The 136,858-nt window shown below is 37.6% G+C and overlaps 21 protein-coding genes across 26 annotated transcripts; 8 read left to right on the forward strand and 13 right to left on the reverse strand.

The window, feature by feature from the left end:
* The first annotated feature begins 1,564 nt into the window (after positions 1-1,564).
* LOC117635837 (probable LRR receptor-like serine/threonine-protein kinase At4g36180) lies at positions 1,565-5,357 on the forward strand. Its single transcript, XM_034370207.1, has one exon. The coding sequence runs from the start codon at positions 1,801-1,803 to the stop codon at positions 5,206-5,208; it is 3,408 nt and encodes a 1,135-aa protein (XP_034226098.1). The 5' UTR covers positions 1,565-1,800; the 3' UTR covers positions 5,209-5,357.
* Positions 5,358-7,344: 1,987 nt separating this feature from the next.
* LOC117634278 (V-type proton ATPase 16 kDa proteolipid subunit) lies at positions 7,345-8,982 on the reverse strand. Its single transcript, XM_034368311.1, has 3 exons — positions 8,741-8,982; positions 8,351-8,636; positions 7,345-7,746 (listed from the first exon to the last, which is right to left on the reverse strand). Exons 1-3 carry the CDS (start codon positions 8,820-8,822, stop codon positions 7,614-7,616), a joined length of 501 nt encoding a protein of 166 aa, XP_034224202.1. The 5' UTR covers positions 8,823-8,982; the 3' UTR covers positions 7,345-7,613.
* Positions 8,983-16,632: 7,650 nt separating this feature from the next.
* On the forward strand, positions 16,633-21,021 carry LOC117634804 (NAC domain-containing protein 37-like). 2 transcript variants are annotated; one of them, XM_034369029.1, is made up of 4 exons: positions 16,633-16,749; positions 18,657-18,862; positions 19,237-19,508; positions 20,310-21,021. In XM_034369029.1, exons 2-4 carry the CDS (start codon positions 18,697-18,699, stop codon positions 20,877-20,879), a joined length of 1,008 nt encoding a protein of 335 aa, XP_034224920.1. In that variant the 5' UTR covers positions 16,633-16,749; positions 18,657-18,696; the 3' UTR covers positions 20,880-21,021. The 2 variants fall into 2 exon arrangements, with proteins under 2 accessions (XP_034224920.1, XP_034224921.1); XM_034369030.1 differs by lacking the exon at positions 16,633-16,749 and adding an exon at positions 18,412-18,458 and having other exon boundaries at positions 20,310-21,012.
* Positions 21,022-26,698: 5,677 nt separating this feature from the next.
* LOC117635812 (histone H1) lies at positions 26,699-27,658 on the reverse strand. The gene is made up of 2 exons (XM_034370180.1): positions 27,371-27,658; positions 26,699-27,276 (listed from the first exon to the last, which is right to left on the reverse strand). Exons 1-2 carry the CDS (start codon positions 27,545-27,547, stop codon positions 26,881-26,883), a joined length of 573 nt encoding a protein of 190 aa, XP_034226071.1. The 5' UTR covers positions 27,548-27,658; the 3' UTR covers positions 26,699-26,880.
* Positions 27,659-30,461: 2,803 nt separating this feature from the next.
* On the reverse strand, positions 30,462-35,116 carry LOC117634480 (nucleolin-like). The gene is made up of 11 exons (XM_034368613.1): positions 34,721-35,116; positions 33,307-34,418; positions 33,148-33,237; positions 32,541-33,005; positions 32,091-32,217; positions 31,854-32,006; positions 31,440-31,765; positions 31,269-31,362; positions 31,108-31,160; positions 30,941-31,025; positions 30,462-30,849 (listed from the first exon to the last, which is right to left on the reverse strand). Exons 1-10 carry the CDS (start codon positions 34,944-34,946, stop codon positions 30,957-30,959), a joined length of 2,715 nt encoding a protein of 904 aa, XP_034224504.1. The 5' UTR covers positions 34,947-35,116; the 3' UTR covers positions 30,462-30,849; positions 30,941-30,956.
* A 135-nt stretch (positions 35,117-35,251) lies between these two features.
* Positions 35,252-37,804, forward strand: LOC117634160. Its single transcript, XM_034368110.1, has 6 exons — positions 35,252-35,443; positions 35,536-35,619; positions 35,754-35,838; positions 36,279-36,367; positions 37,123-37,234; positions 37,398-37,804. Exons 1-6 carry the CDS (start codon positions 35,408-35,410, stop codon positions 37,625-37,627), a joined length of 636 nt encoding a protein of 211 aa, XP_034224001.1. The 5' UTR covers positions 35,252-35,407; the 3' UTR covers positions 37,628-37,804.
* A 221-nt stretch (positions 37,805-38,025) lies between these two features.
* LOC117634159 (GDP-mannose 4,6 dehydratase 1) lies at positions 38,026-39,492 on the reverse strand. Its single transcript, XM_034368109.1, has one exon. It carries the CDS (start codon positions 39,338-39,340, stop codon positions 38,225-38,227), a length of 1,116 nt encoding a protein of 371 aa, XP_034224000.1. The 5' UTR covers positions 39,341-39,492; the 3' UTR covers positions 38,026-38,224.
* Positions 39,493-45,646: 6,154 nt separating this feature from the next.
* LOC117633462 (zinc finger CCCH domain-containing protein 6) lies at positions 45,647-50,059 on the forward strand. The gene is made up of 4 exons (XM_034367083.1): positions 45,647-45,970; positions 48,240-48,443; positions 48,553-48,677; positions 48,772-50,059. Exons 1-4 carry the CDS (start codon positions 45,899-45,901, stop codon positions 49,892-49,894), a joined length of 1,524 nt encoding a protein of 507 aa, XP_034222974.1. The 5' UTR covers positions 45,647-45,898; the 3' UTR covers positions 49,895-50,059.
* A 4,078-nt stretch (positions 50,060-54,137) lies between these two features.
* LOC117634952 (auxin-responsive protein SAUR50) lies at positions 54,138-54,881 on the reverse strand. The gene has a single exon (XM_034369247.1). It carries the CDS (start codon positions 54,751-54,753, stop codon positions 54,433-54,435), a length of 321 nt encoding a protein of 106 aa, XP_034225138.1. The 5' UTR covers positions 54,754-54,881; the 3' UTR covers positions 54,138-54,432.
* A 3,703-nt stretch (positions 54,882-58,584) lies between these two features.
* On the reverse strand, positions 58,585-61,547 carry LOC117636149 (transcription initiation factor TFIID subunit 14b). The gene is made up of 6 exons (XM_034370628.1): positions 61,153-61,547; positions 60,657-60,745; positions 60,345-60,566; positions 60,069-60,256; positions 59,865-59,986; positions 58,585-59,083 (listed from the first exon to the last, which is right to left on the reverse strand). Exons 1-6 carry the CDS (start codon positions 61,261-61,263, stop codon positions 58,988-58,990), a joined length of 828 nt encoding a protein of 275 aa, XP_034226519.1. The 5' UTR covers positions 61,264-61,547; the 3' UTR covers positions 58,585-58,987.
* Positions 61,548-61,922: 375 nt separating this feature from the next.
* Positions 61,923-65,365, reverse strand: LOC117634545 (paramyosin). The gene is made up of 3 exons (XM_034368696.1): positions 65,158-65,365; positions 63,033-63,895; positions 61,923-62,365 (listed from the first exon to the last, which is right to left on the reverse strand). The coding sequence occupies exons 2-3, from the start codon at positions 63,890-63,892 to the stop codon at positions 62,191-62,193; spliced, it is 1,035 nt and encodes a 344-aa protein (XP_034224587.1). The 5' UTR covers positions 63,893-63,895; positions 65,158-65,365; the 3' UTR covers positions 61,923-62,190.
* Positions 65,366-66,220: 855 nt separating this feature from the next.
* LOC117635458 (endoglucanase 24-like) lies at positions 66,221-68,739 on the reverse strand. Its single transcript, XM_034369771.1, has 6 exons — positions 68,508-68,739; positions 68,121-68,404; positions 67,438-67,875; positions 66,971-67,118; positions 66,693-66,859; positions 66,221-66,553 (listed from the first exon to the last, which is right to left on the reverse strand). The coding sequence occupies exons 1-6, from the start codon at positions 68,737-68,739 to the stop codon at positions 66,221-66,223; spliced, it is 1,602 nt and encodes a 533-aa protein (XP_034225662.1).
* A 966-nt stretch (positions 68,740-69,705) lies between these two features.
* LOC117634924 lies at positions 69,706-73,078 on the forward strand. Of its 2 annotated transcripts, none has more exons than XM_034369206.1 (7): positions 69,706-70,091; positions 70,943-71,337; positions 71,424-71,451; positions 71,593-71,666; positions 71,781-71,959; positions 72,213-72,293; positions 72,748-73,078. In XM_034369206.1, exons 1-7 carry the CDS (start codon positions 69,926-69,928, stop codon positions 72,794-72,796), a joined length of 972 nt encoding a protein of 323 aa, XP_034225097.1. In that variant the 5' UTR covers positions 69,706-69,925; the 3' UTR covers positions 72,797-73,078. The 2 variants fall into 2 exon arrangements, with proteins under 2 accessions (XP_034225097.1, XP_034225098.1); XM_034369207.1 differs by having other exon boundaries at positions 69,986-70,091; positions 70,971-71,337.
* Positions 73,079-73,201: 123 nt separating this feature from the next.
* LOC117634925 lies at positions 73,202-74,046 on the reverse strand. Its single transcript, XM_034369208.1, has one exon. The coding sequence runs from the start codon at positions 73,937-73,939 to the stop codon at positions 73,367-73,369; it is 573 nt and encodes a 190-aa protein (XP_034225099.1). The 5' UTR covers positions 73,940-74,046; the 3' UTR covers positions 73,202-73,366.
* A 1,223-nt stretch (positions 74,047-75,269) lies between these two features.
* Positions 75,270-79,015, forward strand: LOC117635634 (RNA demethylase ALKBH9B). 2 transcript variants are annotated; one of them, XM_034369970.1, is made up of 6 exons: positions 75,270-75,663; positions 75,847-76,410; positions 77,042-77,127; positions 77,319-77,629; positions 78,041-78,112; positions 78,198-79,015. In XM_034369970.1, the coding sequence occupies exons 1-6, from the start codon at positions 75,471-75,473 to the stop codon at positions 78,493-78,495; spliced, it is 1,524 nt and encodes a 507-aa protein (XP_034225861.1). In that variant the 5' UTR covers positions 75,270-75,470; the 3' UTR covers positions 78,496-79,015. The 2 variants fall into 2 exon arrangements, with proteins under 2 accessions (XP_034225861.1, XP_034225862.1); XM_034369971.1 differs by lacking the exon at positions 78,198-79,015 and having other exon boundaries at positions 78,041-78,116.
* Positions 79,016-83,372: 4,357 nt separating this feature from the next.
* LOC117634375 (protein WUSCHEL) lies at positions 83,373-84,776 on the forward strand. The gene is made up of 3 exons (XM_034368459.1): positions 83,373-83,784; positions 83,896-83,984; positions 84,363-84,776. Exons 1-3 carry the CDS (start codon positions 83,373-83,375, stop codon positions 84,774-84,776), a joined length of 915 nt encoding a protein of 304 aa, XP_034224350.1.
* A 2,276-nt stretch (positions 84,777-87,052) lies between these two features.
* Positions 87,053-89,717, reverse strand: LOC117634373 (protein ANTHESIS POMOTING FACTOR 1). 2 transcript variants are annotated; one of them, XM_034368458.1, is made up of 10 exons: positions 89,561-89,717; positions 89,384-89,463; positions 89,067-89,268; positions 88,901-88,967; positions 88,687-88,786; positions 88,497-88,610; positions 88,236-88,373; positions 88,014-88,098; positions 87,640-87,689; positions 87,053-87,548 (listed from the first exon to the last, which is right to left on the reverse strand). In XM_034368458.1, the coding sequence occupies exons 1-10, from the start codon at positions 89,565-89,567 to the stop codon at positions 87,405-87,407; spliced, it is 987 nt and encodes a 328-aa protein (XP_034224349.1). In that variant the 5' UTR covers positions 89,568-89,717; the 3' UTR covers positions 87,053-87,404. The 2 variants fall into 2 exon arrangements, with proteins under 2 accessions (XP_034224349.1, XP_034224348.1); XM_034368457.1 differs by having other exon boundaries at positions 89,384-89,472.
* A 3,440-nt stretch (positions 89,718-93,157) lies between these two features.
* LOC117635022 (WEB family protein At3g51220) lies at positions 93,158-94,254 on the reverse strand. Its single transcript, XM_034369347.1, has 2 exons — positions 93,942-94,254; positions 93,158-93,863 (listed from the first exon to the last, which is right to left on the reverse strand). The coding sequence occupies exons 1-2, from the start codon at positions 94,086-94,088 to the stop codon at positions 93,354-93,356; spliced, it is 657 nt and encodes a 218-aa protein (XP_034225238.1). The 5' UTR covers positions 94,089-94,254; the 3' UTR covers positions 93,158-93,353.
* A 2,413-nt stretch (positions 94,255-96,667) lies between these two features.
* LOC117635714 (transformation/transcription domain-associated protein) lies at positions 96,668-120,120 on the forward strand. 2 transcript variants are annotated; one of them, XM_034370071.1, is made up of 35 exons: positions 96,668-97,168; positions 97,508-98,274; positions 98,429-98,554; positions 98,651-98,736; positions 99,451-99,559; positions 100,762-100,857; positions 100,949-101,011; positions 101,114-101,173; positions 102,073-102,141; positions 102,748-102,829; positions 103,007-103,059; positions 103,138-103,236; positions 103,315-104,547; positions 105,133-106,137; positions 106,210-106,545; positions 106,872-107,130; positions 107,232-107,454; positions 107,852-108,227; positions 108,597-108,746; positions 108,834-109,055; positions 109,174-109,395; positions 109,792-110,445; positions 110,876-111,133; positions 111,233-111,580; positions 112,510-112,991; positions 113,068-113,494; positions 113,831-115,129; positions 115,551-115,811; positions 115,897-116,187; positions 116,285-116,758; positions 117,267-117,698; positions 117,963-118,241; positions 118,500-119,051; positions 119,166-119,375; positions 119,647-120,120. In XM_034370071.1, the coding sequence occupies exons 1-35, from the start codon at positions 97,111-97,113 to the stop codon at positions 119,764-119,766; spliced, it is 11,781 nt and encodes a 3,926-aa protein (XP_034225962.1). In that variant the 5' UTR covers positions 96,668-97,110; the 3' UTR covers positions 119,767-120,120. The 2 variants fall into 2 exon arrangements, with proteins under 2 accessions (XP_034225962.1, XP_034225963.1); XM_034370072.1 differs by having other exon boundaries at positions 103,171-103,236; positions 119,647-120,072.
* Positions 120,121-121,936: 1,816 nt separating this feature from the next.
* Positions 121,937-123,791, reverse strand: LOC117633676. Its single transcript, XM_034367370.1, has 3 exons — positions 123,596-123,791; positions 122,893-123,350; positions 121,937-122,741 (listed from the first exon to the last, which is right to left on the reverse strand). Exons 1-3 carry the CDS (start codon positions 123,681-123,683, stop codon positions 122,175-122,177), a joined length of 1,113 nt encoding a protein of 370 aa, XP_034223261.1. The 5' UTR covers positions 123,684-123,791; the 3' UTR covers positions 121,937-122,174.
* Positions 123,792-126,816: 3,025 nt separating this feature from the next.
* LOC117633677 (gibberellin-regulated protein 1-like) lies at positions 126,817-127,750 on the reverse strand. The gene is made up of 3 exons (XM_034367371.1): positions 127,503-127,750; positions 127,369-127,414; positions 126,817-127,169 (listed from the first exon to the last, which is right to left on the reverse strand). Exons 1-3 carry the CDS (start codon positions 127,599-127,601, stop codon positions 126,988-126,990), a joined length of 327 nt encoding a protein of 108 aa, XP_034223262.1. The 5' UTR covers positions 127,602-127,750; the 3' UTR covers positions 126,817-126,987.
* Between the last annotated feature and the right edge of the window lie 9,108 nt (positions 127,751-136,858).

Consider the following 136,858-nt stretch of genomic DNA (forward strand, 5'->3'; position numbering starts at 1 on the left):
AGAAGAAAAAAAATACATTATCGTGGGTCTACCACAGACTTGACACCATGAAAACAACAAGAAAGTTTACATGATAAAAATATGATATGTCATTGAAGCTAATTATTTCCCTAATAGAAAGGGACCCTTTTTAATTGGCGTAATGCGTGGCCATTGTAAAGTTGTGAGTTTAGAGCTCAAATAACATCAAATTGTTAAAATCTGTCATTCTATTTTTAGGACTCGATGCCTATTATCACCATGGTGCACCTCCCTTGGCATTGGCAAAAGGTGAGATTTTGACAGATTGGATAGGGATGAGTTGATGGACATTTTGATCGAGGTTTTCCATCGAGGAAGAGAATCCAATCCAGGATAGGATGAATGCTTTTACTGGTAATTATGTGTTGACTGGGTACACGTTTGCCTTGCCGGATCAACTCATGGACGGGAAAAGTATTTGAATCACGAGACCAATATGACCGAAATTGCATTCTATATCATGCGTCAAAATCTAAGGCTAATAAAATAGTTGGTCCATTAACTCGCCATATTATCCTGGCGCATTTCACATTGATTATTAGAAGATGTCATATTATGTTGGACGTATCTCTCATTCATTATTAGAAGTTGTCGTATTATGTCAAGACGCATATTATGTTTATTATTAGAAGTTGTCGTATTATGTTGGGTACATTTCACGTTCATAAATACTAGAAGTTGCCATATTATGTTGGACGTATCTTGCGTTCGTTATTAGAAGTTGTCTTATTATGTTAAAGACATATCTCACACTTTTTATTAGAACTCTCACACTTTTTTACTTGTCCTATTATATTGGACGTAAACTCGAAGAATGAACCAATTAAGCTTCCTGCATTAGTGCCAATTGCATATCCAAGACTGGATGCTTTTTTAAGATTATTCAAAAAGTGCTGCCAACTATAGCTGATTTTGTGGGTGGTCCTTTCAGCCGATTGACCTTCTACTTTGCTCATATGAGCTTCAACCTTTATGTACTTTCCCATATCACTCCAAGCCAACCACCAAGGCTAATAAAATAGATACATTCCATGATAATTCCACTTCACAATCTCTTTTACAGTTCACCTTGACGTTTTGGATCTTGACCATTCAATCCAAGAACATGCTTCAAAAGAGAGAACCCCATTGCCAGTCACAAAGGTGGGAGTTTCCTTGCTCAAAAGCTACAAGTTACTAGGGTGGGGTTAAGAGGGAAAATTTGTCAAACAAGGGGGTAAAAGCATAAAGGGTCTTAGCCAATCAACTCGAAACCCTAGCCCCAAATCAATGGTAGGGACATTTAAGTTTTAATTGGACCCACATTTAAATTTATCATACTATTTTTTTCCACATACCCCAAAATAAAATAAACAACAAAAGCAAACATACAATATACATAACATCAAACACACTGCACAAGGGCTCAATGATTAAACCAACATCATGTCATATGAGGTTGAAAAGTGCTACCCCCATCCCCCACCACACCTCACTAAACCACTTATTCAAAGTGCTTGTTCAAAAAGCGCTTTTAAGAGCACACCCGCAGACCAGCCCCCCTTAAAAATTTCAATTTCAACATCAACGCTCTCTCACTCTCACACTCTGACCGAAAGATACTTGCACTGGCCCAACATATGGCGACACCTCTCTCTGCCCCTACCGGCCGGCCTCTGCTAATTTACACACCCGCTGAGCACTTACTTATCCTCAACCCACCCCTCTCGTGAACTAAAATACGAAACCGAAACCCGTTTCATTCATTTCCACACAAAAAATAAAAAAAACCGCCACTTTATGGCCGGGGCTGCGCTTCTCTTCTTCCTTGTGGTACTGTGCGCACCCCCTTTCTTATCCTGGGCCCAGCGCAGCGCCGAAACTGTTGCCGAGATCGAGGCCTTGACGTCCTTCAAGCTCAACCTCCACGATCCACTTGGCGCATTGAACGGCTGGGATTCAACCACGCCGTCGGCTCCATGCGACTGGAGGGGAGTCGATTGTACTGATAACCGAGTCAGCGAGCTCCGCCTGCCTCGTCTCGAACTCGGTGGCCGACTCAGCGACCGCCTTGGTAACCTGCGCATGTTGCGCAAGGTGAGCCTCCGGTCCAACTCCTTCAACGGCACCGTTCCGTCTTCGCTTTCCCAATGTACGCTCCTACGCTCCGTCTTCTTGCAGAACAACTCACTCTCCGGCAAGCTCCCGGCGGAGATCGGAAACCTGAGTAATCTCCAGATTTTCAACGTCGCCAGTAACCACCTCTCCGGCGAAATCTCCGGCGAGCTGCCTCCGAGGCTCAAGTACCTCGATCTCTCCTCAAACTCATTCTCCGGCGAGATTCCGAAGAGCATCGTCAATCTGACTGGCCTTCAGCTGATCAACCTTTCGTACAACCAGTTCTCCGGTCAGGTTCCGGCGAGCTTTGGCGAGCTTCAAGAGCTCGAGTTCCTCTGGCTCGACTACAACCTCTTATCAGGACCACTGCCTTCGGCGCTCGCCAATTGCTTGGCGCTCGTGCATTTGAGCGTTGAAGGCAATGCGCTCAGCGGTGTGATACCGGCGGCGATCGGCGCTCTACCGAAGCTTCAAGTGCTCGCGCTTTCACAGAATACTCTGTCTGGTACTGTCCCGTACTCAATGTTCTGCAACGTTTCGGTTTTTACGCCGTCGCTTCGAATCGTCCAGCTGGGGTTTAATGCGTTCACGGATATCGTGAAGCCTGAAACAGCGAGTTGTTTTAGTGCTCTGCAAGTTTTGGATCTTCAACACAATCAGATTGGCGGCGATTTTCCTTGGTGGTTAACACAGGTATCAAACTTGACGATTCTCGATGTTTCTAGTAACTCATTTTCTGGTGTGGTGCCGCCAGAGATTGGAAACTTAACCAGATTAGAGGAGCTTAAAATGGCTAATAATTCATTTAGCGGTCCGATTCCTGCAGAGATTAAGCAATGTAGCTTACTGCGCGTGCTTGATCTCCAAGGGAATCGATTTTCGGGTGAAATTCCTTTGTTTTTGGGTGATTTGAGAGGTTTGAAGGTGCTGTCCCTGGGGGAAAATCAGTTCTTGGGTTCAATTCCTGCAAATTTTCCCAACCTTTTGGGGCTGGAGACTTTGAGCTTGAGAGGGAACCAGTTGACTGGAACTTTGCCTGAGGAGGTGCTTATGGGGTTGGGCAATTTGACCACATTGGACCTCAGTAGGAACAAGTTTTCTGGTGAAGTTGGCATCACTATTGGGAATTTGAGTCAGTTAATGGTTCTGAATCTAAGTGGTAATGGCTTTTCTGGGAGGGTTCCTAGCAGCTTGGCCAGTCTTTTCAGGCTTACAACTATTGATTTGAGCAAACAGAACTTCTCTGGTGAGCTACCTTTTGAGCTTTCTGGGTTACCCAATCTGCAAGTTATTGCATTGCAAGAGAACGGTTTGTCTGGAGATGTTCCTGAGGGCTTTAGTAGTTTGATGGGCCTGCATTATTTGAACCTCAGTTCCAACGCATTTTCTGGTCATATTCCGGAGAATTATGGTTTTCTTCGGTCATTGGTTGTTCTGTCATTGGCTGACAACCACATTTCGGGTGTGATTCCACCAGAGCTTGGAAACTGCTCGGATCTTCAAGTTGTAGAGCTGCAATCAAACTCTTTGACAGGCAGCTTTCCAGCTGATCTTTCTCACCTCTCATTGTTGAAGGAGCTTGATTTGGGAAACAACAACTTAACAGGTGAAATCCCAGAAGAAATTTCCAAATGTTCATCACTAACTGCTTTGTTACTGGAGTCCAATCATCTTTCAGGTGGCATACCAGTCTCGTTGTCTGAGCTATCAAACCTAACTACTCTGGATCTTTCGAACAACAACTTGAGTGGGGAAATTCCTTGTAATCTTACATTAATTCCTGGCCTTGTGAACTTCAATGTCTCCATGAATAACCTCGATGGTAAGATCCCGGAATTGCTTGGTTCTCGGATCAACAATCCATCAGCATTTGGAGGAAATAAAAACCTATGCGGGCGGCCATTGGATCGGAAATGTGAGGATGTAGGCACCAAGAGTGACAACAAGAAGAGGCTGATTCTAATGATTGCTATTATTGCAAGTGGAGCTTGCCTATTAGCTCTGTGTTGCTGCTTCTACATCTTCAGCCTCTTCAGGTGGCGCAAAAAGCTCAAACAAAAGGCATCTGGAGAGAAGAACAGGAGTCCAGCAAGGGCAAGCTCAGGGGCCAGTGGGGGCCGTGGAAGCTCTGATAGTGGAGGGCCAAAGCTTGTTATGTTCAACAACAAAATCACACTGGCAGAGACAATTGAAGCTACCAGACAATTCGACGAAGAAAATGTGCTCAGCAGAACAAGATATGGGTTGGTCTTCAAGGCTTGTTATGCTGATGGTATGGTGTTATCGGTCCGCCGCTTCCCAGATGGAGCACTCAATGAAAACTTGTTCAGAAAAGAAGCTGAAGCACTGGGCAGAGTGAAGCACCGGAACTTAACAGTTCTTCGAGGCTACTACGCCGGGCCACCAGACATGAGGCTTCTTGTCTATGACTACATGCCCAACGGAAATCTCGCTACCCTTTTGCAAGAAGCATCACACCAAGATGGCCATGTCCTCAATTGGCCAATGCGGCACCTCATTGCACTTGGAATTGCTCGTGGCTTGGCCTTCTTACACAGTTCCGCAGTGGTTCACGGCGATGTGAAGCCCCAAAGCGTGCTCTTCGACGCCGATTTCGAAGCCCATCTGTCTGATTTCGGGCTAGACAAACTCACATTGGCAACCCCAGCTGAGGCCTCAAGCTCAACCACAGTTGGGACATTAGGCTATGTGTCTCCAGAAGCAGTTCTAACAGGAGCAGTCACAAAAGAATCAGATGTTTACAGCTATGGGATCGTTTTGCTTGAGCTCTTGACAGGGAAGAGGCCGGTGATGTTTACCCAAGACGAAGACATAGTGAAATGGGTGAAGAAGCAGCTCCAAAAAGGCCAAATCACAGAGTTGCTGGAGCCGGGTTTGCTTGAGCTCGACCCTGAGTCAACGGAGTGGGAAGAGTTCTTGCTTGGAGTGAAAGTTGGGTTGCTCTGCACAGCACCCGACCCGCTTGACAGACCCACCATGTCCGATATCGTTTTCATGCTCGAAGGCTGCCGGGTCGGACCCGATATTCCCTCCTCCGCTGACCCGACGTCTCAACCATCTCCGGCGTAATCAGAATCCCAACAAACTTTGACCTTTCCTTTTTTCTTTTTTTAATTTTTTTTTAAAAATGTTTCTTTAACTGTAGTCTACCGTAGCTGAAGTTTTGGACTTTTTTTCCTTGTTTGGCTTGTCTATTTTACGCTTTTGCCCTTTTAGCACGTTCGTCTATGCCGGCCTAGCCGGGGCTGTGGGGTCCGCCGGGGGATTTGAGTAAAATCCAAGATTTTCAGTCAACGAAATGGACAGGCGCAGTTAATTAATTAAATAAAAAGCCAAAAGAAGAGTGAAAAAGACAGGCCCCACCGTTCTGTTTCCCGCCGCACACCAAGCGACGAAAGGAACTGTTTATTTGGTTTCGGGCGGGGCCATGTGGGCTCGTGAAAATATAGCCGTTAATGTTGTGGGGGTCTGAGTGGTGCATATATACACAGATTCAACGTGAGTTCGATCTGTTGGGCTGCCACGTGGGGTAAGCTGCTGGCGCTGATTTGTTTCATGGCAGTGGACTGGAGTGGAGAGGTGCAGACAAGGACGTTGAGTTCAGGTCCCACTGGATCAGGACTCAATAACTCTTTCCAGTACTTGGAACTTTTAGTGGGTCGTGACTCGTGACTATTTTGTATTGAAATGAATTGATTCATTCAATTGAATCGTAGTAGTAGTGTAGTGTGCCTCATTCGTCATCTAATTGGCATTCGTGGTTTGATGCTACCAAACTTGAAATTTGGCTCCAAAATGAGCCAAAATGAAATTTAGATACCATAAATATTTTTGTAATATTAGAGGCACAAAAGAAGAGACAACAACCAGAAGATTCGCCTTGGAATACCCAAACATATAATAACTAAATACTAAATAAATGCAAGAGTTGAACGAATGGTTGGGTGTGGAAATAAAATATATGTTCAGCGACACTGGGAACTGGGCAAAACGCAGTGACCGTTAAGCTATGGATCTTCCTCTTTTGAATGTCTCTGATTTTATTTTTTAAAATTTATTTTGGTTTACGTTGCTTCTGATTTCCTTTGGTTAACACACAGCACGATAAGTTGTTTAACAAATATTTTCCCAAACGTTGGTCTCTGTTATTCGATAAAGAAAATACGTTTTTTTTTTCTCTTATGGTCAATGGAAATGTGTTAAGTCAACGCTTATAAATGGCATCACCCAAAAAAAAAGGCCAAAAAAACCCCCTTGAGAATGGCTAGGTGAAGGAGAATGACTGACGGTGGAAATTGGCAGGCTAGACCAACATAGTTGGACCTACAAATTATGCTTAAAAGCCTATAACTCTGTTCAACTTTGGATATGTAAGAAAAAACCCAACAACATATGGGTTAAGAGAGAAGCCCAAACAAGAGATAGTTGGGTCCAATTCCGACCCAAAACAGATTCGATCCCTAAGAATTAAAAAACTTGGCCGACGGATTCCCACCACAGTGTTGGTGGATTCCCCTTCTCCCCATGGCACCCAGCTTCGAAACCTCAAGGGTTTCTTTCCTCCAATGTAACAAAAAAACAAAACAAAACAAAAACTTGAATTTTGAGTTCCCATTCTGAGTCATGTGAATAATACTAGAAGGCTCCAAATCAAACACATCAAACTTGAGATAATTAGCCATGGCCGCAATCAAGCTAGATTTGTTTGCTAGTGCCAGGAGGACCATACAATAATAAGTAGCCTCTTTTCCAAACCTTGCCCACCTAATAAAACTCCCTTCTCCTCCACACAAACCTATCCTAATCCTCTACAATCATTTTCTCAACCTTTTTCTCTTCTCCAATTGCATTGGCCTCAGCGAACACATGGGACAAGTAGGAGCCCATCACTTTGTCTCTGTGTTTCATGTGGAGCGTTAGCACAAATCTTTTGCGGTTGGTCAGGGGCGGTGGCTCGTTGCAGTATTTAGTTTAAACTTATCGAAGGAAGGCGTCAATGATTTCATGGCCTTTTTCTTTTCACAAGGTGTTTTGCTGAGTCTGAGACCGTCTGTGGAGGGAGGGACTAATCTTGGTTCAGAGGTGAGAGCTAGCGGCTTAGTATAAGTAAGATTATGTTTTTAGAGGTCATCAATGTATTAAGGATTTCCCTGTACAATAATCTATCAAATGATAGTAAACCATTGAATATGATGATCAGAAACATAAAACAAATTCGTGGAGTGGAATATTCCAGAATGATGATTTCTCCATTATGTCAAACTAATATGTAGAAAAAGGAGCAGGTGAACAACCAGCTAAAAAAGCTTTATTTCAAAGACAATTCACTTCAAATTCTACAATCAGAAAAAGGATCTTCCTATGCAAGACCAATAACTTGACACAACACTGCACACTGCGAATGAGCATCACAAACCTGTGAGTAACCGAGATGCCAACAACATACACATTCGAAGCTGGCAGGAATGCCATCTCTAATCTGCTCTGGATTGTCCGGATCGGGATGAAAGGATGATGCCGACAATGAGACCGTACAAAGCCAAAGCTTCAGCAAAGATGAGAATGAGAATCATTCCAACAAAAAGCTTTGGCTGCTGCGCATTCGCCCTGCGGAATAAACCTATTACATCAGGAACATACTAAACATTCTATCACAGAAAAGAAAAAAGATCAATTGCACAAGAAGAAAACAAGGAGCAATCCAAATGTACTGCCTGCAGAGCCAAGAACCAAAAAAACACGGCACCTAAAATCGGGAGAATAAATCTCGAAAACCCTTCGGGGAAACATCCAATTAAAAACTGGGTGGAACAACATTCATGGCAGCAAACACAAGAAGACTAGGGATTACCACTCTACCAACATGGAAAAGATTTTGTCTTTCTTCTGTAAGAGTCACTAAGAAACATTAAGAAGGGTGATCACATTTCTTTCCCATTAATACACTCATCCAATCCAATTGTATCAAAACCCAACAAACATTGTAGACTAATTTTCATTTATAGGTCAGTTCTCTTCACATTGCCTAGAAAATTCCACGTATTTCTGCCAGTCTAAAACCTTAATCAAATCCCATAACAATGCCAACAAGTTATTCAAATACCCAATTACTCAAGACAAAACATAATTCTCTTCCAACGCACAAAAAAAACATAGCTTCATCCATACAAAACTTAAACAAAAACCAGAAATGGAGGGAAAACCAAATTACCTAACACCGGCATCGCCGACAATTCCGATAGCCATTCCGGCGGAAAGTCCGGCGAGGCCGCAAGCGAGGCCGGAGGAGAGGTGGGCATAGCCATCGAAAAGGTAATAAGATTTGGCCTTCGGGTTAATCCCAGTGCTGATAATCACAGCAATGATCAAACCATAGATACCCAACACTCCCGCCATAACCACCGGAACAATCGATTTCATGACCAGCTCTGGCCTCATTACCCCCATCGACGCCACGCCCACGCCGCTCTTCGCCGTCCCGTACGCTGCTCCCATACCTGAATTGACCAAAAAGCCCCTCTAAGTCATTCAATTTTCACGCAGAAATGAAATGTGCAAATTGGAGCTAGATTTGAAGGGAAAGTTGGGGGTTTTCACTTACAGGAGAAAACTAGGGCGGCCGCCGCACCGAGGAAGCCGAAGAAAGGCGCCGTTTCGTCGCCGCTGAACGTGGATGACGCCATTTTCTTTGCTTTTGGTTTTCCGATTAGCGATTGGCTTCAGCCTCTCTCAGATTTGGGAAATTTTGATCGCGGAGATTAGAGACTGATAGATTTGGACTCACACGAGCGTTTTGTCGCTTACGAGTCACGACAGCGTGTGGTGCCTCTTTCTCTGAAGCTTCAGTGGGGCCCGCTGATTGATGGGCAACGGGACAAAATGGATAAATGTTGAATTGGGCGTTTCATGGGCCTACAATACAGGCCAGCCCAATGGGTCATTTTTATATGTTCGATCAACGACTTGTCGTTTCACAATGCCCAACTAAAAAAATAGGCTTCCCCCATTTTTATGAGTGATATGGGCTATAATGCCTGCAAAGCCCAATCATCAAGCCGGTCGAGGCTTAACTTTTGGCCTAAGCGTGCCTTTGATTTCCCGCCGTGTTCTATTTTTACATTCATCTATGATCAGAAATTAAATTTGCACGTATAGACAATTGATCATAACAACTCATTTAAATTCTTTCTAAAATATTTATTTTCAGTAACCAATAGACAATTGTACCATGTGTATGTTCATTTTCACTTTTATTATGAAAAGAAGAAAGAAAAAAGACTTCCAAGAGTGTGAGTAAAACCACCATCATGCAAACAAGTACCACCATGACCTTTTTATTTTCATCTTCTTTGCTTTTTTCCATTAATATCTACCATCACATTCACATACCCAATAAAAAGATGAAAAAGAATGCAAGAGTCAGTTTAAAGTAAAATAATTATGACTGGTTTGATGGATCCGTGCAAATGCTTAACGTTGAATACATTGTGATTATTAATATGCATTTAAAAAGCTCTTTCCCTTTCATCATTCTGCCTTCAAACAATTTGTTGTGGTGCAGAAAATACAATCTCCCCAACCCTGAAATGGTTGACTTTGATTGACCCGTTGCTCTACTTAATTATGCTTATTGAGGAGGATTAATTAATCTCAGATTATTACTTCCAGAAGATGTTTACAGATAAAAGAGAGGTGTTGGCCACACGTTGGTTTCAGATATTATTTTATGGGGCCATGTCCAAGTGTGGCCAGAGAGATGAAGGAAGCACATAAAATTACTGGGAAAATTTAAATAAATAAATAAAGAAAAATTAAAAAAGGGGTATTTGAAATCTCAGTGACATTCCCCAGTGAGGCAGTGAAGTGTAATCATTCTATGATATGCTTTCCATACCTTTGGTGGTGATAAGTCCACTTCCCCTAGCATTTGAAATCTCTCTAAATTGCGTCATACTTTCTATCATTTCACAAATTTAATTTTTCTTTTTTTTTTCCTTATGATTTTATTTTTTTGGTTATATTGGGAGGAAAGAAACATATGATTTCGATCGTGGGTACCAAGCATGAGGGAAGGGAGAGGGCACAACCACTGTGGTAACCCCGCTCGACTTGTTATGATTTCTTTAATTATATGCAACTGAGATTTATTGAGCTTATTAGTTGCTACTAGCATTTGCCATATTAATCTGCAGAATAATGAGCTGACATCACTCTCTATGCAAGACAGTTCCCAATTGAATTTTGCTTCATTGACTGGAAAAAAGGTAACACGCCAACAATCAAACCTTTTTGACAAACAAGCACAAACAACATGTCTAATCAGGGCCAAATTGTATCAAGAACCAAGAGAGGCATGTCTGTGCAACACAAGCAACAGATCCAACAAGTCAATTTATACGCGTTGTCATTGTCGTTGTCGTTGTCATCACTATCTATTCGACTCGGACCCTCCACTGAAACCTTAGAATGATCTCATTGTTCATGAACACAGGGCAGAGTCAGGGGCAGCTCATTTGGAAACCCCCCACCATCATATAGTCTCTGCTGCTGCTTGTAGCAGAGGACCCCTCACCTAACCCCATTCAACATCATGGCATCTATTCCAATCCTTTCCCAATCAATGGCCCATCTCCGCCCAATTTGCATACCTAGAGAGTCCTGTTCAAGTTGATAACCTATCTGTCAATATCATCGTATGCTTAGCAGCTCAACTGCTGTAATTAAGAGTGTTTATCTCTGCATCCGAGATCCTGTATTCGATTTTTCTTTTTCCTAATATCCCTTGCATCAAAGAGAGAAAAGGAGCCTGTGCCAATTCTCATGAATGGTTTTCCAAATCAATCTCTCAGGCATCATACAAGTCTTCAGTTCTCATTGTTACTTCATTGGCACACTTATGAGTGCTTTGGGTTCAATCTCCAACACTGTTCTTCTCTTTGCTGGACTTTTCACTGGTAATGATTTCAATGCCAAAAACCATCACAACTACAATATTTCTAGTTTAGGGCCATTTTAGAATGCTCTGATAACTAATTTGATACCATCTTCAATCAAACCCTAACACTTCTTCTTTTTTTTAAAAAAAAAAAAAAAATCTGATCATATAACTTGGCCACGGGATATCCACTCTAATTTGCATTATGATCAATCATCACCTCACAGAAATGACAAAATACACGTAATTTAACTTTTCCCCCGTCAAAAATCTAGAAAGGTACAAACAATTTCCATCAATTGCTAGGGTCTAGAAGGCAATATATAATTTTATGTTTATGTTTGAATAAAATGTTAGAATTATTTGAAGCTACAAGAAGTGCAATGATCATCCATGTCCCTGCAACAAGCTTGTGTTTCACACCTTACAATAAAGAGAGATATTCAAGGGTCTAGTTATATATAGACTCTCCAATACTTTTATTTGAGGGACTCCCTTTAGGATCCCTTACGAATCTTTTTAAAACATCCAAATCATCTATTTTTCAAGTCTCCATTCATAGATCATTCTTGCAAAAAACCAAGCAAATTGAAAATCATTAAGGCATCTCATTCACACCAAAAAAATCAATAAACACGATGCTTCAAGAAAATACTTAAATTTTAATAATTTAATTGAGTGATCAGATGATATCGGATTCAAGTGATTTTTTTGTAAAGATAATTTTTCAATGAGTATCTACAAAATAGACTATTTGAATTAGTAAAATACAATAAAGAAGTGAGCCTTACAAGAGTATTCCTCAACGAAAGCTCTCTCTCTCTATATAACTACTTACAAGTTAATAATTGAGAAAATTCATGGTCATTTTCACTTCACCAACCACCATGAAAACCATATTTCAAAAAGAAGACATAATTTCCGTAACATAATTTGTAAAGGGTAGGGTGTAATTCAGAGATTGAGATTTGAGAGAGAGAGTTTGGAGGGTGGTCGATGTCAAAAAGGGCTATAAGATCCTAATAGGACCCCCAAAGGATCTCCTTTTGCTGCTTACGCTAACCCTAACAATATCAATTTCTCCACATTTTTTTAATTTTGTTTGTTACAAGCTTTTGGATTAATAAAAAAAACACACGTTTATAGTTTCAGTGATGAAGCATTTTAATTAGTTTAAAAAGAATTGAAAGAAAATTTATCTTTTTTTTAACGCATTCACAATTCAGTTCTATTCAATCACTCACAAACTACGCACATTAAAAGCGAAAAAGATTCTTATTTGGGTGATTGTTCGGCTCACCGCCCCAAGATAGCCTATGAAGAAGAGGGTTAGAAGAGGAAAGGCAAATTTATGGTGGGGACCACAGTGAGTCTCATAAGCTCAATGATGCGGTCCGCCGCATGATTGGAGAGACCACGGCCGACCATCACCGTCCTACGTGGACTGCACGTCCATATCACCGTTCACTATCCTCCACTCAGGAGCCACGGCTTCACAGCTTCATAGCTTGCCCTTCGTATTTTTAGTTTCCGTAACTGCCACTTCTTTTCTATTATAGTTACAAACTTACCCTCTGCCGTCCCCAAACAAGTTTGCAACCTTTTCCGTGCGTCAGATCAGTCAATCAATGTTCAAAGTTGGGATCACCCTGCAATTTACGTCCTTGTCTTGAGCTACTAAATTAGATGGTTTCTTCAATGAAATACTCTTCTTGCACGCATTATGTTTTTAGGATTTAGAATTTTTTTTTTTTTGTTGGTCTCTCATATATATAGGGTTCAAGGCTTATTATGTATTTGTATTGTATTGATTGCATGAATCTCTATTTGCCTAGTCTAGGCATTCCCTTTTGTTATTTGTCTCTGATATTCATTTTGTGTTTGTCATTGAAAAAATAAAAATTTAAATAAATAAAAACTTTTCACACGAAAAAAAGAAAAGAAAAAACTACAACACATTAGTTAGGAAATATTATTTTGTTGAACATATAGTCATTGGAAATTAGTCAATGAAACTACAAACTAGCGTTGTTTATATAATTTAATGTATACTTTTATTTTTAGAAAAAAAAATATAGAAATTGTTAAGCTAAAGGCATGTTTGTTGGACCAAATTAGGACAAGAATCTCATTCATCCTTACTTATCTATAATGATAATAAATAAATACACGTGTAATAACATGAATAAATTAACAACACCACTAAAAATCTATCTCACTATGTATTGCCGACATCTTCTTTCTTTTAGCAAGAAGTAATTTTTGTGTTAACAAAAGTAAAATCAGATCGAAGTTTGAAATCTCACCTTCCCTCATGCATCAAATTACATAAAAAAAGAGAAGGGCTTAATGATTTCTATCCAAATTTAGCCTCATTGGATTACACGTGCATCATGTTTTGTTCCAAAAATTACTCATGATTTTTGGCTAAAAAGTCTATAATTTTTCAACACAAACAGATCCCCCCGCCATGTGGCCTCTCATTGCAGGTAATGTTGCTTGACAACAAGTTGGTCCGATTTCACATCATTAGAAACTCTGTCGTTTGGCCTTGTGCACCAAATTTACATGTGAAATGCATTGAATTGCACAAGTCTTTTCTCTTTTCTTGGTCCAATATTACGGGAAGAAGAAAGCTAGTCTTATTATTATATCAGAATGAACTTTTATCAATTTCACAAAAAACAAACCTATACTTACAGAACTTATATATATTCCAAGGCACAAAATGATAATTGACCTTAATTCATTGCGATTTATCTTTTTTAATACCGTATGTTTTCATTTTCGCAAGGTTTGTTTCCTTAACCAGAAATTACCTTTAGGCACAAAGTGCTCACATTTCGTCACAAAATGATTCCCTTGTGTGTGGCCGGTTTCATCTCTTGCTCAACCAAACGTTCTTTCTTTGTTATTATTTGTTCTTCCATGGAAAATGACATGCAGCAAAGAAAGCTCTTCCCTATAATTATTCATACAAAGATGATCAAGATGTATATCAAAACCGCCATTTAAAACGTTTAGGCATAATAATTAAATGGATTCAGTGGGATAAGATTGTGACTTTGTATCAGAAAAAGAACTCAGTTTGTTGGCAGAAAGTAGTCCATTCAGATCGACCAAAAAAATCTCAAGGCATCTAGTAAAAAAGATACGAGTACTACATATATAACATATATATTAAGACTGCCATGATTAGTTCTTGTTATGATAGTTACTAATACTTAACATATCGATAAATAAATCCATCAAGAAATTAACGAGCATGCAGATGGAACCACGTACTAGCTAGTTTGGTCCACTGATCATCTTCTAGAACTCACTCGCCCAAATTCCCTCATGTTTGAATATTATATATGAGACTATTGATCAAAGACTGTGAAATTTATTTTATTATTATTAAAGACTATGTTAAATTGACTAGAGCGTATGTGTTCCCTACTTTACACTCGAGAATTCTCCTTCCACGCAGTTTAGATTATATTAAAGTAGAATATTATTTGTAAAACGATATTTGACCAAATTAAGGCGGGGTCCTGATAAATCGAAAAGAATCTAGTCTTTATAGTCTTTAGGAAATATTTATTTGTACTGTTTGCTTTGCTTTGTTTATCTTCTACGTAAAGTTGTACCCCAAAATAAAAAACCTAAAAAACCACAGATTGTCTCACGCGTTGGTTTGCTTCGATTGTTCTCCTCACTATACGTTTTCCCTGTCTTTTTCTACTCTTTCCTTCTCCAAAATACTTGTCCACAAAGAAATCAAATCATTTCCAGGCCCTAAACGGAAGTGCGTGGGCCTCTTAAATGACCAAAACGCCCTTCCAATACTATTCACACCGGAGCCTGGAGGAGTTTTTGGTAAACTGGCATGCAGCTAGCTAGCATAACCAAGAAGCCATGTGAGCCGCGCGAATCGAGCCGAACTGGGGTGTTTGGCGGCAACACGTGGCTCGAGGTCGTAATTTCAGTGCCGACGTGGCAGGTGTGTCAGTCAGAAGACTGTTTGAAAAAGAAAAGCGACTACTACCCAGAATATTAATGGGAGATAATTGTTGTTTTTCAAAGGATTTTTGACGAGAAGTTGAAGAAGAAGAAGGAAAGGAATGGAAAGATAACATGAAGCTTTCAGTTTTGGGGTCCATATATGTGGAGGAAGATAGTAGTCACGGCAAAACGGGATACCAACAACACCAAAACACCATGATCATGAATTCTTTTGCAACCAAATTAATTAATTGCAATGATTATTGCACCTCACTAGTGACTAGTAAGTTTATTATTTGGTACCAACTTAATACTCGTCCAATCATATTGTTTAAGTGTAAATATTGAACTGCCGAGAATTTAAGGGCTTGTTTGATAATCATTTCAATTTTAGTTTTTATTTTTTATTTTTTGTGCTAGAATATAGAGGAAAAAGAGGGAGAATGAAAGTGAGAATGAGAGTGGAGATGGGATTGAGAGGGAAGATGAGAGAAGATAATGGGAGGGATGAGTAATAAAAGTGAAAACTAAAACTAAAAACTAATTCAAATTGTTTTCACTTTTGTTACCCCCCCATTTTCTCATTTTCCTCTATACTCTAGCATAAAAAATGAAAACTAAAAACTAAAATTGAAATGGTTATCAAACGTGCCCAAATTAATTCATACCTTTTTGTTGAGAGTTTCCCTAGGAAATAAAAAGCATTTTGGAGATTTGCTGAACAGATACGAGTTAGAACTTGCCACGGACATTGATTTTTGAATGAAAGTCATAAACATCAGAAAGTGATGCTAATGAAACTCGCTTAATTCTGATTAACAAATCTCCAAAAGCATTATGATGATGGAGTAATGGGCAATATATGCGATCATGCCCTTACAAGGAGAATTACTCCATACTACTAATAGAAGTACTCTTTTTCTTTTTCTTTCAAAAGAAATTTTCTTGATCATTTGTTTCAATCCAACAACTTGTTGTTCCACAGTGGTGCGCTTTATATATGCGACATTAATATGTGGGTTAGCATATATATAAAGTAAGAGACTTGTAATTCAGTTGATTAAGAGCATTTATTACTAAATTTAAGGTCTATATTCAATTTCCTCATTCTCTAATATCGTTTGTATAAAAAAATAATAAAAATAAAAAAACTTAAACAAAAAGAAAAAAGGTTGTTTAAACTTGAAGATGTCCTAAAAATATTGTTAAAGAAAAATATAAAAAAATCAATTTTAAAAAAAAAAGTTGATAAGTTTCCATATATATCTAGAAGAAATTGAACAAAGGAAGTTCCCTTTTTAAACTTGGAAAGAAAGAAAGAAAGAAAGTTGTAAAAAAATGAATAAAATATTATATATGGTGATGGTGAGAAGAGAAAATGGACGGAAAGCAAAGAAGAAAAAGGGAGTTTCTGTAGGAAGCTAGGGGGGGAGTGAGAGTGACGTCAGCTGCTGGGGACAACCATCAACCCATGCGCAATCGAGCGGTCCTCCCTCTCTCTTGTCTTAGCTCTCCTTCCTTCCCTTTTATATTCTCTTCATCTCTCTCCCTCTTAACGGAATTTTATTTAACTCTCTCTCTTCAACTTCGTCTCATTTTCTTGTTGTTGTTGTTCATCTTCAGTTTGTCTTCTTCTTCTTCATTGCTTTCTGTCTTTAACGAGTAATTACACCAACGCCGTTGATCAGGTAATTTTCAATTAACTATTTAATCAAATTAAGTTGTTTTTGTGGTTGCATGGCAAATTCCTTATCATAGAAAAACGCGTCTCATTAGTCATTCATTCCCACCAGACTATAATACTTTAATTTAAGGAATAAATTTGATCTTGTGTGTTTGTTCTTGGTAATTAAGACGACGATGGAGGAGCTATATATGCAACACAAGGTCTCTCTCCCTCTCATCCACCTGCATTTATTTTGCATCCCAAATATATATATATATATATTTGCATAGGACTTCTTCTTGATCCTGTCACAAACTATTTGTCATTATTAATTTCCCAGACCAGAGTGTTTCTTCTTCTTCTTCTTCTTCTTCTTTTTCTTCTTTTTGGTCTGGTTTTCTGGTGGAGATTTGATATCTCTGGTTTTCTGGTCTTGGGTATACATACTTTCTACCACTAGAGCTACAAGTCCCGGTTAACCCAGCTGTTCTGCCGGTTGAGCAATCAAGACTTTTGCTCAGTACACAAACACACGCTGAGAAAAAAAACATTCTGATCTATTAATTTCTTGGCCTATTTGACAAGTACTGATCAAGTGACATTCTACTCATGATCTCTGTCTGGGCCAACAAATGGTCATTTGCTCACATCTTTCTATTTGTTAAAACACATTAATATTATTGTTGACCTAGGCTCTCTCCAAGCCTCCTAGCCTCCTAGCCAGGTGACTTAAAGAGGAAAACAAGAGAAAGAAAAAACCTGGAGTCTAAGGTTAAGATTAATTAAACACATGGATTAGCTAAATTAGGATAAGTTTAGAGAACATTGATGATATGATGGTTTCAATGCATGCATGTTTGTTTGTTTGTTCTTCTTCTTTTGTATGTATAATGTATGGGTCAGCAGCAGTACTCTAGCTATCAAAGAAAAAGAGGTCAGATTTGTGCCATTGAAATTCTCGACAAGCAGACAAGTAGTTCAGTGCCCCCCGTCTTTGCAGTGAGAGAGAGACCACAGTTGTTTTTCTCTTTTTCTTTCTTATCCTTTTCTCTTAGCAGGCTTGATCCAATCAAACGCTGTCGTCTTCCATCTTTTTGCTTCCAAAAACCCTTTCCTCTTTCGAGACAAACGCATGCTTATTCTGTGATCACGTCATCCACCCGACTGATCTTCCTTTGCAATTCTCAATTTCAACCCTTGTATTTTTTTCCCCGTAATATATATAATATAATGGGTCTACTTTAACTAGTAATTAATTATTATAAATAAATAATTGTATTAAAATAGAAACCCCGTTCTTGATGCATCATTTCCACCATTCACCAACACAAGACAACATCATTAGCACAAACCTCTGGTTGTCCGTTTCTTGAGACCCCCCCTCCCTCTCCCTCTTCCCCCCCTCTGCACAAATTAGCAAGCTCCAATTTCCTCTTAGTTTTTATCAAAACCAAACTCTCATGATTCTCTTTTTCTATTCCTTATTAATTTCACTCTTGGGACAAAAAGTAATTAATTTAATTAATTACTTATTAATTGTCTCTGATTAATCTCTGAGAGAGAGATATATATATATATATATATATATAATTAAGTATTTTGTTTATCCCACGCGCTTATTATAGTTCCCTCTCCTATATCAAACCAAAAATGGTGATGGTGGGGGTTGCTCACCACCAAATGAGCTGATGATTATCTCTGATAACACTTGTCACCTTTTTAATTCATCATGTATAGACTCTTCATTATTCCTTTTAACTTACAATATTTTTAATTTTAATTTTCCCTTTTTTTTTCTACTTTTTAACATTTTAATGTTATCTACTGCCTCTTTTCACCTTTTTTCTTCCCAAGTTTTCATTTTCTCTGTATATATAAGTTGGTGTGGTGGTGGGCACTAATGGGGGTGTGGTGATGAATTTGATGCAGTACAAGCAAGGGCACCACAAGAAAACCAACCAGCTGCGCCATGATGGAGTCAATCGAGTCCACTGTCCCACCAGGTTTCCGATTTCATCCAACTGATGAAGAGCTCGTCGGCTACTATCTCAGGAAGAAAGTTGCCTCCCAGAAGATCGATCTTGATGTCATCAGAGACATTGATCTCTACAGAATCGAACCATGGGACCTTCAAGGTATGTACTAATTATATATAAGGAGTATTTCTTCACCTGGATGATAATCCTTTGGATCCATCATGCTTAATTACTCACTAGGGTTTATGTTTGCTCATCAAATGGATGCGTATGTGTTTTTTTATTTTTATTTCGTTTGGGTTCGTTTCTACCACTAATTTATCTTATATACCAACATATATAATTGCATTATTGGGGTGAACATATTCTTCTAGCATATGCACATCTAATACGATAATAAGGGTATCAATCTACGATAACTCGTACATTATTCGATCGATTTTTTTATTTATATCCAGTTAATTTAGTATTTGGTTTGTATAATTAACATGAATCTTGATCCGATTGATTGATTGATTGACATGAATGGGCAGAGAGATGCCGGATCGGGTATGAAGAGCAGAACGAGTGGTACTTCTTCAGCCACAAAGACAAGAAGTATCCGACTGGGACAAGGACCAACAGAGCCACCATGGCTGGGTTTTGGAAAGCAACGGGTCGAGACAAATCAGTGTACGACAAGACAAAACTGATTGGGATGAGGAAAACCCTTGTTTTCTACAAAGGAAGGGCTCCAAATGGACAGAAGACCGATTGGATTATGCACGAATACAGACTTGAATCCGAGGAGAATGGACCTCCACAGGCAAGTAATCTCATCTTCTCTCTCCCTCTCTCTCTCTCTCTCTCTCTCTCTCACACACACACACACAGAGATACATACACAAACCAGCACTGAGTATATTAACGGTAGAGAGAAGCTATGGTCAACATGGCATGGGTTTGAAGCAGCACTTGTTGACCTAATATACGTATAGGCTATAGCTGATTTAGAATTTCTTATAGATTGGAGTTTGGCATCGATTACCATCACTTGCTATACAAAAAGGTTTATGGCAACACTTTCTCTCTCTCCATGCTCGATCGTTCAACATCAGATAGTAGCCTCTCACAAACATGGTTTTTTAAATTTAAAAAAAAAAAAAAAAAAAAACTTAATATTGTGTGAGTACTGTAGTTTTCTAAAAGCCAATGGAACCATCTCATGTAATTTGCATGCGTAAGTCGTAGACCACTAATATATATGTGTGTGCAGTCTCACTTCCACCAACACATGAAAGTCAAAAGTTAAAGCTTTTAAAAGCATGTATTAATTTGCTTTCTACCAATTCATTTTCTGGTGTGGCTTTCTCCTGCTTCAGTTTGTCAAAAAGAAAAGTTCCAATTCTGTTGCATGGCCTTTGCCTTTAGATTGACATCAAGCTACGACTCTCTTTACCAAACAGAAAGAAAACTCCAAAAGCTACTTAAAGAAAATGCATGTCTATGTATAAAGGTCAAAAGGAAAAACATTCACTTTTCCCCTCAAGAAACATTCCCAACCTCTTTTCCACAACAACATGATTAGAAAAACAAAATGGAAAGTAATTTTATTTATTTATTTCAGGAAGAAGGATGGGTGGTATGCAGAGCATTCAAGAAGAGAACCAGTAGCCAAAACAAAGGCATTGAAGGGTGGGACTCAAGCTACTTCTACGAAGAACTCAACGGTGTCAGTTCTGTCGTTGATCCAACCGAATATATGATCTCGAGGCAGCCTCCAAGCTTTTTAGCCCAGAATTTCATGTGCAAGCAAGAGACAGAAGCTGACAGTTTGAACTTCATGCACTCTGATCATTTTGTGCAGCTGCCTCAGCTTGAGAGCCCATCTCTGCCATTGATATCAAAGAGGCCGAGCTCAATGTCTCTGATATCGGAGAACAATATTGAAGTGGAAGACGAGCCCAAGAAGGTGACTGACTGGAGGGCCTTGGACAAGTTTGTGGCATCTCAGTTGAGTCAAGAAGAGAGGTATGAAGGTGACGGAGAGTCGAGCTTTGGGGCACATGATGATTCAGAGATGGCATTGTTGTTATTGCAGAGTAGTGGTAGGGATGATGACCAGGGGAACAAGTTGAATGGGTTCCTAAATTCCAGTCCTGATGGTGATATTGGGATATGCATATTTGAAAAATAATTAAGAGGGACTGCAATAATGGAGGAAGCTAATTAATTTTTATTGGTAAGTAGGTATTATAAATGTTATAAGGGTTGATTGAATCAATCCCTAAGACATATATTTTTGTAAAAATATGGTTGTGAGTGTATTCTCTCTCTCTCTCTCTCTCTCTCTCTCTCTCTCTTCCACACACAGAGACACAAAGTTCCATGCATGTATATCTTAATTTGTATAATTAGTGATATACCCACAAGAATTTTTTTAAAAAAAATATTGAAATAGTGTTATTTTTTTTGTTGTTGTCAAAATTAGAACCGGAGTAGACTTACATACACAGATAACATGCATGGAGACTTGAATCAAAGTCCATTTAGGAGCATACCAAAAACCTGAACCAATCCAACTAATATCCCATTTAATTATTAAAACTAGTGTTTCACTCACTACGGAAAACTCAATCTAATTCTCCAAATGTACAATATGCTTATATACCAAAATCGTATATCAAGATATTATACCAAGAAAATTAGTCCACGACATACAAGAAAATTGGCTCATTGAGATCTCTCATCAATTCAAATAGATGAACATAATTTCCAAACCCCTCCACTCAAATTACTGTCTTGTTATGATTTGTACTCATGAATAACACCAATATTATCTGGTCACAAAACTCAAAAATGTCAACCAAAATAAAAGCGAACATATTCAAATCTCCCCTCAACAGTATTTATATATATACACATGAACATAAAGTCTTTGTTTTGTGATAATAGTATCATACACATTATCGATAATAATATCGCTAATTTATTTTTAATTTTTTAAATATATACGATAGTCTAAACTACAAAATGAATTAGAGTTTCTCACACACATATTATATTATCAAGAAAATACATCCATTACATAATCACACTATATGTACATGAAAACATGACAATATGATATGTATCTATGTAAATGTGAAATAAATTAACAATGAAAGCCAGATCAAATAAAGATTTTCCATGTATAAACATATGCGTGTGTGTTTGTTCACAAAATACTCAAACTCCATTTGTTGAGTGTCGTCGAGGCATGAGATTGTAAGCATCTCAGTGATAGCAATGAAAATATGTTTCAAAGCCCTGCAAAATCTACGTACGTTTCTTTTCTATTAAAAATCTAAACTAATTTTCATTTCGAAACATACAGTCATTATTTGGAGAGAGCTTAATAAAGATTAATATATGGTGAGCATGGTAAGCATGGCGGCAGGCATCTCTCTCGGAGAGAGATGCTCGGGTGTGGGTTGGGTGGGTCCCAAAAGGCTTGTTCACTGTCCAGCATGCGCTGTGCAACGTGGTACCTGTTGGGCATGCTTTGTCCTCATTCAGTTTTTGTATTTTCAGCTTCACTTCACATGCATGGCCATTGCTCTCTCTCTCTCTCTCTCTCTCTCTCTCTCTCTCTCTCTCTCTACCCTACCAATTTATGAAGAAGATTCAAACGAACACTTTTCGATATTGGACGACAACCCAGTGGCATTAAATATATTGGAGGTTGGACGAACAAATTAATCAAAGTTTTTAACGTGGCTTTTTCATGCAATGTGGACTATTTTTGAAGTATTTGTCACATTTTATGAATACCCTCAGAAATTATCTAAGTAGACATATGTGTCACACACATAGTATCCAAGCAGGGATAATATGTTTGATTTCTATACACATGTCAAACTGTAATTAGTATATAAAAGTAAGAATTCATAGGTACTCTCAAAAGAAGGAAATAATAATATTTTCTTTAACATAGTTTACCCTACTCACTTAAACAAGTCATTCACACCAATGTGTGGACCTAGTCTAATTAACTTGAGCTTGACCTTAGTGTCATGCATAATTAGAAGCAAGTGCTTTTCTCTTTTGCATGTAATTAATGAGATACGAGAGTGAAAATGTATTTCACTTTTAACTATAGCTAATTAATCATCAATCAATGTAATTTGTAAAGGCATTAAACCGGAAAACTTTGCAAGCATGATCCACTGTCGCCGGGCTACAAAAATTAAAGTCAAATGTGTTAACGCGGTTCATGATCAATCGCATCATGTGTGTTAGCCGGCAATTGCACCAAATGTTGTGAAAAAGGGGCCAATTAATTTCACTTCGGATAACAGGTTTTTATGTGTGGGATCCAGATGCACCTTAGGCATAAAAAGCACCTTTCCACAAAGTTTGGTGCAATGGCCATTAGAAACATGCCAAGTTTTAGCATGTAAATATTAATTATTATGCGATCTAATTAGGAATGATTTGATTATCCAGAAAGTTATTCATATCATGAAATTAAATCCTTTAGCAGATGTGTTTGTTACGCTAGTTGGACAAGGTAGTATACTGTGTATTCATATCTTGTTCTTAAGTTCGATTAGAATCTTTTGAGTGCTACTATAATTTGTTAAAATAATGTATGATGCCAATGCGTTTTACAGAATGATTCTTATGCCGTATTGTCTTAAATTTTTTAGGATTTTTCTTTATTGAACTATAAAGTATAACTATCACTAACTTGAATAAAACCCTAAAAGCCCTTTTGGAACAACTCCAAACCTTATCCTATTATTGTCCTCTGAGAGATAATTTTATATAGTGTTTGTCTGCAACCGTTCAACCAGTATTTGACAACGCCAAGTGAGTTGTATAAGACAGGGCCTCCTAATCATGATGAATTACTTATAATCCAGTTGAAACATGATTTCCTTCACCGATTTGAGCCACGTGGCATATTGGGTTTCCAATTTACTATATGTAGTTTATAGTAAAAATGTTTACCTTTTGCCGACCCCGTTGCACAACTGTGACATTCAGAGCAGCCCCATGACCGTGAGCTGTTGGAAACATCACACCACGTTCCATCAAATGAGTGCAGTGAAAACCATGTTGATTCTTCTTGAATATATAAATAATAATCTCCATTTCCAGAAGCCAAAAGCCAAAAGGCACATATTATATGCTAATTAAGTTGCTTATGGCCAGAAAGTGGTCTTCAGCTATAGCGCTAAGCTAGCTAGCTTTTGAAAGTGGAAGAGACACAGGGTGAGAAAGATGATGGATGAAGATGAAAGCAATTATAGCATAGTGGTTGACCAAAAACAAGCTGCCTTTTGGACAACAATGATACCTATGAATTATGATGATGGCACCAGCAGCAAATGCAAGCCAGCCTTGTGAATATAACAATCAATTGGGAATTGGGATGATCATATTCCAAATTCATCACAGAGAGATGCCATATCGATATAATATTTCACAATCCAAATTGAGTAGCACCAATGAGAATGCACCATGTACCTGGTTTCTGATGGCCTACCATCGATATCTCCCCTCCACCTTAAGGTAGGAGCTCTCTGTCTAGCCTTGCCTTTGAGGTTTAGTTGCTTCTGTATGTGTTGTATCGTTTTAAGCTTTGTTATTTTGTTTCTGCTCCTTTTGGGGTTTCTAGTGAATTCAGATTCAGTCCAAAAGAAATGAGAATGAACACTTCAATTCAATGTGAAATGTACATATGACTTTATGTTATATTCTAATTAGTCAAACAACCTTAAATAAACTATACTCGCATCTCCGAATGTTTCATTTACACTGTGGCGATATAACTTTTCTAATTTGAAAACAAAAGAAACAGTATCACATCAATCGAGATAATTTTTTTTTGAGATTTGTTTTGACTAGTCACAACACATTAATTAATTTTTATTCTTTGATTTTCTAGTTACATCCTCACCGTTCAACAGGATTGCGTGCCCGTCAACAGAACCCTAGTACTTCACTATGGAAACCTACATAGAGCATAGACTATGGCAAAAAAAAGTAGCAATCCTAGTTATCTAATTGGGTAAACCAGCAAGAATTAATGCTAGGAAAGCATTTGCAGCCGGTGTTGGATCAATTTTTATTGAGTAGCCAGACTTTTCCTCAAAATGATTCAACATGATCATGGAAAAAGTGATTCGTACTGTGTGCCACTCCCTGCTCTGCTTTATATCCTTTGTAGCATTGTGATTGTATATGCTAACAAAAATCTTTTACATTTGGGCTCCAAATCACTTGAAGAGGTTGGAGAGGTTGGGTGCGAGCAGACTGGAAATGATTGATGGGCTTAGTTTTACAATGAAAGGAATGTGGACTGGGCTTTAACTCAGCGCAGCTAACCCTTGCATTCAACTTTGATTCTAAGAATGCAAATTTAGGACTTTGTTTTTCTTGAGAAGTTCTAAGATTGTATTCATAATTTAGCCAAAAAAGTCACTAGCCATAAAGACCATTACAATAACGGAGAGGTTTAACATCAAAATTAAGATAATATGTTGCGCCTCCACTAACGAACACGCAGGATCAAAGAAATTATAGCATAGGCATCCCAATTAAGATTTCAAACTCAGAATAGTCAAAAATAGATAAAACTTGAAAAAACCAAGCCATAACTATACGAATAAAACTTTCACAAAGGAGAGATGAAAACCTCTCACAAAGGAGATGTAAAAGGCTCTCACAAAATAAAAGGTAAAAACTACACAGAAAACTTAAAGAGTCTTTGTGACTTATTTCAAACATAAAGAAACTGTAAAAATGATGGTGATGGAGATCTAACACCGAAACGTAGGTGGAGATTTGACGTCGAGCAGTAGCCGCCTGTGATAATTTGAGGAAAATTATAAAACGTAGACAAATAGGGAAAACTTTTTGTCTCTGAAAATGAAGGAAGAAGAGAGGGAAGAATAGGAGAGGGGAGAGGAAAGGAAGAACAATGGTTTCCTTCTCTCAAAGTAAAAAGGGCTTTAGGAGTGTTTTGGGAGAGAGAGACTAGGGTTCTCTCGACATGCAATTAATTTAGGACATACTAGAAGTTACTTATTTTAAGAGTAAGAAGAAGTTCATCTATGCTGACCCATAAAAGCTTGTGCTTAGAGCATCCATAATGGGAGAAATTTTTTAAAAGAAGCCAAAATGGACAAAATTGCCCTTATTTATTTTTGGATTTCTTAAGTAATCCTTTACATTTGCATGTCTTTTGTTTGAAAGTTGAGAAATTTTTCTGTCTTTTTTGAAAAAGTTTTGGCTTTTTCTAAAAGTGAAAGTTTTTTTTTTTGTTAAAATCTAAATTTACTGATAAATTTTAGGAAGGATTTGGAAAAATACAACTCCAACCGTGCTACTTATTTACCTCCTAAAATAGGAAAACATCTAGGATCTCCTAAATCTGAGGAGAGAGAAATGACTCCTAATGGCTCATGTTGTTTTATTTAATGAGTATTTCAAACATTTAATTAATGTTAATTAATTTTTATATTATTTTTTAAATAAAAATAGACTAATTAAAAAAGAGTTGTAACATTTATAACTCTATAAACTAGAGAACATGATTAGAATTTAAATTTTATAAAGAGCTCCTAAAATAATTTTTATATTTATTTAGTTAAAAGTTAACAAAAATAAATGGAGAGAATGATTGTTGATGCTCTTATTGTGTTATAGATAACTAGTGAGCAAAAAAGTAAAGACATAAATAAAGTTGGAAATTCCCTATGAGAACACACTTAGAAATAGGAAAGTTCTACAAGCTACAAGCAGCTTCATAATTTAAAGGGTGTAGAGACCAGTGGCATGAGTTGCTAAGGCAACACCAATTTGGCTTTCTCTTGAAGACCCATTTTGCATACCAATTTCATAGATGAACCAAATCTATGATCTAGCTAGCATAACATTGCAACCAAACGGAACCTTTATGAGATGATTGTGTTTTGTAATGTCAAGAGTGTTTTGAGAGAGAGAGAGAAGAGCAAACCCAGCAAATTAGTACAAAGTCAGTTCAGTTCCATTCCATTCCATTCCAACATAAGATTACATATTCACAACAAAAACAGAGCACCTGCTAACTCCTAACACCAACACACACAACCCAACTTCCTTCAACTTAATTATTACTAATTCATCATCGCTCTCAACTTCTATACAACTTTTTCACATGTTTCACTTCAAGCAACAGCCTTCTTGGGTTTCTTAGCAGCTGGGCTCTTGATGGACTTGGGCTGCTTAGGCTTAGAAGCCGTGGACTTCTTGTTCTTCTTCGCAGGCTTCTTAGTCGCCTTCGGAGCAGGGGCGGTCGTTTTGGTATTTTTCTCCGTTTTGGGTTTTGTTGAAGCCTTGGTTTTGCCTGTGGTTTTGTCCTTCTTGCCTGCCTCAGAGAGCTTGTAAGAGGCCCTGATCTTGATCAGCTTGCCTCTCGCCGCAGAGTTCTTCAGTTGCAAAGCCAGGGTCTTCTTGAAGTTGGAAGGAAGCACCGCCTTGTGCTTCTCCTCCATGTACTTGGCTATGGCGTAAGGACTGGACCCGCTCTTCTCGTTCAGAGACAACAGTGCCTCCTTTATCATCTGTGCACAAATTTCACAAATATTTAAGAAAAACCCATAAACAGAAATGAAGAAAAGAAAGAAACCGCGATCTGAAAACCCCGAATTCAAGTACCTGAAAGTATGGAGGATGAGCAGCGGTTTTGGGCTCTTTAGGCTTCTTCTCCCTTGGGGTTCTCGTCTTTCTCTCTTTGACCGGCTTTTCTTCTTTTTTGGGCTCCTCCATCGCTGGAGCCTCCACTGCCGGCGGGGCCTCAACGGCCGGAGCCTGAACTTCTTCTGTGGCTGACATCACGGTTTTTTTTTGTTCTGAAAATATAAAATTAGCACTGACCGACTGACGCCACTGGAAACTGAACCTATTGGTATTTATATGGAGGGAGGGATCTGTGGGTAAGACGTTCTGGGTTGTGATTGGTTGATTTGATGTGTTCCGGATTGACAAGTTGAGCAGATAAAAGATCTGGAACGTACACGTGGAGAGAAAGTGGGATGTCGGATTTCCAGCGTGGCCTTGGTTTTCTTATCGAGTTTGATTCTGGTGGGAAAGAGTGTGAGTCTGTGTTTTCTTCTTGTTCTTGTCGGCGATTTTCTGCGGGTGTGGTTTGTATTTCGAAGTGAAATTTTGAGAAGATTGAAGAACAGAAGGTGTGTGTTCCAATGTGGGTTGAAGGAGGAAAAATGGTTGGCATTTCAGGGGGATATCGAGGCAGGAAATACTAACAGTTTTTTTAAAAAAGGGAAAGAAAGAAAGAAAAACATATGTTTTTGTTGGTTTTGTCATTTTGGCTTTTTTGTAATTAAAATTGAAAATATAAGATCAAAGATATTGAAAATGCGGGAACGTCACTTATCCATTGAACTTCTCTTTTAAATAAAACTAGTCTCTCTGTACGCACTTCCACACCCGCAAGAAGTTTTTTCTTAAAATATTTAAATTTATTTTAAAATTAAAAAAGATAATGAGTAGTTGTGTTCTATAAAAATAAGATCTATTATCTTTTTTTTTTTTTTTATATATGAAAATTTGTGAATTTACCATATTATCCTCATTCAATTAATAATTTCAATTCTTAATGTTTGCATTAACTAAAAACATGTTCTGGTATTTTGAATGTTTCATCATTTTCTGCCTTTTACTTTATATATATAAATAAAACAACTAACATAAATAGGAAAAAGAAATAAAAACAGAAACCTCCGATAAATTCTTATCTTGATAGCTCAAATTTTTGGTGATGTTCGTATTTTATTTAAGAAAAAAGTAATGTTGCATTTGTTTCCCTAAAAATGCTTGCAGAATATCATGGAGTTAATTAATTGTATTTTTTTTTTTTACAAATATAAAATTGTAATTTTTGTTTTTCTGAATCCCAGAAATCACCCAATCCGCTTTGGGGATCAGATTCGAAAATGGGCCCGACGCCGAACCCTACAATCTTTGGGGAAATTGCCTGTGTCAAATGCAAAGTATTTGTCTTCTAGAATTTTCAATGGTGAAAAGAGTATAACAGAACACCCCAAAGTCCACCAACCACCAATATTTTTCACATCCCAATCAACAATTATAAATATATACGCTAGTCAAGTTTTTACATGACAACTATTTTTTTATGCGATTTACATGACAGCTATGTTTTGCTAAATGACAAGACAAACGAACTTTATAATATTCTGATCATAATTTAACATGCACAACTTCAGAATCAAAACAAGAAAGGAGACACAAATGAAGAGGGAAAAGAAAAGGGGCAATTCTCTGAAGGAAAGTGCACAACAGAAAAAAAAATCATACCATCAGACTTTTTATATAGCATCAGCGGTTATCCATGTTCCTCGATAAAAAAAAACCATGTAGCCTACATCAACCTAAAACTAAGAACTCTCTATCTGATCTAGGAAGAGATTCCCTATGTTATGCATGTCTCTGCTACGTCTTAAAAGGATCAAAATCGGAGGATGCATCAAAATGAGGCATGGGTATATCCTATGTTCATTCTCTCAGTTCAGCATGAACAGATAATTTAAAAGGAAGAACGCTGACCAGTCGAACACTTGGTTTGTAAATACAAGCAAGGCAAATCAATCACAATGGTCGGTCATAGCATAAACCTCTACCGAAAAGTATTCAGTTTGTCAAGACCAATTACATCCTAACCTAATATCCCTTTGTTGACACACAGACGCAGACAATGTACCTTCAACTAAGAACAGTGGATTCAGGATCCTTTCCTCCACTATCAGAGAAGTCATAAATGGCCGACATTTGCTAAATCAATCACAATGATCCTAAAAATATAAGGCCCTACTGAGAGGTATCGGATCATCAAAACGAATTACATCCTGAGCTTCTACCTGACTGACAAAACACAACGTACCTTCAATGGAGAACCAAAATAACACACATTCAGTATCCTGTCCTCGGTTTTCAGAAAAATCATAAATGGCCAGCATTTGCCAACAGAGAGCTTTGAACTACAGAGAAAAAAAAATATTCAACCATTGAAAGTCCAATATTATCTTGATGAAAATCACAGATGGTCAATTGTTGGACCTTAAAAACTACTCAGCAATAACTAGTTGTCACCTGAGAAACAATGAACTCTAACCTGATCAATCACTTGTGCTCCTCGCAGGGATCCCCAACAAAATAAATCCTTTATGAAATTGAATATAACTGGACACCATATGGCAGACTTGACCTGATCAATCACTTATGCTCCTCACGGATAGACACCAAAACAAATTTACTTGATTTTTTTAATTCCAAACAGCATCAGCATCTATCCCTCAGATAAACTGAACATTAAGTTTAAGTTATACTAGACCTCTGGCAGAACAGTTTGATGAAACATGGCAACAATGTTCATGAACCACTATATCCATGCCAAATACAGCTAGAGAACCTGAGCTACATTTTTCAATAAAGAAAAAAGGACCACATAACATCATACACACCACCACCTCATTCACCCATCAGCAAAAAACAAGAATGTCATATAGAAGCCTACCCTAATATAGAAAAACCATAGAACTCCATAATACATGCATATTGTCTCTCCATTTAAAAAAACCTTCAGGTTCATCTCCATCAGCATGCTTATTCTTATCCCTTGCATCTCCATGAGAAAGGAAAAACCCTAAACTGAAAACCTTTTATCTCCCACAAATCACCGAACTTGATTTCTCTAAACCACAAAATTAACTGTAATCAACAAACAAATGGCCCATGCCGTTATTTATAGATAGGGCTCGAAAAAGCATCTTAGCTTCAAAAGAACCATAACAGAGTTCATCGAGTTGTCCATTCCTAGGGTAAGATGAGTAAATCTTTTCCAACCTCTGCCATACAAACAATTACTAAGTTTCTAAGTCAGGGGTCCTTGAAAGACTACCTAAACTACAAACATCAAAACTTCGGAAATCCTACCCAAATTTAACTAAACAGGCAACTAACAAGTAAAGAAGATAGATGGAGAATGAGGAAAAGTAGGATGAAGACAGAGAGGTGAAAGAAATATTCAACTTCTTTCTAACAGCAATCCACTTGCCCATCTTTGATAAATTACATCCTGCGTGCAGATCCATGGCCACCTGATCACAATTAATAATAACCATTAGAACATTAGCATACGGAATTCACAATCACAGATTATAACTTAAAATCATAAAGCATTTCTATTACCAAAAAGTTCTCGAGTCTAAAAGTAGTGGCCTCCTCTATATGAGTGATTCCTCCCATAATAAGATGAATATGGACCAGAATGATACTGCAAAATGAAATTGATATCATCATCATATGTTAATGTAAATGTAAAGTAAGTCACAGTCACGTAAGCATTAATTGCTTACTTCAGGACCATAAAAATCAGGAGAGTAGAGACTACTGCCAGCTCCATAAGTATCTAGAAGATAAAGCAAATTAAGTGAGTAAACTGGCATAAAAGTTAACAATATGGGCAGCCCAGGAGAAGAGAGGAAAAACAAAGGAATGCTGAGCATAAAATCCATACCACTATAATGGTTTCCGCGGAATGAAGCTGTTGGATCAGTATAATCCAACCGTGGGCGACGTCTACTAGGCTCCAAGTAATCATAATCATAGTCCTAAAGGTAGCACATATATGATAAGGATGGGCATAAAAGGCTTAGAGAACAACAAAATGTTATCAAGGGAAGCTTACTCTCATATGAAATGGACGTTTTATTCCTTGTGTGTTATCATCATAAAAATAAGGTTCATCAAAATGACCCCCCATTGGCGGTCTGTCAAAATGACCCCCCATTGGTGGTCTGTCAAAATGACCCCCCATTGGCGGTCTGTCAAAATGAAACCCCATTGGCGGTCTGCCAAAATGTCCTTCTGGAGAATATGGAAGCCTTCTAGGAGGAATATGCATACCATAGCCTCTATCAGGGGCACCTGGCCAGGGTCCATCTATGTAGGGTCTTGATGATGAACCTCCAGCGGATGGATAATGACCACCCATGAAAGGGCCCCTTCTCCCCCCTGAGAAACATAACAAAATCAGTAAGATACTTTTGGTGGGAGGGGGAGTTGAAAAACTACAACACATGATTAGAAGCACAACAGAAACCTCGTCCATGAAACTCATCATATGGGTAATCGAAGTCATATTCATTTGGGAAACCCATCCTGCCAGTTTGACCTTGTCCACCATGATAGAAATGTCTGTCACGTTGGAAATTTGCACGGTTGAAATGATGTCCACCGCGACCAAAACCCCTCCCTGTGAGCAATATAGAGTAACAACAAGAAAATGATGTGCAAAGCAAAATGAATCTTCAACCAAACAAATAAACATATATCTTACCGAATCTTGGAAAGATACCACTACCACCACCACCACCATCACCACCAATTCGAAATCCACCGGCCATTCCACCCTTCACAGCCTGAGTTTTAGGCAAAGGATTTGAAAGTCTTGCTTTCACTTTTATCTAGAATTACAAAAACCAACATAAGTACCAAATTAAAATAGGTAATGAAAGTATGTTATTCAACTAATAATTCTGTGCCATGCAGGACATGCAATCACATCTGAAGAAAACAATGGCCAATCATCCCTTGCGTGTGTGTATGCATGTCTGTATACAAGAATTCATGCATCTATGTAAAGCAGTTAAAGAACATCCCTATCCTTGCCTAGTCCAGCTTAAAAAATCAATGTTTATTTATTTCCAATGTGTCACATAACCTAATCACTTGTTTCCACAGAGAGAGAGAGAGAGAGAGAGAGAGAGAGAGAGAAACACAAGAATACCTTTGCGTTTCCATCTGCCAGTTCTATATTATTTATACCATCAACACAGGCCACAGCAGATTCATGGGTTGAGAAATCAACAAATCCAAAATCTTTCCGCTTGGCTGTAGACATATTCCGTGCCAGAACAATGCGTAAGATTTCTCCATAGCATTTAAATTGCTCCCTAACCTGGTCCTCATCCCAATGAGGTGGCAGGCCATCCACAAATACCGACTTCACTTGGGACATGATCTCTGGGTCAGGCTCACGTAGAGGTTCAGCAAAAGCCACTTTGGCAGTTCTTTCAAGGTGACCAAATATAGCATCGGGCTGTTGAAGCCTCTTGTATGCAAGCATAGCATCACCATGACAAGAGAATTCAACAAATGCAAAACCTCGGCTCAACCCATCATGTTGAACATCTGGGACAAGATTTATGTTCTCAACACCTTCAACACCATAATCCTTCAATTTTTGTTTAATCTGTCATCCCATATTATGATAAAGGAAAGAGTGAACAATCCTGAGAAGCATATATACAAATTTAAAGATACTTATAACTTTATCCCTTTCTGTTACCTATTTACTTATCTGGTTATCTAAATTAATACTGAATGACACTTACAGCTTCCTTTGTCCATGTATTGCAGATATTACCCAAGAACAACGTGTCGTTGTCCTCACTCGGTGCTGTCCCACATCGCTTCCCTCGAATCTGCAGAATGGTCAATTAGAATGAAGCTTATAAGAATATGAAACAGGAAAGACAAAGAAAAATCCATACAACAGGGTTTTTCATTTCAGACAAAGCACGCCTTGCAAGCTCCTTATTTTCGAACTCCACAAATGCATAACCCTTGTTCTTATTAGTTGAAGTATTCTTGTGTAACCTAACTTCAACTATCCCTCCAATCCTCTCAAAGACCCTTCTCACATCTTCCTCCACAGCATCCCGATCAAGCCCCCCAAGAAAAATTTCTCGTTCTTTCTTCATCTTGCGTTCATTTGCAATGGCTGTTAATTGCTTATCCTCCAATGTCTCAGTTTCTTCTGCAGGATCCTCTGCATCATCCTCTGGAAGTTCCTCTTCTCCATGTTCTCCAAGATCCACTTTCTCACCATACTCGTCCATCTGCTCATCACCATCATACACATCTTTTACACCCTCAATATCTTCTTCTTGTAACCCCTCTTTGACATTTTCTACCTTGTTAGCAGCCTCAACACGGGTCCCCTCTTCATCACCATTATCCATTGGCTCCTCCTGATCTCCTTTCACTGCCACTCCCTCTTTTACATCATAATATGGTTCATTCTCAGAAGACTTTCCAACCTCCCCAACAACAGACTTTTCTGCCTCAACTGGATCATCTTCCTTGATAGGATCCACCTCCTCAACAGGATGCTCCTCCTCAAAAGAACCCTCCTCTTCAACAGGATCCTCTTCCTCAATAGGATCCTCTTCATTTTCACTAGGATCTGGTTCTACTTCCTTGGCGCTTTGTTTGTTTGTTGGCTGTTCAACCTTCTCAACAGCTGGTTCCTGACCTCCAACAGCTGATTCTTCCTTCCTTGAAGGCTCTCCAACATTCTCAACAGTGCATGCTTCAAATTCCACATGGCTTTCCTCCTTTTCAGACTTTCCATCATCCTCAGAAATGGGATTCTTCTTTGTGAACTCCGCATCCTTGAGATCTGCCACTTTCTCCTTGTTTAACGCATCTACTTTTGCCCTCACCGAACCCCCTGATTTCCGTGTATGTGATGAAACAGATTTAGCTGATGCCGGTGTATTAGCTTTCCCAGGCGATTTTTTCGCAACTAATTTATGCACTACACCAACTTTAGAGGCTGGTGTCACCTTGGCAGTACCAGCTGATGCCTCAGCCTCCTCAACTACGAGTAACCCACAGGTTTAAAAAAAAAATTGTGAATAACTAACAAACACCATGCCATCAATAAAATATATCAAGCATAGCGATTCAAAACTGACTTATTCACAACATCTTCAACTTAATTGGAAATAAAAGGTATAAATATCTACGCTCCAGTACCTGTGCTGTTCTTATTTCACTAAGTACCAAATTTCATTTCCTATATGCAGCAGCAGTCATAACTTCAGAGGCTAAACCCTAACTCAATCAAACAAATTATTAGAAGTTCGAAACAAATCAACACATAACTAATTCAATAGCTACCTGATGATTTTTGAGAGTTTGAAGCAGTAGGGGGTGTAGTCTCCGTCTTCTTGACTTGCTTAGCTCTGTCAGCAGCAGAGACGCGTTTCGTCTCCACAGTTTTAGGAGCGGCCGCTTCTAAGTCCAACTGAGAAGCCGCGGGTTGTGCTTTAGCGGTGGTTTTCCTCGCCGGCGGTGTTTTCTTGCCGGCCGCCGATTTCAGAGTGTCCGCATTGCGAGTTCTCATGCTGACTATACGCAGCGGATAGGTAAGCAACTGAGAGAAACAGAGTTAGGGCTTGGCAATTGTAGCTTTGGAATTTGACTGTGAAATGGCGGAGCGCGGTGGAGTTTTCAGTTTTGTGAAGCAAATAAGCTTCCGTCGAGGTGTTTATAGGGAGCTACGCGCTAAAGAAAAGTTCGCGAAAATAAATTGTTACTAATTAATTTCATTTTTTTTTTTTGTCCTCAACTTTGTTTTTCAACCTATGTGACACGTGTATACACCAACATAATTCATAAAATATGGGAAGGAAAAAAATAGCAACAACAAAAAAAACCAAATCTAATTCGGCGCGGTTTCCGTACACGCGCGCGAACATTGTGTCGTCGAAAAGGTACTCGGAAGTAAAACAGTTAAGACCGCTTCATTTCTCAGCAGCGCCACTGAAACGGTGAGTTTCGTTCGTAACAAGCGGCGGCGAAGCGATGGGTGCCTCAGAATCCACACTCTCAAGCTCACAGGTAGCTCTGCGTTTTAATCAACTTAAAATTTTCTTTTTTCTTTTGAATTCAATTTCATTTACAGTATCAATTTAATTTAATTATGGTTGAAGAGGCCAGCCGATGAAATCACCACCGTGTCTGAGCGGTCAGAAGTCGCCGATCCCGTCTTAGAAAAGCTCAAATCCCTCAAAATTGTAAGTTTACAATTTCCTATTTTCAAATTATCATTAATTTAGGAAGAAAAAACAAATAGTTAGGGTTTAAGTTCATCGGTGTTTGGATTTTCTAAACGACATTTGAATTCACGTTTTGAGTTGTTTCATTGTAGTCGACGCCGATACTGACTTCACCCCCGGCTGAGGGTAGCTTGACTGACATTTTAGTGAGGAAACCTTCGTCGTCTTCTGTTTCAAGTAAGCTGCTTCATTGATTTATAATTTTCGGTTTTGATGCAAAAAAGAAAAAAACAGAAGAAAAAACCCAAAATTAAGTTCTTACAACGCAATTGAACTAGCTAAGCCCCTGTGGTCTGTGCATTGTGTATGCTTCAGAATTTTCCTTTCTGCATCTATAAGTACAAGTAAGCTGCTTCAGTGATTTATAATTTTCAGTTTTGATGCAAAAAAGAAAAAAACAGAAGAAAAAACCCAAAATTAAGTTCTTACAACACAATTGAACTAGCTAAGCCCCTGTGGTCTGTGCATTGTGTATGCTTCAGAATTTTCATTTCTGCATCTATAAGTATATGGTTGTAATTTTGTAGATGCTGTGTCTTTCTCTTTGCAACATTGATACTGATACATATTGCCTTTTGAAGTGGAATTCAATGCTCTATTATGAATTGTCACTGCAGGTATTGTGAACCCAAAAGTGCTATTGGAACTCTTCTCTATGTACCGTGATTGGCAGGAAGAGAAGGTGCAAAAGATGAGCAAAAGACAGGTTTGTTTTAACAAGATACAACATTCCTTGTTGAATTTTGAGTTTGTTTGACATAACTCTAAGTTCTTTATGGTCCACACGGGCACTAGCCGTTAGTTTTTTATGGCTGGAGGGGTTACTTCACACAACCTCAAAGTTGAGGAGACATTGAATGATTTTAAAATGTAGGAAGAAAATTAGAACTCGATTCAGGGTTTAGGGTATTCTTCCTATTTCCCAAAGACATTGTGATGAATCATATTTTCAAAGGCAGTAGATTGATCTTTGGCCTGTCCTTATGCATCTTCCATCCGGCCAATTTCAGGCCTTCTATTTGGATCACCATGGAAAAAAGAAATATGCGAGGTTACTTATGTAATTGGATCTTGTCTGAGACTTGGTTCATTTGATGTTATAGTGGATGAAATAATATCACAGAATTAAAGGGATCAACAGTTTAGTATGATATCAGTTAACGACTGCCTTAACGAAGATGTTTCCATGAAATTCAAGTATAGCTCTCTGTGCAGTATTAGCCAGTGGTATGAAATTGGTGAAAATCCAACATAATTGCACACTGTTGTTGTTATGTCTTGCAAATCGGAAAGTTTTATGTTTGGAACAATTTATGTGTTTGCCCTTGCTTTTAAGAAGCCTGTGTTGCTTATGCTGAATTTTGTGAAAGGCTGGCAGCAAATTAGGAACATTGACTTGTTTTTCCATCCTTTCTCCTCACCTGGAACTACGTGACCTTGATTTGTTGATAATTGTTGCAGGAAGACATAGAAGATAAGATAGAAGTAGCTGATGCTTTGGCTGTTAAACTTCTTCAACGTTTTAATTATTCAGTGTCAGCAATGAAGACGTCTTCGCAACATTTATCTGAAGGTAATTGATATATGTTCTACCTAATGTCTGGATGGACCTAGAGTATGGTGAAATTAGTTGTACAGTATGTGTCCATTATAATTTTCACATCAAAACCTGCTCTTGCCTGTATACCTTCTTATGACCTAATTTATTCTAACTTTATCTTGGAATGTGCATGCAGTTCATGCATTGCAGGTGGAGATTGGGGAGCTTAAAGGAAGACTGACAGAGGTAATTAGTAACTGTGATGCACTGTGCCGGAGAATATCGGTGGAAGGACCAGAATCCCTTAGGTCATCTGTCAAGCCATTTGCAGTTGGCACTGCCGACCAAGAATTTCAATCAAGCTCATCTGATCTGCAAAGAGATCTAAACCGAAGTCTACCTTCTGCCGAAACCAAGTTAGACTGACTTAGCATCCATTCTTTCTTGTACAAAACCTTTGTTGATTGTGATTTATTAACATTTTCAATGGTAACAAAAGTGTTCCTGTTGGCTCTCCTCCCTCCCATACTGAAGATACAAATGTAAAGGGACAGGGTAGGAACAAGACAAGTCCCACTATACAGCACACTTTAATTTTATGTTTTTACTTGTTCCCATCGTTCTTGGCTTAACCAATAAACCAAGAAACAATCCACGTGAGCAACTGCCATCACCGACATAAAACTTTATACAAAATGAACTTGTTTTAGTGAATTACTGAATCAAATTATTGTCAAATGAGAGGGATCAGATCCAGCAGATCCCCGAGAGCTTTCACTATTCAAAACTGTCAAGCTCCAGAGCAGAAAAAATGAACAAAAACATAAACTGCAACAATAGTTCAAGTATAGAAATGCTGAAATTGAATGAATGAAGTTACAGAAAAATTTAAAAAAACAACCCTCAGGACAGAGGACATTGAACAATAAATTACTGGAACCATTACCAAACTCTATCACCTCTAGAAAACCATTCAACTAAGCCACATTATATAAACTTCAACCCAAATTGAGACCAGAGAAATCAAGGTTGTTGCTGAGCATCCATGTACCCAGCATCAACGAGAACCTTCTCCCTCTTGGCCAATTCAACGTCTTCATCCACCATCATCTTCACCAGCTGCTGAAAACCAACCTTGGGCTTCCACCCAAGCTCCTTCTTAGCCTTTGTAGCATCCCCTTTCAGATTATCGACCTCTGATGGCCGCAAGTACCTCTTGTCAATCAGCACATGATCCCTCCAATTCAAACCCACATACCCAAACGACGCCTCCAAGAACTCCTCCACCGTATGCGACTCCTCCGTCGCCACCACGTAGTCGCCGGGCTTCTCCTGCTGCAGCATCATCCACATCGCCTCCACGTAGTCACCGGCAAAACCCCAATCCCTTGACGCCTGCAAGTTCCCCAAGAACAACTTGCTCTGCAACCCGACCTTGATCCGACCCACGGCCCGAGTGATCTTCCGGGTCACGAAATTCTCCCCCCTCCTCGGCGACTCGTGGTTGAACAGTATCCCATTACACGCGAACAGTCCGTAGGCCTCGCGATAGTTGACCGTGTACCAATGCGCCGCGCATTTCGAAACAGCGTAGGGGGATCGGGGGTGAAACGGCGTCGTCTCCGATTGCGGAGGCGGGGTCGCCCCGAACATCTCCGACGACCCGGCCTGGTAGTATTTAATGTCTGTGCGTCCGGTGGCGGCGATGTGGGAGCGGACGGCCTCGAGGAGGCGGAGGGCGCCGGTGGCGACGACATCCGCAGTGTAATCGGGGATCTCGAACGAAACGGCGACGTGCGATTGGGCAGCGAGGTTGTAGACCTCGTTGGGGGCGATGGTGTCGATCCAACGGCGGAGCGACGACGCATCGGTGAGGTCGGCGTAGTGGAGCTTCATGCGGGCCTTGTGGGCGTTGTGGGGGTCGATGTAGATGTGGTTGATGCGCTGGGTGTTGAAATTGGAGGACCGTCGGATCAGGCCGTGGACGTCGTAGCCTTTGTTGAGGAGGAATTCGGTGAGGTAGGAGCCGTCCTGGCCAGTGATGCCGGTGATGAGCGCGACCTTGCGGGGCTCCGGCGGATCCGGGGCGGAGCCGTTTGGGGTGGATCCGGATCTGGTGGTGTCGGTCTCGGACGCCATTGTCGGGTCGGGTTTGTGAGGAGAAATGAGAGAGGAGTGAGAGTAGAAGTGAGATTGTGCAGAGGAGGGTGTAGTGGTTTTGAGAGATTTTAAGAGGGAGGGAAGGAGGGAGGGATCCAAGTCTGGCGGCTTGGTTGGACAGGAACGCGCTTCTAGCGGTTTTACTGTGGGGGTGGCTAGTAGAAGGGCGCCAGCTGAGTTGTCGGTGGGGGACCCACAGCACGATGGTCAGAAGGGTGCCAAATTTCTAACGTTTTTAAAAATTTCTAATCTTTGGTTTGATTTTTATACAAAATATTGAAGAGATTTTCTATTTAAATCTCATACTTCTCTTTGTGCACCATAATACTTAAATTATTAAGCTGTAAATTTTATTATTAGATAAAAAAACAAAAAAGGTCATCCAACTTGATAATTAATTTTAGTACATTTATACACACCACACACTCGAGACATTATAGAGTGATACGGTATCACCACGGCAGCTGGTGATACTCCCACTCAAAATCTGTCATGTGTCCTTTTTGAAAAGAAAATTAAAAAGAATTTACACCTGGACTTTGTCTTACAAGTTTACCCTTCAACATTAATTACCCTAACCCCTCTACCCCGTCATCCTTGTGCTATCGATGCCACCTAGCCGTCTTTGCATCTCCCTCGCCACCCACCTAGCCTTTCCGCGCCTCCCATTCTTAGCAAAAAGTTAAACGTATTTAGAAAACCCAGAAATCTTGAAAATCAATGCAAACCCAGTAAACATAAAACAAAAATTTTCAAAATCTCCTATGACGACAACCACTAGTGAAAGAAGGGTATGTTTGATGTTGTTATTATTGGAGGGGGATTGCAGCCAAGGGGCGGCAGTGCAAGGTAGGCAGATTGCCGATAGGGGAAATTGCTAGTCTTCTTGTTTTCTTTTCCTATTTTTTCAACTTTTATTTTATTTTATTTAGGGTAAAGTTGGAAGACAAAGTCCAGCAATGAAAAAATTTTAATTTTCTTTTCAAAAAAGACACATGGCAGATTTTGAGTGGGAGTATCACCAGCCGACGTGGTGATACCGTATCACTCTATAATTTCTCCACACACTCCACCACTCTTCATATTAAATTTTAGAAACCTCCTTCTAACTTCCTGTTTACAAACTCTCTCTCTCTCTCTCTCTCTCTCAACAAGACCCAAGTGTTAGAATTCCAATTATAGTTCTTAGAGAGAGGTAAAGTTGTTCTCTTTCTCTAGAAAGTATTAAATTTCGGATTTGGGGTTTCATCTGTTTGTGTTTTTTTTTTTTGCTAGGAACAAAGAAAATTGTGGGGTTTAAATAGAAAACCTCTTTTAGTTCTTATTTTTTCAGTTTGAGGTTTATTTAATGGTAGTTTGGGAAGATAGTGAGGTTTTCTTAGAAATTGTGAAAATTTAAATGGTGAACTTAGAACATGGGGTGAACTAAGCGAAGTATGGGATTTAAATAGAAAATCTCAATATTTAATTATGTTGAGTTAATCTAGCAAATCAGCATAAACATATTCTTAAACCAAAATGCTACTTGTACCACATGTGGTAAGAGTAGCATTACTCCTTTTTTTATATTTAAAAATAGTATAGCCGCATGGCTATACTTAGTTTTTTTTTTTTTTTTTATACATGTGCGCCTAGTCGCTGTGCGGCTGCTCTGTTTTTTTTTAAAAGTAAATAGTATCGCCATGCAGCTATACTCGATTTTTGGTTTATTTTTTTTAAAATATTATAGCTGGGCGGCTTTACTGGTTTTTTTTTTAAATTGTCTTTTTTTTTTTGGTCAAGTTTTTAATTGTCTTTAATAAATAGTATAGACGAGCAACTATAGTCTTATATATATATATATGTATGTACGTATTTTTCAATAATACAATGATGTTCTATACACGTCTCTTGTTTTTTAAAAAGGAAATGCACAATAGTCGTATTGTACATGTACGTATAGATTTCTAATGTTTTATACATGTATTTTTTACAAAAAATTTTAGTAAGACACACAAAATTCACGTATTATACAAATAATTCTCACATATTATTGAATAAGAATAATATATGTTATAAAAATTATATATAGTGGCCGATTAATATCTACTTTGGATATATTAAAACTATTAAATTAATATCTATAAAGTACAAACTAATGCAACTAGGTGGGTCATTATATATATATTTTTTAATTAAATAGTAGAGCCGTGTGGCTATACCGTTTAAATGTAAAATATTTAAATAGTATAGCCGTTCAGTTATACTACGATTTTTGACACATGGCGCCAAATCACCAGAGGGTCCCTTTAAAAAAAAAAAATAGTACAGCTGTGCAGCTATACTCCATGTTTTAATTTTTTTTTAAAAGACTTGTCTTGACACGTACCGCTTAATCGTTGAGGGACATCTTTTTTTTATATTAAAAAATAGTATAGCCGGACGGCTATACGCAGTTTTTAAATTTTTTTTAAAACAGTACAGCCGCACAGCTCTACTTAGGTTTTTTATTTTTTTTATAAACAGTATAGCCGAGCGGCTATACTATTTTACACGTGGGCCCCTAGGCGCTGTGCGTCAACTCTGTTTTTTTATTAGAAATATTATAGCCGCGTGGCTCTATGCAATTTTTTTCTTATTTTTTTTTAAAAATAGTTTAGTCGAGCGGCTTTATTGATTATTTATATATATATATATATAATTATCTTTAATAAATAGTATAAACGAGCCGCTAAGTCTTTATATATATATGTACGTACGTATTTTTCAATAATACATTCATCCATACACGTCTCATATTTTTTAAATAGCAAACGTACAATAGGCATATTGTACATGTACGTACAATAGTCATATTGTACATGTACGTACAATAGTCATATTTGTACATGTACGTACGTATTTCTAATATTTTGTAGACGTATTTTTTACAAAATTTTCAGTAAGACACACAAAATTCACATATTATACAAATAATTCTTGTGGGGGCTTTTTCTTTCCGCAGCTTAAAGGGGTTTGGCTGCCGTAAAGGGCAGATGGATGAAATTGCCCCTTAAGCCTGAGTTCGAAGATCAAGCCCTAAGAATGCTTCGAAAGGACATAGATGCCTTAGGAAACACCTTGGTTACCTTCACCAACTAAAATAACAACAACTTACAGATGATTTCTTGATGCTTACAGATAAAATTTATAGCTTTGCATGAGAGGCTTGTGGCATGGAAGCAAAATCAAAATGAGTTTAGCACCAAAGAGGAAAATATGGCTTCCTAGGGATGAGGAAGAAGAGGTTTGCGAGCTAATTTGGCTAAGAATAAGGGAAATAGATAAAAAGATGGCTTGAGTGCTTTTTCCGGCATCTTGACAGAGACTCTGTCAAGTGTCAGAACAGTTTGCCAAGAGAGAAAATTAAGGAAAAAGGATGGGCTAAGCACGAAATTGTTGGGTTTTGGGAGTAAGAGAGGAAGCTTGCTCACTGAAATGTGGTCCTTTCGTTGGGTAGAAGATGCCTCATTTTATAGGAGTTGGAAACCATCACTTCCCAAGAAACCCTAATGGCTTCTACCCATTTTGGCCAAGCTTTTCCCTTCTTTTCTCATCTCCTCCCTTGACTTTTCCTATCTTGGTGAAATTTCCTCTGTCTATTTGCACAAAATCAGAGATTTTTAGGAGCTCGAGGCCCCTTTTCCGCAGCTGTTTCAGTGGGAGACTTCCATTCCCAGCCATCTCCTTCCTTTCTTTTCTTCCTTTTTCCATGGGCAGGTCTGATGGGGGAAGGAATTGGGGTATGTATGCTGGTCCGAAGGGTGCTTCTCTTCCTGGCAGCTTGCACGTTAGTATCCCTTGGTTCTTCAAGTGTTATGTGCTTGGAACTTGTTCCTTCCCATGTGCTGAAGGCTTCTAGCAGCTCTGCATATGTGGACATCTTGCTCCTTACGTGGCTTCTGTTTTTTCAGCAAGGAGCATGCTTTGGCTTCTTCTCTTTTCTAATTGTATGGGCCTTCTAAGGTAATGAGTTGGTTTGTCAAAATAAGTGGGCTAAACTCAACAAGTATTGGCCTATTTTTTGTTGAGGCGTTGGGCTAATTTGGTTAAGCTAATAGGCTATTTCCTTTTTGGTGCTCACCTACATGTTTGGGCCTAAGAAATGAGCTTGAATCTCGAGGCTCCCAAGCAACCCGAGACTTCCATTTCTCGGCTTGTACCATTCATAGCACAACCCACTCAAGCAAGCCCCAGGTATTTGAGTGGCTTGAGGCCCACTTAAGTTTGTGGCGTGATTAGGTGCGGAATAATAATTCCTTGCTTGGCGTGCTTCAATTTTATCGTCCTTGAAGAGGGACACGGTGCTTAGTTTAACATGAGCTTGTATTTTATAATATTATCTTAGTCCTTGGCATGACAAATTATTTATTTAGCATGGCATTTGGACTATGACTTGTATATGACGAGCCTTCGTGTACTCCGATATGTGACTTTTCTTAATACAATATCATATTGGGCCAGAAACTTATTTGGGCCTAACCATGGACTTTTTTGGGCCTCAACAATTCTCACATATTACTAAATAAGAATAATATACGTCTTAAAATTATATTAAAATATTATGTTGTGGCCAATTAATATCTACTTTGGATATGTTGAAATTAGCAAATTAATATCTATAAAGTACAAACTAATGCAACTAGGAGTGTCTTTTTTCTTTTTTTTTTCTCTTTTTTTAATTAAATAGTATCGTCGTGCGGCTATTCCTTTTAAATATAATGTATTTAAATAGTATAGCAGGCCAACTATACTTTTTTTGACACGTGGCGCTTGATCGCTAGAGGGTTATCTTTTTAGGAAAAAAAAATAATATATATATATAATACAGTCATACGCCCATACTTCTTGTTTTTAATTTTTTTTTCTTTAAATAGACTTCTCTTGACATGTGGCACCTAATTGTGGGGGGTCCTCATAATGTTACTTTTACCACATTTGTATATCACATTCTCATACCACCTTATGTGGCAAATGAGGTGGACAACCACATCAATTAAAATTAATTTAGCATTTTTTTCTTTTATGATTTATTGACACTTTTTAATTAGTGTGACTATCCACTTTATCTATCACATAAGGTGATATGAGAATGTGATATACAAATGCGGTAAGAGTAACATTACTCAATTGGTTAGTGCAGCAGTCTCACGAGTTCAAATATCATCAATCATGAGTTCAAATATCATTAATAATGAGTGTTTAATTTTTTTAAAAAAAAATTGTACTAAACCATTATTCTTTTGGTGTTAAATTATTACAAATTCAAATATCAAATATATATGCCAAGAGTGGCTAAGGATATTTATCTCTGCATTTGAGGTCCTAGGTTTGATACCCCTTCTCTCAGTATCACACTTGTATAAAAAAATAAATCAAATATATACAATTAAATTTTATTTATTGAGTCTTATTTTACCCTTTTTTTATTCAGCTATTGAAAGACTGTTGGAGTCCCTTTTTTACCCTTTTTTACGAGCCTTTCTTAAATAAATTTCAAGATTGTTGGAGTCCCTCGACTACATGCTCCGTCAACCAAGTATGGCGGTGTCTTCACCATCTTCCACAAATACTGATTGATGATTAAATTGTGGGTCAACTCAATAGCCTCCAATTTGGCTATAAAACATACAAGAAAGAAAGGGAGATGCTACGGACAATTGCCTAGGCCCTTGCAGTGGTCCATCTCACGTGAGCATAGGGTAAGCATGCAATTCATTGCTCAATTAAAAATCCATTGGGGAAATGGTCTCAGCTTATATTGGGCCAAATGTGGGGGATGCGGCTCGATGGGCAAAATATTAGCTCCATAGACTTTCTTTTTTTCAAAATTAGGAAAGAAGAGCATGGTTTTTTCGCACACTGCTAGAGTGTCATGAAGTTTTGAATATAAAATCACTAGTCTACAATTTAAGATTTTTTTTAATTATTGAGATATTTTCTGTTGGTCAATTTTTATTTTCTTTTGACAACATAATATAACAAACTCGAGTGAAGTGGAACTGATGAGGTGATTTTAAGGAAAAATAAAATAAAAAAGTTAATATAGAGTTTTTTTTTTTTTTTTGTTGACAGAATGGTAAAATAATGCTATTGTAATTAATTCCTATCCGTACAAGTCGGCAAGGCAAGGCCAGGCCAGGCCAGAAAAGCACAAGCGCATACCATACGCCAGGCGTACCATATGCGTGCCGCGTGCGCTGTAAAACACCAAATAAGCAGTCATAATTGAAATCGGAAAATTAGGAAAATGGAAAACGAACAAAAAACTGTCTCTCGAACCTCCCAATAAATACAAAAACACCACCAGACTTCTCATATTAAGCAAACGCATCGGCTTCCTCTTCTCCTCTTGGTATCAAAATTAGGGCATTGCTCTTTGTTTTGCAGCCTAGGGTTTCGAGAAGACCTGCACAGCCAGATCGATTACGATTTTACAAATCTTACATAGCTATTTTTTAATCTAGGATTAGTAGGAATTTTATATCGGTAAATTGAAGCGGGAAGGGTTTTTGAGATATGAGAATGAATATGAAGCGGTCGAGGATTTCAAACTCAGTTTCTTGGGCTTCCGGAGCCAATCTTTGTCAGGTATAATCGCAAAATCTTAAAATTTTGGCTTCTCAGTTCTGATTCTGAACCACCAATTTGTTTTAGGTTTTTTTTGTTTCTTCTTCGTATTGGATTGGATTGGATTGGAGGTGGTTCTGGATTTGTTTTAACCTTATAAGATTTCATTCGATTCTTCTGTTTGGCAAGTCAGAAAATACTCCATTAGTTTTCCCTGTTAAATTAATCACAAAACCATACCTGTCAACTTGATTGATTAAAGTTTGCTTCTGTTTATTATTTTTAATTATTATTTAATTATTATTTATTTAATAAATCAAATCTGGATTACATTCGATTGGCAAATTAAAGGAAAGAGTGGATGCTCATTTAAAACCATCATAAAAAACTCATTGAAAATTCATTCTGTTGTTAAGCTACTTGATTAATTGTGAGTCCAGAAATCTGGGCAACAAAATTATACAACAATGACATTTATTACCCAAAAAAAATAGAGAGAGAAAAACCCATTGCAATATTGGCAGTGTGACAAGAGCTTGAATAAACGAAAAGATCTCGACACCAAATAAAAAAAAAAATTAAACGGAGAGATTCGATATTCATTCTCCTTCAAAACAGATTGATTGGCAAGAAGATGGGGTGGTCTTAAGGCTGGTCCTTGTGACTTATTTCTTGCATGCCACCCAGTGGTAAATCTGTTGGACTTCTTTAAAACCTATAATCCATGAAGTCCTTCAGCCACATCAATCGATTAATGATCTTATTGAAAGTGTAGTGATCTTGCAGAAACTCTTTTTTCTATATTAAGTGTTAACAGAGTTATCACAAGAATCAAAAGAATTTAATCTGATTTGATTGTTATAAAATCTTACTTGATGAAGTCCTTAAGGCCAATAAATCGATTGATGATCTTATCAAAACTGTTCTACTGGTCTTTATAATTAGGATCAACAAAGTTATTACAAGAATCAGCAGAACTAAATCTACAAAATCTGTTTTGTTGCTATAATGTCTATAATCTATGAAGTCATGTGGTGTTATCTTCCACCCGTATTACAACATGTAACACCCGAAATGTGGTTTTACCATCTAACCCATGTTATATAACACATATAAATTCATTAATTACTATACCTTAAAGTATAAACTCGTCGGCCACCACGTGCCATAGTTTGGGTGCGCACTGGTAACAGCATATATACACGTAGTGGCGATGGGTTTATACTTTAGGGTATGATAAATACACACATGTTATAACTTGGGTAGTTCGGTAAAACCACGTTGAGGTGTTACCCTCACTTACTTAAATTTATCCAAAACATGTAGAAACTGCTCAATTTTAAGGATAGGATCAACAAAATTTAAGATCAGAAAGACTTACATAAAGTATTATTGAAAGTTCAAAATGGCTTATACTTGGGTGAGGATAGTTGTCCAATGAAGTGTCAAAGGTTCCTGATTAAGAAAATATTGTTGTAATTTAGTATGCTGAAGGTTATAATTTATAATCATGTACGTAAATAGTAGAAAAGATTCCCTATCTTACTTATGCCACTGTTTTTTCCTTAAGAGTATGTAATACATAATATCTGAATAAAGCAAGCACTAACTGATTGGTCAGTTACCTGAGCTTGTAGAACCCAAATTTTGATTACGATTGAAAAATCTACTGTGTCTAATCCCTCGAAGATAAGATGGAGTCTTGGAATTTTCTTCTTAACTCATAGTTGCAAATACATATTTGCAATGCACTGCCTAGTGTAGGATATAACGCTAATAGTTGCAGAAAACTAGGGTGATACCATCCAGATACTGGAGTTAGGGTGTGTTCATGTGTCATATAGCCAGAAGATGTTACATATGTGGTGAAATCCATGCGTTTGAAGTCTTCATAAAATGTAAAGCAAAATTGTTCACTCTAATCAGAAATTAAATGCTAAAACTAGGCTTCTGCCTGAGATTCATATAATGGTATATAGCCTCTAGGGTATAAAGGAAAAAGGTTTGGCCTTAGATATCTAAATATCCTTTATGTGTAGAATGCCATGGAAATCATTAATATAAATGTCCATATGATAAAATGCAGAGACAATTAGTGTGTAGGTTTGATGAGCCGTACTGCATATAATGTGGTCAATCTCTAATGTAGATGCTGCATATAATCTGGTTTTTAAAATATGATCATTCTTTCTTCTTGTTAAAATTATCTTTCCAATTTTTAGTGGTAAATGTTGCTGATTGTTATCATTCATCTGTTCATTGTGACTTACCAAGTTGTGATTTTAAATAGGTGAAGCTGTTCTCTTCTGAGGATTGTCCTGTTAAAGTTGGCCTGAAATGTCAAGATCATCTTCAAGCAAAGGCATCAAGTATGTTGAATTCAATTCCTGCGGAAAATGATTTCCCCCCTGGATTTGAAGGCAGTTTTTCTGTGGGCCAGTCAAAAGTGGAACTTCCCCACATCCCGAGTATTCAATGGAAACGTCCTTCCAAGGTGTGTAGATGTTAGATCTTTACTAAATTATGATTAATTATGCATGTGATTAGAATATCTGGTCTGTAATCTGAATTCAGGTGTTGATATGTTTATTTTACTTGAACAGTTTGTCATAAGTCCCACCTGGGAAGTAGCAGCTGGCGAGGAAAGTGAGGATGCCAAGGCTCAAAAATCAAGAGAGATGAGAGTGCTTGAAGCAGTTTATCCTCGTTTTTCTGCAATTCCTCCTAAGTAAGCTTTCGACCTGTATCCGGAATTACATTTCGTAGTCTTTTTGTTCTTTTACATGATTGAGCCTGATCATCTTTTTTTTTTTTTGGCACAGCCCCTCGGTTTCTTTGGATGTAGAGGGCGAGCATTATGATGATAGCCTCACTCCTTTTGTTCCCGATACTCCAATTGAAGAAGAGTCCCCAGATTTACTTGATCTGGAAACTCCAGTGAATACCAATGTAGGTTGTCAACCACCAGTCTTGCACCACGGTCTGTCGGCATCTGGGAAATCAAATGCTTCTAAATGTAACTCTCCTGGTTTGCAGCAACTCGCCAGTGATCAACCTGTACTAGGAAACTTATTTGATCTTAACGCGGACGTGACTGCTGCTGCTTCAGCTGCATTGACTGCAATCATGAAAAGCACTGAGAAGGGAAGTCTGGTCGATACTGGTTTGCTCATTAAAATTCTTAGTGACCCAAAAATGATCCAGAAATTGAGTAATGAATCCGGACCACAGGCCAATGCAGGACTTGCACCCAGGCCAAAGACATTAGTTCCATCAATTCCCTCATCTCATCCAAAATCTGATATGCAAGGGACTGCTGCAGGTGGAAACTACTGCCCTATGCCAGGTACAGTGGGAACTGCTTTGAATACAATCCCTCTTCAGCCAAATAATGTTCAACTATCCGGGTTGAATCGACAAACACCACCGCCTCCTTTGCCCAGCTCCAAATCCAACTCCTTTATGTTGCCTAGCCTGCCAAATCAAAACCAAGCACAACCCCCGCAACCCCCTTTAAGAGCAATGACTCAACCGAACAGACCTCCATTACCGCCATTCTCTTCAAGTGCAATGAATGATCCAAATAGAGCTCCCTTACCACCATTCCCAGCCAACGAAGCCGGACATGTGAAGGATGTGAACTACTTTAAGAACCTCATTATGCAACATGGAGTTGAAATCCAGGACCCATTTATTGCACAAAATGGTAACAATCATAATCACTTGACAGACTTGAAAATGGTTCAAAACTTTAAACCAGGAGAAACGAAACCTTGCAAGAATCGTAAACCTTGCTTGTACTTTAAAAGCTCTAGGGGATGCCGTAATGGAGTTAATTGCACTTTCCAGCATGATATGTCGTGCCAATGGCCGACTGGCAGCATCATGGAGGCCCATAGTACCAAGAGAATGAAACTAACTGGGTTTAATACTGGAAGGATGTGAATAATGGAGCTAAAATCCTGCAAATTTGGCCTCTCTTTTCTTTTCATTTTCTACACAAGTTTTGTGCACAGCTTGGGGTAAATTTGAGACCTCGAGACAGGGTAGGTAGGTAGTTTTTCCAATGACTCAGGCAATTTTTTAAGACTAATGAAAGTTATTTTTTAAGATAAAGTGTTTTTGTTCTGCTTATGTTTGTTTCAGTGCTCCTAACTTCTCTTCGCACTTTATCTGCACAATTGACGAACCATTCATAAAGGAATGGCCCATAAATGGTAGATCGTGTAATGAATTCTTTAACTCTAGGCCCAAAGTACAACTTTTCAGATGATTCGTAAAACAAAGATCAAAAGAAGAATTGTAAGTGGAATATGTTGACAAGCTTTAATGATCAATGAATAATTATTCATGCATTCTCATATTTTATTTTATTTTGAATGTTCAAATCGTTATTTTAAAGTAATGTTACTATCATCCCCTTAATTATTCATCCTATCCACCTTTTGCAAAAGAAAACTTATTGGAATGGCACCCAAGAAAGAAAGTGCTTGACACTAATTAAGTTTTCATGAAACTCTAAAATACAACATTAAAGAAAATAAAAATTTGCAAGGGGCTTGTAGTTCAAGTGGTTAAAAGCAGTTACCTCTGCACTCAAGGTTGTAGGTTCGATTCTCCTTTCCTCTAATATCGCTTGTATCAAATTAAAGAAAAATGAAAATGAAATTTTTAATAACAAGACTAGCTAGGGTTTGTGTCCCGAAGGAACATGTGTGGGCTAGGAGACATTCTTGATATTTCCTTCATCTCATTTGGCCACTTGTGAAGATACAAAATTGGTTTGCGGGAGTTGTGTGGCACTCAAAATTAAACCCCAAATTCCAATAAATAGAAGAAAAAACATGTGAACTAAAGAGCATATGCAGGTTTAGTTCTCTACTCTTGGTGCTTATGAACCCAACATATCTACCCTACAAACTAATCTCAGCCGACCCCCTTCTCAACACAATCTGTTCTTGCATCCAAACTAAGCAAATTTATGTGGGAGATCCTCATGTCAGATTCAAAGCATTTTGATTATGCACAAGGTCGACGAAAAAGACTTGTATCAGAAAAGCTTCACAAGCTGACTAATATCTTCCATGCAAATTCAGCTTTCTTCACCCCTGTGTGTTGGGATTTTAGTTCTTCCTATTCTTCAAGCCTTAAATGTTTTGTTGGTAAAGATCTAAAATGTTGGCTTCTTTCTTACCATTTATCAATTCTCTTGTGTTGGTGGGGTGTGGGGTAGGGGCACAAAATAATCCAGTGATGGGAAGGTTAAATGCAAGAATACCTCCTCACCCAATTAATCCACTCATGATCTGTGCTACAATTAAATATACAAAAAAATTATCGCAAACCCCATTCGGACAAATGACAAACTCTATGTGTTAAATTCAGTACCGTTAATTTTCTCGTTTTTATTATCTCTATAGGAACCCTAATTTGGTGTGGATGATGCTCTGATTAAGATTTTTTTGTGATTTATTACGGCAGCGCGGAAACACACCCAAGGCTGTGCTGGGCTGTAAGGAAGTTTTGAGGTAAAAAACAACAATAAAATTATCTACTACAAGAAGTATGCTGCCCTTTGGTTTCTTCATCTCAAAATATGCATTATCTACTGTTTTTTTGTTGTTGTTGAAATTATATGGCAACAGGTTTTAATAAGAAGGAAAAAAAAAAAAAAGCCTGTATGGCTCACCATCAACTAAAAAACTATATGTTTTCTCTTTCAAGAACGGAACAATATGTTAATCAAATTCTATTATTTTTGTATTTACGACTAATATATAAATGAAACTTAATTATTTATATTTTTGCACTTTGCATTTATGAAGTTTATTCAGTTGATGCCAATAAATTTTTAGGGATTCACACTGCAAATGTAAGATTTTTTTTAATAAAAAAATCATTAGATTTTAAGCTAAAAATTTTAACTAAACCACTCATTGAAAAATTCTTAGTTCCGTACGTCCTTATACGGCAGGGTGCAAAAAAATTGTTTTTGTGCATCAAAGTACGTATGTAATGCTAATTGACATGGATGGAAAACTCAATGCGATTAGTTAAGGAGTAAATCTTTTAGGAATGTTTTAATTTGAAGAAAAAGATGATGTGAAAGATTATGGCCTCTTTCGTTGATCACAACATTCTCATGTGAGCTTTGTCCCCTTCGTCACAAGGTTAGGTATTTCCCAATCCTTTTCTCCAAAATAATGCTTATACGAATGGAAACGCAATTAGTTGGAATCTTGGAGATTAAGGGAATGAAAAGGAATTTGTACCCTCCAAATTGTGCATGGACTGTGCATGGCCGTATTAATCAATAATCCATCATCATCATCATTTGATTAATTAAAATCGCATGATTTGATCGTAACCGGGTAAGCGTGATTAGGGCGGGATCTAGTGACTAAAGCGTGATTAAGAGTCTCATAATGACCAAGACCAGCCAAAGTGGACAACGAGACCCACTTGCATGTGCCTCTCAAACGTACAAAAATGGGGTCCAATTAAGCATATGGCGTCACTAATAATAAAGATCAGAGGCTAAAAGCTGGTGGAATACATCTCTAATATCGTGGACCCAAATGCATGATGGCAGGAAACCATTAAAAACAGGTTAGGTATTTGGTTTGAATAACTACTTCTTCTTGCAATCTTTATGTGGCTTTGGACTCTACGTATAATTAATTGGTTTCTTAATCAATATCTTTTTCCATGGCTTTTGAAGAAGACTTTGTGGAGCATGACACTGGTCTGTGGTTGGCACTTGGGGATTAGGGTCTATAATCTATAATAAGAAAAGATAGAGGAGAATGGATTTGTTTAAATAAGTAGATCACTTCCACAAATTATATGAAATAGGTACTTGAAGATTGTACGATATTGTCAAGAAAAAACCAAATAATATTATATAGATTATGTCGTGTGGTGGGTGTCTTCAACTAGGACTAGCACATAAGTACAAAGCTTTGTTTAAAAACGTTGCCGAGGCATGCACTACAACAAGGATTTTTGTTTAGTGCCAACCTTGTGGTTATTAGTATAAACTAATTACAATTAGTAAAAAATGTAATTAACGAACACATATGCAATACATTTGGAAATTAGATGAAAAAGAATTACTCGAAATTAACATATAGAATATATAATTAACCAAATACTGTGTTAAACAGCCCAACATTCGTTTGAGAGTGATTTTGGATAAGCCAATAATCACTTATTCACATAATCACTTTTAAGTGATTTTAAGTGATTTTATGGAGAAGCACATGGGAGGTGCTTCTACTCTGAATCACTTAAAATTACTTAAAGTGATTATATGAAAAAACACGTGGGAGGTTTTATAAATTAAAAACAAAACACATAAGTAATTCTGGTCTATCCAAAATCACTCCCAAATAAGCTTCTCAATAATGATAATTCAAACTACTTATCATGTATGAAAATGATACAAATAGTCCTAGAAAGTATGATAACTTGCAATTATATGGCTGTCATATTTGACCTCCTACAATCCAGAGTTACCATCATGGAAGAATTACATCTCTAGAAAGTTCCATAGCTGTATATATAAACTTATTATTATATATATGTTCATAAGCATAACTTTTACACAGCCTTAATTAGTAGAAACCCTAACTCCAACTCCAACAATCTCCAGGATTGTGAAAGAGTTGGGATTTTGCATTCCATTACGATTAAGTTTTTGCCTTATTATGATAATTATATATCAGTTTATTTATTGAACTATTTGGGTTGAAATTTGCTGAGAAAAGTTATCTTCCCCTTTACTGGAAATACATGTAAAAACAATATTGTTTCCCCCCAACACACCACCAAACCCCACAACCCCCCCCCCACCCCCCACACCCCACAACCCCCGCCCTCTCTCTCCTTATTCAGGTTATATTTTAATTAAACCAAGACAACTAAAACGATTTCTCAAATTGGACTTGCAAGTTTGAAATGAATTAATTAAGAATAGGGAATAGAAGATTGAATAGTAATCTTGACAATATAGTCAATCTTTTCCTTTTATATATATCATGCTAACCACTGTATAAACTAAGCCATAAAACCAGTCAACTTTCATCGTGGATTTGCATGTCCTCCATCTTTTCATCTTCATCTTAAGGTGTCTAAATAAATTAATAAATAAAAATGAGAGAGAGAGAGAGAGAGAGAGAGAGAGAGAGAGAGAGAGAGCCTGGGAGGAGCTCCCTTGAATTCTTTGATTTGAGTGTAACCACCACTGAAGAAAAACTGCTTACATGATCATATGTATCAATAATAATATACAATAATCTCTAAAAAAAAGAGTTAATAAATCACGGTCAGAGCCGCCAATTATAATACAAATTAATCAAGGACGTCTAAGAATGAATGAAGCAGGTAGCCAGCCAAGCAAATTAGCTTCATCTCTCTTGCAAATATTTGTTGCAGACACCAAAAACAACAAGGCCTCCTTTCTTCATGATCAATCAATGAAATCAATATATTTGATGCATCAGAGAGCGAAAAACGACTTCTTCGCAAGGAATAGTCAAGCCCATGTCATGGTTAAACCCAAACTCCTCCTCTGCCCTTTGAAGCAGAGTTTGAAACTCTGGATGGCCCAGCCATGAAATTGGGATAATGTATCTGCTTCTGTTTTCACCAACATACACAGCAAAATGCCCCTTTGGCACATCTTCAGGAAGACCACCTTCATTGTTGTAACCATTTTTCTTCCCAAAACTTGAGCATCTTTTCAGAATCTGCTTGAGAGCTGCTGTTTGAGGAAGCTTGTTCGACTTCTTACTGATTGCCATGTTCTCTGTGTGTTGGGTGAAGTGCTTTGTAAACTTGTGTTTGCTTGCTTGCTAGCTTTGAATATAGTTTTACTTGGTTGAGAGAGAGAGAGAGAGAGAGAGAGAGAGAGAGAGAGATGAGAGAAGCGTGTGATGTTCTGGTGTGGAGATTGGAGGGGTGGAGAGGTATTTATATGGGGATAGTGGGAACGAGGGAATTGGTTTGAGAGAAAACAAAGCCATGTGAGCTGTGGGGGCTAAGAACAACCCACAAGTCATTTGGGGAAAATAGTGTTCAAGGGCATGCAGTTAGCTAGCAAACCCCATTGGGGCTTGGCCTACCCTTGCTTCCCTCTAATTGTACACCATGGGCCCCCACTCTCTTTCTCTCTCTTTGTACTACTTTCTATCTTACTCGTACGTGTATTTTGTTATACATACTGTCTTATCTAATCATCTTGTATGTCGTATATCTCTAATAAAGACACGACTCACATTTGTAAAGAAAATAAAACTTACGTGTAATAGGGTTTTCACGTATCATTATAAATGAGGAGAGAGACAAAGAGAAAGAGGAACGTTGCGTATGTACCCCGTTGCAAGTATATGAGGTTCGGAAAATTCGAGAATGAATTAATTTGTTCCAATTTTGCTGTCAAGCACAGAGCCCTGGGCGAAGAAAAATCTATAATGCCTTTCTGAATGGATGGTTCTCACCCTCTCAAACTGTCTTATCCCTTTCAATCCGTTAACCGCAATTAGAATGTGTCTTCAAAACTATTGATGAAGACAAGAATGCGTACATATATTATTGCTGTGTGGCCCAAATGAGTCCAAATTATACTTCTAATATTTTATAATATCATATTACTCAGCAATTTAGGAAAATACAAACACGATCAACTTTTAAAAGATACAGAAAAGTAGTGTTCCATCCATTACAAATTAGTCCTAAACTCAAAGAGATTAGCATTATAATAACCTGATTAAAGCTTAATGAAAGAGCCCTTTCATAAATAAAGGTCAATTTCCTCGACATATCCTGTATTTTTCTAATGATTCAAAAAAGGAGGTGATGTATCAAAGTAAACTTTACATTTCATTGTCACACCATTGCATCCCACCAGCTAAAGAAATTGCCATCTGTTTTTTGTTTGGTAAACTTTTGGGTACGTACGTACAGTCCAATTTTTGGTCAAAAAAGAAAGCCACTCCGTATTTTATTTAATAGATGAATGGGCAACCTTTTTTTTTTTTTTTTCCCGAGAAATTCTAGGATCGCATTTATAATTCAGTCAAAAAAATTATTAGATCGCATTCATAATTCAGTCAAAAAAATTATTAGCTACAAAAGGTCAATGCAAACTAGCCATAAAAAGCCATTACAATAATGGAGTGGTCTAACATCAAAATTCAGATAATTTGGTGCGCCTCCACTAATAATCAAGCATGATTGAATAAACTCTGACATAGGCATTCCATTTGTAATCACAAAAACAATAAAACCAATAAATAAATAAATGTTAAAATTATGATCTGTAAAGATAGAATTATAAGCAACTAAATATTTAATTTGAATAATAATAATAATATCTTATCAGCTCTTAGATCAAATGCTAATTAGATACACATCACATCTCATGATTTAACCTAAGTTACTTATGGATCACAACTCTTAAGAATAAAAGGGAAAACAACCCCAGCTACCTAAAACCAACATAAAATCTGTCAGGAACGGAACAGATTTTGGATGGCAAGTGCAATAGAAGCCTTTTTGTGAAAGGTGGTCCAAATAATGCAGCATTCACTTTCTATATATTTTCTTGGCTAAAGAAGAAAATCTCCACAACCCACTTTGATTTATCTTGATAAAGGTTATAAGCAACTACCCGCTAAGTACATGTGTCATGTGGATATGTCTTTACATAAATAAATATTCAAAGTTAAAATGTCTGATTTTACAGTTCGTCTTATACTCACGTCCGAACAACCCTAATTCAATCGAATGAATATTTAACTGGTTTATGGGCAAAATTGCCCCCACAAATGGGTGTAAGGGCTACAAGCCATGGTTAAAAATCCAGTTCCCTAACTAACTGCGTCTCTCCTTAGGGGACCCAAATGCTCACATTTTTTGTCTCACCTTTTTTTTCTATGCTTGTTTGTCATGTACACAAACTCGCATAAATAGAAACGTACCAAACTTCCATATTGCCCAACAGCTAAAGGGCAGCCTTCCCTTAAGACCCTCCCAATGTCAGCCCAGTTGCCTTAGGCCGCCAAAATGGGACACCTATTGGTGTTGCTTGCTGCCTTCTGGCACTGAAACTCATTCAGAACCAGAAATTAAAAAAAATTAAAAAAAAATAAAGTTAAATTCTTCAAACATTATAAACTTTTGTAGATATGAATTCTTGCATGAAAATCCATGACAGATAATTGTAGGGTGCACATGTTCAACTTGAGTTCCTTGTGCTGCAATTAGTTTCGGAAATGTCTCACCATTCAAGACTGCCCATGTGGGATTTTGATAAAAACAAAAATCAGACCATACAGATATATACAAAGGAAGCTGGTATGTGGACATATATTCCTCTTCAAACGAGCACCACCAGTTTCAACTTACACGGTATATATCTAACCTGACTCACTTTTTTGGGAGAATTTATTAAGCCATGTTCTAAGGCTCTCAAAAAGCCATCGTCAGTGCTTCAAGGTCAGCATGCCCATCTGTCTTCCTGCAACTTCACTTTTTTGTTTTCTTTCCCATTCCAAATGATTGTCCTGAATTCCTACACATATACGTACATACAAAGTCACAAAATTCGTATCATGACATCATGAACCAATTTTAATATTTAGTTCCTTAATTACTCAATTCTCACTTTGGTCTTTGAATAGAGTTTTAGAATTCTATAGTGCTATCCAAATTTTAATTTTGTGTCACTTCGGTCCTTCAATCAATGTCTGTTTGCTTCTCTCTCAAAATTTAGGGTAAAAATGTCCACCCACGTTGTATGTACTTCGCCAACCTATCAACTGCTTTCTTCTCTTATTTCGTCCCAAATTGAAGTCGCAATGCACTTTTGGATGAAACAAGAGAAGAAAATGATATATTTTGACAGAAAGACTAAAGTGACGCAACCTTAAAAGTTTGAGGATTATAGAATTTAGAAACTGAATTGAGGGGGTAGAGTGATTTATTGGTAATAGTTCTGTCCTTTGGGGAAAACTCATTGAGATCCAAATTCCAATACCAACGAAACAAGTCACAGTCTCGATGTGAGATTGAATAGAAAGAGTGGTGGTAATGTCTATATATGCGGCTATCCATGTTGTGGATATGAATATACATGGATAGAGCATATGAAGGTCAGAATTGAATTGGAGTTAGTAGAGGCCATATCATCGTCACTGAGGCAGAAACCATGATTGCCAATCAACACAAGGCTCTTGTGTTGCAGAAGATGTTTTCAACCTACACATCAATTCATGAACATGTGAAGGCCATGTTACTTTTGTCTTCAAGAAACCTTATAGAGACAAAATACAGATGGCTGCTTGAATTTGATGACAGCATCATAACTGTTGCTGACATTTCAGCTTACCAATATAGTCATCTCAGAAAAACTTAGGTATCTAATTTACATATCAATGCATCAAAAGTCAGAATTCTCCGGCGTTGGCATGCATGCATCTCTCTGCATTTACATTCAGAAGTCCTTTCGAACACTCAATTAATGTAATGACATTCGTTACTCTGCATCAGCACAAGTTTTTGAACAAATTAAGCTCTGTGAAAACCGATCAGCACAAGACCAAATCTGAGTTAGGTAAAACAAATTTGAGTCATCCATTTAATCAGTTCAATATATCTTTGATCTCTTGCACTAGCAGCAAGAACCGAGGATCGTACATTTTCATTTAAGTCATATCTCAAATGGCTTCTGATAGTTCAACGTCAGAAATGGATTAATCAAAATATACATACAACTGCACATATGCATAAGAACATTCATATATGTTTTTACATTCATAGGCGTCCATGCGCATAAACTTCTAATTCTTGCCGGATGATATGCTGGGTACAATCCAATGTTGTTCCTACACACCACTTCCGTTAGCTCCAAAAGAGAGATTTAAACGAAATGGAGATTCCCATAACTGCGACAATACACATGTTTACATCAATAATCGTTCTTAGGCCTTCCGTGATCTACACTGCTGTGGAAACTTGAAGGATAATCTACCCTGATCATGTGTATTCGTATCCAGAGGGTGGTTTGGACAGCTGGGGCACTCCATCCAACATACTCAGTTTTCTTCTCACGTTAACAATGTGGGCTTGCACCTATGAAGTTGAACAAAATGTCAAGAAGTTAGACCAGTCAAACAGGCATAAAGAAAGACCAAAACAACAAGAACTGATATGGACAACAGCACATGCAATCAGGCATAGCTACACGTGAAACCCAAGCCCATAACAAAAGTTGTAAGTTACAAGATAAAACTTAATCAGAAGCATTCAAGATAGTGCAGGACACATAAGGCATCCTTCAATAACCTGGTATTAACTTGTCAAACTTGACCAGATGTTACGAGAAAGAGCAAAACAAGTCACAAGAATTTACAAGGACAACAGTACTTGCAACATGGCATGGCTACTAGTGACACCAAGCCATAAATAAAACAACAAGTTAGAAGATAAAACTCAATCAGATGCATTCAAGAAAGCGCAGGGCACATAAGACAACCAGCAAGACTTGATCACAATGGAGTGACCTAACCAGGATACATATACAACATAAAGAAAGAGAAGCAGATCAGAATGACCAGCCCAACATTGAAGCTAGGAATAGCATGAATCTCTAGCGAGTAACCCTAGACAGCAGTGCCCTAACATGACACCAATAAGCATGATCATACAAGCTCTTATATTAACAAATTAAAATAAAATAAAACAAACGAGTGTTTTCATTCTTAACAGGTGAAAAGGGGGGTGGGGAGGTAATAAGTTAAGAATATGTTAGTTCCAAACTAGTAGTATTTTAGAAGGCACAAACGCAGTACAAATGGAGCTGAAGCCACATTGATTAGTTCAAAAAGAAAAGCAGACAGCAACCAATTCTAACCTCCTGACGAGCCGCTGCAAGTTTTAAGAGCTCATCAGGCTCTGAAAAATTCAAGAACCACTGACTAAGGGGATGATCTTTTGTGTCCCCTCGTCCCTTTTCATTCACGCGATCAATCGATTCTGTAGAAGTCAACATATGAAGTTTAAAACCAAAGGAATTTAAGAAGCAGGAGTTGAAAAACCAGCAATGCAAGAAATTTACCAGGATTAGGCAAGTTAAAACCAGCAGGCAAACGGGGCACTACAACAGCTGGATGGTTCTGCACACGAGCAACAAAGGCTTCTGAAGGATCAGGGAAAACTAATTCATTGTAAGATTCCATAACAACAGGTTTCTTGGTTGACTGGGGCCCAGATTCGTCTTCAGTATATAACTTCAAAGGGTGAAACCTGCAGATGATATGAGCTCCAGTAATTATTGATCTGCCTTGTGGGCCTTTTCAAGCAGATGAAATCAATATCACAATATGCAACTCACAAGTCCAACTGTCTCTCACAGACATCACTGTGGAAGAACAGACTGATGGAAATTTCAAATTCACCCCAACCACATTCTGTTAATTCAAATGGGGGTGAATCAACCACTCTCATAGGGTTATTGAAACTAGGATGCAATTGAAATATAACTCGCTTTACCACCACCCCAAGGTCTTCATTTGTTGCCCCACGAACATAAACCGTCCACTTATGGGACTGAGACCTAAATAACAGAAAACAGTACAGGAAAATGATCAAATAATCTACTAAAAGCAAAACGCATACAACATGACCCAAGCAAATGAATACTTACTCACTGGCCTTCCTACCAAGATAGAATGCGATTGTCCCATACACTATTGGCACACAAATCTCGACATCCTTAAGTCTCCTGTTTGTGCCCTATGAAAATCCAAATAAAAAAGCATCATAAATGTTTATTGAAAAAAGAAAAGAAGATGGGCATTGATTACAGCTAAACAAATTTTCCGGGTCTTCTAGCCCCACAGTACAAACCTCATATTATTTAATATAATAGAGAGTGCTACAAATTGGCATAATGAACACGAAATGTCAGACCTAAACATGGAATTCAAATATATGGAACCAACAAATGCATAAATCTTTTAACGTTACCTCGTTGCTTCCTCAAATTCAATTAACTCAGAAACACATAACTGCAGAAACTAACAGAAAAAGGATAGATTTTATAGAAGACAAAGTGAAAAATTCAAAATTTTCAGCCTCATAGTTACATTCATAGAAACCCACAAAATTTTTAGCCCACGAACAGCACAAGAATGCACTACCTTCTTGTCGCTATCTTCAGCAGACTTGGAAATGCGGATTGACTGTGACGTTTGTGCAGAACCACCCTCCTCAGGCTGAGGCTGAGTTTCACCTACTTTTCTGACTGACATTGTGACCAAAATTCAAGCTTCCGTCTTTGTCAATTCAAAGAGAGCAATGAAAACACAGAATTGAACGCACAAAGCACAAAATGGTTTTGATTTTGCGAATTCGTATGGCACAAATTGGGTATCAGAAAGGGCAAATTGGAGGTATAAAGGGGGTTAGGGTTTTAGTTCATTTGCTTTTGGGTTGGTATTTTCAGCGGGATTTCGAACTCTTTTATTCCATGCGAAAATACAAAAAATTTGACCAAAATGTTTTCTGTTGTTGTTGGATTGGATGACGTCTAAATGAAAGGATAACATTTATTATTAGTAAAAAAAAATAGAGAAGATAGCATTTGTTTCTACACGATAAAATAAAATTTTTTTTTTTTTTAAAAAAAAAGCGCCCAATGGGCTACCATGACAAAATTAAATACTCAGCCAGCCTACCATAACACTCAACACTCGAATTTTTTAATTTTTTTATACAAAGAAAATTGAAAAGAGACCATTTAAATACAGAATGAATGCTGAAGTAATTTCTTGTAACACTTCTTGTAACCACTTGTGCTACATGCCCCTTGCTCAATACTTGAATTCTTAGCCAAGTACCACGCTTGATATAAAATATTTCTAGTTAAAATATCATCCGACAAATGCAGCATTGGTGGAACATATTCAGATGATTAACAAATGAGATTTGGATTCCAATTAATGTACGATTTTCTGCGTTCGGTTAAACAACAGCATAAATGCACAACTAGATAATGAGTCAAGGGGGCTCTTCACAATGTTACAATCGAAAGAAAGGGTCTCAGACAGAGATTGCTATCCAGGGTCGCTCATTCCTAGTTTTCTTTCTGGTTTGTTGACGTATGGGTGGGATTGATCCAAACAGTGTTGCAAAGCAAGCCACCGGACACCAACCAACGGGCAGGCGAGCGTACCAGATTAGATGTTCGAAGCACTCAAAGCCATCACCTTGCATTGTTCATTCATGGCCAGAAGTTGGGCCTCTTTCTTGTCAAGAAGAGCACTCAGCTTCACATTTTCTTCCATAAGTTTCTGAACTTCTGTCTCTTTCTGGATTTTCTCACCCTCTAACTGTGTTGTTTTTGCAACTAGCCTGTTTCAAAGCAACATCAGATGATAAAACAACAAAACATTTCCATCTAGGATATATGGATGTAGAAAGGGATGATAAAACAACAAAACATTTCCATCTAGGGTATATGGATGTAGAAAGGGATGAGATGGCATCAGATTACTGCACAGGCATAAACATATGACTGCTGCTGCTGAAAAACATAAGAACAACACATGCAAGTGCACGAGTGTGCCCGTATGCAGAAGCCAAAGCTACCTTCTTGACCAAATGATCTAACAATACCAGACTAAAAACCCATTTTATTATCTGCAAAATAGCTCCAGAAATTCCAACTTCCGGAAGACCAATCAATTGTATGACCAAAGCAATTAAAAGAATTTGAAAACTCAGCACCTAAATAGATCAAACCAACAATTTCTAAATCAGTGCTTGGTAGTTTCATGCTTGATAAGTCACCCAGCAAGATCTGAACAATACAGTGCCCAGCAAAGCACTCAATCAGTGATAACTGCCAGTACAACTAGATGCAAGCAACAGTGAAACAAGGGAGGCCTCAACCTAGTAAAGAAACAGAAAAGAAATTCTAGCAATAAAATCTGGCACAACCATCCAAATGATAGAAGAACAAGCACTTGATAATTGAGAAGAATGGATATCTGTTGAGTGCAGAACAAAACATACTGACCGCTCAAACAGCTTTTCAATAGTTTGGAACTGCTTCTCTGATGAAAGCAGTGTTTCTCGTACAGTGATGAGACTGCTAACATATGATTTTAGAGACTCAAAGTCCCGCTTCACACGACAAAGCTCCTGTTCATTTTCTGCAGCTCGTTGCCGCTGTCTATATGTTTCTTCAACCAAATCCTCAACTCTCTGCTTCATTTCCGTTAGAATACCATTTGTGCCTAGAGCAAACCGTTCCATCTCTTCTAACTTCAAAGACATATTCTCAATTTGGATTGACTTTTTCTTAAGTTCCTCCGCACCAACAGTTACCTTCTCCTTCTCAATTGCAGTTTCGGATTCTGCCAGTACAACTCTCTTGACAAGAGCTTCCATTACGTCTGTAACCATCTGCACAGACTTAAGTAGTTCACCAATATAAGTTGCATCTTGTTCATCCAGAGGACCATGTTGCTTACTAATCCCAATCCATGTGTCTTCATCTGGACTATCAAAGGAAGAAAGATCCACATTCCTAGACCAACCAGATAACGGTGTACCATCTTTATCAACAAGCCCCACCCCTTCTAATTGTTTGATGCCACACGATGTATGCGCTAAATGAGGAACAGCCATTAGTCTTGCTTTTGATTTCAAGTATGTTAACAGCGTTGCGGTAGTTTTAACTCTCCGCCAAAGAACCTCTAGTTCCTTTTTCGAATCTTCCTCAGACCCCTCTATACAAACCTTTACCTCCATAAGCTTTTTTTGTAATACATCCACTTGGGATTGGCGCTCTTCCATCTCCTGCTTCCATATTTCCTGCGTTTGGCTCAGCTGAGACTTCAACGTTGACAACTCAACATCTTCCTCTGCTGCCATCCCCTGTTCAAAGTTGTCAAAATGAAAATGAAAAGTTTCAAATATACTGTAAAGTGACCAGTTCAATATCAAAGGCATAACCACCTTTGGATCCTTCAAAGGAATAAGACATTATGAAGGTTAAACAAAGTTATAAGCAACAGGGTGCCTGCTAACTCAAATAGGACTTATAACAGGAGAAAATATATACGAGTAAGTTTAATAGCACATGCCATATATCAAGTTCCCATCTTGCAACATGAGGCATACTTCTCTGGTCAAAGCAGCAGAAATGCACCCAAATCAAGCAAATCCATGCTTAAGCATATTAAACACATTCACCACTCAAAACAGGAAAAAATCTTAAACCCAAGCTGCATATTACAGTGCACAAAAGCTGGGATGTCTGCATGATGCAGAGTTGAACTTCAAGCAATGTTGGTTATATGCACACACACACTCTATTGCAAAGATCCTAATACGTTGCTAGAGACAGGAAAGGAGATTTAAAGTTGAATAAAGCTATATCCACGACCTCGGAAATAAATTTTAACATGCATAATACATTTTTTTAGTTCATCAAAAGAGGAAAAAAAAGGGTGATTATCACCTGGGTACTTTCTGTATTTTCCTGAAAAGCTATACAAATCATATTATTAACTAACCAGCATCACTCAAAAATGAACTCAGATGACCAAACAACAGCCCACTAACTCAAATGCATCCCTCAACTATGCCTCCATGAGGCCTACGCAAAATAAGTAATAGGAATAACAACTGTAAGTAGAAGTTCCTACTGAGAGGAAGTCTATCCAGAATAATGCGTTTGGAGATCCTTAGGAATAGGCATACTTTAAAAAACACAAATTAAAGAAGATCCAACGTGTGAATCATAAATCTAAGGCTATTTCCAGTTCAAAAAATTTTAACTTCCGAGAAATGGAGGGGGAAATAAAGAAATTAATATCTGTACAAAACTCAAATTATGATAAACAAACAGCAGAATCTGGTAACAATGAACAAATGAAACCCTAATTATCACATTGGGTTGATAATTCCGTCAATTTTGGCTTTATAGTTCATCTGACTAATCGCATACAAGCACAATCCGATCCTAACAAAAAGCCTAAACTTAACAAAGTGACAAAACAGAACTGATACAGGCACGTAATTACAAAAACAAAATAAAAGCTACGATCTAACACGGCAAAGAGAACGATAAGATGAACGATTAAAGCCAAACCAAAGCTCCGAAAAAAGAAAATGAGATAGAAATGAGAACAGACCCTTGGAATTGAGGAAAAGGCAAGGGATTTTGAGGGGTTTTGAGTGCAGGAGCTGAAGGTTTGGTGCTGGTGCCGTCTTCTTCTTCGTCCAGCACACCGTTTTTTTTTTTTAATTTGGGTAAGAAATGGCAATAATAACAAGAACGAATGTGAGAGGGAAAGGGCAGCTGTGGTGCTTTCTTTTTTGTCCACCCTTTGCTTTTGTGTTCTTTCTTTTTCTATTTTCAAATAAACAAATAAAAACCTGAATTTTCTGAAAAAATGTTTATAGGCCGACCAGTATAATTTACATCATGAATAAAATTTAATTCAATTATTAAAGTAACTATGTTGGGTTAAGTGGTCCTTCACTTTTGAGCAACAAGTTCAAAAAAGAAAAAAAATACAACAAAAAAAAAAATGTAATAGGTTAGTGAATTTAACTCTGAGGTTGTGATTTGTGGCTCAAGTCAAGTGGTAGGCCTCATATATTTTTGTATTAAAAAAAGATTAGTGAAACTCAAACAAAAAACGTTTATAAAAAAAAAAAGGTTAATGAGTTTGGATGGGTCCTCGTGTTGCATCACCCTCTTTTAATTTGACCAAAAAAAAACTATTAAGTTAATATTGTTGTAAATTCATAATGTTCTTTGTTGTGTGTTGCAAGAAGAATCCATTGCTTACATTGACAACATGGGCGGTAAAGGACTTGATGTGGGATTAAAGTTACTTTTTGTTTCTCTTTGAAGGCTATTCACTGTTCATGTATCTATCAAGTTTGATTTTATTTTAGATGAAGAAAGGGTTGCATTTTGGGTTATGGGATGAAATTCATTGAAATTCTTTCAAGTTTGATTTCATTGAAAACTCATATTTACATCTCAGGGAAATGGGCAAACCAGTCTGGTGTTCCTAGCTAAAACCAGCATGAGATCAAGCACCTCAATCTCTACCTGAAACACTTAAAACGACTGATAGGAGCAGCTATTTCATGGCATTTTACATGTAGTTTATTTAGCTATGGATTTCCTGCAGGCTATATATTGTACAAAAATGAGAGCGATTATATAGCAGGAGTGCTCTTCTATGAGAAAGTCTTGGGAACTGAAGAACTGGTAACTAAGCCTGAGAGGAGGGCCACAATGAGTGCACTATTGTAAGTGCTTGGTTCACCTTGCATCGAATTGTTCCGGTTATCGATATAGGTTTCATTCAGGAAGGGGCCTCCAACTAGAGCACCAACAGCTACATTTGGATTGGGATTGGAAGAGTTCAGCCACTTAAACCCGTCCTGGCAGCCGGTATGTGCATCAGCTGGAATTGAAGATCCCCTGTGGTGCACATACTGAGGGTACTTGCTCCCATACCCAACAAGATAGCTCATCTCCATTGGATTTTCGCCCAACACATAATCTACCTGAAGAATGTTTAGTAATTTGGTCAGATTAATGCAGAGAGAGACAGTAACTTTGGGACTTTACTTAAATATCAAAAGATGAATCAGTCTCCAGAATCCATTCAAAACTATTGCAACTTATTGCCAACAGATTGAATACCTGAGAGATGGCAAAGTTACGAAGATCGGTAGGCTCGTAGAATTTCCCATCACAATACAGCACTTCAGTCTGAGATGTAAGCATGTAGTCACTATAGAGAACGGCCAGAAATGCTGAAGCCACAGCATGCTGCAGACAGTTCCATTTTATCACCCATATCAGACCACCTATATCACAAGACACAAAGAACTTCATCAATTTAGTCTGCTCCCACACACAGTCGTTCAGCATAACACACACACAGATTCACTGATACCGTAAAAGACTGAAAAAATTACTGGCTGTTCTGCTGGATGTGGCCGTGGGCGAATCAGGTAGAAGTCCACACATGAAGAGCTCTGCAGTTTCTCTGTACTTTTGAAGGTCCATGTTCTCTGCAAATGAGATGTCTTTTGTACCAAAGAAACTTATCCTGGACAGTAGAACCTGCTCCCAAAAATGTCACAAATATTAGCATAATCAGAACTTTGCAGAGTCAGCTAGATGTATCCTCTCTCTCCTGATGCTTGCAGACGAAATTAGCATATACTACTTTGTATAAACAATTCTTAGCAACAACGTATATGATTACTGATCATTAGAAATAAGAGCTATATTGATGATCTTAACAACAAAATGGACGACTGTAAATATAGATAATCTGAGCTTATAAACTACATCTGACAACTTTGGCATGAATTCAACATTCAAGTACCATATGAAGAACTAAATGGAAACCAGTTAAAGAACTCCTTATAATATATACCTGAGTAGCAGCATGCTTGTCGTCCCAACTAAACCAAGATGGACTTCCCCAGTTAGCAAATGCCGGGCCGTTCTGTTCGGTTGCATATTTGAAGTATGTCAAGTCTCCAGTGGCATGATAGAGCCAGGTAGCTGCCCACAAGAGTTCATCTCCATATCCCGTTGAGTTGTAGTAAATCTGCACTTGGGTTATGCTTACACTATAAGCACCTCTGTAAGTATCAGCAAAAGCAAACAGCTGCTGGGCATGCATGAGGAGCAACTTAGAATAAGAGGAGTTGATTTTCCTGAAAACCAGAGATGCTGATGCCATAGCTGCTGCAGTTTCTGCTGCAACATCTGTTCCTGGGAAAGATGTGTTAATTTGAATCAGAGGCCTTTCCTCTGTCATGACTTCAGGTCTCTGCCAACACTTGTGGTCCAAGTCAGGATCACCCACCTTCAACCACATACAAGCAATCAATAAATAAACAAGTTCAAAAGGTTAATTCTCCCCCCAAAAAAAAGCCATACAATTGTGTTATTACATTTGTTCACCAAATAATGTCTAAACACACTTTTGAACCTTGTTTATTCTAATAAGTTACTATCGTGATATGCGTGCTAAAGGTAATGTTCTCTTATCAAACTTATGTTTGCAAGACAGATACTCGTGTTGTTGTAAAAAATATTAGGCAATTAGACCTGAATATAGAGCTCATTGGGAGAAGGATGTGCATTGATAAGGTAATCAGTGATCCATTTAAGCGAGTCATGGGCATGATCCAATTGCTTCACCGCTTTCATCTGATCTCCATATTCAAGAATTCCCCAAGACAACACAGTTGCCGTAAAAGCCATGGGGAACCCAAACTTGATGAGGTCCCCTGCATCATACAGTCCTTTTGACAAATCCAAATCCTCCTCACTCCCATCTTGGAGCCCCGAATCCCCTCTCCACGGAATCGGATTATCCACAAGCTTACCAGCTACAAACAACAACAAAGAAGTCTACAACATCAACAACATGCATAGTTATTAGAACCAAAAAAATCAAATCAAAACAAGAATTGGAGAATTGGGTTTGTTTACATTTCTGGATATCAAAGAACTGCATGGAGAGTCGAAGAGCTTCTGAGTATTTTTGCACTACGGGCCCGGGGCGACCCGAGACACGACTTGAATTGGAGTGCTTGAAATACTTCAAGAGAGTGAGTGCAGCCATAGTGGCAACCAGAGCTACAGTTACTAACAGAATTAACCGCCAGCACCATCTCTCTGTCTTTGACCCTTTCTGAGCAGCTTTCTCAGCTCTCTCTTCCATTTACACAACTAAGAGCACAATTTCTTTCAACCATTCTCAACAAGATTTCAGCTTTTGCTTTGTTAAGACTAAATCAGATTGTTTTTTCCAGACCCAGAAAAGAAAAAGTAAAAAAATTCGATCTTTGTTTTACTTGTTGGACTTAGGCTTGGAGATGAGACAGATAGAATGATGCCATTATGTTGGGGAGGCAGACGGCCAAAAACTGCCAGGTACAGCTTGGCCTTTGTTTTGAAACCGGAAGAGATGATAGATTATTAGATTGTACTTGCCTTGTCATTTTCTGTTCCAACTCCATGGGAAGAGAAAACCTTGGATGAGTACTTACCTGCCATTTGGCAATGATGAGTGGCAAGATAACCTCCACCTGTGTCTTTGACACGTGGCAATTTATGCCAGGCCCATACCTACTTAAGTATTGCCATTGGATCAAATTTAAGTCTATCCAATGGTCAAAATCATGCTCAAATTTCTCTCTACTAGATTGAGGGATTGGTTTGCATTTTGATTTGGATGAAGATCATTTTATTTCTGCTTGAGATCTCAACTCATGTCATCTTGATTCTGTCAAGTTCAAAATATGTTGGTTTTCTTAAATTTTTTAAAATTATTGATTTTCTAATGAGCCTATGGAAACAGGTTATTTTGCTTTAATTATGTTACAATGTCAAATTAAAATATTTACAGATCAATGATAAATATTTGTGTAAACTCCATTCCCTCGTTGGATTGTGAGTCAATTGAGAGCTCTTTTTCATGATGAGCATACTCATCAAACTTGTTACATCTCTTGGGCCAGAGATTGTAAACTTTATTTTTGTTTAAAGAAAAATAAAAAAATATCTTGGGCCATAGAAGATTGGTTAAAGTTTTTCAACCTTCAGGTTCACCCTGAGGCCCTGGTCAACTAAATCCTATGTGGACCAGCCTAGCAAATTACGGTGGTGCCGCGAAACGGCCCAAGTTATCCTTCCATCGAGGTCAAGGGCGCGAGAGGTGTGAACTGCACTGGCAACTGAAGAGCTCCGTAGTCCGTACGATCCCTGTGCCCTCGCTCCTATACCATTGGAGCTCTAGCTTATTATATACACGCAGTGAGTCACAGAGAGACAAATATTTATAGATACAGAGAAAAGAAGAGGAGAAGAGCAAGTTGATTAGTAAAACTTCAAACTCTTAATTAACAATGGCGGAAGGAAGGGAAGGTGATTGGGAATGCAGTGGATGCAGGAACAGAAACTACGCCTTCAGATCCTTCTGCAATCGCTGCAAGCAGCCTCGCCTTCTCGTCGACATCAAAACCCCCGCCGACTCCAAATGGCTCCCTCGTATTGGCGATTGGATCTGTACCGGTTAGACCTCACACCTCTCTCTCTGTCTGTCTCTCTCTCTTCTCTCTACGTGTGCGTTAATTTTTTAAATGTTAAATGGTTAGGGTTCTTGGGATTTTGGATAATTCAGGGATATGGGTTTTAAGGGTATTCACGTTGGGTTCTGTTTGAATTGTACCCCGCATAATAGTAGCTACTTTAGCTCTTTAAGATAGTTTTAGGGTCAATTTTTGTTGATAATTGAGAATTTTAGCTGAGAATGCCATCTCCTTAGTTCAATTCATTCCGTGGCTCCCATCTTCAGTGACCTTTTATTAGTTTGATTAAAAGTCTCAATCTTTGAAACTTAAACAAGAGAAAGAGGGTGATATTCCTAAATCGTTAATTGTGTTTTGTTGAGAGCAGATAGTGGTTCAGTATGGCAGTTGGGTGACATGCTCTGTTTTGTAAATAAGAATGTAGGGGAAGGATGATATACAGGTCTGGAGCTTAATTTTCTAATAATTAAAACTCAAATATTATCACCCCTCTCTACTTTTCTCAATTTCCTAATTGAACAAATCGATAGCTTTTTTCCAGCTGCATTCACTATAATTTCACATCAGTATACGTTTTCTTATATAGCTATGCTAGTGACATGATTTATTGAACGAAAGCACATAGTTGTTGTTCCTGCAGCTTTTGTATTTCGTTGCTTCTACTTTTCTGTCATTTTGAAAAAATAGGAACTTGCTATCAATTAGGTTGAGTGGTTTTTGTTTCTTGTATGTGTGTTTTGGTGTGGGATGGACTGGTTGGTGTGCGTATACATGGCTTCCTTTCTTCTTCCTGGCTGGATTGTGGGTTGGGTGTGTATGGCAATGGATCAATAGGTTGCACTAACAACAATTATGCATCAAGAGAGAAGTGCAAGAAGTGCGGGCAACCAAAGGAGGTGGCGGCAATGCCAGCGATTGCAATGCCTGGAGCTTCTCTCCCAACTTATTCACATTATTTTGCCAGGGCCCAAGGAGGACTGGACCAAAAGATGAATATCGGAATAATGGGCAATGGTGCTCCCCATCAGTCGCTTCCTCTGAACTGGTCTATGGCAGGGGCTGATAAATATGGAGTTCAGCCACCTTCATCTTGGTCTGTTGGAGGGAACCATAATGCTGGACTTCTATATTCAAACCCTACTAATCAGCTTCTTTCAGTTCCAAAAGGATGGCGCAGCGGTGACTGGTTATGCAATTGCGGTTTCCACAATTATTCGTCTCGAACACAGGTGTGATGACACTACATGAGCATTCAAATAAAAAATTGTTCATTACCTGAATGTTGATATCTGATCCACCTGTGATTTGTCTGCAGTGCAAAAAATGCAATGCTTTTCCACCAGGTACGCTCTTTCTCGATCAGTATGGCAATTGGTTATCATAGATTTATGTTATAGAAGCACTTGAGCTACTATTATTGGGTTTCAATATTAAGCACTGGCATCATGAATTGTAACTAATGCTCATTTATTTCCATTATAAAGCTCTTGGAACGAAGCGATTAGCATCGGAAGAGCTTGTTCATGACTGGGATAACAAGAGATTGAACGTAGGAAGTGTAAGTTTGATTTATCTATTCTATGACATTTTAGATTATAACATTGTAAATAACATACAATGTCAATGTTTTCTTCTTCTCCTCATCCTTTCCTTATTCTTTTCACGAATGCAGACAGTTGGGCATCAGCAATCCTATCCTGGGTTTGAGCAAGTGGTAGGCACCAGTGGTAACCCTGTAACTGGACCTTACGCTTCATATCCTCCCAGTATAAGCTCAGGCATGGCTCCGAATTTGCAAGTCCCCATGCCATTGACACAGCAAACAACGACACCTGCACTCCTTGGCAAAGGGTAAATTTGGAATCACTTTTTCCTTTTACATATGCATAAGTAGGTGTCACATTCTGTTGGTTTGATAACTTTTTTGGTCTTTGAATCTTATGATATGTGTATATTATAACTCTTGTTAACAAATATAAAGTATTCATGTTTATTTTATTGTTTTCAGTTTCAGAACTTTTTGAATGTGGATAAATTGTGGACTATCCCTAATTTTAACTTAGCTTCTGTGGTCTGGGTTACTTATATTTTATTGACTTGGCAGAGCAAAGCAATGGCGTAATGGGGATTGGATGTGCACAAATTGCAACAATCATAATTATGCGTCTCGGTTAAATTGCAATAGGTTAGTTTTCAATCTTATTAAGTTGAATTCATGATGAATGCATTCTAAACTAAACATTGATTCCTCTTTTTTTATTTCCAGTTTGCTTCCGCCCCATTATGAATACCCTTTGTTACTTATCCTATTCCTGGGTTTTAATCCCAACTTTTGATGGCGTAGAAACTTTTTTCCCATAACGCATGGAATATATCCTGGTAGATTGTTGCTTGATTTTTCTTGCCTTGGGAGTAGTCAAACCTCTTTCTCAATTTTTCCTTTGCTTCGCTTTTTGATAAGAACAGGAATCTCAAATGTGTGTACCACTGATCCCATCAGCAAATATGTGTTTTCAGAATTGCACCAACTGTTTATAATTTATGGGTGTACTTCTTGATGCTCCATGTTGAGACATGTAAATTATCTCCATTAGTACGTTGTAATTTGCTCAGAATGTTGGAACCTTTGTTTTCTGCAGGTGCAAGACTCAAAGAGATGCAACTGCTCAGCCGGTCAATGTCATGTAGTCTTTCAAAATTATGAAGTTGTTTCAACCTTCCATTCATTTTGAACTATGTTGAGGTGAAGATGAACGTTTTCTATAACCTTTGGTTATCTCCATGGTGATATATTATTAAGATAGTAGATTGATATTTCAATCTTAGTCTCCGCTCGCCAAGAATGTAATTTTATAGCTCCATAGTTTCATCTGATATAGAAAGGATGGGTGCGTATATACTGTATTGATCGAGTAATATTACATGCTCAAAACTAGTTTTTTTCCTTCAAATATTCTTTTGGATTCTCCATCGCTTAATTCTCTGAAATTAGTATCTGGTGACATTTCGTCCCACATATTCAACACAACATGCACACACAGGCAAATTTCTAGCTTGTCCTTTATATTGAATCTTTGAGCTGAGATAGGTATGGACAACCCAAGTCTGCTTTGAAGGTGAAACGATGGTGAATTATCATCACATCAAAATCACAAATACAAAATCTCTCTGGAAAAGAAAGAAAAAAAGAAAAGAAAAATGGGTTCTAAGATTGGTGACATATTGGATGTTGTGCAGGTTTAATTGCTGTTATGAGACTCAGGAACCCTTGAGGATTGAAGTGGGAGAGAGAGGAGGTGCATCCAACTGGTAAAGGTTAAGTGCTGGTCCAACAAACCTGAAGCAAAGCCAAGCTCCAATCACAATGTAAATGGAAGCATAAGCAAACTTGTTTATCCAAAATAGCAACCCTTTCTCCCCCACATAAAGTTCCAAGGCCTTCTCACCCAGACTCATATCCTCCCACTTCTTCGGAGCAGCAGCAGGTTTGGTAATAGCTTGAGCCTTTGTGAACCGTCCACCATCCCCATCACTGCCCTCCTCTCTCTGCAGTTTCGTCCGCCTTCTCGACCTCTTTCGAAATCGCAGTCCCGTGTTGTCCGGGGCCAGTGGCGGCGGCACGCTGTTACTGTCAGTTTCCGGACTACTGGTGCTGCCACCATCACTGCCGGTGCTGTTGTAAATGGGTGTAGAGATTCTGAGACATCCTGGACGGGTAGGTGAGAACCCTGAGAAGATATGGTTGTGTCCTGTTCCTGTAGGTTTTGAGAGGACAAGGTGGGTTGGTGAGGATGGTGTTGAAGCGAGGAAATGGAGGAGCTTGGCCTCCATTGTTCAACTTCGTTGTTGCAGCCAAGTGAGTGGATGGATGGATAGATGGATTTGCTTATCACTTTCTTTATCTTTTCTTTGGTTTTCTTCCACTATGCGATTATAGGACCTTGCCAATCTGCTTAAGAATAGTTTGGTTGGGTGGGCTTTCGTTGGGCCTCAACGATTTCAAATTACTGCCCTGCCCTCCATGCACTCGCACACTTTCCCGTCAAATTACTAATCTTACTTCAAATTACAAAAGGGTTCTAAATAAACAAACTAGGGAGCTTCTATTTTTATGGTGCAATGAGCTTGTTACTCAAGCAATAACTCATGCACCTAACAAAGAATGCATGTAACATAACTTTTAGACAACCAAAAATAATAATATAATCATGACATGTGCTTGCTTCTTTCTTAAGGAAACCCTTTTAAAAGGCTTTTCTAAAAAGCAGTCAGATTTTTGATAAAAATTTGAACATGCTTGCTTCTAATAAAAATCACTATAACTTGCTTTCTACATAATAGAAGCACTCTCAAATTCTTTTTCAAGAAATAGTTGGATTTTCTATAAAAATTTGGGTTAATTTTAATTTAGTACCATGAACTCTTATTTTGAAAGCACGTTTATCCATGCACTCTCAATTTTAACGATTACATATCTTAAACTTTTCAATTTTTTACAATATGGTTACGGCGTTAACTTCATCGTCAAAATTTTCGTTAATTGCTTGCGTGGTAAGCTTGGGTCCTCCCTATTCACTTCTTTCAATGTCAGTTGAATGGTATTTGTTAAAAAATAGTTTGGTATTAGTGCGTGTAATGTGTTCTTCTTGGGCTGGAAAGACACCAATTACCCAAAAATACTCGTCAACTGACATCAAAATAAGCAAATAGGTGAGAACTATGTTTGCCATACAATCAATTAATATAAATTTTGATGTTGAAGTTAACGCCGGAGCCAGACTGTAAAAAATTGAAAAGTTTAAAATATATAATCATTAAAATTGAGAGTGCATAGACAAACGTGCCTTAAAAATAAGAATTTAGAGTATTAAATCGAAATTAACCCCAAAAATTTCAACATGCTTTGCTTTTAATAAATACTTTTATAACCACAAGTGCTTTTTACGGAAGCATTCTCAAGCGAATCCGAAAAAGTAACCTCGGCATTAGGGCACCAATCTCCTCACGAGTTCAGAAGGCAAATCTATTGAGAGCCTGCATTCCTATATCTATTCCAACTGCTTTACGAACCGTACACGTGTCCGATGCCATACAGGAATGCGATTCCAATCCAAATGTCCAAATCCCAGCCGAATCCAACTTTGTTCCACCCCATAAATACAAATCTACCCCGCCACAAAGCCCAGAACTACATCCATATCCCAAGCATTTATAGTCACAAAACTTGGGTTCAACTGCAATCCAAACCTCCGCAAATACCGCTTCTGTCTACCCGCTCTCTCTACTTGTACCTGTCATCTGTCTTTAGCTCCAAGCAAAAATCAACTCGCCGAGTCAACTCGCCGCAGCAACAGAGCCAGCCATGACCGACGACAACAACAACAACACTAACACCAACCCAGACAAACCGGTCGACCCGTTTCTAGTCCGGTTCCAGCCCTCGGATCTCCGAATCGCGTCGGAGTTCCTCACCACCTGGCTTTCCTTCCTCTCCAGAGATCTCTGTAACCACTGCTCCACTAAACTCGCCGATCGCGTCCGCTCCCTCGGCTCAGGTACGCCTTTATTCGGTTTCCGTTTGTTTCCCTGGAAAATTTAGGTCTAGATAGTATGTAAAGTAGGAAAATTTCAAATCTTTATGTGTTTAAGTAGAAAGAGAACAGTAAATTTAATAAATTTTGATATTGGAATTCTTTTGTGGCATAGCCTTATTGGGAATTTATTGATGGGTATTGTAGAACTTGATGGTGATTCTAAACCGGTCAACCCAGATGAAAATTCCAGTGATTTGACACCAAAGACCCCGGAATTGCAGGGGGCTAGTGATAATTGTGAAGATAATTATAATGATGAGGACTCAAATTCACTAGGTAGTTGGAAAAACGGAGTTCATGGGATATCTGAATCCGACCCGGAAGCTTCTAGCAGTGGCTTGGCCCCTAAATCCCCCTCTGTAGAGACTCAAAGTTCTCGAATGTCGTGGGCCGATATGGCGCAGGAAGACGAGCTAGAGGAAGAGGAAGAGCGTGAATTGAGTAAGCGGGTGGTGAATGTAAATGCCGCGACTGGAGAGTTGAGGATAACGAAGCCTACATTGTCTAGGGAGCAGAGGGAGTACATTAGGTTCATGAATGTAAAGAGGCAGAAGGATTTTATTTGTTTGGAGAGGGTCAATGGAAAATTTGCTAACATTCTGGAGGGACTTGAGCTCCATACTGGTATCTTTAGTGCGGCGGAACAGAAGAGGATAGTTGATTTTGTTTATTCGCTCCAAGAGATGGGCAAGAAGGGTGAATTGAAAGGTCAGTCTTTGCTTTTGGAATGCCAATACAGTGTGGTATTCCTGTTGATATTTCTTGCTGTTTTTGGACATTTGCTTTATACATCCAGTTTTTTATAGGAGTTTTCTATGTATGCTAATTTGATACATGAGCTTTATGTATGGAAAGGATAATGTTTTTTTTGCCTAGCTAGAATGTAAGTAAACACGTTCAGACTCTAAAACTAAGTTAACTTTGCACGGTTAGATCTTATTACTGACTGCACATAATGTTTTCGGTTGCCTATTATAAAATTATATTTGTTGTGGCCCTCAAGGTATATTTAGTAATCATTTTAGTTGTAAGTTGGCAAAAATACTAAGTGGTATATGCCAGGATAAGATTCCCCCGCTGTTTTCTTGATGAGTTGTAAGTTATCTTTAATGTATTGTTGATACAGGAAAACATACAAAATTTATTATTTAGCTTAAACTTGTTTTTATGCTAGTTAATTCTGTTATATGGAACTTTTAGTATATCCTTTTAAGTTTTTTTTTCTGAATTTGATTTCCAGTTCCATTCTAATATATTGAATTCTCTTTTCTTTTTTTCTTTTTTTTCTTATTGGGAAATGTATATACTGTTTGGCTAACCTATTCTGAACTTGTTGCAGCGCGTACATATACAGCACCCCAAAAGTGGATGAGGGGCAAGGGACGAGTAACCATTCAGTTCGGTTGTTGCTACAATTATGCAGTGGTATACTTTTCTGACTATGGCATCCATATCTGGTGACCTTATATCGTATTTGACTGTTAAATTTTGTAGAGATCAGCTAAACTGTGATTCTGGTGGATATCATAATAATTACCGAAATATGCTCAAAGGAACTATAAAGTGCTAGTCATTTTAGATGTTGTATTGCATCTGATGTGCTCTGTTGGTTTCAGGATAAAAATGGTAATCCACCTGGTATCCTCCAGAATGACGTAGTAGATCCTATACCTCCTCTTTTTAAGGTGATCATTAGGAGGCTGGTAAAGTGGCATGTGCTTCCGCCGACCTGTGTACCTGATAGTTGCATTGTCAATATATATGAAGAAGGGGACTGTATACCTCCGCATGTTGACAACCATGACTTCCTTCGACCTTTTTGTACTGTTTCATTTCTTAGTGAGTGCGACATACTTTTCGGAACAAACTTAAAGGTTATTGGTGCTGGCGAGTTTGAAGGTTCATTTGCAATCCCCTTGCCTGTTGGGTAAGTATGCCATCCATATTTGTGCCTGTGCATTCTGTGCCCTTGTTTAGCCTCTACCCGTTGTTTTCAATTACATTTATCCATCACTCCTGTGTTTAGAAATGTGGCTGTTTCGTCTGTTATGCGATTAGGGGCCGTGATTTGATGTTTGCTTGTGTGGCGTCCTCTTGTTTTTTGCCTTTTGCTGTTCCTTTGGTGTTTTGTTCTTGAGGCAGCTGTTTTCTCTTGTTTTGTGTTTTCTCGTGTGGATCCCTTACCCACACCTTTTTTGTTTTGTTACCCTATTTTGAATATATAATTTCTATTTATAAAAAAAAAAAAAAGAAGACATTTATTTATATTTAAATTTTAATATTTGCATCAGCCTTTTCTTGGATTCGAAATCTTAACAATCAGCCTTTTCCCATGCAGATCTGTTCTGGTTTTAAATGGAAAGGGGGCTGATGTGGCTAAGCATTGTGTGCCTGCAGTACCAACAAAACGGTAAGAGCTAAAACAATGTAGTATAGTTCTTGTACTAATGATTTATGTTCAGGCTATTTACCTGCTGCTTTATTGTGTGTCTTAGGATATCTATCACATTTAGAAGAATGGATGAATCCAAACGGCCCAAGGGTTATGCTCCAGAACCTGACTTGCAGGATATTCAACCATTGTCCTATGAAGAGGACAAGATAATTAGGTTAAATACTCCTAGAGGCGAACGTCAGAGACAGTCAACTAGAAGAGTAGGTAACTCAGAAATGAGGGGATCTGCAGAAAGAAGTCACGTCCACCCAGAGCCTCATGACTCAACCTGGAGTCGACGCGGATCTGGAATGAGGTGGAACCGGGGAAGGGGGGTCAATGTGAATTTCGGGAGCTAGTTGATGATGGGTGCTTCATTGTCAAGTTAAAGTGTTGCAGTTGGGCCATTTCAACATTTGGAGGGCTAAATATTGGTTTTTGACATGTGGTCGTCAGATGAGTTTGTCATCAAGGTTGTTACATATTCATATTCCGGAAGAGCTGTAGGAAAAGGATCTGATTGGTTTTGTATCTTTCTACATCTATTTAGGCTTGTCAACTGTGCTTTGGTTTATTCTTTTTCCAAGAGCCATATGTGTGCATTTTTTAGTATAGTATAGGCTATAGCTGAAGTTCAGAGCAAGCGGCGAAGACGGTGGACATAAAATGAAACTTGCTGGCTTGAATGCCACCTCAATTTTATTAGGATGCTTTACTTATAAGCAACTGGTTGCATAATTAGGGTAGCACTATTGGGTTTGTGAGTTTGAAACATGGGTGATTTGTACCATATATTGGATCATCAACCAACTTGAAGCTGGTTGTTTTTGTAGCATATTGCTACTTTTTAATATATCCTAGTGTTGATTGTATGGTCAAGTGGGTGTGCTCTTATTATTCTTTGATGATCGAGGTTAAGTTTAGGAATATCTTTAGATTATTGGACCATGAGCATAAACAAGTGAAGATTAAAATACTCATCATCACAAAATAAAACCCAACAAGAACAAGTGGGAAAATATTACTGCTTAAAGCTGTTTATTGCATGAATTTCTAATCTTGGTATTCCTCAATCCTCCCGAACCCAAGTTCCAAACTTTGAGATTGTGGTCCACAGACCATCCAGTCAAAACTAAGGAGAAGCCATTATTTTTTTCCCCCAAACAAAAGAAAATGTAAAAATAAGATGAGAGAGAAGTTTGAACGCAACAGTAGTGGCTGGTTGGGGTGGTCCAATAACCCACAAATGCTTCATTTACATGCCAACCCTGAAACCCCAAAAGGCCTAACCTTTGCATCAATTATGCAAGGTGGGGTCCACTCTATATAAGACCCTAGTGCTATAGAAACAAAGCATATTAAACCACATGAAAAGGCAACTGCGCTGCCCCTGCCATCAAAACTTTAGACTTCAGAGGCAAAGTGGCAGCAGCCTACCTAGCTAGCTAGCTAGCAAGGAAGCAATATCATACATATTATATATATATGCGTGCGTGTGTGTGAGAGGGCGTCTTATTAACTATTCTAAGCAAAGTTTCTTGTATTCAACATATTTAAAACGAAATGCATGTTTATATATATATATTTATGGGTTTTCTTTCTATTTCCTTTATAAGAAGCAAAAGAAAAAAAATTGAATGAATTCAAGGAGAGAGAAATTAAAACTTGAGGCTAGGGTTCTTGCTCTAAAGAGATGTAGATGCAAGTCTCTATCTTGGACTTAAGAGAAAGAAACCAAAAAGAAAATTAATGAGACTGTATTAAGTAATAGGGTTTTCTTTCTATTTCCTTTATAAGAAGCAAAAGAAAAAAAATTGAATGAATTCAAGGAGAAAGAAACTAAAACTTGAGGCTAGGGTTCTTGCTCTAGAGAGATGTAGTTGCAAGTCTTTATCTTGGACTTAAGAGAAAGAAACCAAAAAGAAAATTAATGAGACTGTATTAAGTATAGAGCCTAGAGAGAGAGAGAGAGAGAGAGAGAGAGAGAGAGAGATGGTAGACAGTGATGATATAATTGTGATGTATCTTGAGAGATATGGGAAGAAAATAACACCCAAAGGATGATTACCCGAAAGAAAAGGGAGGGTGGCACAGCGGCTGTGCACACTAAGGTCACTCAATTATGAGGTAAGCAGCTCAGGATTTTGGATAAGAAGAGGGACAGATATGTGCAATTTCACTGCCAAATCAAAGTCTAAAAGTTGATCAAAGAAAACAAGACTGTGACTATTTGGACAAAGGAACAAAAACCCACATCTCCTTTCCTCCCCTCCTCCCTGTAGGCTTTGGCTAATTGGCTATTTGTCTTGAGAGAGAGAGAGAGAGAGAGAGAGAGAGAGAGGCTCAAAGTCCCAAACCCCATGTAAATGCATGATAAGGAAAGCAAATCTCATGATGATAGTGTCAAAATCAAACATATTATGCAATCTGAAAAAGTTGAGTTGAGAGAGAGAGAGATGTACAACAGTCAGAATTATAGAAAAAAGGAATGAGACTGGTTGAATTCAAGGAGCTAGAGCTAGCTAGAGAGATTGAATGAATGTTCTCCATTTGCCCAAAAATTTAGTGTAAAAAGACAAAATCTAGCAACTAGCTTAGACACATAATCATTTCTGAATACTCACACAAAACACATTAACATGGTGGATTAATCTTTTATTTTCGAAGACTAGACGTCATGTGTGATTAAAGAAGAACACACATATTACTTATTATTAATGAGAACAATATTAATTCCGCATAAAACGCAAACCAAGCTGGGGGGGTTTATGGGTTTAAGGACCACATGCAGATTGCGTGTGTATGGGAAGAGGAGTTAAGAGCTAAGACCTAAGAGAGGAGGGATGATGGGTGGTACAAACAAAGCGGCAGTGGCAAAGAATGATGAAGCTTTTGATGATGATCTCTTCCTCCTTCTTCTTCTCCTCCTCCTCTGCAGACATATGCATGAAAAGCTTCAGAAACCATGACACAGAGCATATTAAATGCTTTTTGGCATTTATTTTGGGGCGCGTGCACTGTAGCATTAAGGATTGCAGGCATCATGATTCATGACAATGGATTCTCTAGGTTGCACTTTATTTACTACGCGATATTTGGTCTGTCACTATTCATGTGAATAGTGGCAGCCGTTGCAATTTTGTTTTCATTGGACGCCTTAGATGCTGCCACGTGTCTTGTAGTAGTGGAAAATTAATTTGAAAAGGGCGCTAACGCTAGTAAACCTAGGCAATCTTTGGGCTTACTCGGGTTGATGGCCCCCACGTCTTGCCCGGACTGCTTTATGCGCGTTGGAATCGTCTCGCGAGCCTAGGGCCCCTCCTACCCGGGCCAAACTGCTGCGGTGGACTTAGCTCTAATAAATCACTTCCTACTTAGTTAGAGTTTGTGTGCTTTTGCTTGTGCAACACAACTTTTTTATTAGTCTTTCTTTCATTGTTAAGGTGTGATTGAGATTGCAGTGTCTAATAACGGAAACGCTTTTTTTATTGTTGTTGGATTCAAATGGGACAGAAGGGTTTTTGTTTTTGTTTGTTTGTTAGATAATCACTTCTAGTACTTCCTAAACAACCACCTAAGCTCGTTTTGAGTGTTAGATCGTCATATCGTGAATTTAAACTATTACTAATCGTATTAACTTTTGTCGTGTGATTCAGATTCATTATTTTGAGTGCCTTTATGATATAGATTCTAATTTATAACGTGGGAAACTATTTGATACTTTTGTTTATACCATTGTTGACCAAATTATTTCAATGCTATAGTAAAAGTAGTCCAAATGTATGCTCAAAGTTGGAGTGTGCTTCATAATTGGACTAATAGCAACTAAATCTCTTGATTTGATGGTGAAATTTGGTCCGTTGTCGTGTTCAAATTCAAACTATGAATTGAGTTATATGGAGTGGCTTTGACTCCATCTTTCTCTATTTGTTCTTTTTTGGGTGGGTCGCCAGGGATTTTCTCCTTGTGATTCTAACATGCTTATTGTTGATAGCTTAAAGATCATAAATTTGATCTTTCTTTTCATAATGTCAAAAGCATAATTTTCAATCAAAGTAAGTATGACTTACATCATTACATGCATGCGTAAGTTATCTCAACAAGAAAATTAACAGTATATAAATATGCAGGCAACCAATTGGGGAGAACAAATTCAAAAGTAATGCATATTAATATATATTTACAGACTAGAAAAATAAATTTTTCTGTCAAGAATCGGAGATTTGATTGGCACAAGTAGGAGTAGGAGGCTCTATAGCTAGAAGCTGTGAGTAATTTGCATTGATTATTACCATGCTGTAATTGGCCCAGAAGTAGTGCAAAACTCTCCACTTATATATATATATATATATATATATATATATATATATATATTCCTCAAGGCTGTAAATATATGTATTTACTCTACCTCCCCAGCTCAGGCCAGATTATTTTACCCAAATAATCTAGGCTTAAAAGAGGGATAGCAGAACCAAAAACATAGAAACCCTAATGGCAAAGAGCCTCAAGTACAGTTTGGAACCTATGTATAGGGTAGTTCATCAATTTCAAATGACAGTTTTGCCCTTGACAACCCTATAGGTAAGTACAAGAGTATCTTGTGGTTCTGGCTATGGCTAAATCTTGGCCTGGTTTTGTTATCAGAAAAAAGAAATAAAAAGGACTCTATGATCTCCATTAAAAGAAGAACCTCTAAATCACACAGTACCCCCATCATTTTTATGGTCATTCATTCATTCATTCAGAATCAGAAGCCTCTTCTTTCTTTCTTTCTTTCTTTCCAATCCATTATATCATCACTTCATATCATGCCACGCCACATTTTATATTATATTATTCTTCTCATCTCTCTCTCTCTCTCTCTCTCTCTCTCTCTCTCTCTCTCAAAGTGCATCATTAATAATTTTTCATATATTCTGGTCATGCCTTTTCAACCGAGTAATTCCCACTGATACCCTCCCTTTCTAAGCCCTCTTTTGTCCCTTCCCTTTTTATGAACCTCCTCTCTGTCAACTTCAGTCTTTCTCTCTCAGATATTTCTCTGATTTCCTCTCTTCATATCTCCATGTGCCCCTCCCCCATCTTAATTATAAACCCATCTTGATTCCCAATCCCAACATTTCAATTTCATGCATTTCCTCTCTCTCTCTCTCTCTCTCTCTCTCTCTGTGTGCGGATCACTGTTCTCATTTTTGTTTGCTTCCCTTTGTAATTTTCTTCCTTCCAAGCCCTCTCAATGGAACCTCAACAAACCCAACAACAACCAAATGAAGATGGCAGCAACAAAGGGACTAGTAGTGGTACTAATTTTCTGTGCAGGCAAAGCAGTACAAGGTGGACACCCACAAGTGATCAGATTAGAATATTGAAGGACCTTTACTACAACAATGGTGTGAGGTCCCCAAGTGCAGAGCAGATTCAGAGGATCTCTGCTCGGCTGAGACAGTACGGCAAGATTGAAGGCAAGAACGTTTTCTATTGGTTTCAGAACCACAAGGCTCGTGAGAGGCAGAAGAAAAGGTTCATTGATGTACCAGCCCCACCCATCATGCAAAGATCAGGGCTTGGGATGAATAATAATAATGCTCCTACTGCTTATGAACCCATTAATCACAGCAACAAGTACCCCAACAGTTCTGCTTCTGCTGGTAATTAGTTGATTAAACAACCAACCCTTTTAGCTAATTAAAAAATTAATTACCTTCTCCCCTCCCCTTCTTTCTTTCTTTTTACTATATTTGGGTGTTTTTTATTTGTAGGGGTTTCTGCTTCTTCAGCTGGTGTGATTGCTGTTGGGCAAATGGGGAGCTATGGCTATGGATCCATGACCATGGAGAAGAGTTTTAGGGCAAGTATATAACACGAAGTTATTGTGTGTCTTAGTTGCTTAATTACAACTTGACCACCTTAATTTTTTGCACCCATGCGAGCACTTAATTTACTATAATCTCTACTCATACAAAAACATCCCACATCAAGCCACTGGAAATTTTCTATATTTAGGAAGAAACCCTTTGGCCCCTTGTTTCCCTTTCATGACCAAATTAAAAAAAACCCATTTCTCAAATCAAGCCAAACTAGTTGGACCCAATTTACAGTCCACTCTAGGACGGGTACTAAAATGAAAAAACAGTTTGAGTACTTTTAACAAATGTGAAATTCATTAACCCATCTTCTCTCTTCTTCTTTTTTCTTCCTTTTTTTTTTTTTTTGGAATTAATTGCAGGACTGCTCAATATCAGCTGCAGGAGGTACTAGTAGTGGTCATGTTGGTGGATCTAATAATAATATTGGTCACAACTTTGGATCATGGGTTGGTGTTGATCCATATTCTTCACCCTACACTCTCTTTGACAAGAGATCATCATCAAGACAAGTGTTTGGTGACCAAGAAAATACGATGGATGAAGAAGATCATGAATACCAAGAAAACCTGCAGGGTTCCCCAGAGATTGAGACCCTCCCTCTCTTCCCCATGCATGGTGAAGACATCCATGGCTTTGGCAACATCAAGTCCACCTCCGACGGCTACTACTCCGGCTGGTACCGCTCCGACGACGGCAACAATGGCCGCACTTCCCTTGAGCTCAGCCTCAATTCCTACGGCCACATGACCCCTGATTATTTCAGATCATATTAATCAAGACCAGACTAATTAATTAGTATCCCCATGTTAATGTTTATGATCTTATATCAGCTTGTAAGTATCTGAATGGCTACTACTAATTATGTTTGATTAACTACTATATGTCAATGGGTATTTGACACGTGTCATGCAAAGAACTTAATCTGCTGATGATTATCTTGCTTTTAACTTTTAGTTGTTCCTATTCCCAAGAATATTCCATGGTAATTATTTGCTAATTAAGATGCATGGAGTCTCAATAATATAATAACAATAATAATCCCATGATTCTTAATTAAAATGCAAGAACATGATCCGATGGTGCAGATTTTAACTGCTGGACGGTTTGCAGTCACCTTCATTGGATTAAATAATGCATTAATAAAAGGCCTTTTCATTTTCAAGCACATAATAATAAATAAATAAATAAATAAATAAAAGTTAAAACTGCAGCTAGACTAGAGAGATGAAGAAGATCAATTTTTGATTAGCTTGCTGTGCTAGCTGTGACGTCATTTGTCGACAGAGATTTTAAGTGTGGGGCCCTTGAACTTGAAGGGAACTACGGTGGGTTTACGTTAGGTTTTGGAGTTGTCAAGGTGGGTTGTGTTTATGTTGTTGTGGTGGGTGTGGGCAACGGGCATTGTCGAAAAGATTTGCCAATGATATCAAATGGTGTACAAAGGAAATATAGAAAGATATGCTGTTAGGGCAAAAATGATGAACGTGTGTGAATGTATTTTATATGCAGCCGTTTTTATAAAGTAGCTGGGAGCTAGTGGTAAGTGCGAGGAGGATATATTTTGAAGTTTGAACCTACTTTGGAAATACCAAAATATTCTTCTTCTTTTCCTCTTTTTTTTTTTTTTTTTGTATATATATATATATATATATATATATGATATGAAGCAAGTTATTTTATATATGCATTAAAATAAATCCAACAATCATGAATAATATAAGTGTTGAATCTTGGAAAGTGTTACATTTCATTCGTAACGTGGTCTTATTTTTGACTTTACACTAAATTTTATTATTTAGATTGATGTTCATGCCTTTTACTTATTCAGTATAAAAATAATAAGTTTTGGTGCTTAAATTTCTCGATAGGCTTTCCAGTTGGTTTTTCACGATCAGTTAATCAGTGGATTTTGGTATTTCTATATTTTTTGCCAGCTCTAGCTTTGAGTATATAAATAAATGACATATTTCTTATACCATTGGATTTACAATCACTTAGAACTTTGACGAGTGTAAATGGCGTCTTCTTCACATGAGTACGAAATGAGTTAAACAAGCAGAAATGAAATGTGTGTACAAATGAACGTGACATGAGCCATACGACACATTCACAAAGACATTCACCAACAGAAAATATATTCACTCTCCATCAGTCCATATACATTCACAATTGGGTTCAATTTTTCTTGCGTCTGGTAGAGCTCAGCTTGTGGACAGCTCTATAAATGAGGTCCCCATCAACAAGATTTTGGGTGGATGCATTCCTTTTTCTGGTTTGACAGAAGTTCAAACTTTATAGCTTAGGGCTGACCCTAATTGTCGTTTAGAGCATACAAAGCCTCAAGAGGGAAAAAAACAAAAAAACAGAGAGCATGATCTCTTCAAAGAAGTAACTAACAGACAATGCTTCTTGTTCCTGGTTGATAGATATAAGAGAGATTTAGGTGTGGATCGAAGAAGATCTTTAAAGCTTTCTGAGGCTTCAAGTACGTAATGTCCCTTACCAGCAAAATGAGGCATGACATACATCATGCTTTTCAGCCAATTCTATGTAAAAGCCTTCAAGGCCATGGTCCAAGTTGGTTTGCTTGCCATTTTCATCACAACTATATATATTGCGGTTCAATATTTTTTTACCTATTGGTCCGCATGGGTCCATAAGACATTTTGCTTTACCCGTACGTATAATATGTCCACTTACTCACATTTCCATAATCTCTCCCGCATGAGTTTTATCTTTATCTTCTTCTCTTTGAATGGAGAACTTCAGTAGTCTGACCTTAGTTTGAATTTTAAGTGAATCTCGAGTTTTTCGGGTGCGGAATCCACACCATCCACGGTTGTCGGTTCTCCATGCTTCAATAGACTACTCTATAATGTTGATATGTGCATCGTCTACACCCATCAACGACTGTCAATTACTAACGCATATAGGAGGCGGGCATGGTTGCCATATAGTAATTCAACATTAGAAAACGCCTATTCTGGCACCAGTGTGACTGGCCTTCACCACTTGATATCTGATCTGACATTTCATCTTCATGATACGATTTACAATCATGGAACATGCACACTAAGTAAAATTTGGAAGTGATAATTCTGTGAAAAATTTACATTTAGATGCCTGACACTGACTTTACAAAGAGCAGGCCATACGATCTGGACCTTACTTGCAGAGCATCTATAAATCCTTTAAGAATCTATATTTTGGATTTAAAAAGAATGACTCATACGTTTGTACAAATGTCTTTTTCTGTTCAATGGGGTCCCAGAAGCAAGGCTGAATCATGACAATAACTCTGGCTCTGGCTGTAACTTCAAGTTTCACTAACAAATGGACAATTAAATGGCACTTTTGAACTGCTTTGCACTAGAAATTAGGGGGGAGATGACCGAAAATTTCTACTTCCTTCCAACATAAGCTCCCAATTTAGACAAATCTGGAATCCAAAATGATAGCTCAGAAGATCCAGTTGCAAACATGAGGTTTCCCGGAGCCCATTTGACAACAGGAGGTTCATTTTCAGTGCTCATCCAACTTGTGACCTGGATAGGTTACAATCATTAATTGTGACTTAGAAGCACAAGGAGAACAAAGAAATACGAATGGATGAAGGCAGAAAATTATTTATCATACTTCTTTCCCACTCCGAACACTCCACGCATAGACACTACCATCACCTGAACCTGCCAAAAGTTTGGAAACCAATAAATCATTTGTCTGCCAGTCCAGCCAGGTTAAATTATCATGGGTGGAATTCAGGGGTATGCTAGGGAAAGCAGGTGTTTTTGGGGAAGTATATTGAATAAGATGTATGCATGAAAATGAAACCACAGCATTGAAGAAACTATGCATTTAAACAGCAATCAACAAGATGATGTCCCAGAGCTTACTCACATGACACAAGAAATCGTAAGTGACAATTATGTGGGAATTTTACACCCACTCAGCACAATAGGCACATATAAGTACAACAAAAAGAAAAAAAATGAAACAGAAGACATGCATACCTGATATGACAAACATCCCCTCTGGGCTGAAAGAAGCCTCTAATGTTGAACTGCTGGAGACTGGCTTTACATTATATGTGGATAACTAAACAATGACAAAAAAACCATATAGAAAGACTAAATTATGTAAAGGCTACCAATTCAAGAAATTCAAGATGATCTGAGTTGGTTGAGAGCAAACTTTTTCAAATTAAAATTGAGTTGTTGAGGAGAGCAACTTACAAGTGTGCCACGGAACGAATCAAGGACATGAATATGTCCATCTGTGGTTGTTAAAAGCACAAGTCTCCCATCGTTACTGAACTTTACAACATTTGCATCAGACATATCTCCCCCAACAGAAAAGATATCAAAAGGACCCTAACAAGATGAAACAGTTTAGACAACCAGATCAGCCATGCTTAAATTTTCATATGCAGGTAAAACAGTTTACACAGCTGCAAAATTTCAATTGCCATATGCTCTGAAATATAAACAACTGACCTTTTCATACTTGCGGGCATCAAACATTCTTATGTATCCACCAAAGGCAACAGCAAAAACTAGCCCTTGATCATCATAAGTTGTCGCAGGCCTTCCTTGTACGCGTAAGAGACCCTAAAATACGAACACAGATTATAATCATTCAAAGAAAGACATGTAATATAAGAAACCCATATGCCAAGGCCCCTACCTGACACTTCTCAGCCCGTTGATCCCAAAGCAGAACAGTTCTATCAAGAGAACCGGAGATGAAGCAGTCTTTGCGAGAACACAAGCTAAGTGAGACTACCCTAAACACAAAAGTTCAGAACCCAATTTCTCCAATTAGACAGATATGTTCAACTACTTCAGTACAACCACCCACTTGAGTTTTAAAAAAATGGCAATAATCTCAGAACCCAGACCTGTCATGGTGGCCTTTGAAATAGCGCAAGTACTTGTTGTCATGCAGTGAGAGAAGCCTCAAGGATTCTGAATGAACCAGTCATATAAACAACACATTCTAAGTATGCCACACAGTTGACAAACATAAATATCAAACATGGTAGTTGAGGTAAAGTGGAAGCATACCATCCCAGCCATTTTTGGAAGAGTATATAACTGTGGTAGGATGAGAAGTAAAGCAAACCAAATCAACTCCATACTTTTTGCTGTTGATGGTCTTCAAGCATGTTGCAGTGGAGACATCATATAAACGAATCGACTCATCATCACTAGCAGTCACTACATAACTAGTCGCCTTGTGAAAATCCAATGAACTAATTCTACCACTCTGAGCATAAAAGCAAATACTCAGATTCAAATATACAAAGCTCGAAGAAAATGGTGGTTTTTATTTATTTGTTAAATGATGAAAACAACCAGAAACAGAGAGATAAAGTACTTACATAGTCTCTAAAAGCTAACCCAACTTCCATGCTTTGAAGAATTTCCTCTGTCAGCTCCATAGAGACCTTGTCTTCTCTTTCTGAACCCCCTTCAAAGCAAGAACAAAAATAGTAAATAAAATCAGTAATTCACTAATTGACACCTAATCTACGCGAAAAATGTAAAAAATTTCACACCAGCCATTGGGAATCGGTTAATATGGTTCTGGGTCTATCTCATTCCGGGAAATTGAAAATTTCAGTGAAGCCCTCCGCTCCTGCCTCCGTCTCCAACCTTCGGCAATGTAAATGAAATAGACACAGAGTCGTTTTTCTTTTTCGTCTGAATTTTTCCTTTTCGTAAGCTCGCCAAGTTTGTTATTGGGTGAGCTCAAGCCCATATATGTGTTTTCTGGACTTTGGACCAGGTTTGTTAGCTCGTATGCTTTTACTTTTTGGGTCGGATCTTTCATTGGCCCAATGATTTATTTATTTATTTATTTATTTTTGTAAAATAATAATAATTCAATTGAAGAAACAGGGCACAAACCCATATTACAACAATAAGAACACAGCCCTGGAAGGAGGTTCTAGGACAAGAGAGGCCCGAATTATTAATCGAAGGGGGTGATTCCAGGGGAGATCCCCTGAAACCGAAGATAAATGCAGATCTGTGTTGGCTTTGAGTTGGAAGGAAAAGAAGAGTCAGTGTTAGTCCATTTATTTTTACGGTGATACAAATCATCTAATTCATTTCTCAATATCAATTGGATGATTGGATTTGATTTTAAACTTTTGATTCGATCAAATTGGAATGAAAACATCACGAATCTATATCCTATATAAATTGATTAAATTATATCACTTTCGAACCGATACACTCCTTTAATTATCATAGGACAAAAGTTTTCATGAATCTTATACTTTCGTCCATGATGTTGAATTTATGAAATTCTCTAACAGGTGTCGTTAGTATGTATCAATTTATAAACAAAGTGCTTTGAGGACCAAAGATTTTTTACAACAATCTTATCTGCTTTTTTTCTGATTAAAGACAAGCATCTTATCCTTGCAAATTCGATTCCATAGGGAACAAACACCATATATATTGCATTCTCAAGAAAATAGATAAACCATATATATAGAATTGTTCTCTACTACAAAGGTCCGTATTTTTTCTAATGTCCGAACTACTTGTTCTTTTGGCTTCTTTGTGCTAATAAATCAACCAAAACACTTGTATCACTTTTCTTGGTAAAGGTAGAATAGAAACCATGCTCTGCCAATACTTAAAAGTCAAACATCATCACATCTAGATTGGGCTTTTCTTTCATTGGTGGACTGTAGAGAGAATTTGGAGGCTGTTATGTGTGCTTTAGTGTCTTTTTTTAATGATAAAGAAGAGAAATGCAGAAAACAAAATGGAAATGGTTTCAATGGAGAAAACAAAATAGAAATGGTTTCCTTTCCATTGAATGAATGAATTCATTCTGATCATGTGAAAAAACAAAACGAATCCGCACATTAAGCAATTCCGGACGTCCACACTAGAGAATAGTCCTATATATATATATATACAAACAGTTATTAGGAAAGATTTAGATCATTAAATCATTGATAACTGGAGAAAAAAAAAAAAAAAAAAAAAAAAAAGACTGAGAAGCTTCTCAACAAAAAAAGAATACAAATTTATGAATCTGAAATTAATTCCCTGTAAATGCATATACCAATTTACAATTCACCCCTAACAATCTCAACAAACACCCTCTCCCTCTTTAAGAAAATCTAAAGAAAAAAAAAAACAAAGAATGGCATAAACTCATGAACAATATACTCACACAAATTCAAATATGAAATAAAAACTAATAATTGCTAATATGTCACATAACTAGAACTGGTATAACCACGTCTCGATCGGCCACGGCATCAATGGAGCTTACTAGAACTAGCGGAAGAGCCCCGGTTGCCGTCCTCCGGCGAAGCTTTTTTCTTGATGAACTCGATGCAATCGGCTACTGCCTCGCTGTGGTGAGGGTCATCATGCGGACAATAATACCGCTTCGCATCTGGGCTGGATCCGCCAGCGTGGCTTGTGGACTTGTTGGAGGAGACAGCAGACAGCATGATCAAACGGAAAACCGCCTCGCGAAACCGCTCGAGCAGAGTCATCGGAGACAGGCGTTTGGTTTTGTTGGTGCACGAGTTGACGTTGCTTCTCATCCTGGGAATGCATAGATGGGTTTTCATAATTTTTGCTTTTAGAGTTTCTCAAGGTTTTGGTGTCGTTTTGAACTATGAGAATATGAGAGAGGGGTCAAGGTGTTGCTCTATATTTTGATATGAGAATCTAATTGCGTTGCATTGAACGACAACTCAGATTTATATCTATACAAGTTTGCTTTTTGGTTGGGTTTTAATACTACGCTAATCACTTGTTTGAATCTGCCATATAATGTTTTTCATGATGCAACCGGATCATCTTTACAAAGATTTACTCAAATCAGTAAGTGTTTTCTTTTAAGTCGGTAAATTGAAAAGAATTTAATTATCTAGTTTTGAAATAAAATAAATAAATGAACACGGTATATTCAATAAATAACAAAAATATTCACAATCATAATCAAATGTCTTACGATTTTTAATTTCGAGGAAATTTTATGGGAATGATGCTTGAATGAAGACTAAGCTCAAATGAGTGATTAGCACTATATGTATTAAATTAATAAGTCGTTAGTTTGGTTTACATATTTTATATTAAAATTGAAGTAGACTTCATAGCCATGCATGCATGATGCATGTTACTAGTATAAATTTTTTTGTCTTCATCGCTGCTAGGCTTCACATGGCTACATGTGCATGGTTGTATAATTTTCAATCAAACTATAACTAATGTATGGTTCCTATTGGATTCCGCCGACTTACCGGCCTGGAAAAATGAAAGAAAATTCTATTGTTTTTATGTGTGCCCTAATGTATTTGTTCCACGAATTTGTGGGATGGGGGATGAATTACAAATACAGAATTGGGCATGTGAGAGAGATGGGGCAAATTAATTATGGTACGTGGGGGTCAATCTCCCCACCATGCTTCGAATTGGACTTGCTGTCGGTCTGTTTGTTTGCTCATATATTAAGGGAGTTGTTGTGTTCACTATAGCCATCATTTAATTAATTAGGGTCCCAATGGGGTCGTCCGGGGACATTTCGGGTCTATACAGCCGTGTTTGGGTTAGTCGGATTCTTGTCGGATTGAGATTTAGCTCATTGGAGTCAAGTAAGCTCATTTTGATCATCGGTTCAAAAGATGATTTCTAATGTGAACGAATGTAGTGATATAACAAAACTATTTGTATCAGATCGATTTACAATTTACGTTATTGATTATGTCCCTTAACCGTTTGAGCTACAAGCCCCTTGCATAATGGGAAATGAGGAATCGAACTTACAACCTCAAGGAAAGGAGAAATCAAACTTAGAACCTCATGTACATGAATAAATATTCTTAACCATTTGAACTATAATACCCTTTCATAACTTTACTACTTATGCAAATAAAGATGTAATGAATAAATACGATACATATGTCAATTATTCTGGTGATTGTTACATTTTTCATAGAGGTGATGGGTAATCATCCAACAAAAGAGATGGGTTTGTGGGTTTGTATGAACTTTAATTCGGCCTGTACTCATTGTAAACAGCACACAATGGCAATGCTTCTGTGGCCCATATAACAACATGTTTACATAATTCATGTTGAGCTTAGGCCCAAGCCCGCCTTACAAATTTACAAAAATTTGAAGCAATTTCCTTATTTATTAGAAAAATGAGAGAACCCAAATAAAAGAAAAAAGTGATGCCTGGGCTCTGATTATTTCAATAAAATTGACTGTTAATGGAAACCCTTTTGCAGGCTTCATTTATCAACAACAAACATTCTTGAAATGAATATATTTACTTAATAATCTCTGCATAATCTGCTCATGAGAGCCTCAGGCTCTTGGAGACCCCCCACCACCTTCTTGAATTGCCTTGTTTTTGGCAAAAAACCACCCAACCAGAGGCACCAATGGCTTCTTCTTGATTTTCTTGACAGAAGGGTTTCCAACTCTCTCCCCCAAGTCTTCTTTGCTAACAATGACTTGGGCCAGTGTAGGAGGACTTGCAAATTTCACATATCTTTTCTTCTGCACCAATTCCTCTGCGTCTTGGCTCAACATGGTCTTGGTTTCAAACTTCGCGGCGCCATCCTCAATGAATTTAAGGTCGTCTTCTTCAATCTCAGGATCAACAGGGTCCTTCTGATCAAACTCTCTTGCCTTCAAGTACTTGTCCAGCTCTTTCTTTGCACGGTCAAGATCATCTCTTAGTGACTTTATGCAGTATGCCATTATCTTGTTTTCTTCTCTAACTTTCTGAAGATTTCGCTTTGTTTCTTCAAGCTCAGCTTCCAAGACCCCAATTGTTGATTGAGCAGAAGCAGCATGCCCTGCAGCTCCAATCTAACATAGAAATTGAACATTAACACAGGAAAAAAAAAAAAAAAGTAAAATGGTGTTGTGGTAGGAGCTATAGCTAACCTCTTTGAGCTTGTTGGCATATATTTCTCCAACCAAAACTCTTTCCCCAAACAACAAGACTGCTTCTTTGACTGATTTGAAAGGTGCTCTGGTGTCAATCTCTGCTCGGCCCATGACCACCAATTTGCCTTCCTCTGTGTTCATCATGCTCAATCAACGCAAGGACAGGGAAGAAGATATTAATGGTGGAATTAATGAGGAAAGGTCCTTTTAATACAAGTTTCAAAATGGGGAGCTGCAAGAGAGGAGGTCGTTGGAAATGGATGGTGTGGTTCTAGCTTTGCTTAGAGGAAGTTAAGAAAAAAAAAATCATGGGGGGGTTTTTGTTTTGGTTTCCTTGGCGTCCACTTCACTGAATTTTGTTAATTGAAGTTGACAAGAGTGGTTGGACTATCTTGATCACTTTGTTACTTCTTGGCTTCTTGTTAGAGTTTGGGCTGCTTCCTTCCGTTAACAATGTGGCTTAAACAAATCAATAACAATAAGTATTAAGAGCCAAGTAATTGATAGATCACAACTATATACCGCCAATTATTAGGTGTGATGTGAAGTCTCATGGTACTGCTTTGTCACTTCTTATGGGTTAAGAGATATGGATTATGTTTGAAGACATAAATGAAGCAATTGTTACGAGTTATCTGATAAATGTGGTTATCCCTAAACTTACATGTATTCCATGTATGTAGAAGAATGATTCTTGTGAGCTATTCAAAAGGTCACTGCTGTTAAAATAATTGGAATATTTTATTTTTATAAAACACTTTAAACTACTTAACTTTAAAGTGAAGTAAGTTTTTTGTTTAAAAAAGCAATCCCAAACAGGGCCTTAGTTTGACAACCTTGTAGACGATGAGTTTTTCAATATATCCATAAAATTGCCATGTGATATTATCAATTTAGTTATGCTATATACAAATATACAGTTCCGATCTCTTGGACCACAGGAGTCCAAGAGATTGTGGTCACCCACCGTTGGATATTAATCCAATGGTTCAAAATGATATATATAAATGCAATATAACATAAATGATTATTATCCGATTCAAGTCAACCGTTGAATTTACATCCAACGGTGAGTGACTATAAATCTCTTGAACTCCTGGGGTCCAAGAGATCAGGACTGTACAAATATATATGTATTAATATTATATCTTCAAATATAAACATGTCTCCTTCACATGTTTATAATTTGAGTGAATTAATTACACTAAACTAAATATCTTTACTATCAATTTGGAAATTTAGAAATATGGGAAGTAATAAATTGATTTGAAAAGTCATTCTCATTAAATTGTTTACCAATCACATAGAATCATAATATGAATGAAGTTGATTCCAATTATTACTATTTACTAATTCTCATGAACCGAAACTCTGACTCTTAAAATGGGACTTACATTTGTTTGATTCCCTACGTGTTAGTAAAAGTGAAAAAAATAACTGATTGAAATAATTTCATTTATTCTCATACCCATTCCTAATAAGTGACAGTGTTACGTTCAAACACAAAAACTTCTATGGGTATACACGGCACTTCCTATTTTTTATGCCCTCTTTCTCTCTCCAGCCACAATGGAGATTATGCCGTGTTTGGCATGCCTCACTATGCTTCATTGGACTGGGTTGGGTTAAATAGTACTTGAAACCTATGTTTGGAAAGGGAGATGATTAACTTAAATGGGACTGTATAGTTCAATAGGAAAAAAGACATCAGACTCGCTTGTCTAATACAGTGAGCTCGAAATGTGGTTCGCAAAATAGTGAGGGTGTTATTTTGAACACACGAGTCTGGCTGGATACCACCACCAACATCAAACACACGAGCCCGACCACCACCACCACAAGTTCCCGACCACCACACCATGAGTCCACGATCGTCTGACCACCATCATCAAATCCATAACCAGCCACCACAAACCCACTGCTAGGTTGATGGTTCGATTGGGTTTGCCCCTAGTCTAGTTGAGTGAACAACCATCCTCATCTCAGGGCGCTCTTGGCCTCCGCACCCCAACTTTTAAGAGAGCCATCCACTTCTGGTATGTGGTGGATGTAAAAAAAATTCAAAACAAAACAAAATTCCAAATGAAATCTTAAATAGTGTGGCATAAAGAGAGTGAAAATGAGGCAAGGAAGAAGAAAAGAGAAAGGAAAGAATACAAAGAAAGAAAGAAAAAAAAAAAAGGGAAGGCAGAAGAAAAGAGGAAGAAAGGAAAAAAAAGAAAAGAAAAAGGGTGGGAAGGAAAGGAAGAAGAAAAGACAAAGTAGAGAAGAGGAAGAAAGAAAAAAAAGGACACAAGTTTTAGCCTTTAAAAAATATTAGAATTTTATTTATTTATAGGTCAAAATCTTTAATTAAAATTAAATATTAAAATTTTATTTGTTTTATTTGTATTTATTTTTATGTCAAAATCCTTAATTAAAATTAAATATTAAAATAATTTTTTTTAAGCTCAATGCAACACCAAACATAAATCAGTACTTTAATCTAGTTTAGACTAATATGAAAAGCTAATTCAAGACAGTCCTAAAATTTAATTCAGTTTATAATAATTCGTCGTACCAAACCGTCTCTAGGTGAGTGCGATGAGCAGATGCCGGGTACAAATATAACTTCTCTCCCGGCCTTTTATCTCAATAGCGGGTTCCTAAACCCTCTGCGAATAAAATCAGCCCAATATCTCAATATCAGGTCCCTAAATTAAATTTGGGCCTCTAACGGTTTCAGAGTCCGTTAAACCACTCTATAAAACGGCTTTCGTCCCTGAAAACCACTTAACGCAATTTCCCCAAAATTTCGAGTCCTCGAGGACACGATGAGAGAAACATAGAACACTGTCAGCGTAAATAACATAACATATAGAGAAATTACAAGACCATTTCCCGACCATCACTCGAAAAAACCCTAATTTCCAACATTGAAAGTCAATTTCTCCTCCGTTTTATCCGTACGATCTCTTCCATTTTAGACCAACAGCAGTAAGTGGGAGAGCTCCGGTTGCTTGGAGTGCTTCTTGAAGTAGAAGAAGAAGAGGCTGCAGAGTCGCGGCAGGAGCACTTTAATCTGAGCAACCAGAGTCTTTGAAATTTGGTTTCGAAGCTGTGCGTTTCGTGTTTTTCGCGGCAAAGCTAGGGTTTTTTGGTTGCTTTCTGCTTGTTCTACTAAGCCATGAGTCCGGTTCAGAATTTCGAGCAACACGCTCGGCGTCTCGTCGAGCTTGACCTCCGTACTTTTTCTCTCTCTCTCTCTCTGAAGCATAATTCAACTATGGTTTTGAACTCTTAAACCTCCCTTTAGCTTCTGAGTAAAAGTTATATAATTTTGATAAAATTTAATCAAACGAGCCCTTAATATGAGAATCATATTCATCTTCCTGTGCAAAATTTTAATTTATTTTCCAGTAATGCAGGTCCTATTGAACCAAGCATGTCCTTTGTATTCACACCCAATAGTATAACAAAACAAAACAGCTCAATTTTGATTTGATTAATTATTGATTTAACTACGTTTGAACGAAGGTCTTGACGATGTTCTTGTTTCTTTTGTTCCTTCTTATTTGGAACAGCAATTCAGACAAGGCTTCAGATGGCAATGGAGGTTCGGGACAGCCTAGAGATTGCGCACACTGCCGAGTACTTGAATTTCCTAAGATGCTACTTTCATGCATTCTCAGTGATTCTTCAGAAAATTACAAAACCACAGTTCACGGACAATCCCGAACACAAGCTCCGAAACATCGTGGTGGAGATTCTCAATCGTCTCCCCCACAGTGAAGTACTCCGCCCTTTTGTCCAGGAACTCTTGAAGGTCGCAATGCAAGTACTAACCACTGACAACGAAGAGAATGGCTTAATTTGTATCCGTATTATCTTTGACCTCCTTAGGAACTTCAGGCCCACTCTGGAAAATGAAGTTCAGCCATTCTTGGACTTTGTTTGTAAAGTTTACCAAAACTTTAAGTTGACGGTTAACCATTTCTTTGAAAATGGGGCGGTGGGTGGGGAAGATATCAAGCCTATCGATACTTCTTTAGATCAACCATTGAGTGGTAGTATCGGCAGTATCGGTGGTGGTGGAATTGGGGGTGGCGGTATTGGTGGTAGTGGGTATGCTGGTGGTGGGCAGCTTAACCCCAGTACACGTTCTTTCAAAATTATAAACGAGAGTCCCCTGGTGGTCATGTTTTTGTTTCAGTTGTATAGTCGACTTGTGCAGACCAATATTCCTCACCTGTTGCCTTTGATGGTTGCTGCTATATCTGTTCCTGGCCCTGAAAAGGTTCCTCCTCATTTGAAGACTCATTTCATTGAGTTGAAGGGTGCACAGGTGAAGGTAAGCAGGTGTTTCTGTTGAGTTTATATGTATTAAATGTTACACGAGCAGGGCACTGTTGTTTGTTACACTTGTTTAATCATTTTCATTTTTTTGTCCAACCCGTCCAGGTTTTTTCATGAGTTTTTACTAATTTGTTTCTTTTCCATTGCAGACAGTTTCGTTTTTAACGTATCTGTTGAAGAGCTTTGCTGATTATATCAGGCCGCATGAAGAAAGCATATGTAAAAGCATAGTCAGTTTGCTAGTTACATGTTCAGACTCTGTATCAACTAGAAAGGTAAAAATTCTTGTCTCTTCGTTTATTTTTCTCCACTTGGATCTTTTTATTCATCCGTGAATGTAAGTCTGAATCATAAATATTTTATGAATACAGGAATTGTTAGTAGCCCTAAAACATGTTCTTGGAACAGATTTCAAGAGGGGTTTATTTCCTCTGATTGACACGCTATTGGAGGAAAGGTAACACTGTTGACTCAATCATATGGTGACCTCTAATTGCCAAAACAATGATACAGAAAGTTCATTGTCAAGCTGAGTTGGATAAATGCAATATCTTTAAATAATGGAGAAAAGATATTCTTGTTAGTAGTCTTAAAACATGTTCTTGGAACAGATTTCAAGAGGGGTTTATTTCTTCTGTTATGTATTCATGGTTAAACAAAAAGCATCATGTTGAAGAGATGTATATAAATCTGCTGCTAATGGACAGATGAATACCAAAATTTGACACGTAGTGTAGATAATAGAATTACTCGTTTAATTTTATGGGAACCTTTGCCCCCACCTAAACGATCCTTCTGCTGGAAAGTTCATATTGGTCGCCATCAGATTGAAATATTTTTTTGGCCGACATGTTGAATTTTAGATTAAAATATGTTAAGATTTTGAATTTTATTAGGGAAAGGGCCACGACATGATGGTTCTCCCCCCAATCTGCTTCCGATGTGAGCAGTTTTTTTAATCATATTTGTTGTTTTTGATAATGCACAACCTTCCATTGGACAGAACTATAATGTTCATTCCCACATTTCTACTTTGGAGTTCTTCCTGACTTTTTAACTTTCAGATACAAATAAGAATTAGCTATTCCTCCTGAACTTAGAGAAGATAGAATATTGTTATAGCTGACTATGCTTTGATTTTTTTAGCCCTTTTCTTCTTTAACCTTTTCAGGGTTCTGGTTGGAAGTGGTCGAGCCTGCTTTGAGACATTGAGGCCATTGGCATATAGTCTACTTGCAGAGATTGTTCATCATGTTCGTGCGGACCTTTCCTTGTCACAGGTATTTCCTTTGTATGATATCTAATGTAAAACCAGTGTTGTCACTGTCTTGGCTTTGATGAGGCTCAATCCTATTTATCATTATACAACTTTCATTCACTGTGTATCGTACGGTTGTACATCTTTATCATCATCCTCCATGGATGAATTTCAGGAATTACCTATGTTCACTTGATTGTTGCACTTCTGCAAAGTGAGAGGATAATGATGGTTTCGTAGTTGATGGGTGGGAGTTTCGTGGTGATGTTTGTTTTGCTAGTCTTGTGTCTGTAGTTGGTTTGCCCTATGTGTTGTGCTTAGTCTTAGGTGGACAGTTTGCCCATCTCCCTTTTACTTAGTTTTTTTTGTTGTGAAGGTCATTTTTCCTATCTAAGAAAAGTTGATTCAACCTGAATCCTTAAAGGAACTTTCTTCAAGGTTAAGATATACGGCACTTACTTGTTGTCCTGCATTATGATTATGCTTTCAAATAAGTCTTTTATGACCCAAAGTAACCTTCCTTTTGTTGGAATGAGAAAACACAGAATCAATCAATTTCCATGTCATACAGGAGGGTATAATGCCTTTAAAGCTGTTGGAGATCTGAGTGGCAAGATTTATACAGTTATTCATGCCCGAAGAGTCTTGCTACTGCTGTATTTCAATTTTATCCTCTTATCATATGCTTTTGTTATTGTTGTTGTTGTTGTCATGATTTCTTATCAAGTTTTTATAAATTTGAGAACTGAGGTAAATACATGATACTGTTAGTATGTACACTGAAATTGGAAATGAAAAAAAGGAAGCGACGATGTCAATCACAGGAATTCGTATGTTGTATATTACTTTTGATTATACTTCTTCTATTTCAGGCTTTTATTGGTTGTTTTCTCTTTAGGCGATGAACTGCAATGCTCAATTTGGGCCTTCTAGAAGAATATATGAAAGGATAATCAACCAATTAACAAAAAGGCATAAGACAAAGGATAATTAACTTGGTTACACATACTTTGAATTGTAATTTATCTCAAGTGTCAGCATTTGCTTGTTTAACAGGTTTTTGTGTTTTTTATTTTATTTTTCCGTAATGAACAGTGGCTCATTTGGCACTTTGTTTCTGTTTTAATTTGATTGCTTTAAAATTTGATTTTTGTTGATGTGTATCTTTACAGTTTTCATCATAACTTAAATTATCTTCTAACATACTTACATTATGTGCTGCAGTTATCCCGAATCATATACTTGTTTTCGAGCAACATGCATGATGCTTCATTGTCACTGAGCATTCATACTACTTGTGCTCGCTTGATGCTGAATCTGGTGCATATGCTGACTCTATTATTCAAGAGATTTTGCAGTTTTTATTTTCATTTGGGTATTCAGTTATATTTATAAATTTGTTGGTACACAGGTGGAGCCAATATTTGAGAAAGGTGTCGACCAACCATCTATGGATGAAGCACGGATTCTATTGGTCTGAGTTGCAATCTAACTGTTTGCCTAGAATGGTTTGAATTGGTAAACTTCATGAGTTTTCTCTTTCCTTTAGCTTATAAAATATTATGGTTCTTTGAAGGGGCGTATATTGGATGCTTTTGTTGGAAAATTTAGTACTTTCAAGCGGACTATTCCTCAGGTAATCTTTGACTGCTGTAGATTTTCTCAACTGCAAGGGTCTCTTCTTTATTTGATATTTTTGTTTCATGTGGAAGCTTTTGTCTCGTCATATGGGCTATGTATTAGGAATTTTTTTTTTTTTTTTTTTTGGAATAGAAACATTGTATTGATAATCAAGAGGAAAAATCCTCGATCAAACAAGAAGACCAAAAAAAAAGAGTCTGACCTACTAAGATTGAAAAACAAACTGTATAAAAAACACGAAAAACACAAAGCTTTAGTAAAATCATCTTAAGACTGCCATCATGTCTCTTATGACGGTAGAGTAGTGATAGTCCTTGAACTGCCCCGAAACCGAAGCCCAAAGGGATGCCCAAAATTTAATTCTGTCCCATATTTTTGCTAACCATTTTAACCCAAGGTCTATTATCACCACCCTTCTTAATACTTGACACATGTCCATAGGCATAACCATGGTTAACTTTTTACTTTGTATTTATGGAACCATGGTTATGCATATGGACACGTGTCAAGTGTTGACGAGGGTGGTGAGGATACACCTTGGGTTGGGTTAAATTGGTGAGCAAAAATGCTCTCCTATGTATTATACATATATATATATATATATTGTCTTTGTATGGTTTATGTGCTGCAGTAAAGGAGTTTTATGTTACATGTCATATTGTCTGTAGCTCAAATAATTATCTTCTTGTTTTCCGACAATGTATTGAAATAATTTGGTTAATTATGTTTCGGGAGTGGTTGGTAGTCAATTGACTGTTATTAAGATGCTATTGGCTTTTGAGGTTCTTTGCATTTGCTGAAATCCATCTTATCCAGATGCTAATGATCTTGGTTGATTGATCGTTGTATCTTGCTTATTTGTTGATACTGACGTGTGTCTGTATTTCCTGATAGCTGTTGGAGGAGGCTGAGGAGGGAAAGGACCGTGCTACTCTAAGGTCAAAGCTTGAGCTCCCTGTGCAGGTAGTTTTGACAACTTCTCTTTGAGATTACTGTTTGTGTATGCATAATTTGTTTTATGGTTTCTAGTTGTTCGTTTAATTTTTTCTTGTACTCTCCACCTTTAATTTTTTTAATGCTAAAGTACATCCTTTTTTTTTTTCCTTCTAAATGCTAACTGTAGATTATTCCCTATGTTACACTTTAAAAGGTCATAAAAATGGTATTAAATATGTTCATCATTGAGGATTAAGCCGGTGGATTTATAAGTACTTTTCAGTTGCTCATGGAATCTAAAAGCCTAAAAGCCTTCAATTTCCTTTTTAAAATTTTCTGCAATTATAAAGACATTCGAGAAGGACATTGCAGGTTTTGAAGGTTTAAAATACTGCTGACATTAATGCATTTATTAAGAAAGTTAGATTGACATTCCTTTTGATATGGAAGAAAATGTAGACATATTGGGTGTATTAGAAGAATAACTTGAAAATAGATATCCATGCTTCGAAGTTTGTCTACTTACTTTTTGTCCAATTCTTTAATTGCTTGATTATATAGCCACCCCACTCCCTTTCATAAAACATGGCATTTAAAAATAAATAAATTCTTTGGCATATCATTTGTTTGCAGGCAGTTTTGAATTTGCAGGTCACTGTCGAACATTCTAAGGAAGTCAATGATTGTAAACATCTGATTAAGACATTGGTCATGGGTAAGTGATCCTTCGTGTAATTTTTTTTTTCTGTGTCTCCAGTTATAGATTATAGTGTTACTTGTTTAAGGAATCTGTGATTTTAAGTTTCTTACACTTCTGATATGTTCTTGAGTGGTATTGCTATTTTTTTTTTTCCTTCATGCGCTGATCAATCTGTGCTGCATATATTGTCAGGAATGAAGACTATCATATGGAGTATTACCCATGCACACTTGCCGCGATCACAGGTATTATTAACTATGTCAATAGTTTGTTCTGAGTTGCTTAACATTTGTTATCTTATGCGACATTTCTGATGGTTTAAGGTTTCTGCTTCCACCCATGGAACACACCCACAGGTGCTTGTTTCACCATCATCTAATTTACCAGCGCCTCAAGCATTTAAGGGGATGCGAGAAGATGAGGTATTTACAGATTGAGTTATGAATTTTTGGGTTTGTTTTGTTGTTTGATTCACTTGGTCTGACTTTGGTCTTGGGTAGGTTCGGAAGGCTTCTGGTGTTTTAAAGAGTGGGGTGCATTGCTTGGCTCTCTTCAAGGAGAAAGATGAGGAGAGGGATATGTTGCAACTCTTTTCCCAGATTCTGGCTATCATGGAACCTCGAGATTTAATGGACATGTTCTCGTTATGTATGCCTGAGCTTTTTGAGTGCATGATTTGCAACAACCAATTGGTTCACATATTCTCTACACTTCTGCAAGCCCCTAAAGTATATCGGCCTTTTGCAGATGTTTTGGTTAATTATCTTGTAAACAGTAAACTTGATGTTCTGAAGCATCCAGATAAACCTGCAGCAAAACTAGTATTGCATCTCTTTCGGTTCATATTTGGCGCAGTTTCAAAGGCGCCTTCAGATTTTGAACGTATTTTGCAACCTCACGTGCCTGTTATAATGGAAGTTTGCATGAAAAATGCTACTGAAGTTGAAAAGCCTCTTGGTTATATGCAACTTCTTCGCGTAACGTTTCGAGCACTGGCAGCATGCAAATTTGATCTTCTTATGAGGGATTTGATTCCTATGTTACAACCTTGTCTTAATATGCTGTTGATGATGCTTGAGGGTCCAACAGGGGAAGATATGAGGGACCTTTTGCTGGAGTTGTGCTTAACCTTGCCTGCACGCTTAAGCTCATTGTTACCACACCTTCCCCGTCTTATGAAGCCTCTTGTTTTGTGTCTTAAAGGAAGTGATGATCTCGTGGGCTTAGGTTTAAGAACACTGGAGTTTTGGGTAGATAGTTTGAATCCTGATTTCTTGGAACCTAGCATGGCTAATGTAATGTCTGAGGTGATTTTGGCCCTATGGTCTCACTTGAGGCCTGCTCCCCATCCTTGGGGTGCAAAAGCATTGCAACTCCTTGGCAAGCTAGGAGGTCGTAACAGGCGTTTTCTGAAAGAGCCCCTTGCACTTGAGTGCAAGGAGAACCCAGAGCATGGACTCCGTGTGATTCTTACATTTGAGCCTGAAACCCCATTTTTGGTGCCATTGGATCGATGCATTAATCTTGCTGTGGTAGCTGTTATGCACAAAAATGGTGGAATTGATACTTTCTACCGAAAACAGGCATTGAAGTTTCTTCGTGTTTGCTTATCATCTCAGCTTAATTTGCCAGAAAAGTTTAGCGACAATGGATGCACACCTAGTCAGTTGTCAACTTTGTTAGTTTCTGCAGTTGATTCTTCTTGGCAGCGGCCTGAAACATCAGGAATAAAGGTTGGTTTGATTAATGTTATTACTTTGTAAAGTGTTGAATGCTGAGCCTGCTAGTGATTTGAACCTCAAGATAATTTTATTTATTTATTGCCTTTTATTGTAATTTTATTCACTGTTGGCTTTGAAGTTGGAAAAATGATGCTCGAACGTTGATAAACATTTTTGGGATCCTGTTATTGGTCTGCGCCGTGGGTCCATCTTTGTTCTTTAGCACTTTACCTAGAACATGCTACGAGTTAATGCACAAGTGAACTCCATGTATTAGAATATACCTATGTGGGTATTAATTGTCTGTATTATACCTTGACTTTTACACCTTAGTTTATTATGTCTCATCTTTTAGAAACTTTATTGTCCAGATATTTCCCCCCCTTCCCCCAACCAATTAAAAGTAATAATAATAAAAGAAAAAGAATACTCTGTTAATGGTTAGATGCGTTTTATTTTCTTATTGTCTGTTGCAATTTCTTTTCTTAACCTGTCCTTTAATTTTCTTCCCACTGAATTTTTGTTTTCAGATACCCACAATGGGAAATAAAATAGAAAAATAGTATTACATTATAATAAATTTAGACATAATTGCAGGCTGACTTAGGTGTAAAGACGAAGACCCAACTTATGGCTGAAAAGTCAGTTTTCAAGATTCTTTTAATGACTGTTATTGCTGCCAGTGTGGAACCAGATTTCCAAGACCCCAAGGATGACTTTGTTGTCAATGTATGCCGCCATTTTGCAATGATGTTCCATATTGATTCATCCTTAACAAATACTGCAGTTGCAACTGCTACACTTGGGGGCCCTATGCTTTCGTCAAATGCCAATGTTGGTTCCAGTTCCAGGTCAAAGAATAGTAGTTCATCAAACCTCAAAGAGTTGCACCCTCTGATATTTTTAGATGCTCTAGTTGATGTGCTAGCAGATGAAAACAGGCTCCATGCCAAGGCTGCACTTAGTGCTTTAAATGTTTTCTCTGAGACACTTCTTTTTCTTGCTCGCTCAAAGCATGCTGATGTGCCAATGTCAAGAGGCCCTGGTACTCCAATGATGGTCTCTAGTCCGTCATTGAATCCCGTATACTCTCCTCCTCCAAGTGTTCGCATCCCTGTTTTCGAGCAACTTCTGCCCCGTCTTTTGCATTGTTGCTATGGGACAACATGGCAAGCGCAGATGGGAGGTGTTATGGGACTTGGTGCTTTGGTTGGAAAGGTTACTGTTGAGACCCTGTGCCTTTTCCAAGTAAGAATTGTGCGTGGTTTGGTATATGTTCTTAAAAGGCTTCCTCTTTATGCTAGCAAAGAGCAAGAAGAGACGAGTCAGGTGCTTACACAGGTTCTTCGTGTAGTTAATAATGTTGACGAAGCAAACAGTGAACCACGCCGGCAAAGTTTTCAAGGAGTAGTTGATTTCCTTGCTACAGAATTGTTTAATCCAAATGCATCTGTTATCGTCAGAAAGAATGTGCAGTCATGTTTGGCACTTTTGGCTAGTAGAACTGGTAGTGAGGTATCTGAGCTGCTTGAACCATTATATCAAAATTTGCTTCAGCCTCTTTTGGTGCGATCACTCCGGTCAAAAACTGTTGATCAACAGGTAATCTATGTTGCTAATGGTCATTAGTGGGATTTGTTGAATTTCTTTTTGACTTGATCTGGTGGTATATAGGTGGGAACAGTTACAGCTTTAAACTTCTGCCTTGCCTTGAGGCCACCTCTTCTCAAGCTGACTCAAGAATTGGTTAATTTTCTCCAAGAAGCATTGCAAATAGCTGAGGCCGATGAAACTGTATGGGTTGTGAAGTTTATGAACCCAAAGGTGGCAACATCACTAAACAAGCTTCGAACAGCCTGCATTGAGCTACTCTGTACTACTATGGCGTGGGCAGATTTCAAAACTCCTAATCATTCAGAACTGCGTGCAAAGATCATTTCCATGTTTTTCAAATCTTTGACATGTCGAACACCTGAAATTGTTGCTGTGGCTAAGGAAGGCTTGCGACAGGTCTTGTTTCCTTTTAAATTAGTCAATCTATATGGTTTTTGCTCGTCTTACTATAATACATGTCTGAATGTATAATGATCGATGACTATGATGATTATCCTAGGAAAGCACTGGCCTCTGTTTTTAGGTTTCACATTAGGGATCACTTATTGTAGCTTGTCTATTTGACTGGTGATGTTACTTATCTATCATGTTTTGTTTTGGTTTGTTAAGACATGGTGGATGATTTATAAAGTTGGGGTTTTTTAAGAAGTCCTTTTATTATTTTTAAATGTGCTCTATTCCATTTCTTATTAGAAAACAAACTCTACTCCATTGCTATGCAGGTTATTAATCAGCAGAGGATGCCAAAAGAACTTCTGCAGAGCAGCCTCAGGCCTATTTTGGTGAACTTGGCACATACGAAGAATCTGAGCATGCCTCTTCTGCAAGGTCTGGCCCGTCTTCTTGAACTTCTGTCCAATTGGTTTAATGTTACCTTGGGCGGCAAACTGCTGGAACACCTAAAGAAATGGTTAGAGCCTGAAAAACTTGCACAAAGCCAGAAATCATGGAAGGCTGGTGAAGAGCCCAAAATTGCAGCTGGTAATATATTTTTGGTTGTCCACTTTTGGTCATCAATTCTTGTATACCTACGCATACGCATGATTACAGATGATATGATGTCAAATTTGTGTTCTTTTCAGCTATTATCGAGCTTTTTCACCTTCTTCCTGTGGCTGCATCAAAATTCCTTGATGAACTTGTAACCTTGACTATAGAATTGGAAGGAGCACTTCTTCCCGGACAAGTATACAGCGAGATTAACAGTCCATATCGTCTTCCACTGACAAAATTTTTGAATCGCTATGCAACACTTGCAGTTGATTATTTTCTTGCTCGCTTAAGTGAACCAAAGTACTTCAGGAGGTAATGTGTGGATGCGATATACATATACATATATAGTTATGACCTCTTGGCCATCATTAACCATGAAATCCACGGTCACTAGCAGTTGGATCAAAATATGATGGTTGACATTAATTCCCAAAAGTAAAATACTGGACTTAAACAAATTTGAATGCCAATTGTTGAATTTTGATCCAGCGGTTGGTGTCCATGGACGTTTTCATGGTCAATGGTGACCAAGTGATCTAAAAACTCCCTGCCTCTATAAATAAATGTGTATGTCTAAATATATTGAGAGATGTATTTATCCTATCATTATGATGAAATTTTCAAATATGTATAAATCTCATGGAATTTTGTTTCTAAATTGCCAATTCCCTTTATATGCATTTATTTGATTTTGTCATATAATCTATAGGTTTATGTATATAATCCGATCGGATGCTGGCCAGCCTTTGAGAGATGAACTTGCTAAATCACCACAGAAAATACTCGCAAGCGCTTTTCCTGAATTTTTGCCAACTGCTTCGGGATCGTCAACTCCTCCTACTGCTTTGTTGGGTGATGAAGGTCTTGTTAAGCCTGTACCTGATAGTTCTAATCCACCATCTGCACATCCTGGTGCAACACCAGATGCTTATTTTCGGGGACTTGCACTTATCAAAACTTTAGTCAAATTGATACCTGGCTGGCTGCAGAGTAACCGAATTGTGTTTGATACCTTGGTACTTGTTTGGAAGTCACCTGCAAGACTATCTCGTCTACATAATGAACAGGAGCTGAACTTAGTGCAGGTTAGTTTAGTGGCTTGTTATACAGAAGCTGTATACTTTCTTTGTTGGTTATCTTTTGGGTAATTTTTTATTTTTTGAAAACTAGCAATACTATTGGGTAATATTAAGATAGGGGAAACCCACCGACTTTGTCTCTTATGCAAATTATGTGACCTTTTGAGAGTTTAATTTCTTTTTTTTCCCCCGATTACTTCTAGCTGTTTGGAGTGTTGATGCATGTTGAATTTTGCTTGTTGAAATATCAAATATCACTTTTGAGTTGCTGTTAAATTTTTATAAATTTCTCTCTGTTATTCTTTAACTTTCTGTGTATATCAATTAATATGCGTCATCAGATCTTGTTTGTTTTCTAATGTTTCTAAAATGCAGGTTAAAGAAAGCAAATGGCTTGTCAAATGCTTCCTGAATTATTTACGACATGACAAAACAGAAGTGAATGTTCTCTTTGATATACTCTCCATCTTCTTGTTTCATACTCGAATTGATTTTACATTTCTGAAGGAGTTTTATATCATCGAGGTACTTTGAATACGGTTTCTTTAAACTTACGTCGTTTTTATGTTATTTGTGTTGACTGTTTGTGAAACAATCGTCGTCTCTTTTCAGGTTGCAGAAGGATATCCACCGAACTTTAAGAAAGCACTTCTCTTGCATTTTCTAAATCTTTTCCAGTCAAAACAACTTGGCCACGATCATCTGGTGGTTATTATGCAAATGCTCATTCTTCCGATGTTGGCTCATTCCTTCCAAAATGATCAAAGTTGGGAAGTTGTTGACCAATCTATTATAAAAACGATTGTTGATAGACTTCTCGATCCTCCAGAAGAGGTATATTTTTTGAAAGAATTAAACGTCTCCAGCGCCCCTATATCTTATCTTATTTTCTTAGTGCTGTTTTTAAATTGTCCCTATATTTTGGGCTGAAGTTCATTTTGTTTCTATATAGGTTTCTGCTGAATATGACGAGCCCTTGAGAATAGAACTTTTGCAGCTTGCCACTTTGCTTCTCAAGTATCTGCAGAATGACCTTGTCCATCATAGGAAAGAACTTATCAAATTTGGTTGGAATCATCTCAAACGCGAAGATAGTGCCAGTAAACAGTGGGCATTTGTAAATGTTTGCCACTTCTTGGAGGCCTATCAAGCCCCAGAAAAAATCATACTCCAGGTATGGCACATTATGGACATGATGTCAATTTTAATGTCCTGTTGGCACAAGGTTTTAACCTGTTATTGGCATTAAGTTTTACTGCCTTGGAAATTTAGGTTTTCATGCTGTATTTGTCATGTAAAAAGATCTCAGTTTTTGTGTTTATTATTTATGCTGACACAATTTTGCTTGGGAATGGGAATGACATCAATACTTTAATTCAAAGCAATTTACCAAATATTGGATTGTTAGAGTGGTCTATTTATACTTGTTCTCTGTCAAACTGGAGCCCATGAGCATGTGATGAGAGCACTCACAACCCAAATATGCTCATAACTTTGGGTTCAAATTGAGTAATTTATTAAAATGAAAGTTATATTAATTTAGTATCTGGGCGTTGATTTGAGAATGCAGGTTTTTGTAGCACTTCTGAGAACTTGCCAGCAAGAGAATAAAATGCTGGTCAAGCAGGCCCTCGATATACTAATGCCAGCATTGCCACGTAGGTTGCCGCTTGGAGATTCTCGCATGCCAATTTGGATACGGTACACCAAAAAAATTTTGGTCGAGGAAGGCCACTCAATCCCTAATCTGATTCACATTTTCCAGCTTATTGTGCGCCATTCAGATCTCTTTTACAGCTGTAGAGCTCAATTTGTACCTCAGATGGTCAATTCTCTTAGTCGCCTTGGATTGCCTTACAACACTTCTGCAGAAAACAGGCGTCTCGCAATTGAACTTGCTGGCTTGGTGGTTGGCTGGGAAAGACAAAGGCAAAATGAAATGAAAATAGTAGTGGATGGTGATGTCACCAATCAGAACAGTGAGGGTTTTAATCCAGGCCCTGCTGGTGCTGATCCTAAGCGCTCTGTGGATGGGTCTACATTTCCTGAAGATTCAACGAAGCGTGTCAAAGTTGAACCTGGTCTTCAATCCCTCTGTGTGATGTCTCCTGGTGGTGCATCATCAATACCTAACATTGAGACCCCTGGATCTGCTAGCCAACCTGATGAAGAATTCAAGCCAAATGCTGCTATGGAGGAAATGATTATCAATTTCCTTATAAGGGTAAAGTCCTTTCAACTCATTACTCGTGTTTTCATGTACGAGCAAGATTTTTTGAAAATAATTTATTTTTGTATTCAATACCTCATTAATTTGGCGTATAGAAGAAACCTCTAAGCTTTCTGGCGGTGATGCTCTCCATCTTGGCACTTCTTCCATGGATGTTCTAGACAAAGAAAAAAGATGACTGCTATCTTAGACTTTGGCATCTTTTACTCAATAAATAATTCAATTTTGTTCTATGGTGGTTTTTGTTTCTCTAGGTTTATAGTTCAAGTGTTATATGTAATTGAAGAGGTAATTTTTCATTAAGTCGCTGATGATGACAGTCTCTGTACTTCTGTTTGTAGTTCCATGTTCTGCATCAAAGCTTATCATGTTTTGTTCATTTGATGGTTAATTGTCTCAGCACTTTATTGACTTTTGGAAACAGGTTGCCTTGGTCATAGAGCCTAAGGACAAGGAAGCAAGTACTATGTACAAACAAGCTTTAGAGCTACTTTCACAAGCTTTGGAGGTGTGGCCAACTGCCAATGTTAAGTTTAATTATTTAGAGAAGTTGCTAAGCAGCATTCAACCTCAGTCCAAGGACCCTTCCACAGCCCTCGCGCAGGGCTTGGATGTTATGAATAAGGTCCTAGAGAAGCAGCCACATCTATTCATCAGAAATAATATCAACCAAATTTCTCAGGTATGTTCTTACACTGTCATCTGTTTTTCTTTTTCACAAAGTCTACTATTACCTAGACTTATGCACTCAACTTCGGTGGTGTTGGTTTCTTTTGGACAGATTCTTGAACCATGTTTCAAGTATAAACTGTTGGATGCTGGAAAGTCATTGTGCTCCCTGTTGAAAATGGTCTTTGTTGCTTTTCCTCCAGAAGCCGCTACTACACCACAAGATGTGAAGCTATTATATCATAAGGTTGATGAACTAATACAGAAGCACATCAATACTGTTACAGCTCCTCAAACATCGAGTGAAGAGAGCACTGCTAATTCAATTAGCTTTGTGCTGCTTGTGATTAGAACCTTGACAGAGGTGCAGAAGAACTTTGTTGATCCTTACATCTTGGTTCGTATTCTTCAACGCCTGGCACGGGATATGGGGTCATCAGCAGGTTCTCATTTGAGACAAGTACGTATCTGTTTTCTCATATGTTTACCTCTTTCATGTTTCATAAATTAATGCTTCATTAAGGTGAAAATTTTATTTGATTCCTGATCTTTTTTATTTCTTATTTCTCTTTGTTTGCCTTGCTGCTATGTGGATTACGCTTCCTATTCTGTTCATATCAGCTGTCATCAATGTGCTTTTCTTTATTTCTTCTTGTCTGGTTACTGTTTTTAAAACACAGCATTGTGTTCTCTATTCTTGGTGTTTGAATTTAGATTTTCTGTTGCATGCAAGTAGTGGGACGGTTCTATAAACTTTATTTGTGTGCATAACCATTTAAGATACAAAGTATATCTTTTCTTTTTGTTTTTCCCCTGTTGTTTTTTTGGTTGTGGGGGTATGATAAAAGTTTAAAGTCATCACATACAATTTGCTACATTAGAATATTCTTAGAAAGTTACATTTATATGTATGAGGCAAACTTTACTGCTAAAGTTTGATCGAGTTTTGTACAATAAGGCTCTGAGGCTTCATTCTGGGGTAGAACCATGACAAAAAATCAACCCAAGCACACATGTGATTTGACATAATTGACCTTTGTCTACTGATTCGTTTTTTCTTTTCAACTATAGAACAAACTCTCGTCTATGAGATTTGAACTCAGGCCATCAAAGTAGGGACAAACGCCACTAACTAAATGGTCATTGTTAATCTTATTCTACTAAAGAGGGCGCTGGTTTTAAGTTGTACTGTTTATTTTTTTATGTTCAGCCCCCGTAATGGAGTTATTTCATCTAGAAGGGTTGAATACATTTCCCTTTTTTTCCAAATGATTATATTTTGGAATGAACATTTGTGTTTATAGTTTGTTTTATGATGTTTTAAAATTTGATGACATCCCTTCTCTCTTTCATTGAATTACATATAGCGAAAATTGTCTTCAATTTCAGGGTCAGACAAAAGATCTAGATTCTGCAGTCTCCTCTTCTCGTCAAGGTGCCGATGTTGGAGCAGTTATTTCTAATCCGAAATCTGTGCTAGATTCTGCAGTCTCCTCTTCTCGTCAAGGTGCCGATGTTGGAGCAGTTATTTCTAATCTGAAATCTGTGCTGAAACTTATTAGTGAAAGGGTCATGATTGTTCCAGATTGCAAAAAATCTGTAACTAACATATTGAATACCTTGCTTGCTGAGAAAGGTACTGATGCTACCGTGCTGCTTTGCATACTTGAGGTAATAAAAGGGTGGATTGAAGATGACTTCGGAAAGCCAGGCACATCTGTCAGTTCAAATGCTTTTCTCACTCCGAAGGAAATAGTTTCTTTTCTTCAAAAGCTTTCACAGGTTGATAAACAAAACTTCTCAAATGCTCTGGAAGAATGGGACAGTAAATATCTTCAGCTTCTCTATGGATTATGTGCAGATTCAAATAAGTAAGTAATATACTTCAGTTCACTTTTGTTATACTTGAATAAAAGGAGATAATTAAATGATTTGATCGATGTCCAGATATCCCCTATCCCTGCGTCAAGAGGTGTTTCAGAAAGTGGAAAGGCAATTCATGCTTGGTTTACGGGCAAGAGATCCTGAATTCAGGATGAAATTCTTCTCGCTTTATCATGAATCTCTTGGGAAAACATTGTTTGCTAGGCTTCAGTACATTATTCACCTCCAGGATTGGGAAGCCTTGAGTGATGTCTTCTGGCTCAAACAGGGCCTTGATCTTCTTTTAGCAATCTTAGTCGAGGATAAAGCTATTACTCTTGCTCCAAATTCTGCAAAGGTGCCACCACTTCTGGTTTCAGGTTCTCCAGACCCATCCGGGATGCAGCACCAGGTCACTGATATTCCAGAGGATTCCGAGGATGCTCCTCTAACATTTGACACCCTTGTTCATAAGCACGCACATTTTTTGAATGAGATGAGCAAACTCAAGGTAAGGCTGGTGCATTATTTGTACATTTGGAGAAACTATTCTGTGACTGCAGCACCATGTCACATGCTGACATGGTGTTACGAGTCCCAGTACACATGTTATAATTTGGATGGACTTGTAATAGCACGTCAGCATGCCATGTGGTGTCAGAGTCACATACAAGAATGTATGGTTTCTAGCATCTCCCCTCTCCCACTCTTGCACTCCCAGAGTTTGTTACTAATTAATTCTGCTTTGAAAGTCGTGGGTGGTAAACCATATCTCTCGACAAGCTTGAGTTATTGATTGATAGTCTGTCCTTTTTTTTTTAATTTTTTAATTTTTCCTCTGTTTTAGGTGGCTGATCTTATTATTCCATTGAGAGAGCTTGCTCATATGGATGCCAATGTCGCATACCATTTATGGGTGTTGGTGTTTCCCATTGTCTGGGTGACCTTACACAAGGAAGAGCAGGTTGCACTAGCTAAACCAATGATTACCCTCCTTTCAAAAGATTATCATAAGAAGCAGCAAGGCAGCAGACCAAATGTTGTGCAAGCCCTTCTGGAAGGGCTTCAGTTGAGCCACCCTCAACCTCGGATGCCAAGTGAGCTCATTAAATATATTGGAAAAACTTACAATGCATGGCACATAGCATTGGCACTGCTGGAAAGTCATGTTTTGTTGTTCACAAATGATGCGAAGTGCTCTGAGTCCCTTGCTGAACTTTATCGCTTGCTCAATGAAGAAGATATGAGGTGTGGGCTGTGGAAGAAAAGGCCAATCACTGCAGAAACTAGGGCCGGTCTTTCGCTAGTTCAGCATGGCTACTGGCAGCGTGCTCAAAGCCTCTTTTACCAAGCAATGGTTAAGGCAACTCAAGGCACATATAACAACGCAATACCAAAGCCCGAGATGTGTCTCTGGGAAGAACAATGGCTGTGCTGTGCTACTCAACTTAGTCAATGGGATGCATTGGTAGACTTTGGCAAGAGTGTTGAGAATTATGAAATACTACTTGACAGTCTTTGGAAATTGCCTGATTGGGCATATATGAAGGATCATGTAATGACAAAGGCTCAGGTGGAAGAAACTCCAAAACTTCGGCTCATACAAGCATTTTTTGCGCTTCATGAAAGAAATTCCAGTGGTGTCGGGGATGCTGAGAACATTGTGGGGAAAGGTGTAGATCTTGCCTTGGATCAGTGGTGGCAGTTGCCACAGATGTCTGTCCATGCCAGGATTCCTCTTTTACAGCAATTCCAACAGCTAGTTGAAGTTCAAGAGTCATCTAGAATTCTTGTGGACATTGCCAATGGAAACAAACTTTCTGGGAATTCCGTAGTTGGTGTGCACGGAAATCTGTATGCCGATCTCAAGGACATTCTTGAGACTTGGAGACTGAGAACTCCAAATGAATGGGATAACATGTCTGTTTGGTATGATTTACTACAATGGAGGAACGAAATGTATAATGCAGTCATAGATGCATTCAAAGATTTCACGACAACAAATAATAATCTTCATCACCTTGGTTATCGTGACAAAGCTTGGAACGTCAATAAGCTTGCCCGTGTTGGTCGTAAGCAAGGCCTATATGATGTTTGCGTGATAATACTTGAAAAGATGTATGGCCATTCAACGATGGAAGTGCAGGTATTTAAAAATATAACAAATATATTGTATTGGGCTTAGGAAGACATCACTCTTACTTTTTTACACCAATCAAACAAAGTACAAGCAAAAACATGTGTGTTGAACCTTTATGGGCATTTACTACAAGCCTAGAAGACCCTTTATGAATGACTTTATTCTGGGGGTTACTAGCTGAGTTGTTGAAAGCCCTCAATTTATGATTTTTGGTTTCTTGTATTTGGTTCTTATAACTTCTAACCATGTTCATTATGTTAACGTATCATTTTGAACCTTCTGGAGGTAATGTTGCATGAACCTTGTCCTCCTGAGCTTGTGTTTTGTACTTGTTGACTGTACTACGTTATTTTGGTAATTTTCTTTCATAAACTACTTTCATTTTAATAGATGCAGGTTTCTAATCCCTTTCTGTGTATGCTACCAGGAGGCCTTTGTTAAGATAAGAGAACAAGCAAAAGCTTATTTGGAAATGAAAGGAGAGCTTGCTAGTGGTCTCAATTTAATCAACAGCACTAATCTGGAGTATTTTCCTGTGAAACATAAAGCAGAAATATTTCGTCTGAAGGGGGATTTCTTGTTAAAGTTAAATGACTCTGAAGGTGCTAATCTTTCATACTCCAATGCCATCAGCCTGTTCAAAAATTTGCCCAAAGGATGGATAAGCTGGGGAAATTACTGTGACATGGTATATCATGTTTGTGCTTCAAATGTATTTAATAATATTGGTGTTTTTATTTGTAAGGACTTATCTGCTAAACTATTTTGCACAGGCTTACAGAGAAACCAATGACGAGATGTGGTTGGAGTATGCTGTGAGCTGCTTTCTTCAAGGCATCAAATTTGGCATATCTAACTCAAGAAGTCATCTTGCTCGTGTTTTATATCTTCTCAGCTTTGATACTCCCAATGAACCCGTCGGGAAAGCTTTTGATAAATATCTTGACGAAATTCCGCACTGGGTCTGGCTTTCTTGGATTCCACAGCTCTTACTTTCTTTGCAGAGGGCAGAAGCTCTCCACTGCAAACTCGTCCTACTAAAAATCGCCACTGTGTATCCGCAGGTAAAATGTCCTGTTATATTTGTGAAAGGAGAAGAAATTTAAAACAGTACTTCACTTCCAACAGAAATATTGATGTTCTCTTGCATTAAAATCTCAGGCTCTATATTACTGGCTGCGCACGTATTTGCTTGAACGACGCGATGTTGCAAATAAAACTGAACTTGGTAGTAGAATGGCAATGGCTCAAAGGATGCAGCAAAGTGCCTCTGGTGCCAGTGCTGTTTCAATCGGCTTAGCTGATGGGAACGCTAGAGTACAAGGTCATAGTGGCAGTAACTTATCCTCAGACAACCAAGTTCACCAAGCTGCTCAATCCGGTGGGGGAATTGGTTCTCATGATGGTGGAAACTCTCATGGGCAAGAATCTGAAAGATCCACAGGTGTCGAGAGTGGCATCCATACGGGGAATGAGCAACAAAGTTCTTCAACCATCAATGATGGTGGTCAAAGTGCATTAAGGCGCAATGGTGCTCTGGGTTCAGTACCTTCTGCTGCAAGTGCTTTTGATGCTGCAAAAGATATAATGGAGGCTCTTAGAAGCAAGCATACTAATTTGGCTAGTGAACTCGAGGTGTGATATTTCCGTCTCATATTTATTAAGTTAAATATTTGATTTACTTTTGTTATGTAGCAGTTTTACTTTATATTTTTTTTATTAGTAAGTCAATTTTATTAATTTTAATTAATGGAGATCGAAACTTTAACTCTTATACAACTACTGTCTAAGGCAACTCCATAAAAGAATCAAAAGAGAGGCTCCATGTGATCCAAAAAGACAGGGTGAGCAGAATGGAATGCTTCAGGACTCCAATTGCGGCCTTTGGATTCTCAAATCATCTAATAATATTATTTTACAATTCACACCAAGGGAGCCATGTGATAGAACGACCTACTAACATTCTATTAAGACTAACTTTTTGTGTTGCTAAGAAGCTAGCCATACATAGTATACCAAAATGTTTAATCTTGTTTAAGACTGCTCATATGGAGAAAGCATATTGAAGAAAAAAAGGAGTCATATCTTGGTCTTTTTGATCAACTAGATGATATATCTGTTTCTTTTTTCTTTCTGAGTGCAGACTCTGCTGACTGAAATTGGTTCAAGGTTTGTCACTCTGCCAGAGGAGAGACTTCTAGCTGTTGTTAACGCACTGCTTCATCGATGTTACAAGTACCCAACTGCCACAACAGCTGAGGTTCCCCAATCTCTTAAGAAGGAGCTCTCTGGTGTTTGCAGAGCTTGCTTTTCACAAGATGCTGTGAATAAGCACGTTGAATTTGTGAGAGAGTATAAACAGGATTTCGAGCGTGATCTTGATCCTGGGAGCACTACTACTTTCCCGGCTACCCTCTCTGAATTGACTGAGCGGTTAAAACATTGGAAAAATGTCCTCCAGAGCAATGTTGAGGACAGGTTTCCAGCTGTCTTGAAGCTGGAAGAGGAAAGCAGGGTGTTGCGCGATTTCCATGTCGTTGATGTAGAGGTTCCAGGACAATACTTTAATGATCAGGTAATCAAATCAGTGTTTGCACATTTCTGCTCCTATCATTGGGATCCTGGCTTTATTGTTTATTCATTATGATATAACTGATTGGTCTTCCTGTATGACTGTCGGATAAATGGAGATGGTAGTATCCCAAGCTGATTCTATCATGTTAAATGACTGTCAAGCTTCTTAAAAACAAGCCAGTTTTATGATCAAGTTCATTCAATATTCTATTTGATTTCTCAATGCATTTTCTTATATAAAAAAACATGATTGTAATGATCGCAGGAAATTGCACCCGACCATACAGTAAAGTTAGACAGGGTTGGAGCTGATATACCAATTGTGCGAAGACATGGAAGTAGTTTCCGTCGTTTGACTTTAATTGGCTCGGATGGATCTCAACGTCATTTTATTGTCCAGACATCTTTGACTCCTAATGCTAGGAGTGATGAACGAATATTGCAGCTTTTCCGTGTGATGAACCAAATGTTTGATAAGCACAAGGAATCAAGGCGACGCCACATATCTATTCACACCCCAATCATCATTCCTGTTTGGTCTCAGGTTTATCCCTATACACATTTGAAGGAATTCGATTTTATCTTGCCTCTCTTGTGTGTGTGTGTGGAAAAAGAAAAGGGCAGGAAATTTGTTCCAGCCATGTATATAAAGCATGTGTGATCATTTGACTTATCTACATTTAATAGTATAGCTACTCATACATATTCACTTTTTATAACTCCCGCCTTGAAGACATCTCAGCAGTTTATAGTCAGTTTGGGATTCAGTTTCCCTTGTACTCAACTATTCCTGTATGTGCAGGTCCGCATGGTAGAAGATGATTTGATGTATAGCACCTTTCTTGAGGTGTATGAGAACCATTGTGCAAGGAACGACAAGGAAGCGGATCTTCCCATCACCTATTTTAAGGAGCAATTGAACCAAGCTATATCTGGCCAAATCTCACCAGAAGCTGTCGTAGACCTTCGCCTCCAAGCTTATAATGACATAACAAGAAATCTTGTAACTGATGGCATTTTTTCGCAATACATGTACAAGACTCTGCTAAATGGCAACCATATGTGGGCTTTCAAAAAGCAGTTTGCCATCCAGCTGGCCCTCTCAAGTTTCATGTCTCTCATGCTACAAATTGCTGGGAGGTCGCCAAATAAAATTCTATTTGCTAAGAACACAGGCAAAATATTTCAAACTGATTTTCATCCTGCATATGATGCAAATGGAATGATCGAATTTAATGAACCAGTACCATTTCGTCTTACAAGGAACATGCAAGCCTTCTTCTCCCATTTTGGAGTGGAAGGTCTCATTGTGTCTGCAATGTGTGCTGCTGCACAGGCTGTTGTTTCACCTAAAGTGAGTTTTTTGTTGGCAGTTGCTTTCAGTATGAGGATAATCAGATCTAAGTTGAGAATGACAAAAGAAAAAGAAATTATTTGTATCCTAATTCTCAATTTTCCTGTATTGCAGCAAAGTCAACATCTGTGGCATCAGTTGGCTATGTTCTTCCGTGACGAGCTGCTGTCTTGGTCTTGGAGAAGACCTCTTGGCATGCCTATGGCCCCATTTGCTGGAGGGGGTAGTATGAACCCCGCTGACTTTAAGCAGAAGGTCATCACCAATGTCGAGCATGTTATTGGCCGGATCAATGGAATTGCCCCCCAGTACTTTTCTGAAGAGGTAAGTCAGGGCCTCCAATCTTATAGTAGCATAGAGCTTTGTGTCACTTGCAATGATGTCAATTAAATGCCCCTCTTGAAATGAGAGAGAAAAAAATTGCATTCTTTTCCTTTGCCTTCTCTTTTCAAATAGACTTCAGGACAATGGTGGGCTGAATTTTTTATAATTCTTTAATGTTTTAGGTTTTATTGGTTTTCAAATTTGGTTCAGAATCTGGAAATGATTGCTAATTTAACCGCCCCTAAGAGTGTTGTGTTTCTGCTGCATTCAGGAGGATAATGCCATGGAACCACCACAGTCGGTGCAGCGCGGAGTGACTGAGTTGGTTGAAGCTGCCTTGACTCCGAGGAACTTGTGCATGATGGATCCGACGTGGCACCCCTGGTTTTGAAGTTAGCACCGGAGGTTTTAGAGTTAAAAATATGGTATATTTTGCTCGGATGGTTTCCTGTTGTAAATATTTATCGTGTACATATCGGTGCTCTTATAGTGATTTTGAGAAGTCATTCCCTATAATTATATTTTTGACACCCAATTTGGAAAGAATTGAGTGGGGTGTTGAATATGTAAATCACAAATTCATATGTAAATCACATTTAGGAGTAAAGATTTGGTTCTAGGGTTTTAGGTCTCTCATTGACGAGGATCCATATATTATACAAATGAAATGCGTCATCGTTCCTTTGCAAGGAATTTAGTTTTGGGTTAAAACTATTGAAATGCAGTTACCGTATTTGAGATATCATTTCTTTCCAGTGATCTTTTATATAGATATATTATTTCCATCCTGTAAATGGATGAATATTACCGCAATGGGTAAAACTAGTGCAACAAAGAAAGAAACAAAGATCAAGCAAACAAGAAAAGGTTCTTATTAATCAACAACAAAAACTACCAAGAACCAAAGGAGATTTTTTCAGGGTTGATTTTCACTCTTTTTTTATCCACTTACTCTCTTTTGTTTGTTAATATTTTTTATTATAACAAAAAAAAAGTGTAAGCAGATAAATGAGAAGTGGGAACATACAATTTTCAACAAAGAGTGTAAATGCACAAAAGATGAGTGGGAAAATCAGCTCTTTTATTTATTTATGGAATGTTGTTATTTCCACCATGTTCTATTTCCCCTCCTACCTTGTAAATTTAAAAAAACATAATCTTATTTTTTCACCCACTATTATTCCTAAAATACTCATCCTCAAAGAGAGGCTTGGGCTTGACTTCCCATCTCTGCATTGCCGCCTCAACCACGTCAAGTCCAACTCCATCTCTGTCATCCCCTCCTGTTCTTGCGGCTTTGTCAGTAAACTCTCTCTCTCTCTCTGGGTTTGTGTCAAAATTTAATTTCTATGCCATTTACATTGATTTTTTTTTTTTTCTCTGGTGGGTTTTATAATCTGATTCATTTCTGGGTCTTTATGACCAAGACTTTTTTCTCCAGAACTAGAAATGGTTTGTTTCTTCCTTTTTTGTGTATGCTGCTTGTAATTTGCTTCATTGGCCGATGATACTGTTTTCATATGTTGTTCATTATGATCAGGGACGGACCCACAGTGATGTTAATGGGGTCAAACGATCCTATGGATTCTATGAAAGTAAGCTACAAGGTCCCCTTTAATGGTTGTGTGACTCCATAAATGGCTGAAGGAGATGGTCTGAGGGAGAAGAAGATGCAGAGCGCGCATATGTTTTTTTTTATTTTTTAAACATGCTGGGCAAAACGACTGTTTTGGCCCAGCGTTTAATTTTTTTTTTAACACGCTGGCCAAAATGGCGTCGTTTTGGTCTAGATCTTTTAAAAAAAAAAAAAATAGAACAGATTCAAAGAGAACTCTCCCGGCTTCAGCATCTCCAATCTAAAACCCCCATTCCTAAACCCTCAAACCTAAATCCCCAATCTTCACCCCCCAAAACCTTTAACCCTTTCCCCCACCAAACCTTTAAGCCCTAGCCCCATCTCCTCCAAAAAATTGAACTTTTACACTATGACCCTATAAGATAAGATTCCTAAGTCCGTCCCTACTTATGATAATAAATTTATAGGAAAATAAAAATGTTTTAGGGTCTTGACAAAAAAAGAGGTTTATGGGGAAATTTGTTGAAAACGTCCTCTGTGGTTATATGTGATTATGTGAGCATGATTTATATGTTTAAAATTTATTTATAAAAAAAATAAAAGGGTAATGATTTTCCCACTCCAATTTTATCCACTTACACTCCTTTTTTAGTTATAAAATAGAGTGTAAGTGGATAAAATTGGAGTGGGGGAAATCACCACTAAAAAAAGGCTAGAATTTATATTTTACTCATTTCATAAATTTCTTAATAAATAGTAATTAATTATTTTAAATTATTTTGTGGACTCATTTCATAAAACATACTAATGATAAAGTATTTAAATAAGGCATTTAATAAAAAAGAAAATTTTAAATCTGATATTTTGCCACGCGACATTTCTATATTTTTTGATATTTTGTTGATCTAATTCTACTTTTTTTTTTTTTTTTAAGGAATCTAATTCTACATTTTGGTAAAATATATAAATAGAAAAAAGTACCAACTGGTCAAAACTAGCAAAGAGTGTTTCATTCATTAAAAATCAGTGAGAACACTGAGAATTACACACCATTTATGGTCATGAATATCATTTCTATTGTGGTCATGAATATCATTTCTATTGTGGATCCCGAATAAAAAACAAAACTAAGGAATTACAGAAAATGACCAAAGCAAATCCCTCCCTAAACATGGTTATCAAGAAAGACAACCAAAACACATCAGCACTTCAAAACCAGAATCTTAATTTTCCTCCTCAAGAAAGCGCATGTGCTTGCCTTTTGGTGTTGGCAAGCCCTTCAAGCGAAGGGCACTGGGTGAAACAACAGCACCTGAATCAGGACTCTGTGCTGAAAAGTCTTCTTCAACGATTTCAATGTCATCCTCACTGTCATACACAAATCTTGTATGCTTTCCAGCAAACTCGGGGATCATTTTCTTCTCATCAACACAAATGTTGTTTATACCATCACAAAGCTCATCAAGATCATAGCCTCCATCCTGTTCATGTTCTTCAATTTCATAACCTTCATTCAGATTCAGATAATAATCTTCTTCTTCTTCTTCTTCTGCAACTTCTTCTTCATCTTCATCATGGGTGCTAGCATTGACCTGAATTGACCAAATGGAAGCACTATCATCATCTGGTGATGACTTCTCTTTGATTTCAGTAATCACAGAGGAGCACTCTGATGAAACAGAGGAGACTTCAGATTTCTCAGAGAAATCCAGCAGCAGAGACCGGCTGATGATACTCTTTTGTGATTCAAGGCTTTCTTGATTCTTTCCCTCAAAGATGTCACATACCACCTATCACATTTTCATAAATAAAAAGAAATCAGTGATTTGCATTTTTCATTTTGGAGGTAAATGATTAAAGACCCAATCGAAATATTGTCACCAAAATTCCAAATGAAAATAGTATGAAAAATCTTCAAACACAAAAGGGTTAGAACCCAACCTGAGAAATCAATTGTTCTTGGATAAGTGGAGAAGGCTTCTCGAAACCCACACCACCATTGTTGCTTCCACTTGCATCAACAGAGAGATCAGAGACCTGTGGTGTGTTTGCCGGAGTTGGGGCAAGTAGTCCCATTGGCGAGTTACCAGTAATTCCTTGGAGAAGACGAAGAGGGCGGCTTTCCAATGTGATCTTTGAGAGCTCGGCCTCTTCCTCCACTTGTTGCAAGAGGGTCTTGACTTGACCCCTCAGCAAGGCCTCTCCGGACCCAGGTGTGTTCTTGGCTCTAAAGCTTCTCTGTTTGACTATGGCCGATGATGGGGTCTCCAAGCTTCCCATTGCAAGCCCCACAATCGGAGAATCATTGGTTATGTCAATCAGGGCTGATCTATCTTGCTGTTGCTTCCCATTTCTTGGTCTTGATTTCGATTCAACCTTTTCAGAATCTTCATTCTTCCCTGAAAAAAAAGAAACCATGTATCAGTCAGTATAGAGAAACCAAATCTATGGTAAACCCATTAAAACCCAAGTATCAATAAACCCATTTTCCGATCAAAACTCTATGATTGTTCATATTGAAAAAAGGGGGAAAATGAAAACGAAAACCATTAAACCAAGAAACTGATCAAGACCCATTTTTTATATTCAAAAACTGATTGGTTATTCAAAAGCAAAGAAAAGAAAAGAAAGTGAGAGAACTCACTTGAAAGGGGAATGTTGTTGGTGTTGCTGTTTTGAGCAACCAAAGCCTGAGACCTTGTGACTCTTCTGATTGAAGATGGGGTCTCCATTGGATTTGAATTGAGAAAGTCGCTGAAAAACGAAATGGGTCGTCGGAAAACTGAAGGCTAAGCAAAAAGTGGACGCCGAAAATCAAATTCTTGGAAAGCAAGAGAAAAGTCGATATCTTTAGGGCAGAGCTTCGGAGGTTTATAAAGAGGGTTTGGTGAACGGGGTTCTTAAACGGGAATGTGACCGTTGGCGCGTGCGGTTCGTCGTTTGCCAAAACTAGCCGTTGGAGTTTAATTTGAATAGCTGTGGCCTCATCTTTTATTTTCGAGCAATTTAATGGGCCTTGAGATAGGCCTCATCATGATTTGTGTAATTAATTTCCAAGTCTGCCCACCAATTTCCTTCATTATAATTTTTTTTTGTTATTTCTCGTTGATTGGGATGAGATAGGAAACATAAAGAAATTATAATTTTTTTTCGTTATTCAATCGAGATTTCTTACCAAAAAGAAATAATAACCAAATGCAGTTTTTTTTTCCCTCCTCTTGAGCTATTATACAAAATGATAAGATTAATATATATAATTTTTATAGACGTGAATTATGTCAAATGGGGCCAAGACACTGTACTCCCTTTCTTGCACCCTAATTCAATCATCCTTCCCATAGACTAGTTTAGTCCACTTTGTCAAAAAGTAGATACAATTTTTTTTTCTTATGAGATTATACAAGTATAACTTTAAAATGTCAGTTTGTATATATATATATATATATATATATATATTTATACTACATTCTCATACCACTTTATGTGGCATATGAAGTGAACATCCGCATCAATTAAAAAGTGTCAATAAATTATAAAAGAAAAGAAAATGTTAAATTAATTTTAATTGATATGGATGTCCACCTCATATGCCTCATAATGTGGTATGAGAATGTAATATACAGTCCCTTTCTATTGAAGGACCTTATGATTTTTTTTTTCCAACGATCCAAATCATCTATTTTTTAAGTCTACATTCATATATCATCCTTGTAAAAAATTAGAGAAATCGGAAACCTATTCGACATCCAATTGTATCCTACAAAATCAATGAACATGGTACTTCAAGAAAATACTAAAATTTCAACAACACAATTGAGTTGTCAAACAATATCGGATTCAAATAATTTTTTGTAAAGATGATATTTGAATGATTATCTAAAATATAGACGATCCGGATGTCCGCATATTATTATCATGCATATGCTATTGTAAACATGCAAGAAAGCAGGGAGGGATAATACAAAATACATAATGTTCACACGATAATAATATCCGGATGTCCGCATAAGACAATTTCTGTATATATATTCTATACATGTCAATATTGCTTATATATTTGTATCCAAAGTATTTCTCAATGGACCATCCCAGCCCAAGAATAGGGACGGGCCAGACTTTGAAGTTCTGGTGGGTTGGGCCTGGAAGGTGGAGGTAGGCTGGGAGTAGTCTGTTAAGGAGGCAAAAAAAAAAAAAAAGAGGAAAATATATTGTATAAAGAAACGAAAAGAGAGAGGGGGAGGTGGGAAAAGAAATGAGAAGGATTTGGTGGCCAGGTGCGCACACAGCTAAGCGCTTATTCTTTATTTGATTGGAGGAATAAGCACAGCTCATATTTGTGTGAACAGCCAGATGCGTACACAAAACCATAAAATTTAATTATTTATTGTGATCCACTCAAGATTTCCCACTGGATCGTCCTCAGTTCTCTTAATGAGAAATTATATAATATTACGGTAATATGATTATATGATATATTTTGTACACGTATTATAATATGGGTGAATAATATGATTTATTTTTCTTTTTTTTAAAGAATAGTATTCATAAATATCTAATTAAATTATAACACGTATACAAAATGTACTACATGACTATATTACCGTAATATTTTATAATTTCTCCAATTCGATGGACGAAAATAGTATAATAAAATAAGAAGATTTTCATAGTCCGTACACTGCAACTTGCTAGAATGAATTTTAAACCCTGTCGGGATTAATTAAGTCACTGTTAGACAATCACACTGCTACATGCATGATTAATAATAATACCTACAAGTGGCTTAAGGAAAAAAAGCCACCCAACAACATGTATATTTTACACTTTCCTACTTTGTTACTGAAGCTCCTTACAACTTTGAGTGGTATAGCACTTACTGTTGCACATTAATTCGGATAATATTTCATTTTAGTTCTAGGAAACTCTAAATGATATCTGAAATATTTTGTAGATTCTTTTGTATGTAAACTGAAAAAAGTGATATAGATTGATCGTCATGTACCTGTCATGTCATCATGTTGCGAGCAAGGGCGGTCCTATACATAGAGCAAGGGAGGCTGCTGCCTACCCCAAAATTTTCAAAAATAAAAAATACCCATATAGAATAGGCCAACTCATGTGAAACATACAAACCAATGCCCACCCAAAAAGTAAGCCATATGTATGCATAACCAAAAATTTCTCCTCTTTAATTATCTTCTCTTTAATTTCCTACCCCAAAATTTTAAGATTTTGTATATGACAACATTGAATTTAATATATTCTAAATAGGTTAGAAGTTATGTGTTCTAATCTATTCTAGAGTTTACTTAAAGAATGAATTATAATTTGCTGACTTTGTTGAAATTAATTAGGTCTTTGATTTTTGGAATTTTTGTTGAGATGTTTAATTTGATATTGGTATTTTTGAGATGTTTTGATTTGTTGGTATGTTAATGTTTGATTAAAGGAATTGATGTTATTATGAGAATTTATTTGATTTTTTGTTGGGATGTTGGATTAAATATGTTATCTTTTGTTATGTCAAATCACAATCCGAATCCCAAGAAAATGAAAATTTTGTTGGAAATTTTTTTATAAAGAAAAATAATAGTTTTTTTCTCGCTATACTTTTATTTATGTATAGAGATGCATTTGAGGGTAAGGCTTATTATGTCCTCTTACTGGGTGTATAATTTTATGTTTATTCATGAGATTCACTCATAACCTCGAGTTTTTAATGTAAGTTTCGCCCAGTTGAATTTCAAATCCTGAATCCGTCACTAGTTGCAAGTGAAGTTGCTTTGTCAAGGTGTTATATGAGAAAAACTACATCATCTAAAACAAATAAAATACTCATCAAACAACAAACAAACTCTAAAATAATAATAATAATAATAATACTTTTTATTATAAGAATGAATACAAAAAAGAAAGCTTTTATTTTACAATTCAATTCATTTCTCAATAAAGAGATAATTAACAAGTGTGTGAACTTTATTCTGGTGGAAAACAACCCATATTTATAGATATATATGGGATTTTTTGAAATATTAATTAAGGGCATTTTCGGGTTTGATTGCGGGTGGTGAGGCTAGCATAGCAAGGACAAGCCTCATAGTTGCCAGCAGTGCCTGGAGGAACACAGCTACACTTGTCACAGCAACTCCCACAAGCCCTTTTGCACAGACGAGGCCTTGATGATAATTTGCACCTTCCTTCACATGCCACTCCGCAATCTGCACGATTATTTTCATCATTTGCATAATTACATATATTAATTTCGTATAAACTAATATACATATTTTTCTCTTATGCGGATATTATTATCATACGAACGTCATGTATTTTTTATTACTCCCTATGTAGACGTTCGCATAGGAGAATAATTTATATACAGATTTTCTGTTATGTATTATCAAATCGTAATATACATACCTAGGGTGGGCGGGGGTAGGGGGCTCGGACCTCCATTGTTGTTCATCTGAAAATAGTGTAAAGCATAAAAGTTAAAAAAACTTGAACCAAAAAAAAAAAAGAAAAAAAAAAAGAAAAGGAGACATGGATATTACCATGTGGGACTGATGAGCTGCTTCAGTGAGATATTGGAGAACCAGAAAAGAGAAAACAAGGGAAGCCATCATCAGGGTTAATCTTGATGACAAGGCCATATTAATTATATTATATAGAAAATAGCTATAGCTGTAGAAGCTAATAGAGAGAGAAGATAATTGGGATGTTGTGTGAAATGAGAGAGAGATCGGAGTGAGTATTTATAGAGAGATTGATCAGAAAAGAGGGGGCGGGGTGGTGCATGGAGTGGCAGTAGGGCGCATGCCTGTCTCCCTAATAATATATTGCCACTAGACCATTATATTATTTTATTTTATTTTTGATAATTTTCAGTCCAAAGAGGTCTCAGCCGAAGTCAAACTGCCAGACTGCTCCCAACTCATCATATTCAAGATTAGGGGAGAGAGAGAGAGAGAGAGAGAGAGAGATGTGTATGGATTATGATTGGCAATATTGGAGAGGAGTGGTTAATATTATTGGAACACCGACAACTCATAACTTGTGAAGTTGACAAGAAAAGAAGAAGCTGAGAAGAAATGTTGTATTCGAAATGCGCATCGACAGACGAGTGGATAGTGATGATGACTAGGTGGCTGGCCCCTTATTGCAAGCTGTTCTACAATTCAACTTTGTTTCCCAATCCCCGGTGCCAAAAGCAAATGAAACAATACTAGCTGCTCACACAGCACTTGAAGTCGTTGCTGCTTATATAATTTAGACCCGTAAATTCGTAAGTTTGTAACTCAATTGATTAACAACATTTATGCTTTTCTTTGATGAAGTCATTGCTGCTTCTATAATTTAAACTGATAAACTCCTAAATTTATAACTCAAATGATTATGGGTCAACTCACTATACAGAAATTTGATGTCGGCATTGTTTGACTTTGCTGTGTGAAACATATATGGGCCAGTCTGCTTTTCTGCTTTTCTGCTTTTCTGTTCTTTTATTGCTCATACATAGTGGGCCTCTTGTAAAAGCCCTGTTCCGTGGTGGAGAAAAGACACACAGGAAAGATGTGGCCAATTTTTGTTTGTCTGCTTTTATTTTGAATACAAGAATATTAATCTAATCTAAATTATGATAAGGGGAATTCGAACTCGGATGCAGAGTGAGGAACACATTCGTTTTAACCAACTTAAATACGCTTAAATATAATATATATATATATTTATATAATGGTCCTAGTGGAAGTATATTTTAGTGTTTGCTTATTAGAGCAAGCATAATAAATTTATACCTCAAATTCATGTGTAGTTAGGTCTTTACCAACTTTATTTGAGAGTTTGAATAAATTATTCGCTACCTAAAAGAGCTTGTTACTCTAACAAACCCTTCAAACTTTATTGCTCACTCTTTAGACTATGCATACGTATTATATTATTATTATCACACTCTAATTTTATTCTTTGATTTTTTAGATATCACATCAAAAGAGCTTTCCTTCTTTTTTTCTTTTTCTTTTTCTAATGAAAAATGCGGGGTCTATATTATGTGGTGCCGTTTTATCAGCAAACTTGTTATGGGGTTGGTCTGGGGTGGGGCTAGCTAGAATTCTAGGTGGCACAGTGACTAAAATGAACCGTGGAATTTGAGTTTGCATTGTTTTGATATCTTGTTTATTTCTCTTTAGTTTCTATACTGAATGATGATAGATTTAGGCCGAATTTTATCATGAAATATTATTTGTTATTTCTGAGTTCATCCCACCTAATAGCCAAAAACAACAAATTAGGAATTGAGCTGCTTGGTTGATTATTTGCTTTGAACCCTTTTACATAAGAAGAACTCTCTAAGGGCCCGTTTGGTACATCGGATTGTACTAACTAATTTACGTTGAATAGTATTAATTTGTTCCGAAGAGTACTGACTATTTATCAATAATATAATAAGGCGTTTGGTGCTGTTCCAAATAAATAATCAGTACCAAACGAGCCCTAAATTTTCTATCCAGTAAGAAAAATACTTCCCTTCTTACCAAGTAAGTAGAAGTTTCTACATTTCTGCCAATAGCAATGTGATGTGTGTGTTTTTTATGAATTATTTTTGCATATGTGTTAAAATATGATTTGCAGACAGGGGCGGCCTTAGGTGGTGCAAGTGACGCCACCGCACAGGACCCTCATTTTCCCGAATTTATATATATATATTTATAATTATAAAAAGTATATATATATAAAATATAGCGTGTTAAATATTTGCACAAGAGTGTGTTTGGTGGAGTTGGCTCCAGTGCATATCCATTTAACGAAAGTGCAAGATTTCGAAGTCAATCTAGTTGCCTTTTTTCATATTATTTTTGCAATATAACAACAAACTTTACATAATTATTATATGTATAAAATATATAGAAAGCCTTAAAATATAAAAAAGAAGAAGGAAACATCGAACACTTTCTACTCCTCACCTATCGTTCTTAAATAAAAAATAAAAAATTTCTCCTCCAAAAAAAGTACTTTCTTCATTCAAAACAAAACAAAAAAAACTTCATGACTTCTTCTTTATCTTAAACTCTGATTTTCTAGTAAGTAATCATCATCATTCATCAATCTTTCTTTGGTTCTTTTTTCAATCCTTTGACAATTTTTGTTATTCTTTCAATTTCAGGAATTTCAACACCAAAAAGAGAAAACCCTAATTCCTAAATTCATAAAGACCTCTCAAAATCAAATAGTCAAATTCAAATCTCAATTCAAATTCAGGTATGTATCAAAATTTTAATCTATTCTATATATTACATGACTTATTTTATTAAATTATTATCATGTTGATGATTGGTTGTATGAGAATATAGTTTTTAGAAATATTTATCTATTTCTTGCTGGGTTTTCTTCTAGGTTATAGGGTTTTGGAATTTTTCTTTGTAATCTAAACATGCCACCTACTAGAAAATAAGTTTCTGGATATATAAAATGACTTAGAAAAAGAAAAATCGAGGAATTGACTCAATCTCAAAAAGGAGCTCTTGATAGATTCATTGTTAAAGAATCACATGCCACAATTGATGAAAATATTTCCTGAACAACAACAAGATGATGTTGAGGAATTGCAAGATATTGAAAACAATATGGATGAATGTGTGGGTAATGCTGACCATAATGAGAATGATGACAATGAAAATATTGATATTGATGATCACAATGAAATATTCAATGAAGAACCAAGCTAGTCCATTCCATTGGATATTTATGATCTAAAAAATTGGGATAATATTGATCCTAAATTCTATGACCTATTAGTGGAAAAAGGTCATGCAAGAGATCTATTAATAGGAAAAGGTCCTAAAGATCATTTACATAGATGTTTCTCTTCAACATTTTATACTCGTCGTTTGCTAAATGAAGAGCATGATAGAAATTGGCTAGTGTATTCAAAGGATCTTAACAAAGTATTTTGTTTTTGTTGTAAGTTATTTAAAAAAGGGCCACAAAAAAGTAAGTTATCAAATGAGGGATTTAAAGATGGGATACATCTTAGTGGCTGACTTAAAGAGCATGAGACAAGTATTGAACATATCAATCATATGAGCACTTGGATTGATTTTCATATTATATTGCAGAAAAATAAAACAATTGATGGAGTTGTTCAAAACCGAATCAAGAAAGATAAAGAGCATTGGAGGAACTTATTAAAAAGATTAATTTCAATTGTGAAATATTTTGGAAAATATACTTTGGCTTTTCGTGCAAGTAATGAGAAGATCCACGATATTAACAATAGAAATTGCAAACGACCCACTAGTGTAGTGGTTTGGAGTATTTACTCCCTCAAGCAATGTTCGAGTCCTAACATCTTTGTGTTTGTGTGGAAGTTTAATATGCTATCTGTAATAACCCAAAACAAAATATCTACAAATTAGTATTAATTTATTCTAGGAGAAAGACGATTTTGCCCTCGCATTATTTAATAGGGAAAAAGTTGACTTTTTAATCGAAAAGGAATTTGGCAATTCCGCTTACGCCGTTGCGTAGAGCACGACGAAACGAGTCCGTAGACACGGAGTAGACTCGAATCAGAGTTGTAACGAAGAAAATAAGGTCAAAATACTGCGAAGGGCAAAACGGTAATTTAGAAAAAAGTCAGATTTTTATCTCTTTCTCCTCTCTCTCTCCCCTCAGCTCTCTCTCCTCCCTCCCGTCGCGCCAGCGACCCCCGCCCCTTCCCGTAGCCACAGCGGTCACCACAGGGCACGCCGATCTCCGGCGTTGGTACCAATAGCTCCGCCACACCCTCGCCGACACGACCTGATCCGTCGCCGCCCTTGGGCTGCCCAGAACTGGCCGGAAAATCGTGATTTCTGACCGGTTCTCACCCAAACTTCTCTCCTCTCGTTCTTCTTCGTTTCTCAACCAAATCGTTCGAGTAAGGTATGGATTCTCAGCTATTTTTCGTGCTCTAACTGATGGTTGGCTGGGTTTTGATCGATTTTAGCTGTAGAACACTCGATCTTCGAATTGAAAATTGGCTGAACTTCGGCCGCCGTGATCTGCCATTTTTCGGCCACTTTTTGGGGTATGTCCAAGAACAAAAGTGACTCCAAATTGGGTGTTTTACCTAATATAGGAGTTTGGACTCTCGGTTTTGAGTTTTTCCGGTGAACCGTTATCGATTTGGACACCCAAACTGCCGGCGCGTGTGGCAGCACGTGGGTGAGGTTAGTGAAGTGACTCTGTGTAGTTTTGCGATCCTTGTGTTGTCACGAGCGCGTAGGATTTCGCGGATCTCAATTTGGAGTCTGTTTGAGCCCCGAACGGATTTTCCATATTGTGCGATCCCCGGGTGCAGTGTCGTCGAGTTGTTGGATCGCACTCAAATTTATGATATGTCGTTCTACATGATTTCAGGATCGTGTAGGATTCGACGGATTGCGAATCGGAGTCCCGGATACTCCGAAATCGCGAACCCTGGGGCTAGGGTTTGGATTTTAAGCGATAACGCGATTTTGGCTAATCCGACCGTCCGTTTTGGACCAAACTCGCGGAACATGGGTCTTTCTCTGTGAGGAACCTTTAGATAATCCCAGATTGGCCATCAGAGATCGTGGACCCCACCGGGTTCCTGATCGGCCGGTCTGGCAGTTTATCGCTTAGTACAGCTTCAGATCTTTTAAGCCGTTCTAATTGTATGAACAGATAAAGTGGGTATATGATTGACTTGAAAATGAGTGCACGCATTTCTAGAAGCCAGGGGTCAGGGTTTTTAATTTAATTCTTTTATTGAGCAGTTTATTAATTTATTATTCATGGTTAATCAGGCACCAGAGGCCCGACCGATCCACCGGAGGCACCTTCAAAAGGTTCAGCTAGCTCGGACCAGCAGTGAGTGGACTTTTCTTTTCTAAACTATTTTTATAATTAAATTTCATATTTGATCTTGAATAAGTGTTATTGCATGTTTTCCGAGCATAAATTGTATCGTAAAATGTCTTTATTTCTATACTGCTTAGTTGATCAGCAGACTTGAGATTTATATTACAGAAATAGCAGTTTAGCTCAGATTTATCAGATTACGAAGAATTATCAGATTTTTCTAAAATAGTTATTTTAAGACCACCATGTACCCGATTTCGGTGATTACCCTCAGATGGACCGATGTCTACGGACATCCAGTCTATTTATTGTTCTGTCAGTGCACTTGACATTGCCTCACGAGTTTCGGGGACGCTCGGACCGTGAGTGCCAGGATTTGCGGCTCGGCAGACTTGGTGTCCCGAGACCTGCCAGGATTTGCGGCTCGCTGACTTTGTGTCCCCGAGACCTGCCAGGATTGCGGATCAGGCTGACTACGGTCCCCTGAATCCTGCCAGAGCGGCTCGAGTCGACTTTGTGTCATCGAGACCTGCCAGAGGATCAGGTTGACTATAGTCCCCTGAGACCTGCCAGGGGAGTTGACGGATTTACAGGGGTACACCTAGGTGGAAGTTTTAAAGGAATTTCAGTGCTTTTATAAAATTATTGCTTTCAGTCATCTTATACCAGTTTTCTTGATATTCGTGCATGTGCTATATCTGTATCGATACGTAGACATATCTATGTTTTATATAAAGGCCTTGTTTTTTATTATAGTCGAATTGTGGATTTACATCCCTATTTATTTTTAAACGGGGGTTACTATGTTATAAATTATTTTTAAGAACATTATTTTTGTCCACTCACACCTTCAAAACTTGTTTTTCGCCCCCAGGCTGTAGAAGTGCGAAGGAATCCACCACGGGCCACCCCTAGCCTCCGCGCCACCCAAAACACGTAGGATTTTGTTGTAAAGTACTTAAAGTTCTGTAAATTTGTAGCAATTGTTCTGATATCTGGTTGGAACTGAGAACCAAAGTTGAGAAATGTTTATTTGAGTTATTCTGGTAGTTGGTGTAGAATTATTTGCTTGTTTAACAGGTGGAAATTTTTGGGTTTGGACAAATTACAGGGGAGACTCTGCCGAATTTTCGGCAGAAGTCTATGGGAAGTTTTAAACGTAATTGTAACGAGAAGGGTAAAAAGGTCATTTGTGCCCGACATTCGCCAGGTGTCTGACATGCACAGCACTTGGCTCGAATTCCAAAGTGGAATTGAGATCGGGTCCTGTCACTATCGCCCTTTTCAATAGGAAAGATCTTCAAAAAATTTAAAAATTAAAAAAAATTAAAAAAATTAAAAAATTATGGGGCAAGTTGAAATAATTGCAGAGTGAGATCCAGTTATGAAGAGCATGTTCGACTTATGGATAATAAAGATACTCATTATCATTATCTTAGCCATAAGATTCAAAATGAATTGGTATATTTGTTAGCTTTTGAACTCAAAAGTGCAATCATTAAAAAGATTTAAGAAACTGGGTATTTTTCTACCAAGAACAAGCGAGTTTGATAGTAAGATGTGTGGATGTCTCTACTAATCCAATAAAGGTTGAAGAATTCTTTTTGAAATTTTGGATTATGATTGATGCAACAGGACAAGGACATTTTGAAAAGTGGCAACTTGATATTGATAATGTGAAAGGACAACGTTATGACAATGGATCAAATATGAGTGGAAAATACCAAGGTGTCCAAAGAAAACTTTTGTATGTAAATCCTAGAGCATTGTACACACCTTGTGGTTGTCAAAGTCTTAACTTAACACTTGTGATATTGCAAACTCTTGTGGAAAAGCGAAAGACTTTTTTGTAGTCAAACAACGTATTTATACATTGTTTGCTGATTCTACAAATCGGTGGAAGATATTGAAAGATAATGTTAAACACTTAACTCTGAAATCGTTGTTAATTACACGTTGGGAAAGTCGTATTGAAAGTGTAAGAGCAATAAGATTCCAAGCTCCATATTTAAGAGAAGCTTTACTTCAGCTAGCAGAAAGTGACGGTGACTCCAAAATAACAAGTGAAGCTAATTCTTTGCCAACATATGAACTTGGAAATTTTGAGTTCTTATTGGAGATGGTTATTTGGTATGATATATTAGGTGTTGTCAATGTAGTTAGCAAAACTTACAATCTGTAGACATGCTTATTGATGTTGCTATTGATAAAGTGAAAGGGTTGATTACTTTTTTTTGAAAAGTATAGAGAAAATGGGTTTACAAAAGCTATGTGTACTGCTAACGAAATTGCTACTAACATTAGAATTGACCCGGTGTTTCCTAAGAAGCGAAAAATTCGTAGAAAAAAAATATTTTGATGAGAATACTGGTGAGCCATCCCAATCAGTTCCTGAATCAAATGAAGAAATGTTTAGAATTGATTATTTCTTATATTTAGTGAATCAAGCTATTGGTTCTTTACAGAGAAGATTTCAACAATATCAAGAGTATGATAATATTTTTGGGTTTTTGTTTACTTCAGAGAAGTTAAATTCGTTGGATGACTGCAATTTGAAGAATTGTTGCAGTCATTTGGAAAGTATTTTGAAAAATGATAAGTTTTCTGATGTCGATGAGGAGGATTTATTTGTTGAGTTGAAAGTTTTACGGAGGGTTTTACTAAAAGAAAATATCACAGCTACCACAATATTAAATTTCTTGAAAAGATTAAATTGTTTTCCAAATGCATTCATTGCATACAGATATCTATTGACTATGAATGTTACTATTGCATCAGCAGAAAAAAGTTTTTCAAAATTAAAATTATTAAAATCATACTTGCGATCAACTATATCGCAAGAAATATTAAACGGACTAGCTTTGATTTCAATTGAAAGTGAACTTCTAGAAAAAGTTGATTATGAACTTTTGATTGATGATTTCTCTTCTAAAAATTCAAGAAGATAAATTTTCAGACATTAGGATTGTAATGGCTGTGTTTTTTTTTTTTTTCTCTTTTGGGGAAAAAGCTCTTGTAATAGTTTTAATTCTTCAAATAAAGATAGCAAATACAATGTGAATGATTTTTTGATAATCAGGTATGTTTTTGTTGTTGCTTTTGTATTTAATGCAATATAATCTAATTTGTTAATGACATATGTGTGCAACTACTCTTTAATTTTTGATTGACAATTTTTTTAATTAAACAAATTGCTTATTGGAGACAGCAAGGGACCTTATAGGGGCACAAGGAGATTATTTTTGTACCAAACATTTAACCTTATCAAATGGAAATATTTAAATTTTTATGAATTTGATTTGTAATTGTCATTACATATTTATTGATGGTGACTTTTAGTTATAAAAAAATTATTTATGACATTAAGTTATGACAAATTTTTATTTATAGTATTTTCATATTAGATTATGTGAGGCTCCAATTTAAGTTTCGCACGGGACCTTTAAAATCTCAAGGACGACTCTGTTACCAGGAAGAAAAAGTATCTCCTTACCAGTAAGAAGACAAGCAATATCCATCAAGTAATGACACCTTGGTGAGTCGAAGTGGGGTTCCGTCCAAGAAATGACAATCAAAACAATAGCTTAAAAGGCAATGGAATAGCAATACTTACAAGGAAATCCAGCTACCTAGGATATTCTAAGGGAAAGCGCACCCTTTTATTTATTCTCACAAGAAGAAGAGATAATAAAATGGATCATTTCTTCATGCCAGCGGAAGAAAGAAAAGAGATCCGCTGTGAGAAGAAAGGGTGATTCAGCCGCTAACAAGCGCAGGTTTTTCGTTAAATGAATGGTTGGTGACTGACTGGAGGGTGAGAAGTGGGACAAAACCAAAGTCATATATAATGATTCATCTTCATGACCACCATTGCAATATTATTGTATGTAACACAACAAAGTGGTGGGTAGGCACGTGCATGGCTAGCTCATACATACTATTACATACATAAGAGTCTTATGACAAGACTAGTTAGGTGAAGATCACGTGACGCGACTTCAGCCCACGCAACCTGTTGCTTTTTCTCAATTCTAATTCTTCAATT

Source organism: Prunus dulcis, chromosome 7 (genome assembly GCF_902201215.1).
Source record: "Prunus dulcis chromosome 7, ALMONDv2, whole genome shotgun sequence".
NCBI lineage: Eukaryota > Viridiplantae > Streptophyta > Magnoliopsida > Rosales > Rosaceae > Prunus > Prunus dulcis.

Bases quoted from the DNA above. Each gene is read 5' to 3' on its own strand.
- LOC117635837 (XM_034370207.1), top strand. From the start codon at position 1,801: ATGGCCGGGGCTGCGCTTCTCTTCTTCCTTGTGGTACTGTGCGCACCC.
- LOC117634278 (XM_034368311.1), bottom strand. From the start codon at position 8,822: ATGGCGTCATCCACGTTCAGCGGCGACGAAACGGCGCCTTTCTTCGGC. The intron at 8,637-8,740 runs GTAAGTGAAAAC...TGGTCAATTCAG, and splicing joins GGCCGCCCTAGTTTTCTCCT to GTATGGGAGCAGCGTACGGG. The intron at 7,747-8,350 runs GTAATTTGGTTT...TTTATTCCGCAG, and splicing joins GTCGGCGATGCCGGTGTTAG to GGCGAATGCGCAGCAGCCAA.
- LOC117634804 (XM_034369029.1), top strand. From the start codon at position 18,697: ATGATGGAGTCAATCGAGTCCACTGTCCCACCAGGTTTCCGATTTCAT. The intron at 18,863-19,236 runs GTATGTACTAAT...ATGAATGGGCAG, and splicing joins CGAACCATGGGACCTTCAAG to AGAGATGCCGGATCGGGTAT. The intron at 19,509-20,309 runs GCAAGTAATCTC...TATTTATTTCAG, and splicing joins AGGAGAATGGACCTCCACAG to GAAGAAGGATGGGTGGTATG.
- LOC117635812 (XM_034370180.1), bottom strand. From the start codon at position 27,547: ATGTCAGCCACAGAAGAAGTTCAGGCTCCGGCCGTTGAGGCCCCGCCG. The intron at 27,277-27,370 runs GTACTTGAATTC...ATTTGTGCACAG, and splicing joins CTCATCCTCCATACTTTCAG to ATGATAAAGGAGGCACTGTT.
- LOC117634480 (XM_034368613.1), bottom strand. From the start codon at position 34,946: ATGAGAACTCGCAATGCGGACACTCTGAAATCGGCGGCCGGCAAGAAA. The intron at 33,006-33,147 runs GTAAGTGTCATT...ATGGGATGACAG, and splicing joins ATACATGGACAAAGGAAGCT to ATTAAACAAAAATTGAAGGA. The intron at 31,766-31,853 runs GTTTCTGTTGTG...TATGTTTCTCAG, and splicing joins TGATGAGTTTCATGGACGAG to GGGGGAGAAGGGGCCCTTTC.
- LOC117634160 (XM_034368110.1), top strand. From the start codon at position 35,408: ATGGGTGCCTCAGAATCCACACTCTCAAGCTCACAG. The intron at 35,444-35,535 runs GTAGCTCTGCGT...TTATGGTTGAAG, and splicing joins CCACACTCTCAAGCTCACAG to AGGCCAGCCGATGAAATCAC. The intron at 37,235-37,397 runs GTAATTGATATA...ATGTGCATGCAG, and splicing joins TTCGCAACATTTATCTGAAG to TTCATGCATTGCAGGTGGAG.
- LOC117634159 (XM_034368109.1), bottom strand. From the start codon at position 39,340: ATGGCGTCCGAGACCGACACCACCAGATCCGGATCCACCCCAAACGGC.
- LOC117633462 (XM_034367083.1), top strand. From the start codon at position 45,899: ATGAGAATGAATATGAAGCGGTCGAGGATTTCAAACTCAGTTTCTTGG. The intron at 48,444-48,552 runs GTGTGTAGATGT...TTACTTGAACAG, and splicing joins AATGGAAACGTCCTTCCAAG to TTTGTCATAAGTCCCACCTG. The intron at 48,678-48,771 runs GTAAGCTTTCGA...TTTTTGGCACAG, and splicing joins TTTTCTGCAATTCCTCCTAA to CCCCTCGGTTTCTTTGGATG.
- LOC117634952 (XM_034369247.1), bottom strand. From the start codon at position 54,753: ATGGCAATCAGTAAGAAGTCGAACAAGCTTCCTCAAACAGCAGCTCTC.
- LOC117636149 (XM_034370628.1), bottom strand. From the start codon at position 61,263: ATGTCAGTCAGAAAAGTAGGTGAAACTCAGCCTCAGCCTGAGGAGGGT. The intron at 60,567-60,656 runs GTAAGTATTCAT...TCTGTTATTTAG, and splicing joins CTTGGTAGGAAGGCCAGTGA to GTCTCAGTCCCATAAGTGGA. The intron at 59,084-59,864 runs GTTAGAATTGGT...TCAACTTCATAG, and splicing joins TTGCAGCGGCTCGTCAGGAG to GTGCAAGCCCACATTGTTAA.
- LOC117634545 (XM_034368696.1), bottom strand. From the start codon at position 63,892: ATGGCAGCAGAGGAAGATGTTGAGTTGTCAACGTTGAAGTCTCAGCTG. The intron at 62,366-63,032 runs GTCAGTATGTTT...GCTTTGAAACAG, and splicing joins ATTGAAAAGCTGTTTGAGCG to GCTAGTTGCAAAAACAACAC.
- LOC117635458 (XM_034369771.1), bottom strand. From the start codon at position 68,739: ATGGAAGAGAGAGCTGAGAAAGCTGCTCAGAAAGGGTCAAAGACAGAG. The intron at 68,405-68,507 runs GTAAACAAACCC...TGTTGTTTGTAG, and splicing joins GTTCTTTGATATCCAGAAAT to CTGGTAAGCTTGTGGATAAT. The intron at 67,876-68,120 runs GTCTAATTGCCT...ATGTGGTTGAAG, and splicing joins CCAATGAGCTCTATATTCAG to GTGGGTGATCCTGACTTGGA.
- LOC117634924 (XM_034369206.1), top strand. From the start codon at position 69,926: ATGGCGGAAGGAAGGGAAGGTGATTGGGAATGCAGTGGATGCAGGAAC. The intron at 71,452-71,592 runs GTACGCTCTTTC...TCCATTATAAAG, and splicing joins ATGCAATGCTTTTCCACCAG to CTCTTGGAACGAAGCGATTA. The intron at 71,667-71,780 runs GTAAGTTTGATT...TCACGAATGCAG, and splicing joins AGAGATTGAACGTAGGAAGT to ACAGTTGGGCATCAGCAATC.
- LOC117634925 (XM_034369208.1), bottom strand. From the start codon at position 73,939: ATGGAGGCCAAGCTCCTCCATTTCCTCGCTTCAACACCATCCTCACCA.
- LOC117635634 (XM_034369970.1), top strand. From the start codon at position 75,471: ATGACCGACGACAACAACAACAACACTAACACCAACCCAGACAAACCG. The intron at 76,411-77,041 runs GTCAGTCTTTGC...AACTTGTTGCAG, and splicing joins CAAGAAGGGTGAATTGAAAG to CGCGTACATATACAGCACCC. The intron at 77,630-78,040 runs GTAAGTATGCCA...TTTCCCATGCAG, and splicing joins GCAATCCCCTTGCCTGTTGG to ATCTGTTCTGGTTTTAAATG.
- LOC117634375 (XM_034368459.1), top strand. From the start codon at position 83,373: ATGGAACCTCAACAAACCCAACAACAACCAAATGAAGATGGCAGCAAC. The intron at 83,785-83,895 runs GTAATTAGTTGA...TTTTATTTGTAG, and splicing joins CAACAGTTCTGCTTCTGCTG to GGGTTTCTGCTTCTTCAGCT. The intron at 83,985-84,362 runs GCAAGTATATAA...AATTAATTGCAG, and splicing joins CCATGGAGAAGAGTTTTAGG to GACTGCTCAATATCAGCTGC.
- LOC117634373 (XM_034368457.1), bottom strand. The intron at 88,611-88,686 runs GTAGGGGCCTTG...TTCGTATTTTAG, and splicing joins AACGGGCTGAGAAGTGTCAG to GGTCTCTTACGCGTACAAGG. The intron at 88,099-88,235 runs GTAAGTTGCTCT...GTCATTGTTTAG, and splicing joins ATTCGTTCCGTGGCACACTT to TTATCCACATATAATGTAAA.
- LOC117635022 (XM_034369347.1), bottom strand. From the start codon at position 94,088: ATGATGAACACAGAGGAAGGCAAATTGGTGGTCATGGGCCGAGCAGAG. The intron at 93,864-93,941 runs GTTAGCTATAGC...TTTCTATGTTAG, and splicing joins ATGCCAACAAGCTCAAAGAG to ATTGGAGCTGCAGGGCATGC.
- LOC117635714 (XM_034370071.1), top strand. From the start codon at position 97,111: ATGAGTCCGGTTCAGAATTTCGAGCAACACGCTCGGCGTCTCGTCGAG. The intron at 98,737-99,450 runs GTAACACTGTTG...TAACCTTTTCAG, and splicing joins GACACGCTATTGGAGGAAAG to GGTTCTGGTTGGAAGTGGTC. The intron at 110,446-110,875 runs GTAAAGTCCTTT...TTTTGGAAACAG, and splicing joins TTATCAATTTCCTTATAAGG to GTTGCCTTGGTCATAGAGCC.
- LOC117633676 (XM_034367370.1), bottom strand. From the start codon at position 123,683: ATGGAGACCCCATCTTCAATCAGAAGAGTCACAAGGTCTCAGGCTTTG. The intron at 123,351-123,595 runs GTGAGTTCTCTC...CTTTTTTTTCAG, and splicing joins CAACAACATTCCCCTTTCAA to GGAAGAATGAAGATTCTGAA. The intron at 122,742-122,892 runs GTTGGGTTCTAA...AAAATGTGATAG, and splicing joins AAGAACAATTGATTTCTCAG to GTGGTATGTGACATCTTTGA.
- LOC117633677 (XM_034367371.1), bottom strand. From the start codon at position 127,601: ATGGCCTTGTCATCAAGATTAACCCTGATGATGGCTTCCCTTGTTTTC. The intron at 127,415-127,502 runs GTAATATCCATG...CACTATTTTCAG, and splicing joins CAGCTCATCAGTCCCACATG to ATGAACAACAATGGAGGTCC. The intron at 127,170-127,368 runs GTATGTATATTA...ATAATCGTGCAG, and splicing joins CCTACCCCCGCCCACCCTAG to ATTGCGGAGTGGCATGTGAA.